The sequence below is a fragment of the Haliotis asinina genome, chromosome 8 (genome assembly GCF_037392515.1).
Source record: "Haliotis asinina isolate JCU_RB_2024 chromosome 8, JCU_Hal_asi_v2, whole genome shotgun sequence".
NCBI classification, from domain to species: domain Eukaryota; kingdom Metazoa; phylum Mollusca; class Gastropoda; order Lepetellida; family Haliotidae; genus Haliotis; species Haliotis asinina.
This window is the reverse complement of record NC_090287.1, coordinates 24,655,408-24,771,012: the sequence shown is the minus strand read 5'-3', so window position 1 is coordinate 24,771,012 and position 115,605 is coordinate 24,655,408. Positions and strand designations below refer to the sequence as shown.

Here is a 115,605-nt window from a genome sequence, read left to right as displayed (position 1 = left end):
AATCCCAAGTTTTTGTTACATTATTAATACCAATACCATAGATATACTTTGACAAAACATTTATGTGCAATATGTAACCTTTACGATAGACGCATGTCAGAAAAACTGCCAATAGCTTAGACATAGTTTCAGATATGAAAAGTAGAATATGCTATTGCCACACAACTGCTGTCTCTTTTAAGGAAACAATAGTTGAGCTGAAAATATTTTGTGTCAAAATATGTATGTTACCAAGCCTTGGAAGTGGAAATGAAATTTCACAGCCATGTCTAGTGTCAGAATTGTATCTGCTAGCCCAGCTTAACTATTCTTTATGGGTTTAAGCCAACCGCAGTCCTTTTGCAACATGAAGCATAACATTGACATATGCTAAGTCAGTGCATATTCTGCATTGTGTGAACGTTCCTGATGTACATTGAGTAATTCAAGGGATGCTTCAATTTTCTTGAGTGTGACCAACTTTGACACATTTGCTGGTACATAAATACCTGTATTAGTGATGTGTGGACACTTGTTGCATGTGATGCCAGTGATGTCATGAATACATGTCATGTGACTTCATTGTCAACAGATACCATTTGTTGTGTCCCACAGCATCAGAAATTGATCATGTGACTTCATACTGTGGGACATCTGACACATGTGACCACGAGTGAGAGGTGATTAACCACCACATCTGTTGTGGTATATACTGTATATTCTGCCTCTGCTGGTGGTATATACTGTATATTCTGCCTCTGCTGGTGGTATATACTGTATATTCTGCCTCTGCTGGTGGTATACACAGTATATGCTGTTGCTTGGTGGAATATGTTGTGCATTCACTTGCTCTGCTGGTGGTATATGCTGTATATTCTGCCTCTGCTGGTGATATACACAGTATATGCTGTTGCTTGGTGGAATATATTGTGTATTCACTTGCTCTGCTGGTGGTATATACTGTATATTCTGCCTCTGCTGGTGGTATACACAGTATATGCTGTTGCTTGGTGGAATATGTTGTGCATTCACTTGCTCTGCTGGTGGTATATACTGTATATTCTGCCTCTGCTGGTGGTATATACTGTATATTCTGCCTCTGCTGGTGGTATATACTGTATATTCTGCCTCTGCTGGTGGTATATACTGTATATTCTGCCTCTGCTGGTGGTATATACTGTATATTCTGCCTCTGCTGGTGGTATATACTGTATATTCTGCCTCTGCTGGTGGTATACACAGTATATGCTGTTGCTTGGTGGAATATGTTGTGTATTCACTTGCTCTGCTGGTGGTATATACTGTATATTCTGCCTCTGCTGGTGGTATACACAGTATATGCTGTTGCTTGGTGGAATATGTTGTGCATTCACTTGCTCTGCTGGTGGTATATACTGTATATTCTGCCTCTGCTGGTGATATACACAGTATATGCTGTTGCTTGGTGGAATATATTGTGTATTCACTTGCTCTGCTGGTGGTATATGCTGTATATTCTGCCTCTGCTGGTGATATACACAGTATATGCTGTTGCTTGGTGGAACATATTGTGTATTCACTTGCTCTGCTGGTGGTATATACTGTATATTCTGCCTCTGCTGGTGATATACACAGTATATGCTGTTGCTTGGTGGAATATGTTGTGTATTCAATTCCTTCCATATAGTGGTATATGCTGTACACCGCTAGTGGTAGTCTCTACATTTGTGGTATATGCTGTGTGCACCACCTATGTCAGTGGCATATTACAGCGTACACCACCTCTATTTGTGGTATATACTTTATACAATCAGGATATACAGCCTGTATTGGCATTATACACTTCTGTGCTTCCATTTTGGAGATAGGGAGATGAGACCACTCTCAGATTCACTGTTCATTTAGTCCTGATCATTACCTATCCTGCTTTTGTATCCATCAACATGTTACAGAATCTCATCTTTTGTTTTCATCTATTGTTGCTTCCTAGTAATACCTTTGAAATGGATACTGGATATCAAGAAGAAAGTTCACATGAATAGACAGTTCTGTTCTCTCGAAAAATCCCTTTGGAAAATTTGAATTTCAGTAGGGACATCTTTGACTAAACATTGATCATTAAGGAAAATAAACAGTAAAATATGACTGGTAACATACTTATTTTGCATCTTGTTTTTGTGGAAAATGTTGAAAGTGACCAGACTCCATAAAGCACAGCATTGATCATACAACAATGTTTAAGTATAAAGTAATTCTGATTGTTCTAGCGCAAAGACTGCTTTGTACGACAGGAGAAACTGCCTACCAAATCTTGATGTGCACAGCCATATGCACTGCTATAGTTGAAGAAGAGTGTACCTTTGCCTCTGAGCAGTGGTGCTGTCTCTCTGTCTCCATCATCCAGTCACTCAGGTGACTTCAAGGCCAAAACTTTCATATACCAGATTGTTGTATCATGACTTATGTGCTTCAAATATATGTATAAATTCTACTGCAGAAATAAATCTGTGATATATATATATACCATGCACTGTTTGTTATGCTTATCACAAAACTCAGGGAGTTGCATATCTGCAGAAATATTTATCTCATTTCCACACAAGAAGCTGACAATGAGAGTTCTGAAAACAAATATATGTAGAGAGAGTAAATATTCATTTTTTATTCAGAAATTAAATTACTCTCATGAAACATTCAGACACTTAAATTTATTAGTTTTGGTGAGGAAGTTCTAGCACCATTGATGATACTGATGTGGAGGCTTATACTTCTACCTTGATTGTTTGATTCAACCAAATGTACCCTTGGGGGGACTATGCACTGGTGCATCCAGGCTTCTTTGAATCCTATTGCAGGCATCCATCCATCTCATCCCAGACATGTTCTATTGGGGAGAGATAATAAGCTGGGCATGACAGTAGAGCAACCTTATGCTGTCTCAAAGCTATGTATTACATGACACGTTATGCTTCAGAATTTGCACTTCCATCTGAACATGATTTCATACATCATCATCCAAAAATGTAGTCATAAAAACGGCGTAAACAATTATACCAGTCAAACTATACATACTATTGTTCCAATACTGTCAAAGATATCATCTTTAATATTCATTTACTACATATTATAGAATTCAAAGTTAGAATCACCAAGCCAGTTTGTCATGTTGCGTAGTCAGACTGATCACTATTGTGATGTAAGTTGGACACATCCATCAAACCCATCACTCACATTGTCCAGTGAGGACAATTTACAAGTCCTAATTATGTAATAATACATGGCTATTACCTTCAGCTGTATGACTGATTTGCAACATAACAATGCACATTTTGCTGACTAAAGAAGTATGTAAAGTCAAAACATTTGAAGCTGGTTACTCTTGAAGTCAAGTATCCTCTATTCACTTCCAACTGAGGTTACTTGTCACGTCTTTCTTAGGAAGATATGACCAGTAAGGGTAAAAAAAGGGAAATGTTTCTTGGGCATAGGCGTGTCAATTATTTTTGTGTGCTTTACAATTTTTTATTGCCATTTGAAAACAAAGTAAATTTGATGTGGCTGCATCCTGATCATCCGTTTGTCTACTATAAGAATGAATGTAAGAACAAGTGTGATTGAATCTGCAACTCATGAAGGTGTGCTCAACTCCTCAAGTTGTAATTCTGAGAAGAAAAAAAAATGTGTTCCTCCCTCGTCACTTTTTATCTATCAGATATTACAAAAGAGTACCAGTCGCCCTTGTTACTTCTGAAAAAAATGTGCCCGAAAAACACATAATTTTTGTAAGCAGTCTAACTTCTGTGGGAACAGAATGAGTATCCCCAATAGCAGGCCACTACTCTACTGAAAGTAAACAGTTTGTGATCACTCGCCTTCTTCAGAATGTTTGTGAATTCATCATCCTTTATCAGGTGTATGACGCGGAAATTCCGTTGCAGCCACCAAAAGACCTGCTGATTTGGTCTTTTAGGTAAAAGACGTGCATTACACATTTCATGAATGGTAGCTACAGTCCCGAATACATGAAGGGTATATTCTGGGTATGGACATGATTCATGTGATTGAAACTCGGGTGAAAATGAAATGCCCCACCCCCTTTTCTCATTGGTGTGTGAACACCACCACCCCACCACCACCCCCATTCTCAAAGAGTTGTAGGTACATTATAAAAACTGACAAAAACGTACATTTTCTTCCTGACATCAACGGGTTTTTTTGTTTTGTTTTTGTTTGATCAGAGACCATATAATATTCAGACTGGTTCGATTTTTTGTGGACTCGTTATCCGTAAATTATGGTTTAGATGGTACAAGTTGAAAGTGAGCATGTGACAAAGCGCACTTTCAGACCGAGCGGAATATGCTTCCGGGGCGGAGACGCGCGCGCTGTCATTTCAGACCTGCAGAAGTCAGACGACATACAGTCTTGCCGACGCCCCGACTAACCGCGAAATCCGTTCGTCTGTGTTTATGACGGGGATGTGAGTGAATGAGTATAGCATAACGCCGCTTTCCTCCAACAACATCATCGCGGGGGACACCAGAAATTGGCATCACACACTGTAACTATGTGGGTAATCGAACCCGAGTTTTCGGCGTGACAAGCCAACGCTTTGACCACTGAGCTAAAACGTTTGGATAGGCGGCCTTGACATGTGATCTGTCTCTCTTACAGACCATGCCAGTCAGGTTTTATGGATGAGGAGATAACGCCATGTGGTACATGATCTCTGATCTATGCACGTGTACATGCATAATTAAGATACGCCGATGTGTAGAGCTGGGGATGTTAACTGACATTTGCAGATGGCATTGAGGATTAAATGTCCTGTCCAAAGAGGGTTTTTTGATAAGGGATACACCAAATATCTGATGAACAAAGGAGATACCATTTCTCTTCACTATATTGAAACTATGACACAGTTGTCCATAAACCCTAAAACCAATAAAGACTATGAAACTACAGGGCGGTGGGGTAGCCTATAGTGGTTAAAGCTTTCATTGACACTCCAAAGACGCTATTTCGATTCCCTACACGAGTGCAAAGTGTAAATTTCTGGTGTCATGTGTCGTGACTTTGCTGGAATATTGCTAAAAGCATCACAAAACCGTGCTCAGTATGAAAATGTTTCAAACAGACCACGGCGGCTTTTGAAGCAGTGTTGCCATGTTGAAATATGAGCGACAATGCCGCGAGACCGAGGATGTTTGCATTTGTGATAGGGTCGGTTGTTCGACACCACTGGAAGATTAATTTGTCAGACTAACACCGAATCACTGAATATATATACAATTCCGTAAGAACAAAATAAATCCATTTCATCAAACTGTCGTCCGAAAGAGTTGAGATACGGAACCAGGGGGATGTCAAGACATGCTTCATTTAGGGCTAAAGGGTTGAGAATATGATGTGGTCCAGGGACTATGACACAGACGAATGTATGTACATAAGTTATTTGGTCCTCTTCATGAAGCAAGGATTTCTAGAAACATTCCTGTTCATAGCCTTACGACCTGGTTAAAAGAGTACCAAAAATTTGACGTTATTAAGTCCATTGTTACCACATTAGATGCCATCAAAGTTAAGAATTCTTAGGGCTACGAAAGTTTTGAGAATATGGTCTTTGTTGGTGTACTAAAGATGGCAATTTGAAGGGAACGTTATGGTTGCATTATAAAATTTGTATGAATATTAATATGTTTTATATGTTTATGTTAGTTATGTGGGATATACACCCTCGTACGGCGTGTGCCTTTAGAAGAGGGTGTCACTGAAGAGGGTATGTTTTACACTTGGCGGACGCCGCTTGTGACAGGGTGTATCACAGTAATGCACGCGATAAACTGTAATCTGAAAATTTGATAAAACTACTTCTACACCCATTGAATTAACGAAGGCTATTTGCCACCATTCCCCAACGAAAAATTAAGACATGCTGTAGAGTGTTATAAAATGTCAAGTTGGAATGTGCACAGTTAAGATGTGACATGTTGACCCAATATGAATTAGGTTGACATGTACAAATTAACGGAAGCACCCCACAAATCAGTGCAGCTGATGAAAATGGCATCCGCATAAAAAAAAAATTTGCAGGTTAACGCTTTTGAACTTGTGCCTCCTTCTCGTGCTTTGGTTCTAAACAATAAGACGCAAGGTCGTATATGGAAAATAATACAATAAGGAAAGAACCCCATTCCAGTCGAACTATACGGTTATTTCACCATTGTAATTAGTGGAATGGAGGCTGTTTTGTTGATTTGTCTGGTTTATGGCCATACTGTGCCGCTCAGAACACACCCAGACGTTACATGATGCCTTGATTCTCAAAACTACTTACAATTGCAGATTCCGCGTAGCTCCAAGTGATATTTAAAATAAATAAAAAAGCAAAGCAACAGCACATCCTTCTTTTTGTTTTTGTCGTAAATGAAAGACATTCATCTCCCCGTGACGCTGTACCACCCACCATTAATTGGATCACGTGCCGTTTCTGTGTAAGTCACATCACGGAGACTATATAGCAATGCTGTAGACTATCCCTGGTCACATGGGTAAAGCGTCGTATATGGACGAAGAAGGGAAAGTTCATACTGAAATTCTACTCATAGAATAAACCAGTATTCTGGCATTTATCTCTCTTTATGTATTAATCATTTCCCTAAAGAATAATCCTAATAAAGTAAAACTGGCATTTATATATTCGATATTTTAACACATTTTGCATCTGCCCTCGCTGACATAATGAAAGTGGTTGCGGCTGCTCGGAACACTTTCAACATGAAATCCTCGCCACCAGTTATTCCCCTTTGTATACAATCTGAGTCACATCGTTGGCGTTCTTTATCAACAGAGTTGCATGGCGGACAGGTCACATGACTAACTTTGGAGCCATTCTAACGGAACAGCGCACGGCCTAGCATTTGTCGCTTTCTGTAAGTAACTCTGATACTCTCACAACAAACCCTTAGTATCGATACGTCTTGATACCAGTCTTTGCGCTGGTTTCATGCCTGGATGGAGCTTGATGTGCCCAAGAGTTGACCGACAGCCAGACTTATACAGAGCCCAATCAACTGTTGCTATTCGTGCAGTGACTGAGTTGGGTCATTATACGGAGCGCTTTTCCAGCGAATCCGTCTCTCCTGGGCTACAGACAGCTTAGGGTACCCCATTCGCGTCCGATACAAGCATCTTCAGGCTCAACAACATAGTCGAAGTATTATATACTGTAAGTGAATATGTAACAAATTCGGGTCACACGACTGGTTCGTGGTCCAATTATGAGTGGGACAACAGTAAAATGGAGTATATACTGTAACATACCTGTGGTGTTATTTTGCCCGAGTATATGATAATATTGATTATATAATGGCTAAATGAGTTGAATTATGGTATTCATGTTATATAAACACTGCTTCACAGCTAAATGTCACTGTTGTTAAAAATGCAGAGGATTCAGTTTTTGACCATGTAAAATCTGTTGGCCTACTTCGGGACATTTCAAAAGGGGCATGTCTTTGTGGAAGTCTTAAACACAGTTATCTAAATTATAGTAACCTTGCATCTGTTTGTGAAATAGTGAAGCAGATACCCGGTTCTTGCCGGTTAGAACTGGAGTTACAAAGTTGGGTATGAATAATTCAAACTGCAAGGTCAGATTTCAAAGTTGCGGCGTCTGTATACTAGTTAACTATAACATATATGTTCAGTGAGTAGCCCCTGTTGTCCTTCTTGTGTGAAAGAAATATATGTGAACAAATCGGGAAATCCCAAATGATGTTCTAAAAATAGATTATTGTTGATTAACCAGCTGTATGGTAATTTTTCTTATGTTCAGTTTCATACGTTCTGAAATGTGAATGTCTTGCACTGAATCTACCTTTGAGTTTAACACTATGCAGAGTTTAAGAATATTACATTTCCTCTCTGATTCTCTGAATTTGAAATATTAAATCACTTCGACAAAAATATACTGCTCAGTGCCATCTTAGATATCCAGAACAGCCAATCTGTCGACTTCATGTGCCAATGCAGAAGTACAATGCAACAATCTTATATATTTAGAGCTCTCGGGAAAATTGTGATGGAACAAAATTCTACTTATTCTACCATGACAAATACTGGATTGACGCACATCTGATTTTAGGCTGTTTCACTGAGTGTTCTGAAGGTTCTTGTGTGAAAATATCTAAACGTGATAACACTTATTGTCTGTGAGGAACTAAACGTGATAACAATTATTTCTAATGAGCAACTGAAGAACTAAATGTGATAACGCCTATGCGTAAAAAGGAATGTGTGAAGTACTGATTAAATGATCAAACCTTTTGTTGATGAATTTCTAGGAATTTAGCTAAATTTACTAACTTCTAGTATCTAAATGCTAACTCTGCTAATGTTCCAAACCCGACTAATACCACACTAATCTAACCTCGAAATGTCTAACTTCTAACTTTCTTTACTAAAAAAAACCCAACTGATTGTCTAAACTAAAAATAAACCTAACCTAACTCAAAACGTCTGTCATCTGCGATGTTGAAAAACCAACTAAAAAAATGTTTAACATTGAATCTGGGATCCTGTAAGTTCACTCGCATGTAAATCTCGTGCAGTCAGTGTCTATGGAATGAGCGAAATGGATGTGTTCCTACGAATGTTTGTTTATTCCAAAAACACTAACTGAACGAGATGCGTTTTTGTGAACACTCCCGAACACTGAGCATTAACAAGTCTTAATGTGATAACTATTTCCGTTTGACCACAGTGATGGTGGATCATAACAACAACTCAGTGGATTTTGATGCAGACTTTGAATTTTCCATGTATGCTTTGGGAAACTTTTGGATTTCATGGCGCTTCACTACATGTGTATATACAACGCTGCCACACTACTTCAGCTTGACCACCAACATGACTGATATCAACACAACAGATGTGATGGAAATGCTGATAAAACATATATTAAAACTCAAAAAAATAAAATTATATGATTTTTCCTCCACAATTATCTGGGAATTACACTATCATATTACCCTTTATTATTAAAGTAAAAGTATTCAATTACAATACACAGTCTCTAACAGAAACAAAATCTGTCATATAAATCAGAATGCCTTGCTTGAGTGTTCCATTTTACATTCAATACAAAGAAATAGCATGTCATAGATAGCACAAATTTATTTCCCACAATGACGCCAAAAGATGAGAGGATACATATGCTCAAAGAAAAGGGAGCATAACTTATCATTCCTTATCATTAGTATTTGAAGTCACTTGAAAAGGAATTTCCTGTGGATGACTCCAGTATAGTTAGAATCCTTAGAGTGAGTGAGTAAGTTTAGGTTAATGCCGCACTCAGCAATATTCCAGCTATATGGCGGCAGTCTGTAAATAATCAAGTCTGGACCAGACAATCCAGAGATCAACAACATGAACATTGATCTGTGCAATTGGGAACTGATGACATGTCAGCAAGCCTGACCACCCGATCCCGTTAGTCGCCTCTTATGAAAAGCATAGTCTCTTTTTATGGCAAGCATGGGTTACTGAAGGCCTATTCTATCGCGGGACCTTCATGGATCAGAATCGTTAGAACTCATGAACCAAACTATTCTAACATTAAGATAGATGTTTTGTCCTAAGTCACAGTATGTGCTTTTTCTTGTTCTTTTGACTGGAGAGGAATATACCTGGAACAGTTCGCTGAAACACACCATTGCTCAAACACACCATTGCTCCAATTTCTGAATTAGGACAATCACTGCAACTACATGCAGAAGATGTGACCTGCTCTTTCTTGTCCTGCTCAGGTTATCATGTGTCATTTTCTTTCTTGTCACATGGGGTGCAGACGTTCTGTATTGAGATAATCGACCCTCAAACCTGGCCCCTAGATCATCAGTCCCTCTACATGTAGTGATCCGTCCATCTTATTGTTGGCCAATGTGTTCCTCTACTACAAGTCTCTTGTTCATTGGGACCATCTGATACTGGTTTCTTCCCTTGAGATCACTGTTTGAAGGACAAAAATCTTGCCTTTCACTGTTGGATTACATTTTTGACAAGGCTTATGTTCAAGCTATGTGTACCTATCTATCTGTCTCTAAAAATACTGTAGAGAGCTAGCACTGTACTGAGCCTGAAACTGGCAGATGAAAACTTGTTACGAGTCTCATTGAGGAAACATTGTATGCCTCTCAGAGAAGTAGGTCTTTAGATTTGCTTTGAACACTGATAGTTCGTGATGTGACCTCAGGCTGAATAGTTCCAAACATAAAAACATCTGTCTCCAAGTTCTGGTACTGTTGGAGGGGACGCAGAGAAGCAGTTGATCATTGACTGCAGATGTGTTGGCTGGTAGTGTTTAATGAGGACTGCGAGATATGCTGGAGTGAGTCGATGTAAACATTTGAATACCATCACAGGTATCTTGTCATCAGTCCTGTGTTTCACAGGTAGCCAGCAGAGTTGATGCCGAACAGGAGTAAATTGTTCCCCTATGTGCCATTGTACTCGGATTCATCTCCCTCAGATGACATCTCTGTGGAGGGAGGTATTGAAAGCGTTAATACCTTGACCATGCTTCCTTTGACAGCAGATAAACTGCCTTAGAAGTTAGAGTTGGTTCTAACATAATAATAATAATTATACTCAGAACTAGTCTCTGAAATTAGCATATTTTTTACAGGAAGAAAAGCTTTTTGTGAAAAAACATAAGATATATTGGAAAGCATCTTCGATATCTCCAGGGTATATGTTCTGATAGGTCTCCACTAAACCCTTGGCGCATCTACGAGTATGTCCGATAATTTTATTACCTCACTTTGCTGGCTCCGTATTCTCACAGTAGCCAATCAGCTAGGCCGCAGTTATAACTGAGCTTGTCAGTGTCAGCAAAGGTGGCGGTTGCAACTGTGAAGGTTTGCTCGCAGTGTGACTTGGATTTAGGGGAAATCATACAGACAAATTTATAGGTCCAAAATTTAAAAAAATATATGCAAGAACTCCTGCTTCTTTCAGAGAACCTCTGCATGGTTATTGTTGCCAACTTTAATTGGTTAGATGATTTGAAAAGCAAAAGTGAGTTGTTATTGTGTTATCATTTGTGTTTTTTTATTTTTTGTGTTTTTTAAGTGCTCACTGCTGATTACTTACCTGACCTGCCTTACCTTGTTTTGTTTTTGTGTTGTTTTTGTTGTTTTAAAATAATGACAGTTTACTTCAGCTTGATAGAGGAGAGATGTCCCTCTGGCCTGCAGAGGATTAATGCAATATTCCTGCTGTATGACAGCAGTCTGAGTAATCAGTAGTGGACCAGACAGTTGTATGATTGACATAATGCACATGATCATATATGACATATATTTGTTTAAAGATACGTCAACAAGGTCAGCCTAAATATCTTGATGAACACAATACTAGGAACAATTCTCAGCTGGATTTTGACACAGGTAAGTTTTGTGAAGCTGTAATGGTATGAGCGCACAATGTGACTAGCGAGGCAGGTAAAATATCTGTTGTGTACCTTTACTGATCCAGGGTTTGTTTGTGAATGTGATTCATATCTTTCTATGACATCTGAAAACATCTGTCGAGATATCCATATGCAGCATTTACAAAAAAAACAAAACTGTTTCTGCATTTTGCGGTTGCTGTTTTGACATACATGATTACGTCAGTAGATATGTCTACTGTGAGCATTATTTTCAATTTTTCTATGTTATCACTAGTTTGGACTGATGACCAGTTGTCATACTTGTGTGTCATTTCTGAAATATTTGAAGTATGGTAGAAGTATGAGTTTAGTGAAGCTGAAGAAAACATGCTTTCAGTTTTGAATTATTTCACGTTTTGATGAGATGGGTTTGAAAGAAGAATTTTCTTGTCGGCTGACTGTACCAGATCTCACTAAGTCCATGCAGTTATCAAAATTATGTTTTGTTTATGAAATACCTAATGTGGTTAGCCAGGAGTTGGTCACCAGTCATCAGCCAGGAAAGGTTATGCAGGAAATAGAAATGAATGGAAAGCAGTTGCCATTAGCACATTTGTAATTTGAAACATCTCGAAAGAGCCTGTGATGACGTCTGCACTTAGGGCTGCTGTTACTCTAGAAAGGACCCCTTTGAAGATCAATATTATAGCTTTTCTGAAGTGTCCTCTAACCAGATTGGGGGGTCAAGCTTGCAGGCATGGTCAGTGCATGTCATTCTATCCCAGCTGAGTAGATCATGTTTATAACATTGATCACTGGATTGTTGGGTCCAGACAGGGTTATTTACAGACCATCAGGGTTGTTGCTGAAACAACAAAGAAACTGCAGACTGGAATTTTAATGACTGTGTTTTTGACAGAAATGTTCAAGGATTCACATTCATTTTTGTGTATTGTTCCTCCTGAATATTTTGCTGAAACATCACAGCTAAGACACACTACTGGTTTATACCACTGCCCTTCATCTTTTGTGTCCCTCACAGTGATATTGTTGGAACATTGCTAAAAGCATTGTAATTCACTCAATTCGATTTCTTTATACCAAATAGTGCCATCCTTTCTCAGCCATGGCTTATTCAAGAGTGCTCTCCAACCAAGAGGTCTGTGGGGTCAAGGGTGGTGAGGTAGCCAAGTGGTTAAAGCATTAGCTCCTCATGCAGAAGACCTGGGGTCAATTCCTCTTATGAAACATTGAAAGCAATCTGTAAAGCCTATTTTGTGTGTCAGTAGTCAAGATAGTGCTGGAATATTGCTATAAACTCACTCACTCACTCATTCACTAACTTCATGAGGTCAGCATAGTATCTGTCGCAGGCAGCCCTAGTTTACGTTAATTGAGTTCCTTCAAAGCCTATTGTTTGTGTCCTGACATATATGTTTTTTGTACAACAAATTATGACATCTAAAAACAAGACTGCCTCATTTATTATGTGGAGCAATTACATAGTCCTCTGAACACAATAAAAGAATAACCTACATGCTGCATAACTGAAAGTTGATACGGCTATTGATACTTACCTGTACACTGTCATGAATGGTTGTTGAGTCATGTGTTGTAGCGCCATCCATAAACATGGACATCAATCATCTCATGCATCTATTCCAGGAATACAAGTCTTGTAACAGATGTTACATCTCAGATGGCTTTTTCAGAAACAATATTCTTCTTCTTTTCAAGGGGAGGAAGTCCTGACTGATACTCATTTCGAGTTGTCAGCTTTCATTTGTTTCTGGAAACCTATTGCTGAGTTACGTCCTCAGTGTGTACTGATAACATAACATTTATTACTTTCAAGCACTTTATGTATATAATTGTCTACTCATTATATAAGAGTTATTCCAGTCTTGATCAAAAGGAATAAATGAAATCTGCCAAGTACAACAGCAAAATACAAAACTCTGTGACATATGATTTGGGAAACAGAGTGTGTGCTTATTCTCATCACAGCTTTGAATTACATTAGTCTAGAGTGAATTAAACATGAGATGATAATCCATTCTGTGTCTAAACCTCCTACCTCTCTCACTGTGTATCATCTCTTACAGCAGGTCCTTGATAGACTGTGTTCCCCAATTACCAATTCAGTCCCTCTATGAAATCATTGCAAAATATATTTTACATCTCTTTACGTTTTACAGAAAAATTGATGAAACACTAATCTGAATTTATTCCATCATTACATATTTTTCCTAAGGTTGAAATGTACAAAGAATTGGGATTTATTCAATGATGTGTCTGGAGAACCATTGCAAGCATCTATCTATTACTTGTGATTAATAAGGCAAGTAGGGTAGCCTGGTAGTTCAAGCGTCCACTTGTTCCGCCAACGACCAGGTTTGATGACCTACATTGGTACAATGTGTGAACCCTATTTCTAGTGGCATGATTTGGGTGGAATAGTGTTAAAAACACCATAAGAGAAACCAGACTTAGTTTGGTTGAAGAGACAATTCCAATGTGTGTTCTGGCATGTGGTCTATCATTATGTATCTAAGAGTATGTAGCTGCCAAACATTCTAGACTAAAATCTTAATGCTTGGTAATGGTTAAGTTCCATCATCAGCTGAAGCAAACTTGTTTTTCCAGATCAACTTAAGGGTTGGATTAAATTGAATTAATTCTGTAGGGCCTTTGGAGACGGACTGTTTTTTGTACTACTCATGTACATGGTATGACATGTATGACTGTGAGTGAGTGATTTGTTTGAGTGGCATAGAAGTTGGCGGTAGCAAAACTTTGTGGATGACAAACTTTTTTATGTTTAGTGATGTTTCCACATAGATTCTTATATTGTTTTGAAGCATCTGAGAGAACGATGGGGTACTCCAGTTTATGTGCAAGATACATGTACATGTTAATGCTGAAACAATTACAAGGTGATATATCAAAGCACCAAAGAAAGTTACATGAGGAGTGAGTGAGTAAGACTGATTTTATGCTGTTTTTATCATGGGACAATAGAAATAGGGCTCAAGTGGGGTTCACAAATAGGGTTCATGTGGGGAATTGAACCCACAGTTGGCATGATGAGTGAACGCTACAACCGCTAGGCTACCCCACCGCCCAATACATGAGATTAGATCATGAAGGGCACCCACCAACCTTCACAGGTTGACATCATCCACTATCAGCCTATGAGCTGACTGGTGGCAGTTGTATCTGTTTGCACAGTTTTTTTGTGTTTTAGTGTTAACACTGCTTTGTAGGGTGTGAAGCAGCTTGTGGATCTTGGCCTACATTTAATGCTCTATACGTGCATGTGAGTGGCTGTGTGCTGGAAATATTTGCCCTAGTTGTAATTGTTCCTAACACAGTGGTTAACAGAATCGGTCATACAGAGTCAGGCATAATCTTCTAATATTAGATTCAAAAACAAAACTAGGAAGTAATAATTTCTCTATTGTCCAGTATAATTAATATTAATGTTATTCTAGTCACAGACCAGTCCAGACTTGATTACAGACTGCCGCCATATAGCTGGAATATTGAGGTGTGCTGCGTTAAACAACAGTAAACTAAGAATATAACATAGTCGACATTCTGCTGACGTGACAATAAATTTTATCCCACTCACTCACATAGTCAGATACTGATTTGTCAAAAGGACACATGATAGTGAAAACTTTCCATTGTCTATTTCTTCTACTCAAATGAAATAGTCCATTCCTGAATGAAACTGTGAGTTTTGCCAGCTTGTACATAGTTAATGGTGGTTTATTATAGCACTTCAGCTGATGATCCCTATTACACTTTCAAATTAGAGATTCATAGGAGACATTTTGTCCAAAATGTTCTTGAAATTCTCCCTGACCATAGTTTAGTGGAATACAGATGATTATTAAAAATTTAACCTAGTGGATCATTGATTTCTGATGTAAATTCAGAAGACCGCAACTGAATGTAAAATGTATGGTGCAAGCCAGTAGTGTATATAAAGTATGATTGATTCTGTATGCATGTTCATATTGATGCTGAGGAAAATTCAATAAAACACTGTATAACCTGTTCAGGAAAAAGTAAAAAAAACAAAACATTTGTGATTGCCACAAATATTTCACATTGAAAACGTTTCTGACAGCCAATATTTCAAAAGATAACAGGAACTTCGTCATGCACTGCATGTGCACAAGCCAATATTTGCTGTACCTTTCACAAATCAAATGGGTTTGCTCATTGCTGTGCACCGTCTACTTCTAGCAAACGTGTTCTTTGCACCTTCCAACTTATCCTTGTTTCCCATTAGTTGCTACTCGTAAATCATTTGCTCGTCAGGCCAATTTGTGGTGTGCCCCTCCATGATATTGCTGGAATATTATTAAAAGGGGTGTAAGCGGTGTAAGGCTAGAATTCACTCACTCATTCCATGGACCTATTTGTCTCTGCAGCACAGTTTTGGAAGGCATTACATCAACTCCATTCAGCCCTGTTACTCACTTATAATACGAGCTTCAAATCCAGATCCAATTAATCCGATGATTACGAACATCGTGAACGTGCGCCATGAAGAAGTTTATGAGCCATAATTTTTCTTTCTATGAAGTGCAACTGACAAACTTAAACATATTTTACAAAAAAATGATGTTATATCTAGCGCACGTTCGTAATCATCGGCACGACTTCGATGTTCAGGTGTAAACAACTTCCAGGGGCATGACTTGTGACACTCTTCTAGAGTGACTACCTTTTCCTAAAAACATAAGCTATTGTCCCGACAACACCTCATACCTAAACGCATTCAACACGGGTGGTCAAAGATGGATAAGTATAAAAATGTAATAGTAGGAACTAAAAACAAAACTCACCGAGACGGGTGTTTTTTCCAACGACGCCATGTTTTGCTGCGTGAGTTTCCGCTCGCGACCGAAAAATCTCCGAAGATGGCCGAGCATGTTTCCAGTATTACCGACATTGCTTCCGATAGGGCCGATGTGTTTCTGTTATTACCGCTAAACTACCGATATCGCTGCAAGTGTTTCGCGAGTGGGCTGCGTTTGTTTACATTTGAGATGCAATTCCTTCAAATTTGCTGTAATTCCTTCAATTACTTAGAGGGGCCTGACTGTATAGGAGTGTACTAGCAATTTTAATGTTATTTCCACCTGTCAAGGACTCGGAGACAGACTATCTATAGGTCTTTTTGTCCTGTTACATTCAAACCACAGAAAAACGTGAATCACTCCAGGATATGTGTCACTGTGAATGGATGACTTTTGTTTACATTTTTTTTAAGTGATCCTGTCAGGCAGCTTGTTTTTGAGAAAGAGAGCGAGTGAACTTTGTTTTATGCTGCACTCAGCATTATTCCAGCTATATGGTGGATGAGAGGAAAGTTTCTATTGATGCAGGTCTTTGATGTTCCCTCTTTGCTAAAACCCATAGTTTTTGTGCAATCTGGAAAATATAATCAGGGCAAAGCAGGGTTCAAACCCGTTTTCATGGGTTTCTGGTGTGCCCAAGGGACATAACCCTGTATGGTGGTTTTTTGACCTTTCCAACATCTGGACAACCCATGTCCAGCATGTTATTATTAACATGTAGATTAAAGTGCGATAGCAATGTATTTAGTTTGTTTTCCTAGCTGAACATACAAAACGAAAGAAATTGTTCAAGTGAGTATTGAAAGGGGTTGACTGGAAAATGGCAACGTAATTTTTTCACTGGGGTAGTCTGTCAGGGTGATATGAGACACATCTGAACAGCGCCACCAGTGTATCAGTATCACATAATTATTCCAATGCACATTATTCAGTGACTTGTAAATCTGCCAAAGTTTACCATCCGAGAGCAGTAATGAGTTATGCATTTCTGCATCATGCATAGGCTTGACCTAGTGGATTTGGTAGGACAAGGAATAGCTGAGTGGGTAAAATGTTCAGTTGCCATGCCAAACACCTGCATTCGATTGCCTATAGTATGTGAAGTCCATTTTTGGTGCCCCTCTGCTGTGATGTTGCTGGAATATTGCTAAAAGCTGCATACAACCAAACTCACTGATTATGGTTTGTCACCCTGAAGCCCTGGATCAGCTCAAAACATCACAGGATGAACTTCCTTCATGGCCGACACTGTCATTATATTGCTGCTGATGACTGAATGAAGCTGTGAGAAATAGTTTCAAAATTTTGCTCGTCAGTTGGGCAAGCTGTTTCTGGAAGTTACTAGTTATTGAATGTTCATTTGGACAGTCATTGTCCTGAATCAGCAGCCTTAGCAATAATGCTAATGAAAACCTGGTCAATTGTCAGGAAACTACTTTCATAGTCGTAGTGTCATTCATATCACAGGACAGAAGTATGTTCAACATATTCTTTTTACCCCCCAAAGCACAGTTGAACTGTTGACATATTGACATAACACTTAAAAAGGGAGTTGTGACTTAGAAAGATCTTCCATAGTCTTTTTACAGTTCAAGAGGAAATAAAGGTAACTATTGGCTGATTCTGGTGATTATTGTGTATTACCATCTCCTTAACCATGTGGTATAGACTTGTATATACCATAGACCACGAGACAAAGATAGCAGTTATACTGTTGTATAAATATTGGTGAGGTATTGATTGATAATTGTATTTCTAGCCTGTGACATTCATGTATAGGTTTAATTGCCATATAGAATTGTCTCGAACCACATGCCGTATATTACCATAAAGAGAAAAAAATGTTGAATATAATATATTTCATTTGAATATATATCAAATATAGGGGTGGAAATGTGAGAGCACAGCCAAGTGAGGAAATAGGTGTTTACCTTTGGATGTGGCAATATTTTCTTTTGACATGGAAAATATTTTTCAAACTGAAGTGAGGGAAGTAGGCTGCCAGCCTTTGCTCTCTTCACTTGCATCTAAGAAGACTTGTAATTTTCACTCTGCTGTGCAACCCTATTTGTGCTACAGTTTGCTTCTGCTCATAAGCCCACCACATAACTTGTGAATAGTATGTTCCGTACGTAAGCTGACCCCACACTATTACTTTCTGATTGCAAACAACAAGGCAACTGGAAATTACTGCCTCATAAGTAAAAGATAACTGTTTGGTGAGAATAATATCTAATAAAGACAGACTCATAAAGTGGAAATCTCTGTTTTATGCTTAAATAATGTCAGTGGAAATAGTGAGATCACATGAAACCTCACTGGTTACAGGTCAACTGTTTCGTGCATAAAAACCATTTGGCAATACATCATAGTGCTGTTTTTTTAATTATTACTATTAGTTCCATTTTTTTGTTCCTACTCTACAACACATATACATAATATGCATATAATCGCGTATGTTCCCTTCAACTAAAAAGGGTTTATTTACAGTTAGGAATTCTTAGTTCTGGCAATCATGCACATAGCTGTACTGATGTATGCATGAGTATATGCATAATTTTAGTCTCATGTGGATGGTATAGTTTACAGATAGGTATTCTAAGTTCATTTAGTCATGCACATGAATAAAACAGTCATTATATATAATGATGTAAATGTGTTTCCTTCCACATTCAAATTCCACAGTTCTGTCAGCTGTGCACATATATAATAAAATAGTAGATTTAAAGATGTACATATGTTTCCTTTCACTTGGAAGATACAGGTCACAGATTTTAGTTCTGTCAGTCATGCACATTGATAATACAACAGTAGATTTAAAGATGTACATATATTTCCTTTCACTTGGAAGGAAAGGGTTACAGATAGACAATTTAAGTTCTTCTCAGTCATGCACATTGATAATACAATCATAGCATAAAAGATGAACATTTGCTACATAGATACAACAGTCTTAGTGTGAAGATATACGTATGCTTCTTTTCAACTGACAGGTGTAGTTTACAGATAGGTATTTGAGGTCATGTACATGTATAATACAGTCATACTGTCGAAGATGTACATATTTTTCCTTCCAGTTGTAGAAACTGGGTTACAGATAGGCATTCTAAGCTCCACCTGTCGTGTACACAGATTATACAGTCATGTGTATAAAGATGTACATATTTTTCCTTTCCATTGGAAGGTACAGTTTACAGATAGGTAGTCATATTACGTAGATAATGCAGCCATATACTTGCATATGAGGTGCACATATTTTTTTCAAATAAGTAATTTAAGTTCATCCAGTCATGTACAGAGATAATTACAGCATGCACTAGCATATGAAATTTTACGCAAAGTTTTCCTTTCTATTGAAAGGCATATTTTTTTTCAAATTTAGTTGTAAGTTCATTCATATAGATGGATAATGGATGGATGGTTAGGATAGATAGATAGATACATACATAGTCATATACTAGCATATGAAGATGTATTTTTTCTTTCTATAGGGAGGTATATGTTTCAGATAGGTAATCTGTGTTCATCTGTTAAAGTCACATATAAACACTCGTATTATAAAAATGTACATATACTTTTCCTTTCACCTCGGAAGTATAGATTGTGATCGTGTGATTTCATTTTGAAAAATTCGTTGAAAGGTGACAAGAAAGGAGAAAAAATTGATATTATAGTAAGTTGAAGAATCTGCACGTCTAGTGGCCTCATAGTATTTGCATAATTTCCTTTTGTGCATACTTGAAATTAATATTTCTTTCGAAACCTCCGGCCTACGCCGTCAGTTCCAAATGTATTCCCGTGCTTCAAATACTCAATAACACCTGGAAATTGGCCAACACATGATGTTTATCTCCTGATTGAAAAGAAATTTTGTCATGCTGTTAATAAATTTATAACAACACATATCCGGGATGTATCTAAGAATCCTGACCATACACATGAATATTAATTAAGCACCAACTGAATCCATGGACATGTTTTATCATTTTGTTTCACACAGTCAGTCACACTCTAAGATTGTAGACATTTACTTCAAACACTATCTCAAAAGCTATGAGTTGCAAGTTCATATGATGCAAAAACAGGCACCTTGGGAAATAAAATTATAGTTAGAAATGGTAGGGTACTATACAAGGCCTTTGTTCTGGTCCGTTGGGCATATGAGACACAATTGTGATGCAGAAAATTGACAACAGGACCCAAACCATTAAATTGTTGATGACACAGAGAGAAAATAACCATAAACTTTGTTATTTTGAATGAACAAAACTGTCATTTTATGACCAAATGGAAGAATGGTACAAAAAACGAAAATACCAAATTTTTTTATTGCAGTAAGATATGACGAACTTAAGACAAAATACCGCGGTAAACCGTTTCATCCCAAACATTTCATTTCTGGACTGATTTTACTTCTCAAACACAACATTTTTCATGTGTCAGGACATAGAAGTTCAGAAAGAGTGGTCATCACCTGGTTGGACTTAAGTGTTTCTGTCAACAAGTCTTTCTTCAAAACTGTCATCAAATTTCATATCATGAATATTAAGTAAAGAGAAGACATTTCAGGCATATTGTGAAAAATGTTGTGCATACAAATGTCGAGAAATGCTTGTCATTTTCACTATTTCAGTTCATTGGCACCTGTGCTGCATGTTGGTATTTTATCAGTAAAATATTCTAATAGAGGTCTAATAAGTAATGTGACATACCATTAGTGAAGCGGGCAGCGATTGTTTTCAGTGTGGATCAAGTCTTTTTGTTTGTTTGTTCTGTATAATGCTGTACCATTTTTACTGTTTCGGTAGCAAGGTAACATGTTTATGTGGCTATTTCAGAATTAACATGGACTATTCTGTGTTTTACTTCACAGTGGGAACGGTTTCTTTAGTAGGCTTGAATATTCAGCTTCATAGTGGCAGTCTGTTAATAATAGCCTTGTATATTCATTGATCAACAGCATGATCATTGATCTACAGAGTTTCGATGCAATGACAAGTGTCAACCACATGAACAAGCCTGCCCGCCCATCCCTGTAAGTCGCTTCTTACAAGCCTGGGTTCCGGAAGGTCAATCACAAGTAAAACAGGAAAAATGCATAAATTTCTGCAAGCTTCGATTGGAGTTAAATTTGCAACCATGTCAGAATGAAGAAATATCATGTACGATAACTAAATGTTTTACTGAAAATCCTAGCAATAACATGCATGATTGAGTTTCTTATCATGCCTTTAGTGGCATAAACAAAACCTTTGTCTTCTTTTAACATGCACAACTTGTACTTTAATTCAAACAGAATGAATGTGTGTAGTTGGATTGAATTCAAATAATAGATTTCCCTAAAAAAATCAAACTAATTTTCTCCTAAGTATTTCCTGATTGTTGACAGAAAGAGGAATGCCTGTTTTATTTATTGTATTTGACATTATGTTATTCATGACATGGTGCAAGAGGAAGGATGTTAGTATATATTGTTCATCAAACAATGAATATCCTTCATGGAGCATTATTTCAAGTCTTTCTTATAGATAAGCTATACCAGTTATACCACACCCTCCCATCATGTCCTGCTACTTAGTGCAACATTGTTTTGATAGATGGCTGACAGTGCTGTACAGGCCAGGATGCAGGGTCAGTTATTCCACTTGTTGATATAGCTGATGTACACAGTCAGTTACTGTACCTGTCACATAGATACTCCTTCAGATGTGGCTTATTACTGGATAGATTTTCCTGATTTCAGTCTGTGACTGCATAAACGTCACCAGCCATTGGACACAAAATATGGTGATTTCAAGACAGTAGGCAGAAATGTAATGACCTCAATAACTTGTGAATATCCTGGTTAGAATTTATCATCAGCAACGTGTGTATTTTAGGTGACTCACAACACGGGTGGTCAAAATTGAAGACTAAGTTGTTGATGTTATACTTTATGGCATGACTGTTGTTACTAGTTTATAGTATATAGCAACTCCTTTTAATTTATTTATTTATTTATTTATTTATTTATTTATTTATTTATTTATTTATTTATTTATTTATTTATTTATTTATTTATTATTATTTATTTTTTATTTTTATTTTATTTTTTTTTTGCAAGTGCATCCAACAACAGCCAAATGAATATAACCTTAAATATTGTAATGGAGGTTGACAGATCGGTTTCCATGACATTTAAATTGGATTACTGTTCAGACTGACATGAAGTTGACCTATTTCAACACAAAGTGGCTCCAGTGTAATATGTCAGAGTGACATTGTCAAAACTACTTTGGTTCTCATGTTTAATATTTACAATACAATGTTTCTGGGCTGCTTCTTGCCCCTTCGTGAGGCCTTTTCATTCAACTGAGTAAATATTAAAGCAATTGTAAATGAATACCATACATTGTGATGTTACCTTCCAGCCTGAAACCGCCCATCAAGCATCTGCATTGGTAGCTCATTCACAAACTTGAGTAGATTATCATGTATTGAACAATTATTTTAAGACCACAGTTCAGGATTGATACCTCTGAATGTGAATTTTATTAATTACACACATGCATGCATGCATGCACACACACCTTTTGAATGTCTCTTTTCTTTCTTTTTTTTTATCAAAAACAAGTTCAGCATAAGTTGCAGTATAAATTTTGTTCACTTGTAGTCTCTGAAACGAAGCTATGGAAGTAAAAGATTAATAGGAAATGATGTATTAGAAGTTCATTAGAGTTTGAGGACCTTTGTCTACTTATCTGTGATAATACAATTATGGTACCATACCTGTACCGTGTACCTTACATTGGCAACATAACTGTGCATAACAGGGGTACAGTACCTGACTGTAATAATGCTATGTACTGCAGTTCATGGTACTCAATTTGATGCATAGTGTATACAAGCAATATTCTAAACCTTCACAAGGGTTACTAAAACCTTTATTACATCTTTAGTAAGTACAGCAGATATTTCTATACACTTGGATTGCACTCTACTTTCTCCACAAGCAATATCTCTAAACCATGCTTTATTTCTTTGTACATGATTCTGTTCAAAGGGAGTGAGCAGGGAATATAGATGATTCTACTTTTGCTTTTATCATGATTATAGCTAGAATTTATTTGGACCTTCTGAGAAGTCGATTTTCAGCCCCAAGTCTTAAGAAAATTAAGATTTAATGCCCAATTTGATATTAATTTATGAATTTGGTCAGAATTTTTCAAAATATTTACACCATTCATGAAAACAAAAGTGGTGTTATGTTATCATTATATTTTATCCTATTTGCCAGGGACACTGAGTTTGAAATCCTGGATTCATTAATCATGTTCAGATTATTTTGTCATACAAATATTAATTAATCACTTTGCAAATAATGTGTCTGTTTTTCCTCAATAATCAGAATAGAAAGTAATATAATTTAATTATGACTCTGTATCAGAAAAAATGTAAATGAATTAATCATTGTTCTCTGTACTTGCAGGTGAATTACCTCCCTTGATCCAAGATGGCTAATTGTGGGTGGCTGTGGAGTTTAATCTGGTTCATCATACTGATCGTTTTTGGCTGGCCAATTGGATTCTTCTGTGCTGTCTTCTATGTTCTGCTTAGTCCCTGTGCAGCCTGCTGTTCCGGATGTGTAGAACTTATAAATTTATTAGAGAGAGGGGTCAAACTACCCCTCACATGCGCACAGAACATGGTCAGTGGGAAGTCCATGTGCTAGGAGATCCAGGGCATAAGGTGGCAATTTGTAGAAGGATGCTCACATCTGTAGTCAAATGACTTTCTTCAACACAAGACTGTGCAAACACAGGAGCCAACACTGACCTCGTGGTCATCAACAGAGTCACCTCAGTATGATGCATCAGTGAAGGAAGGATTAGCAGTTTGACCGGACGGACCACCCAACTACAACCTTAGTGAATGTTAGTCATCAATATAGTCCAAGATTCACAATACCCATATGAATTGTTGTCGTAGCTCCTGTTGGTTCTTTATATGTATGTCCTGCAGAGAAAACTGGTCATGTAATCAGCTGATTTCAGGATTTCCTAGAAAGATGATTGTTATCTAGTGTTTGTTATTTTAAGGGATGAAAATTTTGATTTTTAATTTTTTAACCTGGTATGATTTAGAGATTGAATATGCTTTTAATATTACTAATCTGAAAGTTATGGTATGCTTGCCAGTGAGGGTAACTTTTTAAGGTGCCTGCTTCAGGCTTGATGGTAAGGGAGATAACTTTTGTCACTCTTGCTGGAAAAGGTTTGGGATTTTGTGCATATTATTGGATGGGAACTGAGGTAATATTGAGTGAGAGATTGTTTGAAATTAAGTATATCTTATATTCTGATATGTCTTCCTGCGTCATGGAGATGAGGCTCGTAAAGTTAGAGAACATCCATATTAGGTATGGAACATGTTTGACTCATAGCTAATCAGGGTCTTTCATGAAGTTCTGTCATCCATAAATAATTTTTATTCTGTGTTACAGTCAGGTCAGGCACAGCTTGAATTATCACCAATAATCAGGAACCTTTGTTATATTGAACGGCCATACATATGTACAGTCTATTTTCTTCATGCCTGTTTGCAATATTCCATATACTGTGCCTTTAAAATGAAATAGGAATTGTTTCAGCCATACATTTATGCATTTAGTAAATTCAGTTAGTTTTGATATTAATGGTGCTAAATTACTTCTCTTTATATGTTACTGTTTCAATGATGCAGAATTGTCAATAATAAATAAGTCTTTCAAATCTTAAATTTTTCTCCAATTTAGTGATAGCATGCCTCACCTCAGCCAGTTTTTCAGCAGAAGACTAGTTGTTACATTGTTAGTGTCAAGGACATACAGTGCTGATGTGATTTTAGTACTTAACCCTACAACAATGGCAGTGATATTATTCATTATGGATGCTTATATCGCGACTCAGATATTTACAGATTGTTATACACAAGCAACAGAAAAAAATAATTACAGCTCTTTTACTTACGTCAGACTTCCTATAGGTTGCCCATTTATTGACTATGAGTACAGCATGGGATGGTCAGCTATCCATAGAACTAACATCCAAATAGAGATATGGAACATTCAGCTGAGCCATTCCACCGCCTGTACTCTCACACAAGTAGGTATCTTTAATTGTCTTGTGTCATGGTTTTACACACGGCTGCAGTTTCTTTTAAAGTAGATTACCCAGACATAAATGATGATCATATTTCATTGTATATTTGAAATCGTTTGACTCAGTTGTATTGTTTTCACCTGTATTATAAAACTAGCTGACATTTTTCACTGCTGTTTGTGTTCATGTTGGTTGCTCAATGTGTATTTAGATGGATGGACATTTTGACATTTCCTTCCTTTCTGAAAATGTGTCAAAGATCATAGAAATTTCAAGAAATATAAATTCAATATGTAAATTTCCATTTATGCTTATAAGGTACCATATTATTAACTCACAAGCAAATATTATCAGCTAGGTCCTTATGCTCTGGAAGTGTCATTGTTGTGCAATTCATTATTTAACCATTTCCTAACTTGGTGTTGAGAAAAGTTCACATTGCAAATGAAGACATAAATATGAAACGATGACACCTGCTATAATTTGATCACTAACAACGTCTTGTATTGGTGGTTTCTGTATGAAAATGCACCTTTCTAAATATGGCGCTTACTCAAGCATGCCCATAAAAATCTTTTCTTTTGGCTTCATGTGTGTGCATTTGTTACTCAGACTTCAGAATATTGAACATAATGCATTTGTATCAAGATACAAATGTCTCGTATCAGTCATCATGGTATATATCCAAGATAAGTTACATTCCTTAAGTCACAGGAGATACAAATGAGATTAAGACACACTGCTTCACCTGTATGTATTTATTTTGTTGTGTATTATAAGTTACTGTGACTGAAGCTACTGGCACTAGTTACCACATCTGCCACAAATATTGCAGCTCTCTGTTCAGCTTATACTAAATATGAAATCTCACCAGAAGACGGTTGTTTTCTGTACAGTATGTGATGATTTTTAACTGATTTATCCAGTGATTCTGTGCTTTTACACCTTTTTTTTTTAAAACTGATATTATGCGTAATCTGTCTACATATTTATACTGCTTGAAATAAAATCATTTATCTCATCCAATTTTGCGTTTTTGTACTTTGTGGAGGAAAAACAATTTCCAAGGCCTCCTTTCAGAAAGCACTAAGGTGATCGTATGTACTAAGGTAACCTTAGTGCAGTGTTACAGAGTAGAAGTTAAAGGTCACATGCAACCAAAAAATCAAACATAATTAAAACACATTTATCACTTATTCATGACATATAATATACATTGCTGCTTTTAAAAAAACAAATAAACAAAATTATAAGCGTACAATCGCGATTCAAAAGTGCAATATTTTGTACTTGGGCTTACTTTCCCCAAAATGAAGCCCTCGGGAGACCGAACCCAGTCATAGCACCTGGATGTGCACTCAAGTGTAACGACGGATTCTGATTGGCTGTTTCATTTGCTGATCTGCTGAGGGTTCATTGTGTGTACAGACAGATGATCTGTTTGATGGGCATTTTAGAAGTATAGCGAGTCACAAGAAAGTACTTGTGTACTTGATGCGTTATTTCAGTATGGATTCATATACTGTTGTCAAACAAAATCATACACACTAAAACAAGCCGTTATCCATGAAGAATGTATATAGAGATGTTGGGTTTTGAAAATACATGTTCTCCGAATTTGCGCTCGATCCAATCAAAAATGACATCAGTAGAGATGGTAAACTACTGCGTGGCTGGAATCTGTCATTCGCCCAAGTACAAGGCAGGACTTGAAACTGACAAGAGTTTGCACCAGTTTCCGTCAGATCCAGTCATCCGAAAAAAGTGAATGTAGTTTGTTTGCAACCCACAGACATAAAAACATGTCGTGTATCACATGTGCCTAATTACATAATGTGGCAGAGACGGGACTCGGGTGCACGAGTCATAAATCAACTTATTTTCTTTATGTTGTATACTCTGATAGGTGTTAAGTTCAAATTACACGTGGTCAATGATTGAGACTGTGTACTGCATGTTGTCTTTAGCAGACAGGCAGGCAGACATATAGGTGTGAATAAACCAGACACTGAGCTTTCTCTGTGACAGAGACTGCTTACCACAATCAACAAGTTTTTTTTACGTAACGAGTAGATCATTTACTTGTTTGTGTACACAACCAAGATTAGACTACTGCTCACGACCTCAGACGCTGGGCATGCATACTGTTTCAAGCTCCGCGAACCCATTCACTGCGCATGGACGCAGCGCAGCACAGCTGTTGAAACCAGTTTTCCCCCCAGCGCTGGGGGGAATTTAGTGAAACGTTTGAACTCTGATTTCGCGGGCTTTTTTTTCATCGCGTTTTTTTTTCAACTTTATAGGTTGAATTAGCCTTTTTTATGATTTTTTTTCGGTAAGTGCATACCGAAAGGTACCAGAATCTGCAAAGTTGTGTTTCACGTTGCATGTGACCTTTAAGGTTAACCATAGTAAAGGTTACTTTGTGAAAGGAGCCCCTGATCAACATTCAATGGTGTGAAGTTGTCCGATGTTCACTCTGCTTTCATCATTGAAAGGCACACCTGGCATCAAGCTGCAGAGACAGTCGTTCATGTCAAAGAAAGGCTAAACAACAAAATAGGATCAGAATAGGATATTTTATTTCCTCCCAGAACTTAAAATGTTCAGTTTTAAAAGTTTCTGGAATGACAAACTATTACATTACTACACATATAATCTCAACAAAGATGACATTAAGTCTTCAACAATTTTGACATGTACAAGTCATACAAATTAAACAGCATTGGAGGTAAAGCTCTTTCTTTACAGCAGTGTGTTCAACAGATGTCTGTCAAATGATTTCAATAAATTCAGGTTAAACAACGTGGACTTCAATCATATTTGTCTTCCACATCAAGTATTCCTATTTCAAACTCTTTTTGTGACACGGTTACCTCACATAGACATCCTGACACATAATGTTAAGAATAAGTTAAGGACACAGGCTCTGGTCCTATTCATATAGTTAATCTGTCTGTTTGAGGAGTACAGTCAAGCCTTAATCTAGATTAAAGATTGATTGATTTACATCAGCTACAAATGATGAACACATTACTTGTTGCATTGTATTCTAGGACTTTTGGAAGTGTGAAATCCAATTCTTTGTACAATAACATATATATTTAAAATGTGTGTCCAAGAAGAGATGTATACAGTTCAGTAAAATATTTCACAAACTTTTAATTCTGAGTAATGTTTGAAAGCATTTGTAGAGTTTCTATAGACCAAATCTTACACTCTGTATTACATGTATTCACTGCACTAAAAGGACATATCACTAGTATATTGCACAACAAAAACCTTATCTAATGGAAAGTCCAGAAACATTTAATCATCTGACTTAAGCCTGACTTAACATGTGGTTTCACAATACCTGCATAGAGCCTACAGCAGTTAATTGTACTCATAGCTTGCTAGACAGTGACCTTGCAGTAAGAACAGTATCACTGGAACAAGGTGAGACTATTTGCTTAGTTTGGTTACAGTAAACATTGAAAAATCAGGTTAAGTTGACTGTCACTTTGAAAATCTGCATGACTATACTCAACCTTCAATTAGCATTGCAAAGTAAGAATAATATGAGGAATTGAAATTTTGCAAGGGTCAAGATAATACCTAAAATTAAAACAATAGGAAAAAGCCAAAATATGTGATAAACATGGATATCTTCGTATACTTTAAGAAGGAAGACTCAGAAACAGGAATGGCGATAAATATGTTGCTATGTGAAACTTATTTGAAATCAGTGTGTTCTGTACAGAGTCTCAATGTATACCTAGCAGTGAGATGGGCTGTGAGTCAGTGTTGTATGTTGAAACAATGTTAAGACAATGCATGACATGGAAGTATGAAGGTGAATGTATGCCACTCAGAAGATGTTAAAAGCCAACAATATTTTCATGTTGTTACAGTTAATCTGTCATGGCCATGACAGGTTAACTATACACCTCTGAAAGTATGGGTATTCCTTAACTTCTGGGTAGTATATGCATGATGTGCATGCTTGATGTGACGATGAAAAACTACAGGGAATGTGCATGACCTACAGTAGATGATCTCTGTTAGCACTTGTGAGGTAAACTGCCAGAGTTGCTCTGTGACCAGCCAGCTGTATGGTAACTTGATGAAGTTCCTGAGGGATGAGCTGAGATCCTGTGTCTAGATGTTGATCCCCCGCCTCTGCATCTGACTACTGAACTTCTTATTTGCCCTGTGTTGTGCCATGGCTGCTCGTCTGTCGTCTCTAGCGGAAGAGATATAGGTTATAATCTGTTACCGGTTGAGTGAGTGAGTTTAATTTTACGCCGCTTTTTGCAATATTCCAGCAAAATAACAGGTTTTCACACAGTGTACCCATGCACAGAATTGAACCTTGATCTTCACGTGTAAACACCACAAGGTTATCTCACTGCCCCATTATCAGTTGAATATAATGGACAAGTCAAAGTTAGTTCTATACCACAAGCATGGAGGTAATATTATTAACATCACACAATATTTGCTTTCTGCACTGTCAACAACATGGACAAGCCACACTCAGCAACTTAAAACCAGTTGTGTGTACAGTAAATTTCAGTCTGTCCTCCACTACTCCATAAATTAAAGCTAAAAACATAATGGACATGTTCAGGCTGGAAAACAGTTGAATTGACATGTATCCACTGACATGATACACCACTGCCCCATTCTGAACTGGAGACTATGGTTTTTTACTGCAGGTGGGGAACACTAGAAGTCTGCCTCAGACATTGTTATTATGTGGTGAATCGAACCCAGGTCTTCAGCATGAGGAGCGGAGGCTTTATCCATTAAGCTACCCCACCACCCCTACATTCCAGGAAAATTTCGGGTTGAAGTCCTGGTTCATGTTCTAGTGGTATGCTAATGTCGGATCATTGAGTGTCGGACAGACGAGAGTTGACTGTACGTCCAACATTTCCATCACATCAGGCTTTCCTCCCACTCACTCTTTACATACAATGAACAAAGGACACACACATTTGGCACCTCCCCTGCAGATAGACTGTAACATTAGGGTGACAGCTGCGTCATGTCACAACCCTTAAACAGGTTCTGCTACTTCCAATGCCTTATGTACCACTTACCTAGAGGCAACTTTTGGAGCTTTGATTTCTGAGCCAGGTTGGTGGGTGTAGGTAGAATCCCCAACTGGCTTCAGCTTGCCCTTATGGGGCCTCCATGTTACTGGTCGGGCTAGACTGGCTTTCAAATCAAAGACAGGCTTCTTGGTTGACTTGGCATCAGGCAATGTGGTGTTCAGGGTACCGGTGAACTTGAAAGGAGTGACTGGAGGCAAACAGTCGTCATTTAGAATTGACAATTGGGACTTAGGAATGAGAAAGTATGTTTTGTATTTTGCATCAGCAGGATCTGTCAATAAGAGATTACTTACTAAATACATTGAGCCAACATCCTGGTTTCATATACAATACTCATTACATAATACAGACCTAAACTGAAACTGAACTCCAGAACATGAAGAACAATCCTGTAAGTTGGCAGTTCCTGAAAGAATATGTCCCATAATTAAATGTTGAGCATGACTAAGCTGATATCCATCTTAAACCATATACAGGTAAATCTACTTCACCTCCTGTTGTCTTCTTAGTGGACATTACTCCCAGTGACTTTCTCTCAGCCTTTTTCTCAACTGTGTTCCCTGCTTTAGGTGTCGTCTTCTTGCCAGGTCCTTGTGTGACTGGAGTCTTTGCTCCTTGGTTGGAGTTGGGTGTCTTGGCACCAAAATTAGTGTTCATGTTCTTAGTCTTAAACACAGTGGGCTTGAAAGGTGTAGGCCCCGATGGGGACTTGAACAGATTGATCTTAGCATCGTTCTTTGGTTTGGGTTTGACCTGAAAACAAAGAAGCAACCCTACACAACAAGATAATCTCTGAACATTGTTTTCAGTACCAACTTCTGTCACCACTTGTTGAACGTGAGAATAAGACTGAAATATTGATGGCTGGTCAATGTAGGTCACTGACAAAATGTGGCTCTTGTGTTTGAGGAAATCATTTAAAGCCGATCCACCACTCAGTGATCATGAGTCCGAAGAATAAATGTATGAGAAAAGTTCTCATCCTCCCCTAACATGCTTACCAGGTTTTCATTGTTTGGAGTCTTCTGATTTTTCAGACTCGTGATGGCCTTCTTGGACTCCTCTAGTATCTGGCTGACCTTGGAAACCGACTTGGTGATTGACTTTGTTCTCTGTCTCTTCTTCTCCAAGTACACATCAATGGAGTCAAATCTGTCAAACTCCTTCTTATGGACTTTCGTCCAGTCCTTGTTACCTGGATTCAATATGGCAGAAAGTTGCAACATTAGTCTTCAGAAGATGACATATCCACTTAAAGTCCAGCTTGAACTCCAAATCATTTCAATGGAAATCATGAAAATTATAAATGACCAAAATCTGCAAATACCAACAGGAACTACAGTAAGATCTGTAAGTTCTGTTGAAAGATACTAAACGGTTTTCAAGTTGTGCTCTGGAAACAAAGCCCACCCCTCCCTTTTGAAAAAAATGACAAAAATCTGCAAATAGCAATAGGAACCACTTTGGGACCTGCCTTTCACATCTGCCTGGTTTTGCTGAAGGATATTAACAAGTTTTCAACTTGTGCTCCAGGAAATGCATCCATCCCCTTTTTGTTTTAGATGAAGTGAAATTGTTTCATGGAAACCAAGAAAAAATAAAATGTAATACTGCAAATAGCAAAAGGCACCACTTTAGGTTATGTTTGATACATCTACCAAGTTTTGCATAAATATATAGAACAGTTTTTGAGTTTTGCTCAGGAAACAAGCCCATCACTCCCATTTAGTCCAAAATGTTTCCATGGATTCTGTTTATTTTTTTTCACCAATTTTTCTTGAAAAATACTGAGCAGTTTTAGAGTTATGCTCTGGAAACAAAATGATCATGGATGGACAAGGTGATGACTATATCCCCCCCTGCATTGTAAACCAAAAGTCACTGTGTTCTGTAATCTGATTGGTTGGAAAACATGATCAAATGGTATTAGATTCTCGGAAACTGCAAGACTATTCACTGCGTATTAACACGTAGAAACATCGCAAACAATTGTTTTCTTGTGTCATCAACAGGGTGACGTCATTCAAATCATATTGTGACATAAAGTAAGAATGACGTCACAAATGAGCAACTCCAGATGCTACCATGGGAACCAGCTGGAACGGCCAGCTGAGGACACTTCACTCCTGAACATATACTCGATGTAAACGAGTGAAGACAGTAAAACCCTTTGGTTTACTTTTGTGTTTACAATGTCGATAAACATCATGTGTTGGCCATTTTCCGGGTGATATTGAGTATTTGAAGCACGGGAATATTTCATTTGAAACCTCCGGCTTACTCCGTCGGTTCCAAATGCATTCCTGTGCTTCAAATACTCAATAACACCCGAAAAATGGCCAACACATGATGTTTATCTCCTAATTAAATGCCAGGTGGGATAGCAAAGTAACTACAATATGTACTGATGAATACATCTTTGTCAAGTACATACTTACAATTTTAAATCTGTCTCACTGAGAACATGAAATAGTTAATCACCTTCCTGCATACCACTGCATGCAAGAAAAGGATCTCATATGATGTGTACATTTGGGGCAATAAACAGATGACTTGAACAAGGTATTGACGAGTGCGGCATTAAACAGCAAACACACAAACTCATTCAAACGTACCAGGAGTAATGACCTTCTGAGATTCCTGCTTCCTCTTGGCCAGGAATGCAGCAAACCTAGGAATCTGTGTACTGCAAGTTGACTTTTCATCACTTCGAGTAGGCGTGCCAGTTTTCTTGGCTGTGTGAATACGAAGAGAAAAATGTAGTCAAGGTCTAAAATGTTTAATAAACAGTACATTGTAACCATAGTATCCAGGGGTTAGTCAGGACTGGCCTAAGTGACTTACACACATGACAGAGCAACACACAGTAAGTATGGGAGGAAGTGAATGGTGGTTTATGCCACAGCTGGCAACCATACAGCTCCCCATTTCACAATGCATTTGCTAATTGTTGTGAGTTACTGACCTTTCTGCACCTTCTCATCCAGTGCCTTGAGTAAAGTAGCTTTCCGTTCTGCACTGTTCATTTCTGGCTTCATCACCCCAAGTATGTCCTTCACACCTGGACTAGTGTCCTTCACCCCCTTGGATGATGGAGTCACGTTCATGTCATCCTTCTTCTCAAATGTGCTTCGACGGATTCTCTTGTTGCTTGGCTCAGCTACTGGTGTAGATGGTTTACTGTCAGGCTACAAGGATACATGCATGGATGTGAAATCAGGTAGGCTGAGTTTGAGAGAGAAAAGTGATTCAGCTTTACATTGCAATAGCATGTATCTCAAAAGCAGTATTTGACATGAAATAATTGCAGAATTTCATGAATCTGTAGATAATATGCATGCCTCTTAATGGCTCACTCTCAGAGGCATAAACACCTGCTTCAAGTGAAAAACATGATTGGAATTCTATGATTTTCGGGACTGTCATCATCCATACGAAGTATCAGTTCATCTGTGTTGTGGTTTTGGAGAAGATGTCTTAAATGCTTAAGTTATTATACTAATCAATGGAGAGATATTTGGATTACATTAGCACAAGAAAATTCTGATTCTAGTTCTAACTTCTTCAACATGTAGACAGTTTTGGATTACCTCTGGTTTGGGCAAAGACCCTGACCGTTTCCTTTTCTGTGACTGAGGTGTCTTGGTCTGCTTGAGAGCCGTTACAGCTCTCATCTGAGGCGTCATTGGTGAAGGCTTCACCTGGTCCTTGACCTTCATCTTAGGCGTCATGGGTGATGGCTTGACATGGACCCCTACCTGGGAGGATTCCGGAGTATGAGGTGTGGTCTTCTTGGACCCTGCCTTTACTGCAGCTATAGGAGTTGCACACAGTTTCACCTCAGTCTCCGGTTCCTAGAACAGTGGTGGGACATTTAGATTGTGAACAAGTTGAGAGAGGCAGTTGGGCTTAATGAAACAATAAACAGTATGTCAGTGTGTGGCATAAGTAAAAAGGAAGCCCTGACTTGTACAACTTCGTTGAAAACTACAAGTATGGATAAACTAAGCATCATTACAAAAGCACAAAAGGAAGAAGGATCCTGACATGCATAAAGGAACACAACTCTGTACATAGAATTTCATCACCTTATGAGGGGTTATAAATCCCTATTGCCTGTTACCCGGGACAAACCAGTTTTCAATTCGGGCAATCAAATAATGGCATGTTAATTATCTATGGACTACTAGATAATTTCTGCTTACAGTTTCAAACTGTAAATATACTTGGATTTCATTCCACATGTAGCTATTGAATTTTGCTATGATCACGAAGTAGAGTTATCTTTCTTTGCTATTTGTCGCTTCTCCATAAAGAGTCCACTAAACATTAACATCAAATACCATGTTGGTTTATACTTTCATAATTGCCTCATCATGACTATGTCATAACAATCAGGGGAAATGGAAAATTATCTAGGACACGTTACTTTCCTAAAGTCGCTTGCCCTATGGCAAGTGGTTTTTAATAAAAGATTTTGATACCCTGACTTTAGACATGCTACCTTTACTAAAGTTAAATTTAACTCCCATTCTTTAACATTGCACTAATGTTACCTAAATCTAAGGTAACCTCAGTGCAGTGTTAAAGAATGGGAGTTAAGGTTAACATTAGTAAAGGTTGCTTTGTGAAAGGAACCCCTGAACTACAGTGCCCTACACACTTACTAGTTAGACAATTTTACACAAATCAGTGCTAGGATGAATCATCTTTAGGTAAGAATTTCTATGTGAAATCTGTCTGTGAAGAAAGGCTTGACACTGTGTACTGTGTTGATTTAAAATACTTAAAACATTACAAATAATGTAAAGCTGGTGAGCACAGATACTTGTGATATCAAATGCTGTGTGGTTCCATTCCATGTCAAACTATAGCTCACTCTGAGTGTGAGATAGCTCCTTCTAACAACTTCTTACTTTAGAAACACTGGTCACAGGATATGAGCATGTGATGAATTTTGTGTTAGTGAGGAAGTACACAGTTAATGGGTCCCTACCTCCTCTACAGTCTTCTTGGCTGCCTTCCTTCCCCTCCCTCGTCTCTTGGCCTTCTTGGTGACACGCCTGGCTGGCTTTGTCTCCACTTCATCGGTGTCCATACTGTCGCTCTGAAACCAAGGACATGGCATGTAGCATACATGTACCTGCAATTCTATACCAAGTGCCCTTGGCAGTCAATCTGGCAAAAATCATTTTGCTCAAAATCAGAGCTTTTGTTGAGTTTTTTTCTTTATAGGTACTTTAGCCGGGATCGAAAACTCATTCTCTGAATGGATGTAGATAAATCCCTCTCATAAAATATACTGCACAAAATAAGTTAGGGATATTGGTATTTTTATGATTGATATTTTATCAGTATGTCAGTGAATAAAAACATTATTATTCACAATTTCAAAATTTACAGATATCCCTAACTGTTTTTGTCCAGTATATGTAACCAATTTTATCATTCAGTTTCAGTAGCAATTCGGTAGCTGGAGGAACACTGAAGACTTCATTTATTCTATAAACTCTTTTATTCAGAGCAATGTTTCAGTTCAAGCAATGTTTCAGATTTTCGAAGATCTCTTAGCACTACGATAGTCGTAAGTCAATTTTAATGTAATGTATGGCACTCACAACAATCTTAGCACTACAAGACCTTCGAAGTTCGAAAATCTAGGCCCTGGCAAGCAGGATATCGATACAAACATGTGTACTGCAACGTTGTGTTGAAATATTACAGACATTGAAAGTAAAAAGTCAACTATTCCCCATACTGAAAAATGATAAATATTTAACCAGTTAACACAGTATTTCGCTCAAGTAAAAAATATTGAGGTCATCATTTGTTCCCCCTAACCAGGGAGTGAAATAATTTTGGACTCTGCTTTAACCGATATTAACTGGCATTGAATAATGGCGACTGAAATCACTTTCTGACATGTCAATGTGCATTTTGGAGATTCTCCATGTTCTCACAGCTGACTCTCTTGTTACAGCACCATGATCATGATGATGGTAATATATCTCCTTTGTTGATGAGAACAGAACAATTCTTCTGACACGGCCATGATTGTGTCATCAGAAAAAGAGTTTGACTCCAGCGAGTTATCTAATCACTATTCTGGGTTGACATGTCACAAAGTTCTCTCCAATTTCATTCTTAAAGTTAAAGTGGAATGTGCATTCTTTAAGTGCAAAGTGTATGATGAGTAAGATGCTGCATAACCATTTCAGAAGTAATGATTTCCCTCCACCTGTTATTGAACTACCGTGCCAAAGTATCTGGGCTCACGCTATGTTTTTGTGGATAATATATTTCCTCAAAGCTCACGAAGATTAATCCACTGATGCATGTTGAACATGTAAACATGGCTAAAGTGAGATGTATGTCACTGAGTCATTTCTCACAGTTACGCTTTCTTCCTGGTTCTCTTGATCCTGTTCTGGGTTGGTGTTGCCAGGTTCAGCCTGCTGAGAGTAGTATTCTCTTAAAGCCTTCTGGAGTTTGTCAATCTGGAACGTAAACCGACAACCATGAACTGAAAGTCTGAATACATCAATTATTATTTCAATGAATTCTAACGATTAATTATGACATTAGAAAATTGTTGAAACATGATAATGAAACTTACATTGTGTTGTTCCCATCTACATCACTGTTAAAAAAATAAAATTGAAGTTTTTAATAGCCTTATCATGCTGTCACCGTCAAAAACTAGAGCTGAACATAGTTAGAAATTAACTGTTACTACAGTGTTAGCCCATAAGCCTGAATAATACACATGATACATGAAGAGATTCAAATACCAAGAAATCTAAGGGTCCAGTTTCACAAACTCGGTACACAATTTGTCAAAAAGTACTATTTAGGACCAGGAGTCATAATTGGGCCATCATGTCTAGCTACTGTAAATGAAACACTCAAATAATCACACAATCAATTATTTGAGGTTACTGTATGATAAAGATATATAGTATTTCACAAATGGCATGAGAAATTCGGAATGATGATAACTATTACAGTTAGTTGTGAGAAAACATCTATTTATACTGCCATGATTCCCTTCTACAGTGTTATATAAAAACATGATCGGCGGCAATGAATGGACTGGCCACATAGCTGAATAGCTAATACAGTATAATTAATTCTGTTTCATTAATTTAATGAATGACACAGTAATCATAGTAATTTTGTAAATACAGCTAAAATATTGCCATAAATGTTTGCTAGCCAGTGGCATCTATATCGATGTAAATAAAAATTCTTATTGGTCTTAAAACACACTAAACATTATTGATCATTTGGAGGAACCTATCCCTTATTACCTTCATGATCATTAGGAGTGCTTAATGGCAAAGGGCATCCAAACTCAGACCAAAAAGGATAAAGTAAACTACCCTAATGCTAAACACAAACCCCTAACAAAACAAACTCATAGAAATGAATTTTTGAGCAAATTAGTGAGACTGATGTTGTGATTCTGAACTCATGAAGCATTCAAACTGGCGCGGGAGAAAAGTATGTGTTGGGATAGTTCATATGAATAAAGTCGTATCCCAGGCAAGGCCTACATCGATGCACACCTTTCATCTATGCTGGACGGGTGTTGGGAATTTCTCTGTGTAGTTTTGTATTATTAGGAACCTCTTAACAATATCGTTTAACTTTAGCATCCCTTTGATTCGACTAGTGATTCTAGTGTCGTTACAGAACGATGTAATTCCCTCCAACAAATAAACAATCAAAACGTCAGTCAGAATATTTACGTTAGAAGCCATTTCATCTACATCGTACACTGATCATCTGAAATTGCTACTTCCAAGTGAAACAAAATGCACATACCTTTACATTAGCTTTTATGCCAATGCCTTTAGCTATCTTTTGCAATTCATTATATTTCATGTCATCGATATTCTTCAACATTTGTTCCATTTTGTCGGGTTATTTATCCTGTCCCCAAGCGGAAATCATCAACACTGGCCCGAGTGTGGCCGAAATCCACATTCGAAAACTGTGTCACTTGATTTGATTGGCTAATAGAAACAACCTTGATTAACTCCACTTGCGTTCCAATTCGCTCACGCTTAAGTGTTAAATATTATTTAAAAAGACGTCCATTTTTATCACAGTGGTTATGTGGGTTTGAAATTGACTAATACGAATCTCTACATCACAGTGTATGGAACTGCAACTTATCTCTTAAATCTACTTTTCACGTTTGTTGCCTTTTCCTCAGAGGGTAAAGTTTCTACATCACACCGGTATGACCAGATTGAAACGTGTCGAAGGAACGTGTGAGCTAAACCAAACGTTAGCTAGACTCAAAGACAGCTAAGTGTCGCGCCTGACGATTGGTCTCTGGCATACTTATACATAACACGGTTATTTTCTACATGGATAAAAAAATTCGTCCAAACTTTCGTACTCTATGAAAATAAACACCATTTACTGTCAAATTTTACTTTCCACGAAACTCCTTATACTTATTAATATTATCGTGAGCTTCAAACAGTTGTCAAACAAGTCATTATTGACTGACTAATATCTCTTCTGAAAGTTTCAATACCGCCTACACTGTCGCTTTTATTAAGCAACCATACAACATGCCTATTACCACGTTACACGCAACGCATGTCTGTACATTACGTGCACCACTACTGCCACCAGGTTTGTCCCCCCAGTGACAAGATAATAATTGAGTCCTATTCAAGGCTGCAAACATTTGCTTCTTGCGAAGGAACCGAATTATAGGTTGTATCGATTCCTAAAATTTAGAATAGTTTTGTGCTCCTTTCAACATATATTATGGTACTTTTTATGGTACAGTTTTAATACCAGTGAAGGTCCGGGGTAGAATAGGCCTTCAGCAACCCATAAAAGGCGATTTTGCTTGTAAGAGGCGACTAACGGGATCGGGTGGTCAGGCTCGCTAACCTGATTGACTCATGTCATCGGTTTCCAGTTGCGCAGATCGATGGTCGTGTTGTTGATCACGGGATTGTCCGGCCCATACTCGATTGTTTAGAATCCGCCGCCATTTAGCTCGAATATTGCTGAGTGCAACGTAAAACTAAACTCACTCACTCAATACATTTTTTAATTCTATGTTATATATTTTGGTGGGGGTAAATATACATATTCCAACAATATATCTATATTTCTGTCACTAAATATAAGTATAGCAGAGAGGCTGTGTTCACAGGTCTCCATGGATACACAAACATAATTGTCCGTATGTGTCCAACATTCAAAACATTAAAGATGGCTGGATACTTGCCTGTACATGTTGCAAATTTATCATTCAGGTGTCACTTAGGTGCGTTATCACTCTCTTTCTCTCTGGTGACACTAATGAAAGGTGTCAGGAAAATGTATTTTGTTTTACATCCTTTATACATTTCATCGTTAACTCGATTTCTACTTTTACGGCACATAGTCAACACTCAGTCTCCATCAGTTCCATACGTACATCCATATATCTGTGTGCAGCCACTTCTCCTTTTGGTAAAATCATTTTTTTAATATAAGCAGTGCATCTTTTTCAACGCAACCCCCCGAAAACATTGATATCTGTTTAAATAGACTTTCTGATGGATTCATATACCTACACGCTGTTTTAGTCTATGCATTTAGATCTTTCAGGTCCATTTCTTAGGCAATTTGAATGCGAAAAGTTAATGTCTTTTGTATATTGTCCGAAGTGTCTAGTGATTCCTGTTTTTTAAATGGTTTTGCATGTTGATTGGATGTTTATCGCCGCACTCAGCAGTGTTTCAGCTGTATGGCGGCAGTGTTTAAGTAGTCGAGCATGGACCAGACAATCCAATGGTCAACATCATGAGCATCGTTCTACGCTATTAGAATACGAAGACAACTGTCAATCAGGTCAGCGAGCATGACCAGTTGATCCCGTGTGTTACTATCAATTTCACCCGGATCTTCATGGGTGGTTTGCAAGTACGGTGTATATTCTATATATGATTAATGTTGTGAATGTTATGTCAAAATTGTACTGTACACGGTATGGTATCTGTGGAAAGCTAGAGCCGATTCTGGGTAGGAATTTAGATACAGACAAAGACAGGACAATGGGAAAACTGAGACAATTGTTTTTCTAAAAAGTGTCTGTATTGGTTTCAGCTGACCGAAGCAGTCACTGAAAGTTTCACAAAAGCACTTTTTTTTCATAACCGTAGGGTACTATCCCCGTAACTACATACTGAAACCTAATATTTTGACCTAGTTCAAGAGATTCATTTGGATATTTCCGATTCCATCCCATTCTTTCATATAATAAAGCCCGAACCAGCTCTACGACAATTACCTGCTTCGCGTGTAGGGTAGTAAAAGCGTAACATGCAAAGTAAACTTTGCATTATGATGTGTATATCTAAAGATTATCTCACTTCTATTTTCATTTACGAATAATTATAAAGACAAATGATTCTATCAGGAGTTTCAGTAAAATGTGACAGGGAAAACGTATATGGAAAAATTGATATGTACATTTTCCTCTCAGGTGAAGGGGCGGTGGGGTAGCTTAGTGGTTAACGCGTTCGTTGGTCACGCTGAAGATCCAGGTTCGACTCCCCACATGGGTACAATGTGTGAAGTCCATTCCTGGTGACCAGCTGTGATGTCACGCACACTCCCGGACAGCGTTCGAAATTAATGTCGGCCATTAGGCCCGAAGCCGACTGAAAACCACTCGGGACCACAGCTTTTGTTTGTTGTAGGTCCTTATGGTCGACAGCCTATCTATCCCCAATAACGAAGATTATTTTTCTACATCAAGCTTCAGGGCCTGTAAATTCTGACCAAGACCCACAACCTTTTATGGATTTGGGTCAACCAACCAACCAACCAGCCAACCAACCAACCAAGCGCTACTCTCAAGTGGAGCTATCAAGTGAAGCAAGCATCGACATGGTTATGTTTCTAGGTTACCATACCTGTGCTTGATAGTTACACCTAAAAAAATACATGAAAAAAATAAAGCTGAATTTTTCAGTGTATTAACTCTTGTGATCGGATAAGAAAGGGAACATTAAAATGTTGACACTACAACTTTTATAATGCCACTTACAGACACTCTGCAAATAACTGGTTACTATGACTACAGGGTCTTTGTGTTTCAACCTGACTATAGGTACTTATTCCTCTACTGAAAACCTCATCGTAAGCCTCCGTCAAAATATGCTCCAGTAGACCACTGAAATAGGCTATAGCGTGTTTAATAAGTCGTTGCGAAAATGCTATTACCACTGAGAGGTCAAATGTTAGTCAGGAAGAGATTGGATATGTCAACATGGTTCGCTAAACTGTGGTAACCGTAGTAAGCGGTAAATTCAGGATGGCGACGAAAGTTGCAAACGGTGATGTAAAATATGTGGACATGAAAGCAGTCAGGGATGGACAGAAAGAGGCTGTGACAAGCCTCACTGGAATGTATATTTTGGTTGCAGCCTTAGTTGCCATTGCATGGGGCCTCGGCTGCTATGGATTTTCATTCCTGTGGGTGTTCTTTCTTGTTTCTTGTTTATTTGTAATATGGAAAGCTAAGATCGGTCGGATTATCAAAAGGCACTTGGATTTTGAAGAGGCTACATTACACCGGAAAAGAGCATTGCGTCAGAGTGAAACTGTGGAGTGGCTTAACTTTCTGCTGAATAGATGGTAAGTTGATGTTTTCTACTTTTCTGTAGAACAAGTTGTCTAAACAGGTGAGAGATTTATCGGACGCGTGGCGGTAGCTTTCGATGTCCACACTGGTGTTGACATCTTCATCACATGCTGGAGAAAATAGTATCAATCAACATGACATTAAATATGTATCTCTTGGTTGATGTTTGACTGTTATATGATTAATTTTCTTATATGTAGTTCGATAATGAAATTTATATTTGTTTTAGTATCACTATCAGCATCATGAAATTGCATTTTGAGGAAGTTATATTTTTTCATCAGATTTTAAACTACTAGTATTGTTTCGAATGAATCATATTAGTAGTGTTTGTATATCGCATTTTTAGCAATATTAATTTTTTTGTGTCAAACTGACATCATTTAGTGATCCATTTGAGAAATTTGACATTTACATAGAGACTCCCTGAAGTGCTTATATCCAACAGAAGCAGCTAGCATTTCCTTTTAGAACAGTTGTGTTGCTCGTTGTCCCAGCATGAACTGCTGAAATGTACATGCATGACTGCATAACCAGCAGAGCGTCACTTATTGACGTACAGTGGGCGAGAATATTGCTGTGTATAGTATCGTTCCCACCTGTAATCAGGTCAACATATTGCCTTGATGCAGCACAACTGGCAATGAGAACTCACTTTTTCCACTTGTCCTGTGTTGTTGAATAAATTGTCAGTGCTGACAAAGTGACATGTCAAAGAGTATTAGTATTTGCTGAAGATTATTTGGATACAACAATATTATGTGCAAGCAATATTCTGTCTTGATCATGGTTTGTAGCTCTGCATCATTGTGCTTGTCATAAGGGAGTCATTGTGACATTGCTTGTGAATTTTTTTAAATCCATTACTGGGTCATTTGCTGTGTGTGGAATCCAGAATTGGCTTCTAAAGTACTGTTGGAAATAGAAAAAAATGTTTTTTTCACATTTATCTCTACAGTTTATGTAGTTGATATGCAGTCTGATCTATTGTTTTCAACAGCTACTAGTATTTATATCTCCCTATCTTTTTCCCTAGTTTACGAGTAAACATGCTTTTCCGGATATCCTCTAATGCATCCCACTGAATGCCCAGTGACAGTCTGTGTGATTCCATTTGAGAACGATGAATTGCTCACTAACACAAAATCTAATAATTGCAACAAAACCAAATTTTGCACAGCCACATGAAATCGACAGACCAACTCTGCTGATGTGTCTCATAATTTGGGACACCCGAATAAAAAAGTTGTTAAACAAACGATCATCATTTTCTTGTCACCATTTGCTATTTTGTACGAGGGGGGCCTCTTGCTGGTAGAACAGCCATGTGGACAAGGTGCACGTGTGAAATTGACTTGTGATTTGCTTAGCAAACCAGATATTCGTGATTGCAGTACCTGAAACAATGAGATTATCACATGACACTAAGTCAGTTATTTGCAAAGTATTTAACTTTTTTAAAAACAAAGGTGAAAGGGGTAGGCCTCAATATGCTTTGGCTGAGTATTGTTTACGAACTGCACATGCTGTTGGGATGATGGAAGGGAAGTTAAAAACTACCTTGAAAAACTGTACCGATTCAACCTGCATGGACACAACTGAGGGGACCGCCTCAAAACCCGACTGTACTTTAGTTTGGATCAGTGTATTTCAAATCATAATCATTTCTTTTTCCATCCTCTGATCATTTGGCATTTGGTTAAGACTAACTAAAGTTAATAAAAGTCATACCATAGCATTTGAATACATATTACAGGATTTGGAATGGGTGAAAATGCATCAAGAAAATCTCATGGTAGTGAAGAATGTTTTCATCATGAGAAATGTTATAACCATGGCTCGATTTAGCACTTTGTTCCTTCCATTGGTGCAACCCAATGTTACAAAGTGCAAACTAGTTAGTCAAACCTGCACCAAGGTGCATGTCAATTTTGGAATGAGTAAACACCTGAATAAATCATCTCAATAATTCAAAAGCATATTCCTTTCATTACATATTGCAGTAAGAGCACTGCATCTGGAATTTGTCTGTGCAACTAGGTTTATGTCTTAGGTTGCACCTTGTGTAAGTAGATTGACATCTCTTAAATTGAGCCCTGTATAACGAAATGGTAATATCAGGTGACAATAGATCTACTTTTGGGAAAATAGAGGATGGATTCATGCAGTACATGATCATGAATGATGTTTTTATTACAGTGTTCATGCAGAGGAACAATTTCATAGGCACATCTTGCCTTCATGCCATAAGTTGTTGGTGTTAACGTTGACCTTGAGAGATGGCTGTCATGAGTATTTTTCTTCAGTTTACAGTCACAAGACATATGTACTGGTTGCCCCTCATCATCAGTCAGTGTCAAACATATGTCCCAAAATATCCTCATGTTCTTTTTTTGCCTTGCAAAACAGGTTTGTTTGAACATTTTGTGTTATCAGCTTCCAACAATGGCTGCACATGCTCACGTGAAAAAGTTGCCTTAACAAATGTAAAATACCTGTATTTGGAAATATGACCTGTATTGGAGATTAGGCTAGGCCATTATATTGAATTAATGCTGGAGTGATTATTAGAGTATATTATTATTAATGTATATTAGGGGGTAGAATTTTGAAATATATGTCCTGAAGGAGATAAACAAGGGAACATGCAGTAATATTGGAGAAAACACTTTGCATGTGTTTTCAACTCAGATATTTCAAAACAGTAATAATTTATTCATAACATTCATATCGTGATATCTTTATATATGTATAATATGTTGTTTGGTAAGTAAGTGCTTGTCTTCGGAAAGAATTGGTGGAATTTTCTTTTCACGTTGACTCACAAATTGTCCTCCTGTCTGTCCCTTTATATTCTGCCTTCAGTATACTGTAGTACCAGATGTAACTGTGTGAATTTGTTAGTCACCAGTCTTTGCTGTCTGGCCATGCTGTTTTTGTTATATGGGACAATTGTTCTTGTAAGTATTTGTCCTTGGTGTCATGTATTAAAAGCGTACTATCAGCAAAATTTGTCATTATACTGAGGCATTTGTAGTTATTGTAATGGATTCACAACTTAAGCATAAGTGAACATGACAAAAATTGCAGAAACATCTGTTACGTTTTGCTCTGACAATTGTCAATGACATGATGGTTGACTGTTTGGAATTTATTCTATAAGTTATTGACTTGATCTCTCAATTTTAATCACTGAAGTTTGTTTTAAAAATTCAAGGAATACATCTTCTGTGATGAGTTTCAGACAGTTTTAAACGGTGAAGGTTTGGTGATTAGGAGTTCAGCTTATTTCAGTTTCTCCCTTTTCAAATCAGGTTGGAAGTTCATAGGTTAGTTCTATTGAAGCATTCTGAAGTTGACTGGGATTTTCGGCCAACCAAGTCTCACTTGCCACTTAGAAGTCAGGGTTCCATTCTTTACATAAGTAATATTCAAAATCAAACAGACCTCTGATCCAATTTAGATATGGCATTCAGAGCAACCTTTCTGAAAATGTAATTAATGCCCTTTGTGAAGGTATTTTCAGAATGTACTTAGAATGAAATATGAAGTGCAGTAAGTGATATAAGATATGGTATGATTTTGTTATTTTTGTTTTCAACCCTGGTATGGACATTATGAAATATTCTTGCTGTTTTGTTAATCAGAATTACTTGATATTTTGACATTTTCTTGTTTTCCCTTTATTATGATATTTTACTTTAATACAATGTTGCAAACATACCAATGAAATGCAGGTGAACTCTGGACATTATAGATGCATGTGTTTATATTTTTGTGGACATCAATTCTGTTTTCTCACAATGAATACCTAAAACTGTGCTTGGATCAAATTTGCTTTTTGTGAACGTTTGATCTGTTCACTTTGTAAAGTACACCATGAATAGCCTTGGAAGTTTGAAATAGGATTTATTAATTATTTATAACTTGCTTGCCTTTGATGGGTGGTTTGTTTTTGTGCAGTGAGGTGTGTCAGGAGGGGCATGAGTAGTGTGTTTGCTGGTGTCTGTCTTGTCTGTCATATAAAGCAGGTGAAGAGGCAGGGATGCTACACTCACCAGTCTTGCTTCTTCAACATACCGTGATAACATCAGTTTCAACAGGAAACTACACCTACATGTGTGAGACAATATAATTTTCATAGAAACGAATAGGAGTGAAACAGTATACCACAGTATTAGTAGAACTGCAGTATTTATTATTCAGTTCGGTGTACCCTTAATGCAATCCAAATATTCAGTATTTTGGGTTTTCATACTGTCAGTTCTATTTAGTCCTAAAATGACAGTTCTGTTCATTCAAAATAACAAAGATTATGGTTATTTTTCTGCCATGTTATTGAACTATGTAAGTTTCCTGAATGTGAGGAAAACTAGACTTGCTTAGACTTAAGCACTGCAGAAAGGGCTGACGAAAGGGAATTTGATGCAGCTCAGGGACTGTGCAAGAGACCATTTGAAAAGCTACATGTAGAATGTTTAAAGTGTTTTGTTATTTCTAAGTATTTTTTTTTATTTTACCTTTCTTTTCATTAAAGTGAGATTTCTGAGGTATTTTCCTTCTTGTCTTGTGATGTGCATTGGATAGGAAGGTACTGTTTGAAAAGTGTCTTTTTTCATCAAAACACCATCAATATGCTCGGGGCAGATTGTAAGATAGAGGATGAGGTATTTGTTAAACCATCGAGTCTCACAACATTGTCATATTTGTTTTCTGTTATCAATAAATGTATGAGATCAGTTATTTTTTAAGCATAATTCAAAGATCATCCGTATGTCAGTTTTAGTTACTGCAAAAAAAAACCCCTTAAAAATATAATGTTCCAGTTTGGATGGGACTATCATCATGGTATTGTGGTTAACTCGGAGAGTGGAAGGTCGCAGGTTTGATCCCGGCCACATCATGCCAAAAGATGTGAAGATATGGTACTTGTTGGTCCCTGTCTTTCTCTCAGCATTAATGAATACAACAAGGACTGGTTGGCTTGCAGTCAGTTATAATCATGATAATATGTCTGAGTGAGATATTCATGCTTACCTGCCCCATGGTATCTAAGTGAGCTATAATCTGTATAAACCAGAGTAAGTCTGGGCTAGTACAAGCAGCCACACATTTGCATGCACATTATCATATGAGCTAAATATTCTCAAGTATGACATAAACTTCTTATCACCTCATCTCCAGTTGGAATGAAACCTGGAGCTGAAGATAACTGAATGCCATTGATGACTGATTTCTAGGAAGGACCCATTTAAACTCAGTGCTAGGAGTAAGTGACCATATCTTTGATCCTGTGTCAATTATACATGGAGATAAATATTTGATGTCAACTCTCATCACATTAAATAGTAAATGCATAACCACGACATGGTAAAGATGTGTATTTTGGATAATCATGAAAATAGGCCTCCTACAGTTTGGTAGATTTTACAGAAAACCAGATATTTGGGGCAAAGGCTATATTTTATGCTGTGGTGTAAATACTAGAATGGCACAAACATCACAAACAATAGAAGGTCTAATGGAGCATGTTGCAGTGGAGAATGCTGTTGAACACCTTGAAGGCTGAACGAGACACAGACCATATACCTGTATATGATTTCTGGCCAAGACAAGATTCCCTGAAGTAAGGAGTATTAACTACAGGTGTGTTGTTATATAGGTTCCCCAACAGGTTTGAAGTGTTTGAGTTAGCCATGCTTCCCACTCAGTCTCAACATAAAGGTGTGTCAGTCTGGATGTGCAGTTGAACACACTGAAGTGTGTTGCAGTATTTCTCTTTGTGTTGGAAAGTGATAAACCCCTGCTTGTACTGTGCGGTAGTTTATTGACTGCTGTGGGCCTCCTTAGTTTCCGCTAAGATACAACAAAAACATTGTGATGATCTTTCTCTTAGACCCTGGGGAACAAATTACATGGGACTCAACTCAAGTCTGATATGGCAAGTCTAGATTGCCTCAGCTCCAGAAATGAGAGATTGTTCAAGGTTCCATTTGAGTTTGTTTTGGAGCTAAATATTTTTGTTGGTCAGAATAGGTGACTCGTACCCCATTAATATCTGAAGAGCACCCTAAAATGGGCCCATGGTACCTTCAGCTTGTCTGAAGAGCAGGCTAAAATGAGCCAATGGTACTCTCTGCTTGTCTGAAGAACAAGCTAAAATGGGCCCTTGGTTCTCCATGATTGTCTGCAGAGCAGGCTAAATGGGCCCCTGGTACTTTCTGCTTGTCCAAAGAGCACCTTAAAATGGCCCCTGGGTACTTTCTGTTTATCAGAAGAACAGGCTGAAATGGGCCCTTGGTACTTTCTGCTTATCAGAAGAGCAGGCTGAAATGGGCCCTTGGTACTCCATGATTATCTGAAGAACAGGCTAAGTTGGGTCCTAGATACTTTCTGTTTGGTACTCCGTGATTGTCTGAAGAGCCTTGTCATTGAACACCAGTGGTTTAGTGGCTGCTCATGCTTTTTGTCAGGGTTATGTCTGGTTTAGACATGGTAATTTACTGGGACAGTGACACAGTCGTAGTGACATAACTGGGTTAGAGTTGACTGCTTAGGTAAAGTTCACATGCAACCAAAAAACATAAATAATTAAAACACAGATATCACTTATTCATGATATATAAAACTGCATTTCTAATTAAGGAAAAAAGGAATAAACAGAATTATAAGTGTGTAATTGCAAATCAAAAGTGCAATATTTTGTACTTGGGTTTACCCCCCGAAGTAGCCATGATACCGAACCCAGTCAGAACCGATAAGTGTAATGAAGCCTCTTCATTGCCTACTGGTTCATTTGCCGATACGCTTAGCCGGGTCTTTGTTTATGGGGTATAATACTGATAGGTGTTTATTTGCATGTGGTCAGTGATTGAAGTTGCATATTGTCATTAGCAGACATGCAGGCAGACATTTAGGTGTGAATAAACCAGATGCTGAGTTTTCTCTGTGAAAAAGTTTTCCCTGTGAGTCTGCAAGTGTGCTTGTCACAATCAACTTGTTTTTTTATTTTCTTTTTTTATGTGCCGTGTAGATTATTTACTTGTTTGTGTACACAACAAAGATTACTTTTTCCTCCACCGCTGGGGGAAAATTAGTGAATCGTTTGAACTCAGATTTCGCGGGCTGTTTTTCATAGTGTTTTGTTATAAAAACTTTGTAGGTTGAATGAGCATTTTTGATAGTCTGTTTAGGCAAGTACATACTGAAAGGTATCAGAATCTGCAAAGTTGTGTTTTATGTTCCATGTGACCTTTAAGTAATGTTCACGTCACTACTTCTGTGCATGAAACCCTGTACATGTCATATGGTTTTACAATGCTTTTAGCAATATTACAGCAATGTCATTGTGATATGTTAGGAAAGATTTAATAAAAATTATTAGTTCAGCAATTCCGATGGCTTCAACAGGTCCCCAGCAACCCATGCTTGTTGAAAGAGGTGATTGACAGGATGTTGTGGTCAGACACAAGAACTTGATAGCATGTCATTGTGTCCCAATTGTCCCAGTTGTGTGTGTCAATCAATGGTCATGATGTCGATTACTCCATTGCGTGACTCACACATGATTATATACAGACTGCTGTCAAACAGGTGGAATATTGCCGAGTGCAGCGTTAAACACTCAACAATCAATCAAACATTGACACCATGCAACACAGTCATATGCTCCATGCTCCTCTCCTAATACATACTGTGCAAAAATGTGAGGGATCATAAATGGTACGAGGGGAATATTTTGTTTCAGTTTCAGGGGGCTTTGTTTCATATATGCTGCTTATGAAATGAAGTCCCATTCTTACTTGTCAGTAAAATGATTTGTTATAGGGTTGCATCAGTGAAGGAAATATCCTTCCTAAATTTTAGTAGTTTCTGACTATTATAGACAGAAGGGAGGTAATTTGTCTTGTATCTATGACACTGAATTAATATGGTTGGACTTGTAGGAACTAGAGACGGGTGTGTTGGTCAGTATACCAAACATCAGGTTAGATTCTTATACAGAAGTGAAAAATACCTTTGCCATTATTTATAACCTGGGTCCTGATGCTCAAAGTGTTTGTGATGTTATGACCTATACTATATCATTGGCACATGAATGAAGTAATGCTATGAATGCTGTGTGGATACTTCCCAGGGTTCAGTTCCTCAAAGTGATCATAGCTCTACGACTGACTTAGTCTATGTTCAAGTATGTGATTTACGACTGTCTTAGTCTATGTTAGAGTATGGGAGTTATGGCTGTCTTAGTCTATGTTGAAGTATGGGATTTATGACTGTCTTAGTCTATGTTTAAGTATGGGATTTATGACTGTCTTAGTCTATGTTAAAGTATGGGATTTACGACTCTTAAGCTATGTTAAAGTAGGGGATTTATGACTCTTAAACTATGTTAAAGTAGGGGATTTACAACTGTCTTAAACTATGTGAAAGTATGTGATTTACGACTGTCTTGGTCTGTGTTAAAGTATGGGATTTACGACTGTCTTGGTCTATGTTACAGTATGTGATTTACGACTGTCTTAAACTATGTGAAAGTATGGGATTTACGACTGTCTTGGTCTGTGTTAAAGTAAGGGATTTATGACTATCATAGCTCTTTGATTGCTTTGAGGAACGGGATGCAGGATTGCAGTACATCCTCAGTAGAGGAGTGAGCAATTGCCACCACATATACCTTTGGGGCAAGGAAGGTTTGTTTGAGACAGTGTTCATTTACTCATGACAGCAACTGCAAGAGACAAAGTGTGGTTTGGCCGCTCACTATACGCTTGAAATCCCTGCTTTGATATAACAGCTTATTTATCTCAAATTCGGGATAATGTTTTCATTTCTTTTTCTTTTTTTTGCGCTCAAAGGTCAGTCCATGTCTTTTTTATTAAATTAATGCAGGGCTGGCTCTGGCAGTCCTGACCTCTTATCTACCGGTATGTCAGGGTCAAGGTTATGGGATGGTGGTAATTTCTGTACATTGAAAGAAGAGCCTATTCAGTCTGAAGGATCATTCTTATATTCTTACACGCCCTCCTACCATCACTTTCCATGAAACATTATACAGGAAGACATATTGATATGTTTGCAGGGGTAATTGTCCCTGTGTTGTGTAAATCCACTTCATACGTTATACAAACATCAGGCTGTATTTTTCACAATTCATAAATTTCAGGTGGGTGTTCAGCTCCTCGACAATAGAAGATTTAGTCAAGAAGAGGCTGGATGACCGACTGCTGGCCATCAAACCTTCATTTCTAGGTGAGTAGAAGACTCCCAGCTTGTTCTGCGGTGTACTACAACATGTGTTACGGAAGATGCATGCATACATATAACCTACTTGGTCTACAGTTGCAGCATGTAGTGAAAATGCACAGGTCTTACTTACAGCTACAAAACTGCATATCCAGTGTCTCATGTATTGCCACAAATATGTGCAAAATGCCAGGTACCTCTTTGGAATTCTAAATTTCTTCACTAAAGTCTGAACCTGAAGAGATTTAGCTAGTACCCATTAAGCAAAAGAGAGTAAAAAACACATTTCCTACTACAGTCCATTTGGGTCAAAATCTCCCAATGAATTGCACTCTAGCTCAAAAACAAATGTATATGACTCAAACTAACGTCAAAGTAAATAGGAAAAACACACCAACTCCACAGAATTTTGATACAATTCTTGTCAACAAAATATGAAAGTTGTTTGAGTTAACAATCATAATTTTCATTACGATATTACGAGAATTGTGACGAGGGTGTAGCAACAACTCAGGTAACAGCCAGGTAAGCTAGAGGCATGAGCAATTTGTCACTTGACGGTTTATCCTTCTGATTGAGTGATTGATTCATGAAACACAATGAAATTTACTGCTGATGTTAAAACATTAATTTACAAGGTCAACAACTTCTTCAAGTCTGAAACTCAACGGGACAGACCATTTTCATCCTCGCTGTCTCCAGGGTACATTGGAGATTTATTGGAACGTATATTTACTTTGGTGTTAGTTTGAGTCATTTACGATTATTATTTGTTTTTGAGTTAGAGTGCAATTCATTGGGGGAGATTTTGAATCAAATTGACTGAATAGTTAATTTGTCATTAACTAGATTAACTGAAGTATTATGAAAAAATAGGTTGTACTTTCACCTTTGTAGATATTTGCTGTATTATGCACTCTGCTGTAATATCCTGAGAGATTTTATGACAGTCCCTGAAGATATTTTTCACAGGAAACAACTGCAAAAGAAGCAGCATGTCCCGATAAATCTCCACTATACCCTGAATGCATCTACGTATCGACCCAATAATTTTATTACCTTCCTTGACTGACTTTTTATCCAATCGAGTGTCTACACTGGAAGTTTAGTATACCAATCACAACTTTTTAAATTATCTAAGCAATTAACCTGGTAACTCAAACCATGCAGAGGTTCTCTGAAAGAGGTAGAAGGAGTTCTTGCATATGTTTTTTTAAAGTTCAGACCTGATCTTTTGTCTGTATGGTTTCCCCCAAACCTGAGTCACACTGCAAACAAACTTTCATAGCTGTGATTCCTGTCTCTGTTGATACTTGCAAGCTCAGTTGTAATGGCAGCTTAGCAGATTGGTAATAAAATTTCGGGCCATAGATGCATCCAGGCTATAATGTTGAATTTTTTGGAATGTATACCCTGGAGATATTGAGGATAAGAACTGGTCAACTCGGAGTCAGTATTATGTGTCCGAGTTCGTTATTCTTGCTTAACTGCGGTATGGTATCTCAGTGAGCCAGCTCTATGAAACCAGCTTAAGTCTGGGCTAGTACAAGTAGCCACACATGTACACACATGCACATTATATGAGCAAAATGTTCACAAGTATGTTGTCAAACCCTCTTTCACCTCACGTGACCTCATCCATCCTCTAATCATTTCCTAGTGATACATTTTCCTCTTCTAAGTTCTATCCTTTATTTCATGGGAATTGTAGTTTGAAGAGAAAATGTTTGAGAATATCATAAAGGTCTTTCTCAAAAAGCTAACTTTGAGCACTGCTGCTGAACTGTACTGAACTTAATTAACTTCACAATAAGTAACGTGAAATTGACCTGTATTCATTAAGTATATAGAAAATTCAGTTATCTCCCATTGTTTCACTGATATCACTTGGTTTGTTTTTGGAGAGAACTGTTTTGTCAAGTAGCACCACAGGTCTACTCATATATATTTAGATAACCGATATCTTCTGCTGAAGACCCTGCAATCATATCTGCACTTCACATACAACTTAATCTCAACTGTCAGCGTTAAGGCTGCTCCATTCCACCTGTGAACAATTTCTCCACTTGAATTCGCCCATTGCTTGGTTAGGAGATAAGTATAAAGTCCACTTCAGAAACAATATGTTTATCATACACTTGGCAGTATGTACCCCGTGTATGAAATAAGCCCAAAACCCAGCCAGACATTAGGGCTGGTGACTTCAAAATATTACCAGCCCTAAAAGGATTTAACCAGACCAGATCTGGTGAATTTACTCAGATGAATAGAACATCTAAAATGTTTACCAGACCATTTGGCTTGCTAGCTGTAAATGTAGACTGTTTGTCAGAAATATAGCCTATCTCAGGATGTTGGACGGGCTGTATTTCATACATTGATGTACTGCTTGTATTCAACTTATTTTATACATGTAAACATGATGCTTTTTACATATCATGTATATATAGATTCCTTCTCTTTGTTAATGTTGATTGCTTTGTATTTCATACATTAAGAAATTAAATTGTACATGCTTTTCAAAAACAAATGTTCATGAATAATAATTTTCAGATGGCTCATGATATATATATTTCTAAGTATTGCTGACCTCTGAACTAAAAACAAGTTGATCGCTTGCAGCAATAAGAAATAGATTTGAAGTAACCATATTGAGGTTCTAAGATAGCCTTGATCCCATGATGTGGCGATTTGGTTCTGTCATCTGGTGTATGATGCTTCATTGTACTCGGAAGGTATAGGATACAGCTCTTTATATAAGCTACTTGTGTCTCAAGCTAGAACAGAGCTGTGATTGATAGAAAAATTAGAAGTCAAGTCACAATACATGACCAGGACTGAGGTTCCCAATTTCAACATTTTGATTGATATGTCAGCATCATAAAAAAATAAATACAGAAACTTCATAAAATTACATCCAGGAACCCTAATATTATTTTTCCAGGTCATGATTTTGGGGAAAAGGATATTAGAGTTACCTCCCCTGCCTGGAAACTTGAATCCCTGACATTGCCCTAAAGTCCATCTAAATCTGGTGGACTTTAAATGCTCAGGTACCTATTAGCGCCATATTAAGACTCCTTTACTCTCAGTGTGCCAGATTTGTGAACATAATTCCACCTCAGCACGGTGTTCTTGATACTGTTTTAGCTTTAGTATATAGATTACAAGAACTCTTCCTCGGCATGTTCTTTGAGATGATTCTTAGGGAATTTACCTTTAACTGATCATGGTCAAATGTAGAGAACTTCTAGTGATGATTTATCCAGAGTGATAAAGACCCCTTTTTACATCAAATCAATTGTATGAGCTTCCGTGATATGTAGCAGTTATCAACTGAAACCCACAGGGCACTTGACTAGCAACTTTATATCCAAGGAGTTACCTCTTTCAAGAAAGGCAACCATTAAGTATCCTGTCGCACAACTATATTCAATGACCCTCCATATTAGAGGCAGTGAGGCTTGTGGGTAACGTAGTGACACTGTTGAGGATAGACAGAGATATTGAATAGGCTTAAGAAACATGGCTTGTGTAGTTGACACTGTAGACACAGACAGCAAACCACACAATATGATGCCGGAGATCATTTTTGTGTGGGTGTACAATCTCATTTGAAAACATCGAACTTTTATAAATAACAGCTTCTCTTTCGATTAAATAAGCCAGTATTTTCATGTTTTCCAAACTCATTGCAAAAATGGGGTAGTATTGTTTAAATTTTTGTTTGTGATATCCCAACAACTCGTAACTGTATCGTCATCTCAGTAAGTTTTGTGTCGTATGTACAGCACAGAGGCGGACATTAGTGGCTACAGCTTTTTGAGAAAGATGGGTTGCACAGTTCATTTTCACCCGATTTCATGAGAGTTTCTATGATTATTTAATAAACTTTCATTTCAAAAGCGGGAGTGCGCACCACTGCAAATCCTTCTTGATCTGCCTGTGCTTATATGAATGTAACTAGACAGAGATTGAAATGTAATGATGTGGGCATGTTGCCTCAAAGGAATGTTTACCTTCATCATTATTGAAACTTTCCCTGTTATAGTTTCTTATATACACATTTATAAGTACACAGTTCAAGTAAATTAGGGAACTTCTGATTATCATCCACCATGCTACTTCCTGTGATTGATGCTTAACTGCAGTATTCTAGCGACTTAATCGTAACCTGCAAATAGGTCAGCCATATCTATGATATTAAGAGTAGCAGTTAGCATGATAACATACAGCTGACCAGTTCCAAATCTATTTGGTCCCTTTTTATAAGTAGCAACTGCTCAATGGGACCTAATTCAACCTGGAGCCCCTTGTAGTCATCATCAACCATGACAGGTTGAGGGTGAGTTGAGTTATATTTTACATCAGAGAGCAGATGTGCAAACATAGACATTTTAAGTACAAAGCTTCAATGATTTGGGTTTTTTTTTAAAGCATATTTGTTCATTACATTTTTATGGACAAACAGGAAATGTTATAGCACCAAATTAAAAGATTCATTTGCTTTTGCAGAGTTTCAATTTATCGTGCAATTCAACTTCCTTCAATTTGTTAACAATGAGATATCCGTTCATGAGGGAAAATAGATCTTTCAGATTTTTTCATACTGTGAATCCCTTGCAGTCAAAAGGTCAACACAATCAAACAGAATATGCTTGATGGTGAACAGTTTGTCACAAGACACAAGTTGTTTGGGATGTACATGCATCTTTCCTTGCTTCTCTGTGTGTTATTTGGTCCTATTTTGTTTCTGGATCTCTCTTAACAACATTTAACTTGCTTGAAGGGTTAATTTGTGAAAGTAAATAATTTATGGTGCTATTTCTCTGGAAAATATGAAAAAACATGCATTTGATCAATAATGTGATGCAGTTGTTGGTAAGTAAATCTCACTGAATCTGCTAAAGTTTACGATTATGATTTGAATCTTTTGTTAGAATTAGTAGAGATACTTCTCTTGTCATAAACCTCAAGGTTGTCACTTCCAGCCAATGCAGCGCTAGCAGATTTATGAGAACGACTGACTCAAGTGTCAGCCTCATCTGCAGGGAACCAAAAATATAATCATGTGATAATACTTGATTTGGAGGCCTCATACATAGCTGTTAATGTTCCATTATATCATTCCAATGGTTAAGGTGAGATTTGATGTCAGTATGTTCACATTTGCCTGTCTGGCTTCAGTCTGGCTTTCATGAACTGTCAGACAGATTATCAACACAGCCGTAGGGCCACCTGTATCAGGACATAATAAGACTGAAGTAATTGTGTGTTGGGCTGTAGAGCTTTTGTAGTTCAAAATAGAAAAATAACACCTCAAACCATCTGGGTAGCATCATGTACTTGATCACATTGCCGTGCCGTCTAATCAAGTGTACTGGTTCCTATCTTAAATCTTCCCATACATAAGCATGCTCCTTCCGTGCTATAGGGATGGCAACTGTTTGTACACATTTTCTATTTGATATGACTTCTAATTGATATTTTATTTTCAGGCAGATTTTTGTTATTTACTTCAATATTTAGTTTGTGTGCAGATTTAAATGTAAACACAACCCAGTGTGCATGCTGTGCCAGTCCTCATAGCTCAGCAGGTTTAAGCAAGGTGTGCACGTATGTTGATGCATAAACATATTTAAATTGAAAATCCTGTTGTGCCGTTGCTGGCAATTTGCTGATTGTTGAGTACAGTTATATTTAGCAACAGTAGCTGGAGCTAGACTAACATGTAGTCTCTGAAATAAACATACAGAAAACACTTCCTAAGTTATATTCCTAAGATATCATAAGATTGAGCCCAGAGATTTCATCTGTTATCATCCAAAACTTTGTTACACAGGAGATACTGTTTGTGAGAGATCACATGACATGTCATTGGACATATCATTTTGACAGTATCTTTTGTACAATGCCATAACAATTCTATGACATCATGAAGTTGATGATACCACAATGCTATAATATTGCTGCACTGCAAGTCTAATGGTAGTACAGTGTTGAAAGATGTACTTTTTTCATTGAAAACTAATGAAGAATGATTTTTAATGATAAACAGAATCTTACGTCTACTGATATAAGTTACATCAACACTTGCTGATAAAGTTGAATATACCCTTGGCCAGCTCGGATATTTATAAGTTCATCAACTCATGTTGATATAATTGATATCATTAGATACTTGTTTGAGATTCTCTATTTACCTGAATTTGTGGTAATCTAGATTTGAATGAGCTACATTGTGTAATAATCAGGATATGCTTGACAGATTACAACTGGATCATACTTGAAGTAAACAATCACTGGTATAAATTGTTTTGTGACTTCAGAGTATAGTCTGTTTGTAGTGAAAATGTACTGATGAATTTCTCTTCAAGCAAGACAGTAAATAAAAAAGTGAAATTAAGATTGTGAATCCTCATAATTGTACCTTGCCAACTGAACATTTAAATCTTAGAATATTATGCAAATTAGGATAGAAATTATTGGTTCATATTACATGGGGATAAATGCAGCAGTTGGAACAATAAAACTAATGCATGTGCGGTATGTGATAAGCGTGAACATAGACCAAGTACTACAAACCAATAATAACGATTTGAAACTATGATCGTTTATTCATCTCCTACGTCAAATAACATCTAAGATTTAAATGTTCTATTGGCAAGGTAAAACTATGAGGATTTGTAGTCCTAATTTCATTTTGTTCGATTTCCTTCTAGTTTTAAGTGAAAATCATCGGTACGTTTTCACTGCAAACAGACTATAGATTTTAAGGCATTGTGTCATCATGCTGAATGTCCAGTTCAATTCCATGTTGGTATCGTGTGAAGACCATTTATAGTATCCTTAGTATTGATATTGCTGGAATATTGCCATCAGCTGCATAAACCTATGCTCGAGTGGTTTGATTATAGTTACATTATAATTGTGCCAGATGTCTCCTTTTGGGATTTTACCATTAGTAATGGCTGCTCAGTTGAAGATGGCCAGCAACAATGTTGATTAGATTATTAATTCAGTGACTGGTTTGTGATAATGGACCAAGATAGAATCTCGCCTTGGGTAGTTTGATGCTGGGTCTGTGCCAAGTTTATTTGTCAGAATGAATCCCAATCAAAATAGTGCAATGTTTGTCTGTATTATTACATTTGGAAGGGTATTTTTCTGGTTTGGTGTATTTATAGCATTTTCAGACAGATAACTCGAAACACACTTCTCCAACACGGAGTTAACCGTAACATATAGAATATTCATGATGCATTAGTGAGCTATTGACACTCTTACAGTGTTGCCATGAGGTTTTAGTTGGTTTCAAGATGGTGCTGTTACAGTATATACTTCTATGGATGATGATGATGATGGTGATGATGATGATGATGGTGGTGGTGGTGATGATGATGATGATGGTGATGATGATGATGATGATGGTGGTGGTGGTGGTGGTGGTGGTGGTGGTGGTGATGATGATGATGATGGTGGTGGTGATGGTGGTGGCGGTGGTGGTGGTGATGATGATGATGATGATGATGATGATGATGATGATGATGATGATGATGGTGGTGGTGGTGGTGGTGGTGGTGGTGGTGGTGATGATGATGATGATGGTGATGGTGATGATGATGATGATGATGATGATGATGGTGATGGTGATGGTGATGATGATGGTGATGGTGATGGTGATGGTGATGGTGATGATGATGATGATGATGATGATGATGGTGGTGGTTATGATGATGATGATGATGATGGTGATGATGATGATGATGATGATGATGGTGATGATGATGATGATGATGGTGATGATGATGATGATGATGATGATGATGATGGTGATGATGATGATGCCATTAGCTCTGAATAGGCCCAAGCATGGTGCTTTTTCAGTACATACTAATGAAGTAGATGATACACATGATAAAGATATTAATTTTCAGTTCAATTCAAGTTCTTTCATATTGTTGGTGCTGAGTCCCGACTATGATTTGAGCACAAGGACAGTATATTTTGATGTTTTATTCTGTGACTGAACTTGGAGGTATAACAATGCTTTTCTGTCTGATTTGTTGATAACAAACCACAGAGAAACTGTCTCCCTGAAACTAGTAACACAACGGCTAGCATATGTTCCTTTATCTTACATAGAACTAGGTGTGTGGATTCAGATGTAATATATTACACCTGTGCTGGGTTAGGACTCTTGCTAATGTGGTGTAAACAATGTTGCACAGAAATAATGTGTGCTATTCACTGATGTTGACAATAAAAACTACTGTTTACAGTTTGCCGTGGTATGTTAAGCATGAGGTCAGTATGGGTGAAGTGTGTCTGGTATGGAAACAGGAGGAGAAAATATTTAGTCATGAACTGTGAAGCATTACTGTGTTTACCAAACTGAATGTAGATTCTGGTCGTTGAAGAATTTGCAAATCAAATTTGAACTAAAACATTTGGAGCCTGTTGTTTAATCGGCATTGAGTAAAAAATGAAGCATACAAGTTACAACTTTCTCGATTACTATTTCTTGTTTACAGCATTAAGCGATGTTATGAGGTAGATTGTAACATCGTTATCAAGCTAGAGGTGACTGCAATCAAGTAGTGAGAAGCTTAAAAACATGGTGCCTTTGGAGCAGTTTTACAGTGAAAAGCAGTGTTGATGTTATGTTTACACCTGTGTGTTGGTACTGAGGCCTGTGATGTACCCTGAGATATGTATGAGTAGTGACAACAGTTGACACAGAATGGCCTCAATCGTTTACATAGATGTACTATTACAGACCAGTGTCTGTATACTGACACACCTGTGGTGAAGGTAGAGTGTAACACCCTAGCAGACCAGGTAAACTGACATCTGAGATGAAAATAGTGCATTGCACCTGTTGCTGACCAGGTGTTGGTAGACTGACACTTGAGATGAAGGTTTAGTGTAATACCTGTAACAGACTATATGTTGATATATTGAGAAACTTAAATGAAGATATAGCATATATACCAGATATAGAGGCAAATTATTACACCATCAGCATGTCATACCCAAGATAGAGGTAAATTAAATATGTGTTGGTTGGTGACATAACAGATGTAAGGTGATGTAGAAGACCAGTTAAATAGAGACACAGGTGATTCTGACAGGTAATATCTGCTGATGGATATTGCCGACATTTCTTATGTGAGCTGAGCTGTGAAAGTACAAGTGTGACCTACTTTCTCAAGTATAAATATTCCTGGAGGCATGTGGACAAATACAGATACCAAACACTGATATGATATTTTTAATGCAGTTCCATCAATTCCTAAATGATCAGTTGTCTCACAACATACTACTTTAATGAAAACTGACCCCAACCTCTAAAATGTAGCTAGTTAAGCATGAAATGTATATTGACTCTATATTACCATTTGGACAGATTGGAAGTGCTCATTCTAATGTTACTCAAAAGAGTGGTATTAGTAACGTATGATCTACCATTTTTTATAGGGGTTATCAGATTGATCTTTCTATTTATATGTAAACATTTTTTGAGAATCGGTTTTGGGTATCATGGCAAAAAGATCCTTGTTTTACGTCCAGTAGTTTATTTTTAGTGGAAAAAGTTCACCTTGACGAATTTAAGTGACTCCAAACTATTCCACTCTCACTGAATGAATATGTAATTTTGATAGAAACGGGCAATTACTTTATATGATTGAGTTAAGCTCATCTTATATTTATGCCAGAGTCTAAACCTGGACCATGAAATCTGTATCAAAATGAACTTCCGACTACTCTCATGTGTTAGCTTGTCATGATCAGTCATCAGGAATAGAGTATCAACAGACCATTATTGAATAATGCAAGGTAATCTTGTCATTACACAATCTGTTATTATAAAGTCTTCATTGAAAGTCTGGACTATGTAATCAGATAGATCAATTAATCTAAAGTTTCATTCAATAATATCAACTTAAAATTCACAGTCATGTGTCCCTTGTGTACTTATAAGTTTTGTTTACCACATTCCACAGGAACTGCTTTATGACATGCCGAGACATCGTACACAGCATCCAGATTTAGAGTACAGCTGTTACTTGAAATGGACCTCAGTTTACAGAAAATGAATACGTTATGAATGACAAAATATGACTCATTAAGTGTAGCAGTTTGTCAACCCTTTTTCAGATGGAAATAGCCAGGCTGTGCAAATCTTAAACGTCAAATTGCTCCATGCATGAAAGGAAACTCTGCTGCTTTTTAAAAACCTTATGACTGTAGTTATTGTAAATTTATATAGCAAAACCTGCAGTTATAGTTTAATGATATCAGAATTTTACTACTCCTGATAAAATTATGCTTTCAGATATGCTCTAGTACTTTCTCTTGTCACTTTGCAAGACAGATACACCTGGTATTCTAATCCCAGCGCTACTTGACATAACAACTAATGCAACTGAAATGGTTTATCATGTGTATTAATGTGCAAATGACAAGTTGACAAATTTTCATCATCTGTGCTGTTATTTCATACAAAAGAGATAGGACATATTTTTTTCACAGATGGTTTGATGAAAGCATAACCTATACATAAGCTGACCCGTTTCTGTATTATCTTTGTTCTGGGGTTCAAAATATGGCTTATCTGCAGCCTGTAGAGGTGAATGGTCGAGTATCTCTCCATTCTTGAAAAATAAGGAGCAGAGACTGAGGATATTGCCTTTCAGAAATTACTTTCAAAGTAGACTATTTATGTTATCAAAATTATGTGTCAAAATGAAATAAACTATCGTCCTTGTATTTGAAAGTGGTAGACATCGCTTCATTCCTAAAAAATAATGGAGCGAGTGGACAATGGAATGATGTCACAAATGCTGGTCTTGATTTAAGAGATGTTAACCTACTTGCACCAGGTGCAACCTTTGATAAAACTCTAGTTGCACCAGACAATTTCCAGATGCACTGCTTACATTGCAGTGTGTAATGAAAGAAACATGCTTTTGAATTATTTGGATGTTTTATTCAGAAGTTTACTCACTCAAAAATTCACTTGCACCTGGTGAAAGTTGACTTAAAACTATGTTGCATTTTGTAATATTGGGTTGCACCAGTGCAAGTAACAAAGCACTAAATCGAGCCCTGAAATGTAATTTAGTGTGCAGCATACTAAAGTGAAAAGGAGTCCCAGCTGGATGGAAGAGTCAAAACCTGTTGAAAATCCTGACTTGCTTTATTTATGGTTTTAGTATTACAGCAATGAGTGTGTGGAAGGGAAATAGTGTGGTGTAGGACTGCAAAATTGACAAGTGCAATGTTGTCTGTGTGCTTGACATGGTTGGAGTTGTGCTGAAACACAACCAAGCTGTATTCACCACTCCTGAACTAATGCTTTAACCAACAGGACACTATTAAACACTGAGACATGGAACTTCAGTTGTAAACAGCCAAGACCTGGTGTGCATGACTGTGAGATGGGAGGGCCTTTAAATCCAGTGTTGTTGTCAGTACAGAAGTGTCAGTCCTGCTTTTATGACTCAGTATATAGCTAGATGTAGTCCAACAGGTTTTCACAGTTGATAGTGTAACTTTTAAAGCTGTGAAGTACAGAAAAAAGGTGTCAGAACATGCAAAGCTTGTTTGACTGGTAATCTAAAGAACTGAACAATAATTGTAAACCAAAAGTCACTGTGTTCTGTAATCTGATTGGTTGAAACTCATGATCAAATGATATTTGATTCCGGGAAACTGCAAGACCATTCTCTGTGTATTGACACATAGAAACATTGCAAACAATTGTGACATATTGTGACATAAAGTCAGAATGACGTCACAAATGAGCAGCTCCAGATGCTACCATGGGAACCAGCTGAGACGGCCAGCTCATGACACTTCACTGCTGTACCCATACTCCATGTAAACGAGTAAAACCCTTTCTTTTACTTTTTTGTTTACAATGTCGATAAACATCACGTTAGCCAATTTCTGGATGTTATTGAGTATTTGAAGCCCAAATATTTCGGGCTGATGTTGTCGGTTCCAAATGCATTCCCGTGCTTCAAATACTCAATGACACCCAGAAATTGGCCAACACATGATGTTCATCTCCTAAATCAGTAACTGAATGATAATTTATGTCATACTTCCTTGAACTTTGGAATGTAATTGTTTGTCAACATGTGAAATGTCTCTGACTGTTTTTCATCACAATTTGTGGTTATTAACATTGATACTTTTTGGGGTGGTGTGGTAGCCTAGTGGTTAGGTGTTCTCTTGTCATGCCAAGTGCCAGGGGTTGATTCCCCACATAGGTACAGTGTGTGAAAGCCATTTCTGGCATCCCCAGCCATGATATTCCTAAAAGTGGTGTGAAACTAAACATACCCACTCACTGATTCTATTTTGGTTTAGATTTGACATATACCTTCTATTGTATTTCAGATAGACAGTGTTAGCATTATAATCTTCATATTGGCTTTATGTGTATTTGTATTATGGCCAAACATATTTGCAATGAGTAAACTTTTGTTTGGAAGAATTTGTGTCAGACATTGGCTAAATACAAACATGGTGAACAATTTATTTATTGTCTTATTGTCATGTCTTTACAATAAAATGCATGAGGTTAATCGTTCTCTACTTTAAGGTAGAAAGGTGAGATTTTAACAGAGGGATGTTGTGAATTTTTCTCATAATAAAAGGGTATATTTATTTTTTGAGTGAATTGTTTTCAACATATTCTTTAATATACTCATTTTCATAACAATCTTCATATCAAATTGTTTTCAACTGAACAAAGATTTTGCCTCAAATAGTAAAATAGTGTTTCTAGTTTGCATTTCATTCAGTAGCTTCATCCACAGAAGGTTATGAAACACTAGGCACATACTATGTTTGATTTCGGTTAATCATAGCAGAAAGTATTTCACATCTCTGTATGAAGATGAGATTAGTAAACATGCTCCCATACAGCACCTATGTGAGGGTAAGCAAGTGGGTCGCCTCATAGTGGCAGCTTGAATGCAGGCCATACATGCCTTTTGACTCATGGACTGTGCTTTTCGGCCCACTTACAATAGTGTTCCTGACACAGTACTAAGATGGCCACATCGTGAATTGAGTGGGCAGGGGGGAGCGGAGAATCACTATGGGTGCAGGTGTTATTTATAAGCTTGTACATATATTTAAAAGCTTTCCGACTTAAAGTGATTGTGTTTGGCAATGACATGAAAAAATTAGAAAACTTTTGGTTTCAAATGAAGGTATCAGAGCGCATTGATATTTGTTTCATCATGTGTGTTTGTTGTTTGCAGATTGTGTTGTTATAAAACCATGGAATATAGTTCCTATTCAGTTGTTTCATTAGAACTACCCTCCTTGCTTGAAGTCAGATCGGGTTAGATCATAAACGTCAGAGCATAATGTATATGTTGTCAAGTTGGCTGCAGGTAAGTTTGGGTGAGAAGATTCAGTCAGAGGCTTTTGGAAAAGACCAGTCAGGTTGTTGACCATATTGACAGGAATGTTTAGCAAAAGGTTACAAACTGGAGCTGGAGTAGAATTATAATCTTTTGCTTATACTTTAGATAAGCAGTTTCCGCTGTTTGTGGCTTGATTTTCCTAATCTAAGACTCGACCTGTGACTTTCATCTTTGTCTTTTTGTTTGTATTCAGTTTGAAGAACACAGTGATGTGGATGCTTATAAAAATATATATTCATATATAATCATATATGTGTTACAGTCAGATTGTGAAATCAGTCATTTTGTTAAATGACTGACCATTTCAGCCATCTCGTGAGAGTCACCTGTTTTGCATCATTTTGTGTAACAACAATTATTATACTTAAGTCATTTCATGAAATTTCATTTCATCCAGATGTAGTGCACAGGGGTTTTTGAGGTGTTTGTATGGGTTTTCCTGCTCTGGACATGGCAAGTGTCAAACAAACAGGCATAAGTACCTGCTGAGGAAGGATGACAATATATGGATGAACTTCTTTTTTGCTTCTAAATGCCTCTCAAAGATGGAGGTGTACATGCTTCAGAGCCAAGCTGAAGTGCACTAGCTGCTGCCACAATAGTTTTTGCATAAGTGATGTTGAAATCTGGATCCACTTAATGTTTAGTCTTTTCATGAAATTACTGATTTCACAGCCTGACTGTTACGTATATGCTCATGAAATATATACTCAATGGTACTGTGTACAGCCTGTGACTTGAGTCGTGAGCATAAAGACATGACAAAATAATGATAAACATCAGTGACGACTTGAAAGTCAATTTATAACTGAATCACTTCTCTGTTGCATCAACAACTGAGTTGGTATAAGGTTAAGGTCATTAGAGATCAAACTATGAAGCAGGCTTGAAACTTTTGGAATAATTCAAATATATGCATTTCCGAAAAGTGGAGTTGATAAGTACAATGTAGAGACAATGTCAAAGGTAATAGATCTTAATGGCTGCTTTGAATACAGGTAACATGCTAGTTTCATGAAACAAGTCCTATATTGCAGCATACGCCAGCTGTTCATATTGTATTTAGCATTATGTGGCTTTGTGAATTGAAAATGATTATATAATGCTCATGTTGTTCAATTTTGATAGTATGTGGCCCATTGTTCGATATTTCCATCTGGAATCTATTTTTTTCTGCATATGGTTTTGTCAATCATCATATTTAATTTGCTGAACAAGTATTGACTGGGAGGGTATTCAGAGTAGACACAGATGACTGAACTACAGGACAGGAGCATGACGCTGAGTGAATGCTTTACATTGCAGTCAGCAGTATTAATGTCATGAAAACCTGCAGTTAGTGGCATCTTGGTAATGTCATGAAAACCTACAGTAAGTGGCATCTTGGTGATGTCATGAAAACCTACAGTTAGTGGCATCTTGGTAATGTCATGAAAACCTACAGTTAGTGGCATCTTGGTAATGTCTTGAAAACCTACAGTAAGTGGCATCTTGGTAATGTCATGAAAACCTACAGTAAGTGGCATCTTTGTAATGTCATGAAAACCTACAGTTAGTGGCATCTTGGTAATGTCATGAAAACCTACAGTTAGTGGCATCTTGGTAATGTCATGATAACCTGCAGTTTGTGGCATCTTGGTATTGTCATGAAAACCTACAGTTAGTGGCATCTCGGTAATGTCATGATAACCTGCAGTTCGTGGCATCTTGGTAATGTCATGATAACGTGCAGTTCGTGGCATCTTGGTAATGTCATGAAAACCTACAGTTAGTGGCATCTTGGTATTGTCATGAAAACCTACAGTTAGTGGCATCTCGGTAATGTCATGAAAACCGACATTTAGTGGCATCTTGGTAATGTCATGAAAACCTGCAGTTAGTGGCATCTTGGTAATGTCATGAAAACAGGCAGTTAGTGGCATCTTGGTAATGTCATGAAAACCTACAGTTAGTGGCATCTCGGTAATGTCATGATAACCTGCAGTTCGTGGCATCTTGGTAATGTCATGATAACCTGCAGTTCGTGGCATCTCGGTAATGTCATGATAACCTGCAGTTAGTGGCATCTCGGTAATGTCATGATAACCTACATTCATCAGTATTACAGTAATCACTGTCATAATAACCAACAGTTAACATTATTGCACTAATGTTACGATATTTACCTGCCTTCAGTGATATCTCAGTAATATAATGATAACATACAGTCACCAGTTTTACAGTAGTGTCATGATAACCTGCATTCAGCAGTATGTCAGTAATCTCACGATAACCTGCATTCAGTGGTATTTCAGTAATGTCATGATACCCTCAGGGGTCATAAAATCTTGAAAAAGCCTGGAATATGGGCATTTGGCATGAAAAAGCCTGGAAAATCTATTTTGCCTTAAAAATCCTGGAACACAACTTGAAAGCCTGGAAAAACATTGAATTTTGCTGCCCCTGTCGCGGTTGTTTGTTGATTTCATTAGTATCTTTATTCTCGTTACTTTACATGACACCACTCTTGATATTCTGTCATGCTGGCTTGGCTCCAGAGCACTAATGTGCTGTTTTTGACCAAGAGCTTTTCCCAGCAGTCTCAATTCTGTGTGCAGATGGACAACAGCCCAGACACATTATCTCAACATTCACTATATTTCCTTTTTTTTTTTTTTTACTTCTTCTCTTTTTGCTTATAGGTAAGCATGAATGTCAGTATCAATGTATCAAATAGTGTTAATAAAAAGTTAAAATGTTTTCAAACATATTTTGGGATTATTTAAATATTGCTTAAAATAATATGTACACAAGCAATTATAGGAATAAAGTTCTGTGCCTTTGTGATTGTTCGTCCCTATCACTTATAGTCTCAAAATCTCACAAGATCACAGTCTTCAATTCATAAAATGTCCAATGTTAAAACACTCAAGAATGAAAATCACCATCCATGAATCTGAAGAAATCAAGTTTGCAACACATTCAGAAGTCTAACATCAGATGCCCCTCTTTTCGTCATCGAGTTTGCAAGTTGCCGATCGCCAAGAATCCATTTCACAGAGTTCACTTGTTCTGTACTATGAAGCCTCAATTGCATGTCATCAACAAGACTGGTTGAATGCACAGCTTCTACCACACAGTCAACAAAAGCATGAATATCAAAACCGCCTGTTAATCCTGTAATCTCTTCAAGAGTCTTCTCAAGTAGAAAACATTCTCAAGTCCTTCCAGCAAACTCAGTGTATCTGCAGCTATTGTAGATCTCACTACCCTCTTTATTTTGCTGACATGCCACGCCAGTGGACAACAGTGATCGTTCTCCCCAACAAGGAAAATCACACGAGTGCCCACACTACTTACACCATCACAGATATTTCAACTTCCGAATCACTTTTACTGCCCTCAGTAGATCATCCACGATTACACTCTTAAACTTAGTGCTACGTTTGATCATTTTGAAAGCAAGATCATGCCTTGAACCCAGCACTAGCCAGTCGATCTTTCCAAAAATACTCCTGAGCTGTGTGCAGTACAAGTTTGGTGTTACTTAACTTGGTATTACATGCAGAAATGTTCGTGTACTACCATAGATAAGCAGACACTACCTGAAATCAGAATTTCAGATTAAACCTAACAGTGCTCAGAGGTCTTGCTTGTTATTTTCATTAGGATTACTTATATAATTGCTTGTCATTTTGGCCTTAATTTTGCCCAGAAAAACCTAGAACAAGCCTTAAATTCTTTTCTTTAGTTTTGTATGAACCCTGAACCTGCAGTTAGCGATATCTCACTAATGTCATAACTTGCATTCAGTGATATATCAGTAATGTCATGATAACCTCCAATTAACAATACTTATAAACCTAATTCTGATCACTGCCTTTAATGGTCATTATCCTTTCTACTTGCACCAATACCCGGTAAGAGGTTTTACTCCCAATGTAAAACCTGGGAATAGGTTTAACTAGATTTAAGTAAAACCTATTCCCAGGTTTTACTAGGAGTAAACCCTCGTCCCGAAAGTACCGGTTTGGAGCGATCAGCCACCGAAATCTGCATTCACAGGAAAGGAAAAACAAAAACTCTGACAACAGTGTTTTAATTGAAATTGAACGTCATTGTAACACTTCCGTGAGCGACAGTTTGTGTTGTACCGGAATCTCCCTCTGAAGTAGGAACCGACACTGTCGCAGACGTCTGAGTTTTCTTTGGAGCTGAACATGAGAGAACATCTGACGCCATTGCTTGTTGTTGATCACTGGTTCTCTTGTAAACCCTCACTGCCTCGCTTTTGTGACCTACAATAAAAGAATTCATCTTGATAAGTCATTTCAAATTGTACATAACCGTTTGAAAAGCAATTTATATGATATTGTAATCGCTTTGCTTGGGGCCATCATTGGGATTCGAACCCGGATCTTGGCATGTTAACCATAACACATGTTGACATCACAAGTTCTAGCATTTAAAATCGCCAAATTGCAATTTGGCCCAGTCACTTCAAGTTTCATTCGTGTTTTGCAGATATTCATTGAGTTACATACCAGTTTGTTCACAAATCTGTTGCTCGCTTATGTTTGCCTCGTAGAGACGGGTAGCAGCAGTGCATCTGAGCGAGTGGTTCGTTTTCCTTCCTTCAATTCCGGCTTCAGCACATATTCTCTTCACCGTTGTCTGGATTGTGTTGTGGCCCATGGGCGACTCTAGGTACCATTTTCCATCCTTAGGTTTCTTCATCGGGGTGAAGTAAAACGCATTTGCTCGAGTTGAAGATGGTAGGCTGGAAAGTTAAATTGTGTTGACATAGAATCAATTAAGTATGAAATGTTTGCATTTGTCATTTATATGCCCCTAAACCAATGCGTGCAATCATCATCAGGGAGTAAAATTATAAGACAATTTACATGCAGTATGGGTCAAGTCACCCGCATGATGTGATTAAATGAGTGGTATATCTAAAGAATGTATAACATGTATCAGAAATGTATCAGAAAACATCTAATACATACCAAAGTGACTTGTACTTCATGAAAAGGCGCACATAACATCGTTCCGGGTTCTTGGTATTTTCATACGCTCGCACCTTTTTCTTCTGCAGTTTCCTGTCTTTCACTCCCCCGGCATTTGTCTTAGAGACGTCTTCCACATACTGCAGGTACCTGCGGCCGTTCTGGTCTGTATGTGGGCCTGTAATCTGAGGTTGTTGGTGTAGTCTTAAACTCCGATGTTCCTTTCCACCTCTCAAGGCGAAGTTAAGTCCTGGAAAATAAAATTCCGTACACAATTATATAATGTTTATCTATTTTGGTCTTAACACGGGATTCAAAATATCCATCCAAACTTTGTTTGGTTTGGTTTGCCTCAAAGTGAAGTCGGGCATTTTGTTCCAGTTAATCACATTTATTTTCGATGTGAAGGTTTGATTGTAAATGCCAAAATTGCTAATATCCGACTTTTCGACAGGGAAATCAAATGCAAAATGCAACTCACCAGTTAAGTAGAGGACTGTGTCCAGGAGTTTTTGCGGCGTGCCTTCTCCAAGAGCCCCCTTCTCCCACAGAGTGTTCTCCTCGTCTCGAGTTATCACCTCTGTAGGTTTTCTCACGTCTGCTCCAAGACCAGCTGTGGACCTCTCACGCATGCATGCGTCCAGTGCCTGTCTGCTGTCCTGGAACTCTTCGCCTTCCATCAGATTGTAAGGAGATTTGTTAGCTTTCAAGTGTGACGCTATTGCCGTGAATAGCCCATACACAGTAACAGCTGGGTAGCAAGTCCCGTCCACTTTCCTCGCCTCGAATAGGAAATACTTTAGGGCTGTATTTATATCTTTAGCAGTCATATCCAGCAAGTCTTCAGTCAAGACGGACGACGACAGCGCGATGTTTGCATCCATTGACCTCGTCCGACGCTCTTCTTGCCATCGCCTGAATACTCCTTTCGCCCAATCATTTTTGTACCTTGTCGTTCTTGGAACACATCGAGATAATTTCCTTTCAATATCTTCCTCAGTCAAAGGTGCCGCGAAACGGAACAGAAAATCATCATCATCATCATCATCATCATCATCATCAGCAGCAGCAGCAGCAGCAGCAGCAGCAGCATTGTCATCATCTTTCTTAAACTGCGACTGTGTTAAAAACATTTCGTCTTCGCTCTGGTTTGCCATGGTTAGCAATGAGCGGATTCAAGTAACCACGTGGTATATAACTGACTCACTCACAAAAAACACGTGCACTGCGTGAAAATCCCGTGCGTTTTCTAACTTGTGCATTAGAGTTGCGACATTGCTGTCATTCCGAATGTTCGCGGTATAGTGAGGTCCTAATTCCTTATAACGCAATATTTAAAATGACGGTTTATAAGCAAGAGAAAAAACTTCTCCTCAGTTTTGGTAGAGAATGTAAACCTTCGGGGGTCGGGAAATCCCTCGGGGCTACGCCCCTCGGGATTTCCCTACCCCTCAGGTTTACATTCTCTACCAAAACTTCGGAGGCGTTTTTTCTCCTATACCTAAATAATGTTATGATAACCTCCAGTTAGCAATACCTAAATAATGTCATGATAACCTGCATTCAGCATTGTCTCAATAATGTCATGATAACCTGCAGTTCATGGTATCTTCTGTGTCACTCTAGGAATAAAATTTATCAGACCTGACCATGCTTACATTATTCAACACAAGGGATTTTGCTGCAATGGCTGATACGTCTCCTGGGTTATAACTCCTCATTTCCAACTGTCACAACATAATGTGACACAAACCAGATGAGTTATGCATGATCCAACACAACACACTATTTTGTCTTAGGCTGATGGAGTCACAGCAGATGCAATTTGTGGATGATAACCAGTATTCTGCCCTGTTTGACAGTGGTGTATAGACCAGTTGCAAACCGTTGCTATGATAGGATATTATCCAGACATTCCACCTGCTTTGCTACCCCGTAATGCATTGGAATTAATTTTAACTAATACACTTATTTGTATGAGTGAGTGAATGATTGAAGAATATTGCCACATCCAAGTGGAATAAATCAGTCAATGTAGAGAGCATGATCAATAAAACATGCAGTAAACTATGTCTATCAATCAACTAGGCTTCCCAGTGTACTAATACAGGTTTGGAGGGGATTACAGCACATACATTGATCATATACTGATCTGGTTTTGGATCACCACTGTTATGAAGCTGTATACCCACGTAACAAAGTGAATTTAGGCTTATGTTCAGTTCCGTACTATATACCTATTTACTGTTCAGAGTTCAGTCCCCTTGCTCTGCCTGGATCTGCTGATTGTGGGACTGACTTCACATTAAGGTTGTTTGTTTGTCGGCCTTGGTTCCATTCTGCTCTTGCATATTCCTTTGTAATACTGAATAGCTAAACAGTGGTAAAGTTAGTGCTTGTGATCTGCAGAGATGTCATGCCTGTATGCTTGTGTTTCAGAAAGCCTTGCCTTAACAACTTTTAATGTGGGCCATCAGACTCCCCACATCCGCAATGTCCGAGTGTTCGAGTTTTCTGAGGGCGTCCCTGGAGGACACAAGCCTTGTACCTGGTTCAACGTCAACCAGCCTCCCAAAGGCCTGGACAACATGTCCACCTTCCAGGTCAGTGGTCTCTGAGACCAGTGGGGAAAAGTGTCAGATATTAATTAAGCACTTTCATTATTGATTTAAATTATTTTGAGTTGATGATGCTTGTTGATGACATTTTTACTTTTCTTAAAAAAGTTTTAATGTATATGAACTTGTACGCAAGGATGAATTTCTATTTGTGATCCAAAATCATTCTAGGATTTTTTTCAATTTCTAAAACAGCTAACCAGCTTCTGCAATAGTGATGTCAATTGATTCTGACATCATGATAATCACTGATGTCACAAAGGCTTGAAAAGCATGAAGTCATGTCTCCTCAGAGATATTTCACCCAAGCAATATCGACTATGGAATCAAATTTTGAATAATCAGATCATACTTCACCCTTTTTCATAAGAATAATAAAGCCATGTTGAAAAAGTCATTTTATTATTCAGATATGTTGTTTTGTTTGATTGCACTTGGCATCTGTGTACACTGACAGTGACAGATGGGGTTCACTGAACCGTGAATGTTTTACTGAATTAAGGATGGATTGTATTTTATCTGTTACAGAAACGTTTAGGTTAGAAGTAGTCTTCTGCTCAGTAACTTGATGCATGTCATCATATCACAACTGTGTGGATTGATGTTTATGATGTCAGTCACTAGATTGTCTGGTCCAGATTTGATTATTTACATATTTCATCATATTGCTGTAATTTTGCAGAGTGCATATATCAGGCATTGTAAACCAAAAGTTACTGTGTTCTGTAATCTGATGGGTTGAAAAACATGATTAAATGGTATTAGATTCCCGGAAACTGAAAGACTATTCACCGCGTATTGACACATAAACAATTGTTTTGTTGTGTCATCAACAGTGGTGATGTCATTCAAATCATATTGTGACGTAAAGTTAAAATGACGTCACAAATGAGCAACTCCAGATGCTACCATGAGAACCAGCTGAAACGGCCAGCTGATGACACTTAACTGCTGTGTCCGTATTCGATGTAAACAAGTGCAGACACTAAAACCCCTTCGGTTTACTTTTGTGTTTACAATGTCGATAAACATCATATATTGGCCAACATGACGTTGACGCCGTCGGTTCCAAATGCATTCCCATGCTTCAAATACTCAATAACACCCGGAAATTGGCCAACACATGAAGTTTATCTCCTAAATGCACATACAAATTTCCGTCTTGTGTAGATACATAGGAACAATAAGTATATGAGAATTAAGTGGTCATTGTATTTATCCAACGATGAATCTGTTGATGCATGTCAAGATAGTTTGAAGTAAACCTGAGCATTTTACTTTGAAATGCATATGGTCTCTTTCCTTTCACCTCTTGCTCTAATGAATTCCCATCGCACACTTCACTGCAGCTGTATGGCAATTCAGATCGGCATCGGTGATAAAAACCTAACCCACTAAGTATACTGTTATTCTGCTTGGGTTATCATGAGTTTTATTGTGTGTCTTGAGTGTAACTGATAAAGGTTTTGCACACTTACCACTTAGTTCAGTTTACTCCATTAATGGCTTAAAGTTGTATCATAGATAGCTAAGACACACCCAAGCCACCAAGGTATGCCATCTTTTTTTTGTGTAAGGATGAATCGTCCTAATGTGACAGCCAGAATAATGGCTCTGTAGGGTCTGTTCTGTAAAGTGACTGTAGTGCTATAGCTGTCATAAGTCTGTAATGAGTGAGTGAGTTTAGTGTTACTCTGCTCTAAGCAATATTCCAGCAATGTCACGGCGGGCAACACTATAGATGTGCTTCACACAATGTATCCATGAAGGGAATCAAACACAGGTCTTTGGCGTGATGAGTGAACACTTTAACCACTAGGCTACCCCATCGCCCAAATCTGTGATGAAGTGTATGATATGTGTTTGTTTTAAAATCACTTTGTGGAATCAGAGCTCATTATCCCCCGAAAAGCGTTTTGTTAGGGGTATTAAAATGCACCCTGTCTGTCTATCCATCCGTGCACATTTATCTTTTCCGGAACAAGACTTTAAAACCATTCAATATTTCTTTACCAAACTTGTCACACAGATAGATCTGGTGGTGTATTAGATAGATCTGGTGGTGTATTAGTGCCTTTTGGTAGTTTAGGTATTCTTAATAAAATAATTTGTTTCCATGGCAACAAGTGTGACTTAGACTTAAATTGGAGGTAATGTAGGGGATATTGATGACTGTGTCTTCTTTTTGCCATTTGGTTTGAAAATGGCAGTGGACAAGAAGTCACCCAGAGACAACAGGAGCTAGAATATCCACAATATATACTAAAGATTCTTGCCATCTTCATGGGGTCCTATCTTAGTTGGAATCATTTTTCTTGTGTGTCAAGTTCAGTCTGAGCCATGCAGGGAAGAGGAGCGGAATATACAGCCTATGTTTGTGATCCTCAGGTTGTGCTTGAGTCTGACGTTACGATGCAATGTGAGGACTTTAAGATGATCTTTCGTGGGCGTGTTGGCAGCAAGAGGTAAGGTCAAAGTTAGATGCAGGCAAGGTTATCTGCAAATTTTGTAATTGACAAAATGTATTCATTAGTGTTGATGATGTGTTAGTTTATGCAAGTTTATTGTTGATGATATATTTTGTACATTATCCTTGTACTTGATAGCAATATAATTTCATATTTTGACATCTTTGACATTGCCACTACATTACCAAAATGACATTAACTTTTCCTTTTTGACAAATGTATTTATCAGTTCACTAACACTTCACTCACATTAGTGACTTGCTTCAAGCACTGGTAAGCAAAAGATGGATGGATTAATCCTCAATTGTTATCGGTCGTAAAACCTTGGAGCTAACATTGCCTGCAGGCTCTTTAAGAGTTGCTACAACCCCAAGTTTGTTTTAAACAACCTTGTGCACTTAAAAGAACCCATTCAACTGATGATAGGTGACCAGATGGTGGACACATGAACATGTGCAGACACCTAGTTGTGGGTATGGTGAAGTGCAGCATCTTTGTACAAAATATTGTGACTATGTGTCCACTCCACCCAGTTGCAAATGGGTACCTTGAGAGGATGAAACTGAGTGATAACTCACTGCTCCTAACAGGCAGCATAAGCTGAAGACTCCCAAGGGACCTGAGCTGGTTAGAACAATGCCGGAAAACAGACATTTGTTGATCAAGGAAACACCCCAGTGCCTTGAGCATGTTCTAGATGCATAGCTATGTGTGCTATATAAAGGTCCTATAATAATAGAAGTTACTGGTGAAGCAGGCAGTCCAATCACAATGACTGTATAACCTATGTGGTAAATGGTCGTATTGTGACCCGTAAGAGATATTGATTGTTGTCCCCGGCAACTGCTGATGGCCCCTGACTCTTGGGGAGGTCATGTATAGCAGGATGTTCCACATGGCTGCATTGACTGATTTACATGTTAGGACGCTAAAGTTGTTACCATCATTGTCTGTATCATACACCAGAGTGGAAGGTTGCACATTTTGGATTAAACATTTGGCTTCGTCATCTTTGTTGATAGAGGATGTAGTAACAATGTGTAATATGGTTAGTCAAGCATATCAGTTCTAAGGATGATAAGGATGATAGTGATACACATACATAATGTAGTGCTCCATATGAGGGCATATGTACAGATAAAAAAATATACACCATATGGTAGGAAATAATTCAGAAAATGTAGCAGATACACAGCACAGCATTGATGTAGGGTTTTAGAATAATTTATGTGCGTATATATCTGAAAGAGTATTGTTTTATTATTTATTGACCTGTTTACACGAGAGAAGCAATGTTGTGCATATATGAAACGAAACACAAAATTACTCCATTAAATTCATGCAGTACTCTAAATATAGTGTTAAGGTAATCTCAATGTTGATCAGTTATCTAGAGCCCAGATGATGAAAATAATCCACATTTTCTGTAATATGAATCCCAGTATGTCATCGCTAGGGTTAACATAAACATAAATCTTATCTCAACACATAGAACTGCAAAAAAACAATTAGAATGAAAAGGTGTTTATTGCAGCCAGTCGCCAATATTTGTCACCTGATTTGATATGCATGGGCCTTTATTAAGTTTCATACTACAATTCACAGAGAGCAGTTCTCCTTTGAATGCTAGATTTTCCCTTATCATGATATTTGTTTTGTGAGCACCATACACATGGTAGTAGATATCATTTCAGTAGTAGCTATGAAGTGCTGCATCACATTAAACTTTCCTTTCATATCAAGCCGACAAGTTTTTAAACTGGAATACAGTGTATAAGTACTGGTATCTACCAGTAAATGTGATGGTGAATACACCTCACTATCTCATGGGTATTCTGGTAAAGGTTCTCATGTAGGAGTGACTTTCGAGTATATTCCCTTCATCTATTTTGTCAAAAAGGCAGCTAAGATTAGAAATGATAGTTCATACATTTTATCTCGCCATTTTGAACTTCTTCCCTCTGGATGCTGCTTTCGATTACTTTCTCTTAAAACAAACAGAGCTCAACAGTCCTTCATACCATCACCAGTATTTGTGTTATTAATACAAGTGATTTGGAATAGTCATCATATGATAAAGTTATGTTACATATATTATTATTAAGGCTGTCAACATTAGCTCATATGGCAGGAATTTCTCTGTATGCCAGAGTGAATACACTTTTGGTTTAGTTCTCCATTATGTGTATCTAGGGTTGTATAAACGTTGTTTAATATGGCAACACATAGTCTCATGTCCCAGAACTATATCATTTTTCCATTCCACCAAACCCTTACTATAAAACAAAAGCAAATCAGGATTTTTTTCCGTATGTCCAGGACTATATATACAGTATTTATCTCCTTCACAGGGTGAATGTTGGTTTTGACATGGTCATTCAGGAATTGGTTCTGTCAGGGACAGTGCAGGCCATTGTACAGTTCTCGATGGATGTCCCCTTCCCTCACATCTCCAAGGCAACAGTTTGCTTTACCGAAAAGTAAGGATCTGTTTTCGATTTTACCGAAGTAGAATTAATGACTGTCCCATGAATTTTGCTTTACTTGAAGAAACAATATGTAGTTAGAGTTCTATTTATGCAAAAATGCAGGAATTATGAAATGCTTTTTTAAAAATTATGATCATTCAGCAAGTATACCTAACATTATCTCGAACAGAACATTCCTGCCTATTTTTATACTTAGCTTTTATGCCATATTACTACAAGTAACAGCAGAATTATAACCTTTATACAAAATGTTGTATGCGGGTATTAAAACAAATTTCTTGGATCTTCGAAACCTAGTATCATGTATAGTATTCAAAGCTTGAGTGTAATTTCTGTCGTCTATATCGTAGGCCTGATGTGACCTTCAACATCAGTCTGCTGCGTGCAATCCAGATGATGGAGGTGCCGTTGCTGAAGAGCTGGATTCACACTAACGTCATGGAGAGCTTGACCAAAGGTACCAGGGTGCAGAGGGGTGGAATACATATGGTGGATGGTGTTGAGTAGGGGTTTTCGGGGCTAGACGGGTTTTTACCAAGTGAGTTCCAATCTACTGTCTGCTGAAAGGTTTGTACCATGATGGATTTGTACATTGTATCTTTGAACATCGTTGGGTTCTGTCTGGAGTAGATTATGCTTGTGTTTGTGTTCCAGCTCTGGTGGATCCAGCTTCAGTAGATATACACTTTGCCAAGATTGGACCAATCCAGATCAGCCGTGGCAAACCCAAGAAGAACACTGCAGAGGGTGTACTGACGATACAGTTGAAGGGGGTTCCTGTCAAGGGTGCTGGTATGTGTGAACGGGTTCACTATGCAGATGAGGGTTTCTGGTTAAGGGTACTGGTTTGAATAGAAAGACTTTCTTTGAAGAAGTAAGCATTCCTGTCATTGGTGCTGCTGTGTATAGAAGGGTTTTACTGTGCAGAAGAAGGTTTCATGTTATCGGTGCTGGTTTGAGAAGAAAGGCTCTGGAGAAGTAGGGGTTTATGCCAAGGGCACTCTTATGTACAGAAATATTAATTTTGCCGATTGGAGTACAGTTGAACACTATTGTGTTGCTCTCTGATATGTCAATATCTCGGTTGTCTCAATATAATTTCTCATTATTATTTCCCTTTTATTTCGATACGGATGTCTCAATATTTTGGATATTGAAATTACCCTTTTAACTCGATACTTGCACGTAAAGTTTATATGCACCTACCTTTCTCAAACAAGTATCCATCTGATCTGTGACTGCCTCCACGTGTTTACACACGCCACAGCTTGAATCGAAGGTAGCGGTAGTGTAGGCTAATTAAGGCTAATTGTGTTGTAGGTGTCACTTGTTTGTTTACCTTATTAGGATGTACACCCACTTTCAACTTTACACTCCTGATAACAGATTATAGTTTTGTATAAAAACATAATGAGAATGTAATCAGGGACTTATGTCATCACGGTACAAGCAATTGATTGTTGAGTTGTTACTAAATTGCCGACTGAGAAATCCGGGCACCAAATGTCCGACAGTGAAAACTTTCAAATTTCTCCACTTTTGTCGAGTAAATCCAACTTTTATATGTTTCAAAATTGACACAATGACAAGATTACCATGTATATTTGCGATCTCTGTGAGGACAACTAAATAATAGACATGCAATCTACTGTTTTCTTTTGTTTTCTTTTGTGTTTGTATTTGATGATATGCCGAACTTGAATGTGTTGATATTCGGGTAAGTTAATATTTTTCCTAGTCCTGTAAATACATTGTATTGAGTCAGCGGTGTTCGACTGTGCTTGGGTGCTTGGGTGCTTGGGTGCTTGCGAAGAAAGTCATGGCTGATTAAATGTTAGAACATTGTTGATCGTTCTTTTATTGCCCAATCTTCACCTGAGTTTTGAGTAGGCTTCTTGGTCTCAAATGTCAGGATGCTGAGGTGAGGAACAATTTCTGTAGCTCCTATTGAATGTATGGTGTTATAACTGTGTTATAAGTGCTTTAATCATGACAGAACATGGTAAATGCACTCTGTTATGGTTTCTGTATTCTAGCATCCGATGAGATCCGATACAGCGTGCTACGTGTTGGAGAAAATAAACGTGAGACGTTGGAGGTTCCAGCATCAGAGGAGTGGGAAGACGTCTGCTCTTTCTTCATCTACAGCCTTTCTAATGAGAAGGTACTGTCTCATGCTATTAGGATTTAATAGGATAAGATATGGCGCACATATCCTCACAACTAGTAAATCCTCAAGGCGCTGGTTTTTACCCTTGATCAGTGGATGCCAATATCAACGGCACATTCTATTATCAATCTCCAAAGGGATTCTGCTACTCATACAGTCACTGAGCATACAAAGTTATTGCGGCCTCCCCATCATTATGAGGTATCCATTCACAGGTGGGTGGACTGAGACACAGTCACAGTACTTTGTCTATGATTTCTGACTCACAACTGAATGTTAATGTGTACATCACTAGAAGATGCTTGAGTGAAAAATCAATATGCATGTTACAAATAAGTTAAAACTATATTTGAAGCCTACTTGTCAGTACAAATGCATTTTAATGCTAATGAAACTCTAGATTATGATCCATAAAACACTGATGACCTCTTTTAGGCTTAAGAATGAAGATTTTTATGGATATCAACTTCTTTATGAGAGAACACAACGTTTCGGAGTTAATGCTTACTCCTTCATCACCTGATGAAGGAGTAAGCATTAACTCCGAAACGTTGTGTTCTCTCATAAAGAAGTTGATATCCATAAAAATCTTCATTCTTATGTATTTTCACTTCTAAATGACATTCAAAGACTCTTTTAGGCTGTTCTTGTTCAAAATCTATTCGACCTCTCAGTGCTGCTGGCGAATCCATCAGACAGGAGAATGGCATAATGACATCCCCAAATAAAACTTGCAGTACTTATTGAACAAGTTGGATTTTTGTGTCATTAGATTTATGTATGGATTGAACTAATTCTCAGTTTTCGAAATATATAGTCTCCAGTTAGCTTACACACCTTAAAACAAATGCCTGTGAATTGAAAATGTGTATTGAAAAATCGCTTTTTGTGAGTGGTTTGACAGATATGATGGTCTGCAAAGTGAAGAGTGACCTGATTTTGTACCCTGGTTTTTCACTTCACCTTCACCTTTGATCCTGACCTTTTTTGCAGCTCCTGGTAAAGAACAAGTGTAAGCGTCTGCTGACTTCCACGGTTCTGGAGAAACATGAATTCTATCTGTCTTCATTCCCCTTCAAAGTGCGAGAATTGTAAGTCTCTGATTATTTCATGAAATAGTATCCAGTTTAGACCTTTTTTGCATGTGTTTGTTTACTGAATAAAACAAGATTAATTCTTTATAAACCATAAGCATTTGAATATTACATATAGAGGGGTGAAACATACTTGACCGTTTGCAAGCATTTGTATGATTAATTGTCAAAGACACTTACTTCAAGTCTGTCCTGTGCATAGCCGTCCGCTTAAGATATTAGCTCCTTACTCTGAGGCCCAGGTTTGATACCAAGTGGTTACAATGTGGAGACCCAGCCTTGATGTTGTTTAGAATTTTGCTGAAGATAATTGAAAACCCTATTGAAAATTTGTTTATGAAGTGATATTGCTTGGAATGTTACTTGATTAACCCGGTTTCCTTGTTTCCAGTGCGGACAAGGAGATCAAGAACAAGGATGGGTCGATGATGACCATGAAGATGCAATACTCCCCGCTACCCAGCATCAGCTTGGAGACACTCATGGAGTCAAAGAAAGAGAAAGTCACAGAAAGTGAGGCCCTTATTGTAATTTGTACTGACTTGTTTTCAGAAACAGGTACTAAACCTTTACTCCCAAAGAGCAGTGGAGTTGCGTAGTGGTTAAAGTGTGTCTCATTACACCGAAGATCCGTGTAAGATTCCCCACAGAAGCAATATGTGAAGCCCATTTCTGGTGTGCCACACTGTTATATTGATGGAATATTGCTAAAAGCGGCATTAAAACCATACTCATTCACTTTACTCGCAAACAGGGGCGGTGGGGTAGCCTAATGGTTAAAGCGTTTGTCATGCCCAGGTCCCGGTTTGATTCCCCACATGGGTACAATATCTGAAACCCATTTCTGGTGGCCCCCAATGTGATATTGCTGGAATATTGCTCCATACTCAGTCAATCACTCACACTTTACTCTCAAACAAAATTGATAATGGTATAGCCATGACATATCAAATTTGCTACTATTGTTGTTTGTTCCTTTGTAACAATTTCACAAGGCATTTTCAAGACTTATAATGAGTTTCCTCGAACTACCATCTAAGCTTTGCCTGAATACACATTGCCATCGAAATCAGAGGATCTCTCAAATGAACATTACATATGAATTCTACATCAGTATATATGTAGTGTATATGTAGATCCAAATGTTTTACCTGTTGTAAAGGTTAAAGTTGGTTATCAGTTGGTCCGACTTTTGCTCCATAATAGCAGATTTGATCTTCATACTAAATGTCTTGATCCCGACCTTGACCCCATGCCCTTTCAGCTGCTGGGGTGATGTACATCTGTATCCATGGTGCTGTAAATGTCCTAGTGGCTGACAAGACTGGGGCGTCAGATCCATACTGTGTCCTCTTCTGTGACAGGCGAAGGGTAAGGTTGTCAGGGACATATTGAACAAATTACCTACGTTATGTACTTAAAAATGAGCGTCGACATTGCAACTGAAAAATATTGCTATGTGCCCATTCTATACCTTTTTATGGCCTGTTTTAGCCCATGATGTGACATATTGTCAAGCAGTTGTCCATAAGGCTGATCTGGCACATGATGTGACACATTGTCCAGCAGATGCCCATAAGGCTGATCTGGCACATGATGTGACACATTGTCCAGCAGTTGTCCATAAGACTGATCTGGCACATGATGTGACACATTGTCCAGCAGTTGTCCATAAGACTGATCTGGCACATGATGTGACACATTGTCCAGCAGTTGTCCATAAGGCTGATCTGGCACATGATGTGACACATTGTCCAGCAGATGCCCATAAGGCTGATCTGGCACATGATGTGACACATTGTCCAGCAGATGCCCATAAGGCTGATCTGGCACATGATGTGACGCATTGTCCAGCAGATGCCCATGAGGCTGATCTGGCACATGATGTGACACATTGTCCAGCAGTTGTCCATAAGACTGATCTGGCACATGATGTGACGCATTGTCCAGCAGTTGTCCATAAGACTGATCTGGCACATGATGTGACACATTGTCCAGCAGTTGTCCATAAGACTGATCTGGCACATGATGTGACACATTGTCCAGCAGTTGTCCATAAGGCTGATCTGGCACATGATGTGACACATTGTCCAGCAGATGCCCATAAGGCTGATCTGGCACATGATGTGACACATTGTCCAGCAGATGCCCATGAGGCTGATCTGGCACATGATGTGACACATTGTCCAGCAGATGCCCATAAGGCTGATCTGGCACATGATGTGGCCAGAAACAGTGTTAGTGAGATATATTATGAAGCGATTATCAGATATGACAAAATGTTTGTTACTGTTACCTTTATGATGCATACTGTGTTTGTTCAGGTGCTGACTACACCTTATGTTCCGCATACTCGGAACCCACGCTGGGAGTCTTGGGTGGAGTTTTTTGTAGCCGATTACACCAAGGTTTGTATCGTGTTAATGTTGATATGGGATATAACATTTGTGTCTTCATTGTAATTGTGGCAAGCTCCCTGGAATTACTTTTGTGATGAATGTGAAAAGATAAGTCACACCCAACAAGATGGCCTATTTTCCACCGCAGTAGAATCTAGAATTTGCAGATAACTGGGAACTTCTTAAAATATCTGTCACTGCAGTTATTGTTAGTCAAGAGGATCACAATTTTTGGATGCAGTTACCATCCATTTGCACAAATTTATTGTAGATTATTATGATTATATAGTCACGATATGTCTGAAATATTGCTAAAAATTGCTAAATATTGATAAATTTGAACTTGTCCACTAAAATGACTATAAGCTACAATCGACACCAACCTTAGTAGCTAATGTCCCTTAACAGGTGTGTTGCAAGCAAGTATTTTCATGTAATCTCAGTAGGTTGCAAAGCTTTATATTTAGATAATATTTATGGCTTGTCCAGTATTTTTGGCAACATTTAATGTGTTAGCCCAGGCTTTGTGTTATAAAGGAAGCTACATCCGTTCTTGACTTACTAGAAAAGTAGAAAAGAGGAGAATTGTTAAATGTGATAGCAGTCCTTAGAACTGTCAAATCAATAGTCTAAAACATTTCCATTCAAGTTTCTGATAAAGGAACATACCTTGTAGGTGAAATATGAAAAGTGTGTGTAAGTTATTGGATGTTTATTGTGATAGAAAGGGAGTTAATCTTTGTTCATAATGTGGTTTGGAGTTGTTTCCCTGTATGTACATTTTGTGTTGATTGACAAATTTTGGGTTTTTGATGCAAATTTTGCATTTATTTCTAATGACTTTGAAAGCAAACCAAGTTATGTGAATAAATTAAGCAGTCATCTAATTCATGTCTTGCCACAAATTGAATTTTTAATATTTATTATAGGTGCCTGAGTGATTGTGTGTCAACTGTTGTAGAGAAGATGTTCTTTTATTGTAAAATGTAATTGTAAGGATTGAACGCGTAATTCTTTTGGTGTTTTTAGAGAGTAATCTAAATGCAGTTTGAAAATGTGATAAAAAAGGCACAGTTAATCATTATATTCAAGTTTTAAAAATGTATGATGAAATCTCCTTTGTCTCGGTCTTGTTGATATGAAACATGTTTTTGATGCGTTCTGTAAAGAACGCACATCTGTGATACTATGGTTTAAATTATACTTTACTTTAATTTACTTTGAAACAGCATTGGTCCAGGTGATCTGGAAACTTTGTAATCCAGACAAATTGTGTCATAAAGCTGTGCAGATTAACAATATTTATTGTTGTTGAAATGAGTGTAACACAAACTATATGTTTTTGCCATGACAACAGAAAACCAAACATTTGTAATAGGCTGGATAATTGTTTTCCTTTGCAGAGTTCTTTGTCATTTTTTGTGTTTGACTGGGACGGAACAAACGTCATTGATGATGATTTCCTGGGTTCAGCTCATCTACAGCTTTCCACGGTAATCATGAAAACGGAAAACAGTTTTATGTATTTGCATATTTGATGTCAGTCCTGAAGGTTCATCTGTCTCAGCAGGGAATGATGAAGTATGAAATCGGTGTAACTAAGACGTAGTTTTATGACTTAGTTTAAGTTGTTGATGAGTCAGGTCTTCAGTGCCCAGTCAGAATGTTCCAGTAAAACTGACCCATCTATGGCCATTATTCAGTCATGAAGAACTTATGTACAAACCATAAAATGGTTTAAGTCAGAGAAATCACTGTAATCTTTTGATTCAGCAAATATTCTAATGATTTCTTCATTTATAGAATGTTTTGAGAAATTTAAATTTTGCTGCCTGTTGCATTATTTATCACATTAATCCACATACTGTTGTACCTCCTGACTCCCTGCTTTCCTCAACACAGGAAGAGACATGTATTGTGAAGAAGACTCTGACGCTGGGCTACAACAAACCGTCTGAGGGATATGTTGTCGATAAGTCCTGTGGTATGATCACTGTATCAGTTGTCTTCCGACCTGTTTCATCAGTGGCCAAGTCAGGTTGGTAGTCACATCTTTTTTTAAAAAGTGGCAAATTATGTTGTTGTGCTTGTTCCTTTAGTAATATGTACTGAGTTAGTTTTTTAAGGAAAGGGTGTCTTTTTCCTCAACAAAAACCATCCGAAAGGGGTACTGCAGTTACCTGTGCAGAGTGGTGTCCCTTTGGCATGTCAGAATCCTGTGATTATTTGTTTACACAGACACACACAAACAGCAAAAGAAACTCAATACTTTTTGGGGGGACACATTTTAAAAAGAAGACCCGAATGCTTACTTTCATGAAATTTCATTTTTTAAATCGTGTTTCGTTTGCTGTTCAGTATCTTGAAGTATTATTTGGATCGTAAAATGAAACATTGAATATTTTTTGTTGAAAATTTTAGTGGTCCTTAACGTTTTTGTTGAATATATATTTCATGGTTTGTGTTGTAAGTATATTAAGTTACCAGTTACAGTAACTGTTAAGATATCTGAACAAAACAAATTGATATTTCAGAGAAGTTTCGACAGCTGACTGAAAGCATCAACAATACTGACTTCCTGTACAACGAAGACATGGTGTCTCCTGCTTCTGTGGTGAGTATATGTAATTATGTACCATCCACAGTCGTATCTCTGTCCTGCTGCTAGATATCATATGAAATCCACTGTATCATATTCTTCAATATGCGTAGACAAGCCAGAACGTGTGCTTCTGTTCGCCACCATGATTAGAGTTATCCCCCTTGCCTTCACATGACGCATACTCTGAAGCTTCTGTAAGCATCTGTTATTTTACATTTGTAGACTTTGTATGTTAAATTCATCATGTTCATCTTAAACATTTCTCATGGAGTTTATTTTGTTGTGTAAACCTTGTTTTATGTTTACAACTCCTTGTACCATGGCTAATAATCTTACTGTAAACAAATGGCCAACGGACAACTTAGGACAGGGGACCTGTGTAAGTGACAGTAGTCTCTCCCTTTGTTTTGTTTCTAAGAAAGCATTCTGCAGAGGGCCTAATATGTGAATACATTTGAATCCCTGGTAATATGCTTTGGAAAAAGAGAGCACATTTCCTTAAATATACCCAAATCTACCATAAATGCAAAGGGCCACTAGGGTGCATTTGTTTTCTTTTATGTGCAAGAAATACAGCGATATGTCATTTGATGGATATTTGTCTAATGGTAAAAAGTGCCTTTAATAGAAACCAGAAACATACCTTACTCCAATTTTTTTTTTATAGGAATGCCCAATGTTTTTAATGTTTCTATGTTTTATATGTTTTGTTTTAGCTACAGGTAAGATGATAGTATCACTGTCATTCACAGCTAAGTATCATCTTCATCAATATCTTGCAACCATCCATAGTGTTGTATGTCTCTAGTGCTTGTAGATGTAGAAATTTCTGTTAGCTGCAGGTGATAAACACAGAATTGGTAAAAAGAACATCCTTCTTCTTATGTCAGAGCATCTGAATACATGTATTTTGAAAATGTTACGTAGTTGCAATAGTCACTTCTGTATTCATCTGGTTATTAAAAGGGAATATTTGACATATTAGTTATTGTAAAATGTCATGATTAAACAGTTCAAGTTTTTGGAGGTTTGAACTCCATGAAGTTACAAAGAACAAGGGAATGGTTATTTGTTTTGCAATGTGTTATTTTTTTTGACAATTTAAGGCTTTTTGCTTATTTTTTAAAGTGAAATAATCACATGTACACTGCCTTTGTATTCATTCAAAGACTGCCTAACACAAACATGCTAAATTAACTTCAGTTACATGTACAAGTGGAAATTGCTTTTGTTTTTTTCCTTTTAGTATGTTTCAGTTGGTAATATACTTCATATTTGTGTAGATTGTTGGATTTCTTTTTGCATGTTTTAAAAGTTTTTTCTTTAGTAGTAAACGAGCGACTCTATTTCCAGAAAACATAACACTCCTCTTTCTCCTGTCCAACTCAGCATGTACTAACACTGACAGAGGCATGTGTATGTGTACATGTGTATACACAACATCAACTAGAATGAAGAACAGGCGTGACACCTCTCTTGTAACTTTGACTTTATATTCATGGGACATATGTGGTAATGCAAACATGTAATGTTTACTAACATACTCTTCATAGCTGTTTGGGACAATTTTGCATCGATGAGCAGATTAATAGTATTTGCTTGCTGATATGAAGCCTCAATTGAATCTACTTTATTTCTTGATTACTTTTGTCAAATTGAAAATGATGAGGAAGTTTAAAGAGGAAATGTAATGACTTGAGAGTAATTATTTTAATGGAAAAATATTCAGATAGGTTTAGCATACCACAGGGCTAGTTAGATGTAAAGGTTTCCAGCCATGTTATTGCTGGAATATTGCCAATAATGGCACAAAACCAGTTTCACTTGCTTTATGTCATTGTTTACAGGACATCCTAAAAATTACAAATGTAAGATGAAGATTATATTATCTCAAAGAAAGCTATAGTAATTTGAACACATCTTGATGATGCATTGTATGTGACACTGTGCAATTTTACATACTGTAGGCCATGGAAAACAAAATTCACTATGTTATTGATAAGAACAATCTATGTGACAAGATACATTCAATCCATGCAACAGAATACAAATCAACTAAGTGTACTATGTTATTCCATAATTGTGGAAAGTTTAAATGTGTAGCAAGATACTGAAGCTCTTTCCCCCAATTCCTGCATGTGAATATATATGTAAATGTTGAATCAGTCGACGGTTTGATTTTCCTGTCCACGATTGACTTAGTGAGTCTGTATCTGTTCATACATCTTCAAATAACCCCATGAAGACCAGGACTGATAACTGTCCTTCACCAATCCATGCTTGTTAGAAGATTAGGTTGTTGTAGCTGACTTGTTTGATCTATATTATGATACAGATGATGATGGGCGGATGATGTTAATCACTAGATTTTCCGGCTGAGACATAGTTATTTATAGACCCCATCATGTTGCTGTAATATTAAACAAAAATACAAATCTCATCAAATCACAAAGATCATGAAGCTTCTATGAAACATCAAGGCATTTTATGAGGTAATCTTTTGCATGAATGTGTCCATGTGTCTGTCACTATGTGCTGCCATTGCAAACTTTCATTTATGTTTGATATTTATGTTTATTTTGTTTCATTTTTATGCTTACAGTTGTGTTTATGTTAGAATGCTTTATATTATTTGCCTTGTTTTATCTTATTTGACTTGTCAACATTATTCATTCATACATTCATTTCAGATCACAAGGGAGACAACTCCCATCTATCTATCTATCTATCTATCTATCTATCTATCTATCTATCTATCTATCTATATATCTATCTAAACATTGTATCATATTCATCATTGTTCATCTTCTGTCTATCTATCTGAACATAACAACATTATGTCATATTAATCATCGTTCATCTTCTATCTGCCTGCCTGCTCTTCGTCTATCTGAACACTGTATCATTTATCATCTACTGTACAATGGAGTTTTCAGCTTGATTTTGAGCTCCACAAACTTGTTTCGTGACCATCATCCAGGTTAGCCACAGTGGACCTCGCTGTAATAGTGTTGGTTCACACCACAATGAATCACTGTAAGGTGTAGCCTGCTACTGACTTTATGCCCTCCCATCTGCTGTGACTGTAAGAGTATATCACATCCGTCCTTCTCGTACAAAACTGTAATCACCAATACATCCTTAATCAACCTTATTTCATACCATAATTCTTTTTAGTAACTGTTTAAGTCCTAATGTATTGTGATACCACTTCCTTGCCATTTTTGTCTGTTTTTAAAATCTTGAAACTAAGAAAATATTTTACCCATGAATGTGCTTCTAAAGGATATGGTATCATAGAAATATTACTTAGACGTGTGTGCACTGGAAACAAATTCTTGGATCAGAAATGAAAATTTTTTGAAAATGTTAATGTGTCGGTACAGTCAAGTCTTCTTGATCCAACATCATTCGTTGCACAGCAAGTTGTCAGATTAATTAGGATGAGACTAAGCTACATTTATTCAGTTTGATACCAGCAAAAGTGTCGGATAAAGCTGACTGTTGGATAGATGGAGGTCAGATTAACGAGATAACTGTGTTCACAATCTGATCCAAGACAGTTGTATTTAGTGTGATGGACTAGACTTCAGTTTTAGATCTACCCAGTGTGTTTTCTTCATTTTCTGTCATAACTAATATATGTTCTCTTCCAGATTAGAAGAATTAACATGTCGTGTGATTTCTTAATAAGTAGTGATTGATCTTTCTGTTTTACTGAATTCTTTATCCCAGAACATGGCATATCTCCGCCTACCTAAACGAGAAGATGACCAGGTACAATGTCCGCCATTTTGTTGTCGTCTGCTAGTTTCTGGCTTCTAGTCACTTGCATGATTGTACTGCCTTCGTCGGGTAGCGGCGACACAAGGGTCAAGCATAAAACTAACACCATACATGCACCAGGGCAAAGTCAACTATATACTAGATTTATTGACTTCACACACCAGTCAAGTAAAATATTTACTGTTAGTCCTCGATTGAGAGCCATGATATTACTATCTTACAATGGTAGAATGATAAGGAGCCAACAGAATAAATTTCAAAATTTTGATAGGCCATACTTGATATAGAGTTATTGTCCATGTCCTAGCTCACAATTCCCTTAACTTGCAGCTCCCTTTGAATAGCCTTGCTAGCCTTTCCAGTAATGATGTCTGTGCCTGTTGTCTTAAAATAGTTTGTTGCTGAATAACAAGCTCATTTCAAAATTTCTTTTGAAACATGGAGGTGAACATTGACAGATCCAGGAATTTTGAAAGGAGGGGGTTCAGGGGTTTTGAATCCCCTGAACCCCCCACCAACGCAAAAAAATCTTCATTGTGATCGAAAGTCATTTTCAAACCCCTGATCCCTCTCAGGATCCGCCAATGGTGAAAACCTTTCAGTATAATGTTTGTACCCTATTGTTGTCATTCTTATTTGGACCTGGCCTCTGTTGTTATCATATTGATAGCTTTGACTCTTATTGAGGATTAATGGTACTGAACATATGCTGAACACTGACAAGGAAATTATAACTTTCACACTACATGGCGTATATGTATTTCAATCTGCTATTAATACATCCCTTAATAAATCTCCCATTGAACCTTTAGAAGAAGCATAGCAACTAATACTGATGACCATGTCTATAGCTAACATATGTCTTTGGGAAAGGGCCATATTGTAGATTTAGTTTCACTTTGGGAGGGGTGTTGTTCAAATTGACATGAAGCTGCAATGTAAACTTTTATTTAGTTTCTGGTAGGGCTGTACTTTAACATGAAGTTTGTGGAAACAATTGTTGACATGATAACTCTAGGGTATAGTTATTTGGCATTCAAAGACAGGAACACAGAACTTTTGATGGTTTTTTTTAATATTCAAGCAAACACCAATGGAATTCTTGAATTGTCATGCAAATTAATTGGTTCATAGACGTGATCGAACAAAATTATCTTTCATGTTTTACATTTTAGCTTCATCAATCTTTGGACAAGACCTATTACATCTAGTTGTATAAAACTTTAACATAATGTAACTGTACCAGTGCCAAGTAGATCCCTGCTTAAATCGGTATTGTTGATGCTGATGAGAGGGATGAATAACATCAACGTCCCTCTTGTGTTTAATTACGGAGGGGATAGTAGTTTTGTGGTTGAAGCATTTGTTCATGATGCCAATGACCCTGGCTTGATTACTCACATTGGTACAATGCGTGAAGTCCATTTCTGGTGTCCCCCACTGTGCTATTGCTGGGATATTGCTAAAATAGCTGTGGAACCTTTACTCATTCACTCACCCATCTGTGAACACTGTCAGAGTGACCTCTTTGTGTAGCATGTTTATAAGCTGGTGAATCAGATATGGACAAACTGTATGGATGAACCACTTCTTTATTTGGATGTTGCAACATTTTGATACAGATCCTTGTATTGTTGTCACTGTCAGAGTACTTGCTCTAAAAGAATTGTCATACAACAGTTTGTGAAATGAAATCTTCTTTCAATACTTTTATAAGAAATGATGTGTTCTTTGAAATTTAATTAAATCTGATCTCCCACATTAAAAAGTCAGTGATTCAATCTAAGTGTTCATACTGTATCTGTTGTAACCACTTTTTTCTGTATTCCCTGTTATACTCCAGTATGTTATTCCACAAGATGGGATGAGATTTGTATGGATATGCTAGTCAGGATGCTTAATTATCATTGGTGCTAGTGTTGATTGACCCAGTAGTCCCATATATCTGTATTCTACATGATGTACAGTATATCCTACTTTATGGTACTCAGGTCACCTTTCATGTAGCTCTTCTTTCTCAGTGTAAACTGAGTGAGTGTAGTCCATTGTTTCCCCATCCTTCTGTCTGAGAGACTTCCCTCAAGCTGAGATATATTCACCTTTTTGGAGGTTTCTGCCCATTCTGGAATGGATTTGTGTTTCTTAGACCCGAGACACCCATATGTTGCATACTATATCTGCTGAGACTTTCTGTCATTCCTGGGAGTTGGACAGCTATCTGACATCTTCCTTGCAGAAGTAGATGTATTTCCATCCATCAGAGGTGTCTTACTTCTTTCTCAGTCTTTCTCTGGCTGTCCCATTCTTTTCAGTATGTTCTTTCTTCCTTCATTTGACTTGAAGTTTTGTATATACCATGCCAGTTTACATCTTCCATAATAGTGCATAGTGTTTCCTATGCAGACCATGCTCCTCTGTGTAATCTGTGCACCATACTTGTCACCTTCTAGGTAACTTGTATTCCTTTGACTGAGAAGGTGCATACGTAGACCAATGGTATAAGGTTATAAGGTGATGTAATTTCCAATGTCAGAAACAGTAATTAGGGGGTTGGAATCAGAAGTTCGTCCAACTTGCCATCCTTGGTTTGTCAGTGCCATACCCTTCACCAAAGTAATAACAGGCCTTGACAAGTTGTTAGGATGTATCACCAAACTCACACAGAGGAACAGCTTAGTTCGAGTGGTGATGCCTGGAGTGTTTTGCTCGAGTGGTGATGATTATTGATTGTGGTTTAACACAATTGGATATCTCACTACAACTCATTACCCCTGCATCCTGTTTTGTGAGGGTGAATTACACCTGCACATGGCCTGTTTAACAGTCAAATACAGTACTACTCAAGAGTTATGTCCCTTTGGAATTGTCCTGTCTGCTCATGGATCATTAAAAAAAAAAATACAGAAAAGACTGATAATCTGTAGTACAGTATGTGAATTGTGCCTTCAGCTGGTGTATCATGAAGAAAATGTACAATGATGTGTCTAGAACTGGGCTGGTCATCTGGACATTATGGCTACAATACATGGAGCCTATTCCTCATGTCCCCTTACATATAGCTGCAACATTTTGAGAGAAACACCCACCTCAGTTAGATCCATATTATTGACTTTAATGCAGTGTTATAAAGCGTCATTCTGCAAAAAGCGGAGTAATAGTCATTTAATCACTTGTCACTCTCACAGTTCATGTCATGTACCTATCATATCTTGCATTCATATGTCATTTTCATTCTGCCATCAGTAATTCATATTCAAGCCTATATTTCACTGATACTGCATGGGTTTTTAGTGTATTTGTGATTTTTAAAAGTTTGTTTAAGTGTATCTACTGTTGCATGATGTGTATTTAGTCTGTTATACAGATGTTGCCTCATCTAGTTTAAATCACTGCAGGAAATTATGTGAATAGCATAGCATTGTGTTTTTTCATTTAATTTGAATTAAAGCCTTGACAGTTAAGTGACAGTTTGTGTGAAATTCTGTATGCATGTTCATACAGATTCACTAAAATGATGTCAGACGTATTTTGATTTCAGGCATTGTAATATGTCTTAGGCTTAAGCAGTTTTGGGTCATACTGATGTAATTAAAAATGTTTTTGCAATGGCAATAAGAATATGATGTTCTGTAATAATTTGTGGTCCTCAATGTTGTTTGTGACAGGCTGCCAGAGCTTCAACAAGTGCCTCGGCCTACATAGAAGAATACCTGGAAGGTATGTTGCCACATATAAATAATTTTTTCAGACCTTAAATATTCTGTCAAACTGTACAGTATCATACCTTCAATTCATCAAATCTCTTCATTAAAGTATGACAAATGTTATCCATTGCATTTTGATTATTTTTTGGACAGTATTTGTTTGAAAGTGGATTTTCAAATGTCTTTTTCATTACAGTGAAAGTGTATGAAAAACATTTTTTTAAATCCAATGTGTATTCTGGGATGGAATAGATACCTAGTCACATGCAGTTGTCAGGCAACTAAACTGATAAGGTGGTCAGGGTTGGTGACTTGGATGATTGTGGATGTTTGATGTTGCTCATTCTGTCGGCCACTTGTTCTTACCTGGCTTGGTTGTTAACAGGTCCTCATAAACATCTGGAATATTTCCATGTGTAGCATTGAACTTCCCTCTAGAATGGCTTACTTAGTGAAACTTCATGTTTGGATTAAACGTAGGGGTGCTTAGAGGTGTGTTCTTGATGACTCCAGCATGTTGTTCCTTTATTTCAGGGAAGACAATTGTGGAGCTGACGATCCTACAGGCCAAGGATCTGGTGGCCATGGACAGAAATGGTATGTCTCAGTTAACAACTTAAAACTGCTACAGTTTGTAAGACTTGTATCATGCCACCTGGGCCATTTGCCAAATACACTCAGTGACTAGTAGTTTCTAATTATTCTCAAAAGTACTTGGATATGTCCAGTCAGCAATTTTTGCCATGAGTCCTAAACCTGAGTCTTATATAATTCACAGCATCATACCTCACCGCCATCTTACCACTAAGGTGATTGTAACTCCTATACTTTAGCATAGGTTTAAATTTGCATTGAAGAACTGGTCTTTGAAGCTGTACTATTTGAAATTTGTGTAAATCTAAGATCTGCTAAAGATAAAGTTTTGAGTCATTAGACACAGTTTGTTTGGTACATACTGTATCATATGTTGTGCCCATAGACATCATTTCATATATTTCATGCAGAGAAGGAGCATATTGTCATTGTTCTGATTCTTAGTGAGAGTTATCTCCCTTAGTCCTACCAGGCCATCTGTTATCATTCTTGGTACATGCTAGTCTTTCCCCAGAAAGTGATTGGTGTCAACATGTGTATCATTTGGGGATTATTGGCTGCAGTACACAGATCATTGTCATGAAATTGTTTCTGCAAATTGAGAGTGGAGCTGACAGCCAGCCAAAATTGGTGTTCCAGTGTTTAAAGACAGCTGGTGTCCCTTAAATCGATATTAGGAATGTTTCAAAGAGAATGTTAATAAAACCAGCTCCACTCACAACTTACACCTATAAAGTGTTACAGGTGTGTGGTTCTTTTCCAGGTTACAGTGATCCCTTCTGTGTTGTGCTGAAGAATGGGAAGAAGGTGTTCACAACACAGGTGAAGAAGAAGACATTGTTCCCCAAGTGGAATGAAACGGTGACAGTGGAACTTGAGGGAGACGATGCCATACTTACCATTGTGAGTGGAACAGGAACAGAAACGTTTACTGCTGAGGAAATAAAGCGCTTTATAAAAAAGACAAGAATGTGTAGCTTTTAGGACAAGCAACAAGAAGATTTCATACCATAGGAACAAGGATGACAATGTTTTAGCTTTTAGAGTCAGACCAGAATGTAGGGTTAGAGAACTTTTTTCTTTGTTTTTGGAACATGGGACAAGAATGTTAAGTGTACAGTAGCAGTAGTTTATGTTGTTCAGTGTTCACGGAAAAACCTTTGAGTATTTGCTTATTGTTGTTAAGTATATTTGCTGTATGTTTGAGAGGATGTGTGTGTGAAATATTATGAATCATATTTATCATTTCAGGAAATGTATGACAATGATATGATCGGGAAGGACTTCATGGGCAAGATACCTCTTACTGTAGAGAAACTCAAGGAACTGTCTGTGAAGGTGAGATCCAGTGATGTCTAAACTGTTGTTCCAAACATGATCTTCACCTATGTTCACACTCTTATACAAGGAAGAAGTACCTTTCAGTAGACTTGGATGTAGTATATGGACTCAAATACGTGGAACTTGACAATGCAAGGGATCGTATCAGAATCAGGCTTCAAACTGAAGGCTAATATTTATGAGAACAACTTGTCCTTCAGACCTGGATCACGTGTCCTTGACATTACACTGTAGATGATGTATCCTTTAACAACTGTTTCCATGAGAATGAGTCCAACTGGGGACAGAATCTGATATTATTCTCAACAGTTTATGCTTTCCACCCTCAGGGCACCACAGACTGGTTCCCTCTACAGAGGACGAAGAGTGGTAAAGTGCAGCTGAAATGTCAGGTGACCTGCAAAGATAACATGGTACGTTGTGTGGCAACTTTTATTTGTTGGTTTTATGTTTTGTTTGCATGCTGGAGGTTGGTATTTATGTGAAACATGATTTATAGTAGTTGTTTGGTGTAGAGTTTTCTGTGATGAGTGGTGAATCAGCCTGAACTATTGTGATCAGGAAAACCCAGTTGTTGAGTCAACTTCTTTGTTGCGATGAGTGTGAGTTTTTGGTGACCATTATCCAGTTAGTCATCACTTGCATCGTAACAGTGCTAGTAACTTCACTGTAACGAAGAAGTTGACTATACGGTGAAGTTGGTTTTCCCCCATCTTTACAACCTCTCAAAGAACTTATGGTAATCAATTTGATGATTCTTGCAGAATATTTGTTTAGGGAATGAGTTTATACAAACAGGTAGGTAATCTTGATCAACCATGTAGGTGAACATCTTGTGAAATAAATTTCTTTCTTCAGAAATTCCTGGAAAAGTGACAAATCTTTGCACCAGTTGTATTCATTTTGTGTAGCATCTAATGTAAAGATGAAGTCTAATGTAGCAACAAAGTAGGTACCTCCACTGCAGTACTTTTAGTGCAAATGGAAATATTCGATGAAAGATTTAGGTCTGTGGGGGTGGCCTAGTGGTTAAGGCGTTTGCTCATCACGCCAAAGATTCCGTTTCGATTCCCCATGTGGACACAATGTTTGAAGCCGATATCTGGTGTCCCCCAATGTGACATTGCTGGAATATTGTTAAAATCGGCTTAAAACTAAACCCACTCATTCACTATAAAACATTTTGTTGTTGTTAGAGCTATGTGGGCACGAGGTATGGCTCATTCTACAGGGAAATGTGATTTTTCACCGCTGTGTCAACTGAACTGTTTGTAAAGAGGCTGTATTTGACTTCAATGCTTTCTTTGTGGTTGTAGTGCGATATTATGTTGACAGTATATAAATAGTGTTGAATACAGAGCCTGCCACCTAGTCAGGCTGGTTACTTTACAAGAGTGTTCACAATATCAGGAAATATATTCCTTTCCATTACAGATTTCGTAATAGTTTACATCCTGACATTTTTAAAGATGGCATTATTTTTGGTAATGAATGTTTTTATTGTGTTTCCCCATCCTTGTTTCTAGTTTATGACTTCTGATGTATGTGCATGCTTTTTATGTTAGTAGTTTTGTTGTAGATACATGCAATTTATTTGCGATTTTATTGTGTTGCTTCCACACATGGCTTCTCAACTAATTTATTACCAGTTTTCTGTCACCAGTGCAAAATGAATCCTATCTGAGCAAGTCAACCTGCTTTGAAAAGAAAGTACTCGAACAGCATTTCAGTTCTTAGTCCTGAATATCTTATTATGGTTATATAGTTATATGGTATTTCCCTTCAACAAATGTTCAGTGTCTGCCTATGAGATATTATGTCTCTCAGTGTATCAATATGCGGTCTATAGGAAATCCTAAGGAGTCCATTACTATGTCCTTAGTACTGTGGTTGCCAAAAGAATCATGTGAAATGTGAAGTGGATGGTCACAATGTATCCCCTATTTTGTAACAATGTAGTTTATCATAGTCTTATGGATGGTGATGGGCCACAAATGCTTTGTGGAATGGAGCCTTCGCTCATTATGTGTCACCATATTATGGCTGAAGTCTTGAATAAGAGTGTCCAGACTTAATATCTTACAAGCCTTGATGTGCTTCTGACAGACAGTAGATTGCAGCATTAATACGAGTCCCTCACATTTACTGAACCATTCTCAAAACTTATTACTAAATTCAGGATTATCCACTACCATAAAAGAACAATTGACTCTGCACATTCAGGTTGAGACTTGAAGATAATTGAATGTAACAGATGTCTGTGAAATATAAGTGTGGTCCAGTAGTATGTATTTTCTGCTCCTGAGGGAAGTGTTGAAGTAGTTTCAGCTACTGTGGCAGCAGAACTGGTATGTGTGATAGTTTAGCAGCCATGTTTTTTTTGTTTTTCTTTGCTGTTCCTGTGATTCCTGCTTGTTTCCCTGCACAGAAGAACAAAGACACGACTGACTCATTAAGGAATGATGTGTTTGACTCTCCTACCGAGTCTCCTGCCAAGGTAAATGTGCTGACTCGGACCTTCTTATGTAGTCATGGCATATGGTGTGGTTGTGTATTAGCAGCCAAAACTATATATTGTAATATGTTGTGAAACAGGTATCAGTACGTTGCAGTGTGTTTTGTAATGTATTTTGAGGTAAAGTCTTTAACAGTGATTGACAATGATTGAACATGGAGATCCTATTTTCTACACGCACAAATAAACATTATGAAGGATAAGTCAGCAGTATGCAAAGGAAATAACACAATAGAAAAATCACTTATGCATTTGGGTTTGTTGTCTGTGTGTTTTTAGTTTACACAACACTTCTATAGTGATGTTATATTTTTTAAAAAGTCATTGTGGCTGTGAAAAGACATTCCATGTACACATGGGTACAGCTCGGCCATTACACTACAAGTAAAACACAAATTCTGGTTAAGTTAGCCTGAAAATTTTCCAAGCACAGGAAATTGCACACTGCCTATCAAATGTCACCTACTTGAAAATATCTGTACACACATCAAGCATGAGTCATAGTGATAAAAATGGCAGCGCTAAATACTTAAAATTGTGGTCAGTTTTAATTAATGGATGGATGAGCTTTTAAAAACATAGATATTTTACACTATTTCATCCAATCACAGCTGTCACATGTGTTTATCTCTTCCGATGTTCACATGTGCTACTTGTGAAGCTGATTTAGTATAGCGGAACCAGTAAGGGAAATGTGTCAATGAATTTCTTTGGAGATTTTAGGATAAATTACTCAAATAAAACCAGTCATGTCATTTTAAACCAATTACATGTTTCTTAAAATGGAATGGAAGATATTGCGGTATATCTATCCATATCTTTATAATATTTATGACTATAAGGGGTGTCAACAGGGCTAGATATATACCTGTATAACCAATATTTCTTAACATACCTCCATGTGTATTCTAGTTTAAAACAAGGCCCCATTCCTCAACTGATTGCAGCATTATGACAGTCCATGTTAAAGTAGCACTACGATTTCTTTGAGGAATTGGGCCCAGGACCTAGATTTTTTAAGCTCTCTTAACGCTAAGATAGTCATAAGCTCATGTTAATCTTTGGCACTTATGACAATCTTAGCGCTAAGAGAGCTTCGAAAATCTAGGCCCAGGTCCTTAGTAACTTATGCTTGTTGAATGACCTGAATGAAATGGTTCAGTGACTGCTTATCATTCACCATGTTTTAAGGTATCATTCATGTCATCAATATTTATTTTGTCAAAGGTCAATGAATTTCAGACTACAGAATATTAAACAATATCCAAAGGCCAAAGGAGATTTGAATGACTGGTTTCATTGAACTGGGATATATGATAATACTATCTGTGTTCATCATAGAAGACATATTGTCACTCACAATATTGATTCCAAGTTTGATAATCACAGTCGCACTGAAGTAACACTTAATGAAGCTAATGTGCATTTGATTTTATGAGAAATTTAGTGTTATATTATACTTTACAATAGATTTGATAATACCAAAATACCATGGAATCTTACGTCTTATCTTGTTTTCAGTTAATATTAGGGAAGAAATGTCATAACTTTACTGTAACTACAGGAGCATCATTGAAATGAATATTTATTTAAATTGGGACATTCTACTTATATTTACCCAGAATTATAGTCGAATATTGGCTTCTGAACCAGTGTAATGATATCTGAACGGTGTCAGTAATGTTGACTATTGTATCAACAGCCAGTGCTACCAGACATGGTGGTGGACGATACGTACCTCAACTCTGTCCACCTCCCCTCCAACACCCTGATGGCTTCCAGTCCACAGCAGGGGCCCATTCAGCGACTGTCAACCACATTGCCCAGTGCACAGGTCCGGAGGTCTAACTCCGACCTCACCAACAGCACCAACACCAACAGACTGCAGGGGCGCCGAGGGACCCAGAGCTTCAACATGTACCGTAAAGACAGTCTGACACTGCAGCCTCCTGGATTGAGGCCGTCTGAGTCGTAAGTGTTCATGCTTGTTTGGCATGATATGGCAAGGACAGTCTATTATCAAGCAGTCCCTATAGTAATTGTAATGATTTATTCAATACATTTCATATACGACTGTGAAGGTGCGGGGTAGAATGGTAGAATAGGCCTTCAGCAACCCATGCTTGCCATAAAAGGTGACTATGCTTAACGTAAGAGACGACTTACAGGATCTGGTGGTCATGTTCTCTGACTTAACTGACAGATGTCATCGGTTCCCTAATGCGCAGATTGATGCTCATGCTATTGATCACTGGATTGTCTGATCCAGCCATGAAGCTGGAATATTGCTGAGTGAGGCATAAAACTAACTCATGTACAGTTCCTAGGTTGTGTCAAAGGTCAAGTTTAATTTGAAGGTCATTCACTCATGAAATAACTTGGAAATAGCCTCTTTCAGGAAGTCATTTTAGCATGGTGTGGCATACCTGTATCATTCCTTTATTTGCTTTCTAGGTTTCTTCATAAACTTTTAATCGCTGTCTGTGTACACTTAAGCTTTTGTGACCCGTGAAGGTCCCGGGGTAGAATAGGCCTTCAGCAACCCATGCTTGCCATAAAAGGCGACTCAGCTTGTCGTAAGAGGCGACTAACGGGATCGGGTGGTCAGACTCGCTGACTTGGTTGACACATGTCATCGGTTCCCAATTGCGCAGATCGATGCTCATGTTGTTGATCACTGGATTGTCTGGTCCAGACTCGATTATTTACAGACCGCCACCATATAGCTGGAATATTGCTGAGTGCGGCGTAAAACTACACTCACTCACTCACTCACTTAAGCTTTTGTGTGTTCCCTTATTTGTTTCCCTAAGTATATATGTTTCTGTGAACTGATGAATATGTTTGCCCAGGTGGTATCCAGTATTGAATTCTAAGTGATTATATGTGTGTGTTGGACAGAATCAACTCTTTAGCTGTGCTACCAAAGTCACCAGGAGACAATATATCCCTCAGTAAGTATAACCGTGAGCATCTACAGTATCTCCTTTGCTGACAGTACACCATGACATGTTACTCTCTACACAGACATCGCAGCTTAATGTTACAATATGGCTACCACCACTGATTAGTCACTATGCACATCTTGTATAGAATAAACCGACATCACCAACATGTATCTTTTCTTTTAGAAATTACAAATTCTTTCTCTTTTCACAAGACAATGTTCCTGTAGTATTGGCCTATTTGTTAACATATAAATTTTGATTAGGCTAATGTGGTCTCTCAATGATGTGCATAGTTTTCTGATTTCCTTCTTCACCTTTCAGACGGTCATGACATTCTGCCGTCTCTTATCCTATCTCAGTTCATTATTTTTGCGTGTTTTCCCTTATTTAGCATCATCTGCTCATGACACCACCCTTGGTAAGCTGTCTTGGACTGTCCCCGCTTCTTGCTAAACTCTCAATCTTGTAAACTCAGATTTTGGTGCTCGAGACACAAAACATCTGATCATATCCCATTATTAGTCACATTCCATTATTTACCGAACCAATCAGAGCCCCAGTTACAAGATTGGGGAAATAACAGACAGAATTTGTTTAAGTTGACTGATTCACTTTTGTGGTTTGTGTGCTTAAGTGCAATACAATTTGGGCTATCTATTAGACATTCAGGAATTTTCTTTCAATTACTTCTCACGCCATGTGAAAGTATCTTCCAAAGCATTGTCTGGAATTGTAGTTGCTGCTTGGAAACTAGGGGCATTAAAAGCTGCTGTCTGATTGGCTAAGGCAGATGGCTTGCTCACAGGGCAATCATGAAAGATCTTTCTGAAGTGGCCTGTAATGGGATGTCCTCAGTGATGGTGAGCACTGTAATCAAATTTCAGTGAGATTGGCTAAACTCTTTTGTCAGGCAAGGGTTGTCTCTTTTGCCAAGTACTAAATTTTGTCACAGATGTGTCAAGTCATATGAAACACTTAAATGGTTACAAAAGTATTTTTATTTCTCTGAAATTGTTCCGGCGTGTATATTTCATTTTGCTGTTGATAAGACCATTGAACAATTGTTTTGTTACTTTATGTTCTTTCATCATCCTATTTGCACCCAACTATAGATAACCATTTATATGTTTCTGTAGACAACCAGTTTTTATTTCATATATCTCTTTGTAATTTCCTACAACTATTCAAATAGTTTTACTTAAATATATATTTTAACTGAATACATTTGTGTACATTAGTCTTATGATGTTGGGAGAAATAACTTCCCTTTCTCAGACAGCCCTTGAATGGCAAATGTTTACCATTGTCTTGTGTGAATTTCTTGACATGTTGTGGCATGACAATTAAACTATAGTATAACCATGTTCTATCCCTGTTGCCTTTGAACTATATCATACAGTGATATCTAAGTTCACAATTTCAAATTATTCCATTTTCTAAGCTTTTTTAACTTTCTTTGAATGCCGTTGATTCACTAGTTCATTGTCAAGATATGTAGTCTTCTGTTGTAGTGTAATCCAGAGATGCCAACCTCTATGTTTTTATCATAGTCACTGCGAATTTTGACTTCAAACTATGCCAATACGATTCTACTAGAAATCCTACGAAATTTGAATGAATTGCATTAAAATTCGGATATCTAGACAAAAACATATATTCTCAACGATGAAATACATTTTCGGACTTCACGCACCTTCCATTCATCATATTTAATGACATATTTGAACTGGAATGATTGCAAGTAACAAACATAATTTTAGCAAAGCTGATTTCAATAACTTTTCAATTTGAATTATTTAGTTTTGGCGGAAATAATTTAATCACTTGACTGAAATATCATTCATTTTTTCTCAAAATCCATCATGATTTTGTTCATTTAGTTAACCACTAATTTTATGGTCAGACTACCAATTTTGAAAGTTGAAATTATTGTTTGCAACACTTTGGTGCTGGCATCTCTGTGTAATCTGTCAAAACACAGGAAGGATTCTTGATATCCAATTAGACAAACAGTTCCAGTGATCTCCAAACTCAGCAGCATACTTGCTGTTGTGAAAGCTCCTATTTTATTGCTGCATGTTAGCCCGGTGATAGAATGTATCCTCATCTGTTGTTCTTTCACGCATACTTGAACAGAGCCAAAATTGGAAAGTGAGGGCCTGAAAAGGCTGTAACAGTCTATACAACACATTGGAAAGGCATCAGCATGTTGCAATTAGGACACACCCGAATATGTCCAAATGACAATGTTCAATGTTCATCTGTTGTTCTTTCACACATACTTGAACAGAGCCAGAATTGGAAAGAAGTGAGGGCCCGAAAAGGCTGTAACAGTCTATACAACACACTGGAAAGGCATCAACGTGTTGCAATTAGGACACATCCAAATATGTCCAAATGACAATGTTCAATGTTCATCTGTTGTTCTTTCACACATACTTGAACAGAGCCAAAATTTGAAAGTGAGGGCCCGAAAAGGCTGTAACAGTCTATACAACACACTGGAAAGGCATCAACATGTTGCAATTAGGACACATCCAAATATGTCCAAATGACAATGTTCAATGTTCATCTGTTGTTCTTTCACACATACCTGAACAGAGCCAAAATTTGAAAGTGAGGGCCTGGAAAGGCATCAACATGTTGCAATTAGGACACATCCGAATATGTCCATATGACAATGTTCAGACCCATACACTGGTGAAAATATAAGACTTTTCATGGTATTCATAGACTTTTCTACCATAGAAATATATTAAATATGTCTACATAGAATGAAGAAATCACATGTTTCATGTTAATTAAATATGCATGTCTGACATTTTAGTAGATTATCATTTCAGCAAAAAAATCAAACAGAAGCATGAAAGAGTATTTAGGTCCGGTTACCACTTTAAGAGAGATCTATATAAAATGTAAAGGTGAAATGTTTAAAATTTAATCCAGTTGTGCAGCCCACAGGTGAGTTAAAGCACCTGTTGCTTTCTGTCCAATGTATTGTCCACTCTACACCATTTTCTCTCCTGCCATGTACCCTATATATTTATGGCTGGTTTAGGGGCATGTTCTTAGCGGAAAGAAATCTAGATATTAAATACAATTTCATAATATACAGAATTAAATCATGACAATGTAAACAGATAGGTAGTAGTAATCCAGTGGCTTGCATGTTGTCTGAAAACAGTGCATACAGACAATAAATATGTTCAGGGCTCAAGGGTAGCCTAGTGGTTAAAGTGTTTGCTCGTCACACCAAAGACCTGGGTTTGATTCCCCACATTGGCACAGTGTGTGAAGGATTTTTCTGGTCTTTCCTGCTGTGAAATTGCTGAATGCTGCTAAAACTTCACTCACTCACTCACTCACTCACTCACTAGTTTGTTGATTATGTTGTATATGATGTTTGTTTACGCTCTGGCCATCAAAGTTATGGTATTCATAGAGTTGGCTCAATAGTCTTAAGAAGCTAAATGTGCTGTACACACAGCTGTGCTGAGTTTGGTCCCTTGGATGTGCCAGAAACTTATGAGCAAGGGTGTGAATTCTAGTTTGCCCAAATTTTGACATGCTGCATTGTGACTGAAATCATGTTCATATCAACGTTAAACCCAATTCACTCACTAGACAATAATCATTGTAAATAATTAACAACCTCAGGTATCAACCATGTGTAAAGTCAAAAGGGTGAGGGTTAGTTTAGTTTTATGCCACACTCAGCAATATTCCAGCCATGTGGCGGCGGTCTGTAAATAATCGGGTCTGGACCAGACAATCCAGTGACCAACAACATGAGCATCGATCTGCGCACTTGGGAACAGAAGACACGTGTCAACCAAGTCAGCAAGCCTGACCACCCAATCCTGTTAGTCGCCTCTTACGACAAGCATAGTCACCTTTTATGGCAAGCATGGGTTGCTGAAGGCCAATTCTAGCCCGGGAACTTCATGGGTCGTAAAGTCAAAAGGGACCAGTCAGTAGAATATAGTCTAGAATAGGCACAGATTGAGAAACAATTATGTCTGTTTCCAACTTCATTACTGGTTCAATGATTTGCAGACAAAGCAAATAATGAAACTACATATAGACTACATATAGACTTCATTAGTTGGAATTCACAGGCATGTAGTTGGGTCTTAGCACAGAGTGAGTTTAGTTTTATGCTGCTTTTAGCAATATTCCAGCAATATCACGGCGGGGGACACCAGAAAATGGGCTTCACACATGGTGCCCATGTGGCGGACCAAACCCACCGCCCCCAGATGGGAGGGAATATGTGGTGTTTGTGCAAGTGGGTATGTTGCATAGTGTGATGATTCACTGTAGATTCTTACACCATTATCAAGCTGAAGTATCTACACTTAACATTGCTCTGTGCATTAAGCACAGTTGTCACAAGGTTCATTCTTGATTTCTAGAATGCAGATCAAACATATTAAGGACTGGTGTTAGTAACACAGATGCGTGTATGTGAGATATGTAGTTAAGATGGCTCTGTTGCTTGTGTGACTATCATGAAACTGACTCTTCCTTGCTGTCGCTGTTGAGTGTTGCTGCTGACTGTTATCATCCTAGAGGTGGAATCATGTATGGTGCTGGATTTTCTCAGATGTTGAAAAGTTTTCGTATCATTATTAAATCAGTTTGGTGAAACCAATATAGTTTTGTCTGCATACATTGTCCATCCAGTCATTTGTCTTTAGATGGTGCCGCGAGCAAGTATTAACTTACAAGTGAACAAATCTGGACAAATCTTCTCAATGCGATCAAGTGTGTCAAAGGTCTCATGGACAATGCTGACTTTGATACAAATGATTGAATTTCAGGTCATATCAGTGGAACTTAGTTTATGGACAAGACAAGTTAAACACAGTAGGAAATGAAGTTACTGGTAGTAATTGAGAACAGTTTAACACAAACCTGATAGGAGTTCAGGGTATTTAGTTCTGCTTCAAGTTCTGTATGGACCCTGTCTTGATGGAGTAACTGTGTTTCACAGGCTTCAGAAGAGTCGGAAAAAGTCTGAATTCATGGTTCTCTTTGGTGTTTATTGTTAACTAAATTTTTAAACACTACTTCAGTCTTTGATTTATTTATACGCTATATTTTCTCTTTTTTTGACATTATGTTATCAATATATACTCTAGAGTTTGTATAGAGTAGAAATATATTGTGTACATAGTGTAGAAATCTGCATGATTCACCCCAGTGTATGTAGATCATTCCATCAGTGTATTGAATAAACAAGAACGCACATATCATAAATTAATCCAGCATGTTGTTATCAGTAGATACAGTGCTAACTCAATGGGAAATGCCTATGGTGTCCACCAAGAGACAGACGATGTTGGATATTTGAAAAAATTCATTCAAATATGATCATAAATTTTGATATATTTACAAAATATTCATACAGTTGAAGAATGACTCTCACCAAGTAAAGTGAAACAGTTATTCTGGGGGTTTTTTTTCAGAGAAAATCAAGCTGTTTGAACATCTTTGAAGTGACATTTTGGTTGTAGAGTGGTGAACTAATGCTCTGTGAAAATAACCTGAATGTGTAAACATGCTTGCCTTTGCTGGCCTTTGACAGCTGGATATTATCCCTGGAGTCCTATTGTCATGCATCTGTTGTGTGTCCTGTTTCCAGACAGTTCTATTTGTGGAGATAAGCTGTACAGCGTCAAGGGGAAGGTGATGCAGCTGCGCGGACTGGACAGAGTGGACGGAGATATCTACTGTAAAGTCAGGCTCGAACAGTGAGTTCACACTCCGTAAATAAGTCACCAAACGAGGACTTTTATATTTTTTAAAATTTCTTAAAAAATATGATGCATTTTGGCATCCTGGGCCTAGATTTTCAAAGTTCTCTTAGCACTAAGGTAGTCATACGTTAGCATTAATGTATCGCACTTACAAAATAAGTTAGCGCAAAGACAGCTTAAAAAATCTAGGCCCAGGTTCACTTCTGTAGTATCTGAAGGTAGGAACCCCAAATAAATTTCAGCATTAGTGTTCTGAGGGAGTTCCATGAACGTCCATGCTTAATTCTTAATATTGCTTCTATGCACAGCATGTTTCACACACAATTGTTCAGTGCTGACAAGCATAAGTTTTCAGGTTTTTTATCCCTAATTAAAAATTTCTTTCTTCGATGTTCTCATATAATTTCATGTTGTGCTCCTGCTGGGAGATGTAGGTGGGATAACAGCAGATGATTAAATTTTTCTAGTTAGGTCAAATTTATTAATTGTGTGTAACAATTTTCATTGTGACCATTTATACTTCTGCTACATATTAGTAGCAACAAACTGGGTACCAAATATATGGTTGATGGTCGGTGATTGTATTGTTCCCTGTGGTTCCATAGTCGTGAATGATAGTCATGTGACATTCACAAGCAGAATAAATCTGGTCTTTTTAGTAACAATCACTATCCAGTATGATGATTAGGTATCAGAGCATCAAAACTATAGGTGCAAGAACATGGCTATGTCCAGTGTACTTCTCTATGCTACATGAATTTTACAGTAGACATATACATAAGACAGAGAAACCAGTCAGTCTTTGAGATGCGATTCTCACACTGTTGTGGCTTTCTCCAGATCATGTGTGCTGATGTTGTAGTGCTCTGTTTCAGTCAAAGCCGTAGTAGTCGACTCAAGCTGTTCTCCAACACTCGTGTAATCGCCAAGTCGCCCATGATCAGATCCTCACATCCAGACGTCAACCTGCCATTTGAGGTAGGGAACTCTCCTATATCACCATGGATACCTTTTCTTTCCTTAGTGAATATGACATGCTGGACTATCTTTTGGACCTGCTGTTCTTTATGGAAGAAAAATAGTCAAAAGAGCACATTTAGTAATCATTATATGCATCTATGCCATTGTAGATGCATGAACCTGAACAAGATTGGGTTATGGAGTACAGTTGTATACATATGAGGTTCATGGTGGAAATGTTGGTGGTTGGTTGATTTTACTATCCACAGGTAACAGTGAAGTAAAATAATCATTACCCACAATCCTACTGGCATATACCTACATGGTTTAAGTGGCAATGTTTGAAATATAAACTTCAAGTATATTCACGTTAACATCCATTTGACTCCTGCCACAGGTTGATCGAGGACATGGTGTGTCTAGTGACGATGTCCTCATATTTGATGTGAAGCAGTCCAGTAAAGATCATTTGGCAACAAAAGGTTTTCCTCTTAGGGATCTTCTAGCTGGTAAGTCACCTGATTCAAATATAGTTCATCATAAGGCATTGCATGAAGACTTCATACGCTTATCACAGTAGGGTAGCTTTGTTCAATAATGACAACAAACTATTAAAAAGTATCCAATCAGTTTGTGCCCTTATGTCATAGGTTTTTGTTCATCAGGTCCCACCTGTTCACAAAGCTACATTGTCTGTAAATTAAGCAGGTCTGTTTTATTATGGTGTTCCTATTTCACAGCTATGCTTCACATATTCGTCTTGGGAATGCTTAATGTGTCAGACCAATGTCAAACAGGAAGTATTTAAGCTGTTAATAATGGGGTGCAGTTTAAAAAAGTAAACTACCCACAATACTAAAATTAGCACCGCAAAACAGGAGTTGATTGAGGTGAGCTACTTATATAGTAAGAGAAAATTCTGAGAGGAGATGAAGATTCATTAAAGAAAATAACGGTCACATACATATATCAAGTGCAAAAGGATAGCATTATGTTATGTTTTAACTGTTGTTTCTTTTTTTATGTAGACTGTGATGCCAGTGGAGTTGTGACATGGCTGAAGTTGGAGAATGGTATAGAAGTCGAGATTTCACTGTCGTCAGGCTCCCCTAGTCCAACCCACCAGCGGCGGTCGGCTCGAATCCTCAAATCTTTGTCATTTAGGAAAGACAAGTGACCTGATTACACTGTCTCTAGATACCTGGAGCTTGAACAATTTGTGACCTCCTGGTTGAAGATCACATGTCACTTGCAGGCTGTATATGGCAGAGTACCGGAAAATGACATTCATAGTTTTGATAGTTTCGGACTTAGGAAATATCCTTGATTAGGAATTGAGATGATGAAATGTTACTTGAAATCACTTGTGAGGAAGAAGTACTCGGTGCAGATGTAAAGAATTATTTTTGATTTATTGGACATGAAAATGTGGGCAAAGCAAAATGTTATGACTGTTGAAATGTCCATATTTGCCAGCCTCTTGAAGTGATATATAAGTAAATGCGTGTATAAATATATTTAGCCTGCGACCTCGTTGTATCGCAGTACTTGACATATCAGTAATTGGAAATGAAATTCTGAACTTATGAGGCCTATTATATTGTAAAATCTGATTAACATGACATGTAATCAACACATCTGTGAAGTCATCACTTCCGCTATATTTTTTGAAACAAGGAAATGCAGATGACATAGTTCAGAATGAAGTGAGAAGGGTCAAGTATGAAACATGAATATTGTAGCAGGTATTTCATGGATGGAGCTCAGACAGATTCCAGATTTTAATGTCAATAATTCTGCTGGATGAAACGTACGGGGATTCGATACATCTTGCCAGTTTTAAAAAAGTAAACAAACCACTAACGTTAAGCTGTCGACTTGCATATAAAATCACCTCTAAGAAGCGTGTCTAGTGCGAAAAAACGGAAATAGCAATTTGCTGCGATACCATAGATGACGCGATACAACGAGGTCCAAGAGAGTTGTCTGGCCATCTGTTACAACAGGGGAGATAATGCCTAACAGACACTTCAGTCCATCTTCTCAAGAGTTATTCATAAACTGTGACCCAGTTTTCTTTTCACTGAGAGGTGTTCTTCACATCGGCATAAAATTGTTCAGTGACATTTTTCGCTTGATGTGATAATACATTTTCATGTGACGATAATTAGATCTACTCTGGACATGATATGTGAAAGTGGCCTTTTGCTCTTATTTCATTGTGAATATCCTAGGTCATAACAAATTTTGCTCTCATCCAACGTTGTGAATTATTTAATGTTGATGTTGTAACTGTGTGGCTTAAAGATAAAGATTGTGGTTATTGCATGATTTGACCAAGTGTTCAAAAGCTATTGCTTGATACCCTATTAATTATAGTATTGACAATAATAGTCATGTAGAATCTCGCACTGTATGTTTGTAGGCTCAACTGTATGAGGCTAAGTCAGTATTGCTATGGAATATTGTTTTTCATTATCTTCATGTAGACTGCTTGTATTACTTATCAACTGATTATCATGTTTTTTTTAGTGAAACTGTTAGATGAATGATGGAATGAGTGAATTCAGAGTTTACATGTCAGAAACGAAGTCAAGTATGAGAGGGACTGAATGGACCTAGATTCGAACCCAGACCATAATCCTTTGGAGTTTTCACACCACCCACCACCCCACATGAAAACTGTAACCTATACTACATTTACAATGCTTACCAGGATCTAACAGGGATCTTAAAAGATCATTGGCCAAAGTTTGTAGTTACTCATTTTTATTTATCAATGAATTCAAATAATTACAAGATACAACTAGTACCCAAAGTGACTATATATCATAGCAATATTACATGGATATTGTATGAGTGGGTTGATGTTCATTGGAACATTGTTTGACAGATGTTCGTGAAGAGATGCTGATGATCTGATTATATATACTACTCCAAAGAAGTTGATTCTTTAATTTTATATTTCATTTGATTATTTTTGATCTTTCATGTCAAGAAACAGTAGCATGTGCTATATTTGCTAAGTGACTCATTATCTCTCTGGAATTACATAAATGTGACTAATATATAATCACAACCAAAACATTTTTTGATGCAGTGTAACTAAATATTTGCGTGAAAATATTGCTGAGTCGGCATATGTTGAGGTTCTAATCAGAGTGAGTTAATGTATTGTGTAACAGTCTGTGTAAGTGGTGTGGTGGTGTTGCCTGATATAATAGTCCTACAGAGTGTATGCTGCTATACTTGATTGAAGTTCATATTATCTGTGTCATGTTTGTGAATGTTATTTTATTTCATGAGGCTTTGTGGATTTATGTTGATGGCGATAGTCTCAATTCTTCTGCTAGTGATGTGTGTGTTTCTGTAGAAGATATGCCATATTTCTTCTGGGATCAAAGCTATGAGGATTTGTGTGCATGATGAAATCCTGCCACCAGATCTGTGGGCCGTTCATGGCTCAACTACATTGCTCTAGGTTATCACCTTGACTTACTTGGATTAGGGATGCATAGTATTAACAATGGCTGCAAATAACAAATAAATATGATTTACGTCTAGGAAACACAAAACAACAACTTTGTAAAAACTTTACACTGTTGACAGGGATTGAAAAACTACTAACATTGTTTTATATCACTGCTCAGGTCATTAGAAAAGAGACAAAACATTTTAAAGTTTATGAAGCGTGTGGATCTGTATTTCAAGCTATAGACAAGATCAGTGTCATGCAGTTTTGTTAGAATAGGCAGGTAAACCTGTGTCTGAAATTAGACAAGTCAAATATATAGTCCATAGAGACCACTGATAAAGAGTTATACATTAAGGATGTCACTGTTACTATTCCTGTTGGACAGAGTCTACATGACCTCACTTCTAACACAGTATTCCCACCACAGTGGTTGTGAAGCAGTAGCGACTTCCTTCCTTGTCTTGCACTGAACAAACATATCATCCCTTGCTTGTTGGTTATAAAGAGACCACTTTCTTGAACATAGACAGATGTTTGCCACACAGGTGAAACCTGTTATATACTTTCAGTATCTTTTTAACTATGGAAAGATCAACAGTGGTACTGGGTCCATTACATGGCTTTTTAGGTCATGTTTGTTATTATACTGCTTTGTTAAGACTTCTTCTCTGTGATTTGCTATGAATCCTGTCATCTTGCCATTCACAATAATCATCATCAGCTTGTAGTGTGGGTACTAGGAAACAAACACCTGGTGTGCTGGGAATCATAAGACTGAACTACAGTTGACATACTAACTAAATGGTGTAATTGGTTAGATGTTCCTTATATGCTTTATTTTTTATATGTCTTCATCATGTAATTTAAGCTGTATTGAAAGTACTTGCATTGATTTCAAAATTTAAACAACTGAAAATCTGTAGTTCTGTCAGTATCACAGGGGTGGAAATAACCCATTGCGCGACGCCCCAGTTCAGTGCATTGTTCTGTCAGGCAAGCAAATTTGTACATCACCCTGTACTGGTGTCCAGTTGACTTTCCAGTGTTAATTATGTTCCTTGTTTAAATATCTTCAAGAAAATCAGCTGGTACAGTTGAAAAATTAGCAGGACAAGTGATTTTACTTGTTCCACCCTACTGGAGTTCCCTAGCAATTTTAAAGCTATATCTACCCCAGTGTCATATATACTCTTTGATAAGGTTGTGATGTCAATCTGAAATTATATCTACTACCCATGTTTCTTGTCGGTATCTATGCAATTCTCTCAGGAATGTATGCTTGAGGATGGTTTCTTGTAAAGAGCCGGACATGAATGTTGTTCCTGAATAACATGCTATTACTTAATCTTGAACATATTTATTATCTATACCATTATTTTCATTTAGTTTGTGAATGGAGATGTCATAAAATACTTTAACTGGCTGTGTTTTAATTTTGACTGTTTTTGTTATTCTGTATGTCTGTTAAACTGAAGGTGCTTTCAAGTGTGAGTGAGACTACCAGTATAAGCCTATGTACCGTACTTTAGTCAACTTGCATTGTTCTTTGTTCTGTTGAAACAACCTATCAAATGTATTGTCCTTATGTTAAAGGGGCACTGATGCAGAGGGAATAATAATTTCTCGATAACTGTCTAATTACAAAACCAAACTGCAAATTGGTCAGACAAAGGGACTGGGCTCTGGGCTCTGGGCTCTGGTCCACATTAGCAGAATTTCTTCACCTAAAGTCAGGAGGCTGGATGCCCATTTTGGTTGCTAGTGTAGCTACCCTGGTTTATTATCTATGATAACAAAAACACACAGTTGATTTATTTGAATTCGTAAACTAAAAAGGATGACTTTGCCATTTGTAGAGAAATCTGAAAATTTTCTTACGTTAAAAAAAACTGATTACACCTATTTACCCAAGTACACAGCAAATGCCTGTATATATTCTTTCTGTAACGAAGTTCCGTTTGTATCCTCAAAACAGTTTCGGCCCAAAAGTGTTTTCAGGCTGCATGCGACACAGAGATTACATCTTCATTGCTGTAACTCGCGTTTGATGGTGTAAACCTACACGTGTTATTTGTCATCATTCTCTTGATGGTCAGTTAATGAATCTATAACAGGTATAATTATAGTAACACCACTCAGGTTACTCAAGAAACGTTCCTGTTTGGCATTTCTCCTGTCTGGAGTAAATACTCAACATTATAAATTAAGGTCTGTAGTGGCAAATGTATTGTATGTTATGTAATATGTGCATGCAAGTGATGCAATAGGGTTTATCAGCTGAGTTACAAAAACAAACATTGACCAAAGGATTAACCAATAACACACTGATGGATTAATTACTTTTATCTTCTACAGCGGATTTGTCAAAAGACAGTGTGTGTATATGTACTTATCTATACTGACTACACCCTGTGGTAAAGTGCGAGTGTTAAAACAACATCCTCCCTTCAAAGAATTAACCATCATTGCGTTGATTGATTGCTCATTATTGGTTAACTAAATTACTTAGAATGGCAGACATCATACAAATAGTTGCCAGGTGTGCTATCTTGGGTGACCAATGAGAGGTTTATCAGGTGTTCACCAATGTGAAAGACGTGAAACGATGTGTTACATTTTCGCAAATTCGACTGTTGTAAGACACATGACACAGAGCAGGATTCTGATGAATGGAGTATCGTTCTTTTATGTGGATATTGATGGATACATTCCCGAACAAGGTAGTAGCCGGATTTGTTGCTCTAAAATTAGTCTGTTTTACATTCATTATTTATCACGTATGTGTGTGAAATAGGATCCCTACTGGCAGTCTATACAATGTTTAAATGTTACAGTCATGTTAGAAATTTACTATAAGAATAAGCAGACTGTGTGTTCTTTTATTAATTTTCACAATCATACAAATATGACAATAAACTAATTAGGGTTATGAGACAAAATATAGAGCTGTACACTGGCTTCGTTATTTTTCCATCCTAACAGTTTTTTACCATTTCTACCACTGATAGATGATAACCTTCAAAGTGTTGCATTTGTTTTCATAATACATTTGTAAAGAAGTAAAAATGACTTCACCTTAGCTGATCTGTCTATAATTAAACTCTTAATTGCGCATACAGACTGCGCAGCAGAGGTTACGAACCAGTCATGAATTCTGGGATATCATCTGGGTACTCACGGGAGAAAAACAATAACAAAAGTTTAAACCAGTCCACAGAAATTGCTCTGCATCAGTGCTTTAATGAGCATATCATTTAGTACTTACTAGAATTTGATAATTTCAAACTGTATTTGTTTTAACTTGTTTATTTTTAAAAGTCTTCTTGTTGCTATGATGAAGGATTCCAGTAACCTGTAGGTAAATAACACACAACTGTTGCTTGGGATGTTGTTTATACAGGTACAGATTGCTTGGAAATATTGTCAAGAAGAATGTATTTGATACTGCCATTGAAGTGACATGTTCATTGTGACTTCATTTAGTGTATTAAACATACTTAGCACTGGCTAGAGGCATGTAACAAGCAAGAACTCACATCCCAAGATAATTGGGATAATTGTTTCTAAGGCACAGAACAGGTTTGTTGGCAGGTGGGATGTGAGGGACGCATGTTAAGAAATGGACATGGGGTATGGTGTATCTGGATTGCTGTACTGTTGTCCTGAATATCATCAACAAATGAAATTGTACAGTAGTCCAATTGCCAAATGCATTGTCAATCTGAACCATTGTTTTTACAGTTTGTGTACATTCTGGAAATTTGGCAGCATATTGAACTTGTAAACTTGGCTGACTCTAAGGCTACTTCACTCAAGGGACCATATCTTGCTGTTTGTCATTGCCTTGATGTCTTACACACTTTATTTACACAAATGTCATGCTTTGGGAGCTTATCATCATCTCAATATGATCACCAAACAATTTGCATCAAAGGAACATATTTTTGATATATCTTTCAAGACTGATGAAAGATATGTGATGTCAACATTAATACACTATATGGTTTAAATAGATTACATGCAATGCTTTGAGATGTGCAACATGCTTGGGATAACTTAGGCATCATATTTCAGAAATATGTTACTCCAAAACAAAAATGTCAATATGAAATGAAAACAAGACAACATCTTGATTTATTTTTTCATGTTTCTGAGATGGTTGTGTCCCCTTCTTCAGGTAGATAATGATATAGTGAACAGTGCAGTTCATTATTTACTAAAATATAAAGGAAGCTTGATACGTAAGGGAATTCAGCATGTACAAGTGCAAGGGAAGGAGATGAAATAAGTATGTACAAACAATGAGGTGAAAGAGAAGAATACAGTGACAGGGTATGTTTTTACAATAATGGCAAAGGTGTGTTTACATAATGTGGTCAAAGCAGATTGAGTTTTGAGAGTTTAATCGTATCCACCTGAAGAAGGATAAAAAATCTAGCCCAGAAATGTTGTGAAAAAGTATATCTAGTTGTTATCCATAAGACTTGTGTTGCATTACCACACCAACTTTTAAATATCATTGAAGAAAATGAAAAGAACTGGATAGTGGAGGGGAGTTAACCATTTCTTTCAGTTGTTTATTTTACCTACTCAAGTCAGTGCTTTTGAAAACTACATGTACACCAATTAAGAAGTAAAAATGGCTTCTCATAATATACACTGATGCCAAATACTGGGCATAGCTTGCAGCTTATAATATGATGCTCTTAGTCCATGTGCTCCGTCTCCAGACTATTTCAGTTTCCATATAATGAAAGATTTTGAACTTTAATCATTGAGAATTTTGGGGAGGCATAGTAGAACATTTATTCTAAATAGATTGCTTGTTCTGATTTTA

General features: G+C 37.5%; 2 protein-coding genes and 1 long non-coding RNA gene across 6 annotated transcripts; 2 read left to right on the top strand and 1 right to left on the bottom strand.

Annotated features, from left to right (window-relative positions):
* The first annotated feature begins 6,772 nt into the window (after positions 1 to 6,772).
* LOC137293717 (uncharacterized) lies at positions 6,773 to 26,414 on the top strand. Its single transcript, XR_010957493.1, has 2 exons — positions 6,773 to 6,890; positions 23,738 to 26,414. It is a non-coding gene; the product is annotated as an uncharacterized lncRNA (long non-coding RNA).
* Positions 26,415 to 27,948: 1,534 nt separating this feature from the next.
* Positions 27,949 to 38,519, bottom strand: LOC137294419 (nucleolar and spindle-associated protein 1-like). The gene is made up of 10 exons (XM_067825427.1): positions 38,318 to 38,519; positions 36,883 to 36,987; positions 35,487 to 35,597; positions 34,081 to 34,344; positions 33,456 to 33,678; positions 33,106 to 33,225; positions 31,492 to 31,685; positions 30,982 to 31,243; positions 30,476 to 30,677; positions 27,949 to 29,613 (listed from the first exon to the last, which is right to left on the bottom strand). The coding sequence occupies exons 1-10, from the start codon at positions 38,405 to 38,407 to the stop codon at positions 29,529 to 29,531; spliced, it is 1,656 nt and encodes a 551-aa protein (XP_067681528.1). The 5' UTR covers positions 38,408 to 38,519; the 3' UTR covers positions 27,949 to 29,528.
* Positions 38,520 to 41,749: 3,230 nt separating this feature from the next.
* On the top strand, positions 41,750 to 108,558 carry LOC137293830 (uncharacterized). 4 transcript variants are annotated; one of them, XM_067824596.1, is made up of 29 exons: positions 41,750 to 42,151; positions 51,325 to 51,410; positions 72,283 to 72,446; positions 74,850 to 74,926; positions 77,281 to 77,409; positions 77,769 to 77,875; positions 78,073 to 78,210; positions 79,455 to 79,582; positions 80,582 to 80,679; positions 81,074 to 81,195; positions 81,947 to 82,053; positions 83,007 to 83,090; positions 84,485 to 84,574; positions 84,984 to 85,119; positions 85,616 to 85,695; positions 89,419 to 89,460; positions 93,135 to 93,186; positions 93,708 to 93,770; positions 94,531 to 94,670; positions 95,019 to 95,105; positions 95,438 to 95,521; positions 97,537 to 97,605; positions 99,326 to 99,594; positions 100,525 to 100,577; positions 100,963 to 100,989; positions 106,219 to 106,327; positions 107,209 to 107,311; positions 107,691 to 107,802; positions 108,322 to 108,558. In XM_067824596.1, exons 1-29 carry the CDS (start codon positions 41,829 to 41,831, stop codon positions 108,468 to 108,470), a joined length of 3,228 nt encoding a protein of 1,075 aa, XP_067680697.1. In that variant the 5' UTR covers positions 41,750 to 41,828; the 3' UTR covers positions 108,471 to 108,558. The 4 variants fall into 4 exon arrangements, with proteins under 4 accessions (XP_067680697.1, XP_067680696.1, XP_067680699.1 ...); XM_067824595.1 differs by having other exon boundaries at positions 41,761 to 42,151; positions 85,616 to 85,684; positions 89,402 to 89,460; XM_067824598.1 differs by lacking the exon at positions 97,537 to 97,605 and having other exon boundaries at positions 41,761 to 42,151; positions 85,616 to 85,684; positions 89,402 to 89,460.
* Positions 108,559 to 115,605: the final 7,047 nt, after the last annotated feature.

Coding starts and splice junctions, on each gene's coding strand:
- LOC137294419 (XM_067825427.1), bottom strand. CDS start 38,407: ATGGAACAAATGTTGAAGAATATCGATGACATGAAATATAATGAATTG. Junction 33,679..34,080: donor GGTCTTTGCCCAAACCAGAG/GTAATCCAAAAC, acceptor GTATCCTTGTAG/CCTGACAGTAAACCATCTAC. Junction 33,226..33,455: donor GGATGAGAAGGTGCAGAAAG/GTCAGTAACTCA, acceptor GTATTCACACAG/CCAAGAAAACTGGCACGCCT.
- LOC137293830 (XM_067824595.1), top strand. CDS start 41,829: ATGGCGACGAAAGTTGCAAACGGTGATGTAAAATATGTGGACATGAAA. Junction 51,411..72,282: donor CATCAAACCTTCATTTCTAG/GTGAGTAGAAGA, acceptor CTTGTGTTTCAG/AAAGCCTTGCCTTAACAACT. Junction 82,054..83,006: donor TCTTCTGTGACAGGCGAAGG/GTAAGGTTGTCA, acceptor GTGTTTGTTCAG/GTGCTGACTACACCTTATGT.